General features: G+C 39.7%; 1 protein-coding gene across 1 annotated transcript; it reads right to left on the bottom strand.

Moving 5' to 3' along the window:
- Window positions 1-23,364: 23,364 nt before the first annotated feature.
- On the bottom strand, window positions 23,365-84,971 carry rtn4r (reticulon 4 receptor). The gene is made up of 2 exons (XM_084728386.1): window positions 84,400-84,971; window positions 23,365-25,446 (listed from the first exon to the last, which is right to left on the bottom strand). Exons 1-2 carry the CDS (start codon window positions 84,419-84,421, stop codon window positions 24,065-24,067), a joined length of 1,404 nt encoding a protein of 467 aa, XP_084584512.1. The 5' UTR covers window positions 84,422-84,971; the 3' UTR covers window positions 23,365-24,064.
- Window positions 84,972-144,179: the final 59,208 nt, after the last annotated feature.

Raw genomic sequence — 144,179 nt, 5'->3', positions numbered from 1 at the left:
TTTCCACCCCAACCCAGACCTGAGAACCTCCTCCTTCTTGCAGTCCAAAGCTCTTGTGTTAATGGTGCAAACACCAACACTCCCCTTGTGCTCCGAGCTCCAAGTTAGCTAACTGAAATGGTAACTAAGTAGCTAACAGCAGCTACATTTAGCTGCAGTTTACTTCACTGAAACTCTGCAAATCACTGAGAGTTGAAGCAGAGCTGGCAAATTACATCAGAAAGGGCAATGAGAAAACATTTTTTGATCCAGTTTCATCAAAATCAGTAAAGTGTTTGACACAGGGCTTTCAAAACTATTGCATTATAATTTTGTCATCAACTTCTCACAAAAGGTAATTGACTACTAGTTGTGGGAGATCCAATTTTTCACCCAATAACGATTAATTCATGACAAAAAGGTAGGCGGGACCACAGAGAGTCCTTTTTTAGGCTCCGTCTGAGCTGGAGATAATGTTTGACTGCACTAACAAAGAGACTGCTCTCTTAAAGGGACAGTGACAGTCTTTCCTTCTCTTTACCTTAAATTTAACATGGCTGACCACATTTGTACGATTAGTCTACCGTGACGTACAGTGTCGACTGGTGGTTCTGAAAGTCAACAAGCTGACTATTCTGCGAAACCCTTATGACATAGTGCCATGAAGTGTTACACACATTGTCGCAACCCAGCCTTCAAAGATGCATAGAGAACAGGGTGCAGATTGGGAATGACAAAGGCACCAGTTTATTACAAGTGAGCATATTAAAATGATTCTGAAGCTGTTATTTTAAGGTAGAATAGCTACATAATGTTAAGCTTAATATTTCTCCACCCAGAGGAAACAAAAGGCTAAAAGGGATTCATTTGTATTAACTGTATACATTATGTTTCTGTACTACATAGATACCTTAAAGCTGCATGCTGTCCAACACCTTAGCATGTTGTCATTAAATTAACAACATCAAAGTGTTGACTAACTGACAAAAGGTGGCTTAAAAGCAACATTTCACTGGTTATGAAGATTTCTTTTGTCATCTCCAGATAAATCGTGACCAAACACCATTGTACCAGCATAGGGTGATATTTCAGCCTACAGTATGAGAACAGCAACCCTCTTTCCCTGAGTGGAGGCTCATCCCTCTTTAATGTGTTCTATTCCAAGAAGGGCTCGTGGGGTGAATGCCTCTCGGACGACCTTCCCCCGCTGATGAATTCCTCCGCAAAAACACCCTGTGGTGTTGCGACAGCACTCGGAGCAGTCATATTGAAAAGTCATGTTCTGTCAGGTGCAAGTTAAGCTATCATCCATTTGGTTTTTATAAAAACGACCTCTCTGCATTGGGGTGTAATGGGAATTTGAAGCAATAATGTGATGTTTTCTCTCTCTGAAGTGGTGGATTGTTGATTCATCCTGTTCAGTATGAGTGGTATTTAAGGGGACACGATCATTTACACATCATATGCAGTGGGGCGCACAAGAAGAATAACTTTCACCCAAGCTTTACGTAAAGCATATGTGGCGCGGCAAACACCTAATAGACTTCTTACAGTGGATCAAGGATGCAGGCTTACTCAGATGCCTATGAAATGGAATTTTCCAGAGGCTAACACTCTGACAGACACACTGCTGGAAGCTTTTGCAGGTGTATGCTACTGTAAGTAATTCAGGAGGAAGAAAAAAAAATAAAAGTGAGCCAATCTGATGTGGCATGCATGGCGTTGATGTGGCGCGTGCATCCAAATGGTTTGTTTTTATCAGTGTACCGAGGTAGTAGATGGAGCTTGGCAGTGTGTAATGGAACTCCCACTGTACCCCTCATCTCAGGGGTTGGGATCTGTCTGATACTATTAATAATGACATTCTGCTCTCAAGCCAATTAATCTGCAGCTGTGACAGAAAATAGATGTACTTCACTGAAACATGGGAGGAGGAGAGGAGTTGCTTATGTTGCACAATGCACTCATAGATTCAATATAGAACTGGCAGTACAGATGAGGAGGAGACAAGTGGAGGCCGTATAGTCCCACAGAGCTATTGTTGGAAAGTTACAACCACGACGAGAGTAACTGTGTCTGAAGTTGTCTTATAGTCTTACAGAGATCTGTAACTAACTATGTATGATTATTATTTTCATTGATTCTTGTTTATTTCTTTTGAATCATTGATCTTTTGGTCCATTAAATGTTGGCAAATAGTAAAAATGTCACAGTTTCCCAAAGCCCAATGCGAGTCCAAAAGTCAAAGATAATAAATTTACAATCATATAAAATGAAGAAAAGCAGCTAATTTGAAACAGTGATTTTGTGCTTCATAACTGACTTTCATCTAACTATTCATGAGTTATCTTTGATCAGTTGTTTCAGCACTAATCCACTATATGTGTTGTAAATATTAATGCCCAGAACCTAAAGCTTTAATCCAAAATAACTTTGAAGTTGCCATTTCAAACACTCAAACAATTTGGGGTGATAAATTTTCTAATTAGCAGTGTTCATCAGCATTTATACAGTAACATTTATCACATTCTTACTGGTCCGTCCTTGTGCTTTTGTGAACACAGTTCCCTTTTGTCGTGCTGGATGTTATCATGATTTGTGAGATAACAGCCCCTTTCCCCTTAATATATTATATTGTTTTGCAGTTTTTGACTTATGCATGAGATGGTTATAGCTGATATCAGATCTGTGAAGGTCAGGTACTACTTGTATCATGTTGAAAGATCTCCCATCTCAGAATTGCTGCTAATTTAAATTCATCAATAAATGACCCATATTTCATAGTAGAGTTGATGTTTCTTACCAGAGTTAAAGTAAATTTTCACATTGAAGGTTTTACATGACGAGGTCTGACATTGAAAGTTACAGTAATACCGTTTTTACACGTTATACACACACATTCAAGCTCGTGCAAAGGAGGCACGGTAGTTTACGACTGAGGCAACAACCTTTCATTTCTTCAGCTGAAAAGAGAAAGTGTAAGCGAGCTTCGTGTTTACATTTCTTTCAATCAGTATAAAAGGTGTCCAAGTCTCACCCGAATAGCCCGTGCATTTTGGCAAACTACTTTAATTTCTTTCTTTTTTTAAAGTAAGAGATAGTTTTCCTTTTGATTATCTTTGCTGAAGTGAAAATTAAATGGAAAATTAAAAAAAAAAAAAAAAGCTTGCTAGCTTCTTTTACACCCTGTAGCAGCTGTGGCTGCAGCTGTTTCTATGGTTACCACATGTGGAGCTCTGGTCTTTCTCCTGACATGAAATGCAGTGAAAACCCTCTTCAGATAGCACCACTGATACAAAGTTTCCTTTTTGTTATTGCCATAATGTCTGCTTGGTAACAGAGATGCATGATATAAGTAATTGCTGAGAAGAGTAGAGGTCAAATGAAAAGGTTCATGAGGTCTTTCATGTGGTGGATCCTTGTTTATTTCACACTCTAGACGTGTATATGTGAACCACATCGCTAATAAATTCTTATTGTAGCACAAAGCACAACTTGAATGGGTATTTTGACCTTCTCTACTGACCTCTTTGGCAACCAGCAGGATTTACCATATCAATACAGCTAATCTCCTCCTACACAAGTCTCTGACATGGCAACCTCTAACCCACTGCATCCTCTGCAGTCACCCAGTAATTGACTTACACATCAAACTCACAATTTCACAAGAGAATAAGGCAGCAAGGAAGAGGAAAATGCAGCACTACTATTACATTAAAAGGATTTAGAATGGAGCTTTAAAATCCTTGTAAATGAAATGAGCAGTTAAAACTACTGTGTGTGTGTGTGAGTGTGTGGCAGTGCAGTGGAGAGAAGGGTGGGGAAGTACATCGAAATCCCACTGGGCACACACTCTTTATTCCTGTTTTTTGAAGGCCAGAACAGAAATATCGGCCTCTGGTAATCATTGAGTCATTGATATTGATCAACAACCCCATTAACAATGTCCCTTTCATATATTACGAACATTTGGTGCAATGGGGCAGTAAAAATCATACTTACCGCAGCTAAAAGGAGTTTCCACTTGTCTGAAAGGGGACTTTTAGTAGTGACAAAGCTTGCAAATTAAATAACCTCACTGAGATTAGGTTTGCAGGAAAATGGAGATCTAAAAATGCAGTCTCAGTCTCAGCGGAAAGTTGTTGAACTAAATCAGTGTTCCTCATGAACTGCATATTAAAGGGATAGTCCAGATTATTTGATGCAGGGTTGTAAGAGGTACCTATCAATAGTCATTGTATAAGCTTCAGTAGAAGGCAGTCAGCACACCCTCTCTTTGGAGAAGCAGAAAGGGAGACTACCATGGAAGCTAAGTGATGAACTGTTGTGGCCAGGGTCAACAACAAATTTTTCAGTTATTTTCATTGTTTTACCTTGCTGTCAAGCAGCCTTTTCTGACAGGAAAACATTGTTATACAAGTCAGATATCATTCTCTGTAAAGCAACCAGTGAAGTCACACAGTAACATAAGCAAATTAACAAATTGAGGCAGCGGTTGACTAGTAATTCATGTGTTCTGCAAGGTAAAATTAATGATTTTGCCCATGCAGTTTGGTCAGTTTGAAGTGAGCAATATGTGACTTATATACCATCAGTTTCCCATCAGGAAAGGATGTCTGCTGACAAGGTAAAGCCGTGAAAATACTCTAAATATAGCAAACACTTAGAACTGATTTTTTCAAACAATGCAAACTCCCTTTAACTTTCTTGTCCTCAGAAATCTGTGGTAAAATGTTATGAATTTGCCCTGTCAACACCCTTTGTACGGTATTATTAGAGCTGCTTTTTTCCTTCTGAACTTGAGGTCATGTTAAAGGATGGAGAGGATGATATTTTGAGTCTGCTCCTAAATATTTTCAGTATTTTGCTGTCAGCCATTGTCAGTAACGTTTATGATGAAAAGGGAACATGACAGCTGTTCTTTTTGTTTTGGCCCCTGACGAACTATTCTGTCATGCATATTGTTTGAGCAGGACTGAAGACATTTAACATCATGTCTGTCATATATCAAGGCTTAAGCATTTTGCAGGAACTGTCTCTCAGTGCCTGCTTCGCATGAACAGGAAAATCCACCATTCTCGCCATGTTTTCCTGCAAAATAGTTTCAATATGAGTCTGGCTTATATTCCCTTAGCTGTCTGTGTGTAATAGCTCGGGCTCAAATAGGGGTAATATATGCATGCCTCTGAAACAATCAGTCTTGTTTATCCAGAGCCCTTGAACCTCCAGGATCAGAAAGTTTCTGCAATGAATTCTGATTTGCTAAATCCCTGTCCAATTTATTGCCTCAACTCCGCACAAACATCAAAACAAACTCTCTCCCTTTTTGTGCCACCAGCTGTTAGATTTGGGCGAGAATAACAGAAAGAAAGGGTTGGATGATAGAGACATGGAGGATTCACAATTTGTTTATTAATGTCTCTTTCCCTCTCACCCCGTCTCTGCCTCCCTCCCCTTCATTTCCTCTTTCCTGGAAAATCTTTGCATCTGCACTGCAGTGCCAGCTAACTGTGAGGGAACAGTAAAAATTTGATGGAGACCTTGAAGGCTGCCTTAGCAGGTGGATTCATTTGAAAGTTTCCTTGGTTTGAGTCTCCTGCCACACTCAAGAGTTATATTTGGTGTTAGTGAAATTCTGTTTCCTGAATGTCTATGAAGTCGTTATAAGGAGATGAGCGGGAGCCGTGTGGGTTGAGAGCACGGATGCATAATTTGTATCTCAGGTGCTCATTGAAGTACACTCGCTTGGCTGGAGTCACAGCTTTGCCCAAAGTCTAAAATCTCAGTTTATGGTGCATCTGTCCTTTTTCAGCCTTGATGAAAGTAGATGGAAAATGGAATTAAAAGAGTCAGATTTAGTGCTTGGGAAGTGATTAATTGCTCAAAGCCACAGTAGCTGTTTGGACATCTGCTTCCTTGTTATTGTCTCTAATTAAAATCATAAACAATTAGTAATGCAAATCTGCATCCCTTTGGATTTTGGGGGAAATGCAAAAATATTTTGCTGGACATGTAGCCTGATTGTGATCTGCATATAATGAAGAACAAAATCAATTATTCTACACACTGGAGATGTTTGTCCTTATTTTTCCAGTTGTTTGTTATTACTGTACGCATTTTTTAATGGTTTGACCCGTAGAGAAATCGAGACTAAATTAAGCAATTTATTCACCCTGTCAGTCTGGTGTGTGTGTGCGCGCGCGCGCGCGCGTGTGTGTGTGTGTGTGTGTGTGTGTGTGTGTGTGTGTGTGATCATGGCAAAATATAGTCCTGAGGACCTAGTGTAGTGGAAAATACCACTGTGGACAGATTTTGTCAACAAGATCACATCAAAACCATGCAAGATGTAGTCACAAAAATTTACAGATGTATAGCTGAGATCAATGTGAAGGCCAAGTTTGAAGATGGATGTGGTTCTAGCCGTAAGGACTGAGTATTTGTGTTATAATCTAGTATTGACTTTATAGGTATTCATGGGTTGGAAGATAAAAATATTGATGAGCATCAAAATTAGCGATCATGATCAAATCTGATCAGATCATGATAACATCCAGTATGACAGAAAAGAATTATGTCCACACATACAAAGTCAGACCACAGAGATGTGATAGATCTTCATATACTGTATAAAGCGACTGATAAATTGTGCTTATTCGCACAGAACCTTTATCACCCACATTGTTTTAGTTTTTGAAATGGTGATTTAGCAACTTCAAAGTTGTACTGGATTAAAGCTTTAGGGTCTGTCCATGAATATTTACAGGATATATATTGTATTAGTGCTGGAACAATTGGTCAGTGTTAAATGATGAATAGTTCAAGTAATTTATCAAGCTGAAAATTGCTGGTTCCTGATAAAATCAAGATTTAAAGGTCTACACGTTCTGTGTGACTGCACTAGAAAAGTGAACACTTTCACCTGCTGGTGGCGCTAGAAGAAAGACCAAAGTCATAGGATTCATCCACTGAATGTCTATACAAAATGTATGGCAGTGATATTTCTGTCTGGACCAAAGCAGCAGACCTGCTGACAGACACTGCCAATCCTAAATGCCCCTAGCATGGCTAAAATGACCTTATGTACTTCTATGTCATATGAAGATTAAAAGAGGATTAAGATTAAAATGCTAATATTTAGCACACAAGCTGCGATTATAAACTCTTCTAATGTTCTCTTTAACTTTCAATATTAACCCAGCCCTGCAAGAACTTTCTAACAAGCTTCAATTCTCCATTTGGTGCCTGGTTTGATCTTTTGCCAGACCCTGCGTGTCGGATGTTTTGGATGGGATTCAACAGCCTTTTTGATCTGAAGATGGTAATGGCTGTATATAGAGTAGAAAATGCAGGAGGAGCATAATAATTCTTCATCTCATCACAAAATCCAGTGTTTTCTTTTAAAATCCAGGAGCAATTTAGCATATTTCTCATTTTCTTTCTTTTTTTTTTCCACTAAGCCGTTTAGACACAACATTTGACACCCTAGTAGACTAGATAACCCTGAAGAAAAAACGCAGCTAAGAGTAGAAACTCTGGCTGTGAAGTGATATACTGCATATCAGCCTATATAAACCTCTCAGATTACGCTTTTTAATCACATATCCACACCAGCAGGGCATTAGGTGGTGGATCTCATTGCAATGACGAAGCATTGCATTAGGGCTTCGCTTGTGTGGGATATTCCATCACTAAATTTCCCCGTGGTTGTCCAGAAGCCCTCTCTGCTGCCGAGTTTATCATAACAGCTTGAGAGGAGATGACCCGCCAGATGTTTGTAATCTCACACCGAGAAGCTTGTGACTGGGGTCGCAATCAGATAAGGGAACATAGGAAGGGATTATAAATGGTGACAGTGGGGAAAAAGGCTATAGATTCCACCATAATCGCTGGATAGATGGCGGATGTCCTCTTTCACCCCCATCACAGCCTAGTCAGTGTACACACCGACCCAATATCTGATCTATATGCCTGTTTATTTTCCTGTGTATCTGAAAAAAAAACATGCCTCATGATTATGTTGGTGCAGCTGTGGATAAAGTGAGCAAATTTAGAGCTCACACACACGAGGCACAAGCTCATTTCTTCTTGCTAGTTTGTAAGGCCCCATTGAGAGTGTATGGTTGTGTGGGCAGGTTAATGATATCAGCCTGAGAGTAGTTTTTAATCACGAACAGACTAATGAGATAGGTTGGGCTGGAGTCACTCCAGCAATAAACAGCATCGCGACTCCCTGTCTCCCCTCCTCCATTTCTCCCTTTCTCTGTTTTTCTTTCCGCTTTCTTCACTGTCTAAACCCAAGAATGAGGAGATTTAGAAGAACCTGAGCGACGAATGAGTACACAATGGCGAGGATTAAAAGGAATCAGTCATATTTACAGGAGCGAACAGCAGGACAGATTCACCCTGTGGCGAGGCACGGGCAGGTTATTGGCAGCGGTGGAGCAGAATTGCGAGCCAATCCTGATGAAAAGTAGAAAAAGAATTACAAACATGTCCTGACTGCTTATGACAGAAAGAGGTCTTTGTTTGTTTACATATCCTAGAAATACATAAATAAATATTAATGAGGCCATTTAACAGGATTTAAGAGTGGGGGAAAAAAATAAAGTAAAGCTCCGGTCAAACGGCTTTAAAGTAACATTGTCATTTATTCATAGAATTATTCATAGTACAACTGTAAATCAACAGAAGAAAATAGATCCATTTGTGTTTTTGGTGTTTTGCAACTCCAGAGTCCTGCGGTGCTGTAGGGGACGGTGGTTTCTTCTTCTTCTTCTTTTTTTTTGCACTCCTTAGTACTGAAACATGTTTCACTCCATTAGAGAGTGAAAATTGGAGGCATGGAAGTGTAAAGAATTGGACATCAGTCCCCCTAAGCCCCTGAGGTACATCAAGAAATGTGGGCTTGCCAAGCTCTCCCAGTTAAGAGCATGTTCTGCCCGTGAAGATGGCTTCGCAGCAGAGAGTACATTAATGCAACATGTTACTCCACACTGGCTCAGTCCCATGTTATATTTCGTCCTGTAACTTATGGGTTTGGACGGTGGCTGATCCTGATGAAAAGGCTCACACTTTCTAATCCAGTAGTCCTATTTAAAGAGATAATCTGTGACATTTTCATATGAATAAATTATCTTTTCAGTACTGTCAATCGCTAACCGAGATAACAATTTTTCATTTTATTCAACCTATAACCAGTGTTTGATATATTAAGGTTTTTAGGGTAGTCAGGAACAGACTATTTTACTTTAAACAGCAACAACAAAAATAAATAGAAGAACTGGGTTATAGGCATGAGCAACGATGTGGCTGATTTATTCATCTACAGTGGAACTCTTCCTTGACAGAAACACAGAAATCAACATGAAAGGAAGCTCTGTACTTTATGAGCACTGTTCCCCTCACCTGCGTTCAACCTCATGCATTTAAAGAAAGACTCCATGGCTATTTTCTTTCTAAATATAGGAGGTGTATTTTGTTTACTCACTGATATCAACAAGCACTTTTTGAGTGTAGTGACAGTCCAATCTAAAGTTTGGGTGAATTAACATATCCATCATGTGCAGAGAAGGCACCCAGAAGGTGACGGTAGTCTGTTACTGTCAATCACTTGCCCTCCATTTGAATGATTGACTTCTTGTCTGTCACTTCATAAATACTCCAAGTTGTGCATGTGAAATTGGACTCCTGAGACTATATTTGCTGAAGATTTTTGTTCAGACAGCATTTTTTGGCCTAAATTAATGTTTATAATAAGTCAAGACTGGTTAAAAGGTTTTCTAATGCCACATAAATCAATTTTATATCATTATGTAAACATTATAGTGCTTTTTATCCAAGAAAAACACAGCCTCCCAGTTTCCATGTATTTATACACAGGCCAGTCAGTGTCAATATGGTGTTGACACTGAACCATGATCCAAAGGCCAGTGTGCTGTCTAACACATAACACGTCCATAGATTCTGGATCTCGTCTGGTTAATAATAATAATAATTTATCTAATATGGGGTGAGTTAGATACAGTGACTGTAAAGGAGGAATTGCTTCTGTTGAATCTACTGCCTCCTCAGTATTAAAAACTGGATGATATAGGCTGCATATAAAGCTTTTGTTGATTAAGAAAGACATTGCTGAACTTCCATCAGGATTTGGTAAGTTTAATTAACAACAACTAGCTAGCTAGCTAGCTGGCTAGCTATTAATTTGCTAATATTAGCCAATTTAGGATGTGAATATATGTTGCTGTTACAGCTCCCCCAGCAACATCTTTTAACATGTTTTTTTAAAGAAATTTTTGTTTTCTGTACAACATAGATGAGCACAGACCTTGGCATATTTAAGTGAAACAAACAGGAAAGAAAAAAAGCTGACTGAGGTTCCAAGTTTGCTCTACTGTAATTGGAGCACACAGCAAAAAGGGGCGGGAGAGATTCCACATTAAGTTGTGTTTACAAATTGATCCGATGATGCCAGTCTATGAGTTTAAATCTTCATCAGCGTATTGTACTTCCAGCTGCTACAAATCTTTGGTACTTCTATCCATCTCTCATGGTTTGTTGAGGTTGGTTTTGCTGTTCATGCTAAAAAAAATAGAAAGAAGACAAAAAAAGAAGCCACCCTTATGCAAATTGCATTAAACATAACATAGGATTGATATGGTCAACAGGAGGCAGAGATCTCAGGGCTGTGTGGATGTAAACTTTGACTCCTGTGCAAGATACAATTACCTTTGCTGTGTTTGAGACATGTACCATCGCAGAATTATATGTTGAGCTTTGCCTTAATTCCAGATCAGACAAGGACAGGATCACCTTTTCCTGGAACCGAAGCTGCTTCCACAAACAATACAAGGGAAAATATATCACAGTGCTGCCTACATGGTTTGAGAGACTAATAATTTTTTTGCAGTGCAAAGCCCTCACAGCTATAACCATTTAACACCAAAGACATTGCGTAAGGAAATGAATAAAAAAAAAAAAAAGAAATTATAAATTCATAAATAAGTACATGAATTTGCAGATTATCACTTTACATTCATTCTGCTTGGTTTGTGTTTGTGTGTTACGTCACAGTGGATTAGCCGCTCAGAGTGCTGCTGGGTGTTTTTTTTTTAGTAGGCGTGGTGTGAGTCCTGCTCTCAGATTGTGGACATTTGGTTTGGAGCAGATTATGGGAATCCGCGTGTGCTGTTGGCCTTGCAAGGATAACCACACATCAGCACAAATTGCTGCACAAACTGGCAAGGAACTGGATAGTGTGAAGGGCCCTGGGTAATACAGTGTGTGAGAGTGTTTGTGTTTGTGAGAGAGGGAGACGGACCAACACAAAAAGAGCGGGAGAGCATGTGTATATGGGTAGCATTATTCTTTTTAATCATATTAAGTTGGATCATTAGATGGACCCATTTACACAGTGCTTTCATGAGGTGTACAGGACCAAATCCTATTGGATATCAGCCTAATCTACTGCAAAAGCTCCGCAGCATCCAGTTGCAGCTTTGGTGGGGACTCAGTGTCCCTCAGTGCAGGCCTGGGTATGAACATACGTGCAGCATTAATTTGTCTGAATTAGGATTGAGAACAAATTGCCACTCTACATTCCCAAATCCAGGCGTGATTGAGACATAATGAGCAGCTCAGCCCACATAAATGGTTCATGAGATTATCCCTGTCTGAATTATACAGCTCACCTCTTTCCAGGCCAGCAAGTCAAATAGTTTCATAACATATAGACTTATTGTGGACATAACAAGTTGAGATAAGGCCTTGGTGTGAGTCAGACAGGACTGTGAACGTCAGTCGAACAGTAACTCTTCCGCCCTTGTGATATTTAGGGAATGTTTTCATATCCAACGCATCACATTCTGCATCGTTTTCATTGTGGTGCAAACATTGTGTTGGCCTTGTAGATTCTGACCTTCCCTGGATGGTGGAAGCCTCATTCTCAGTCCACTCCTATCTGAAATGCTCAAAGATTATCCCGTAGCAGCTTTTCATGCTATGATAGCACTAATGGCAAAAACAGAATCGTGATCCTCATCGTTTAAAAGAGGATCAGGATGAAGGTCCTGCTGATGTGACCTTTTGAGTGGGCTCAAGGGGCTGAAGCCAATACAGTCACAATTCTGGCTGGCTCAAGAGACCACTGAAATTTGTTATGGGTGGTGGAATTACAAGATTTTTAGGCCATAATGGGAGTTTATAATGTGAGTGAACCATTCACACAGTGTATGAAATTCCTGGATCCCATGAATGCACACTGTCACTTTATTGCACATAGTTCAAACTCTGTGGTTTGACTGAGGTGTGTCAATTCAGCTGCTGTATAATCAGCATTTCAACAGGATTCTGGGGAGAACAACAGAACTGGAGATCTGGGCCACCACACGGGCACAATCACACACATAGGTGATGCATACATTGCTAACTGGCATAAAGCCAACACTTGCGTAGCCGGTACATTGGCTATATGAGATAAATGAACATAATCCATAATCAGTCCAGTCCAGCATTGTTTCCAGAATGTGTACTGTTATTCATTATTTGTGTAAATAAACAGTGGTATATATCTTTTCGGATGTACTGCTCACTGTGTATCACATCACGTCCTGAGAGCCTCAGGACATGTGTAACCATGGTAACCCATTCCAACTATGAACTATTTAAAAAAAAATATTATTATTATTGTTGTTGGTTCCTGACATACTAAACTAAATCACATGCTGTTTTAGTCTGACATACCATTAATAAATATAAGGCAACAGCCAGCAGCTAGCTAGCTTATGTAAAGGTAGAAACTCTTTGGGGTTATGTGCTGACCGACTACATAGTTTAGAACTATAAAACATACACATTAAAATTGTTAGTATGTCCAAAACGTTAGCAGGAAACCAATAGTATCCAATGTGCCTGATTTTCCTAATGATAATTAGTAATATTACATTATGCAAGCACTAGACACTACAGCAAAAATATCCCACAATGCAAGGCATAAGTGACGATAACAACATGAGAGACAAAGGCCAACAGTGGCCAACGCAGCTCTGGTGTAATATCAATAATTCTTCAGTTTATATTTTTAAATTAGTTCATCGTAAACATCGTAAACACGGCTTTTGGTTTCATGTCTCCAACCGGCAAGGAGGCTCTCAAGAGGTGAAGTTATATGTGGTGGACAGAGCATTTGAAAAGATGCATACTACTGTTTATTTACACAAAATAATACACTTTATGGGTATGTGGTCGACTATTTTTTTTTATTTCTGGCCGTGACCAGGCAACTGCTTGGAGCAAAGACATGGTTTGGCACACACGCCACATAAAACAGCAAGTTTGTTGTTTTTATATTTGATATTTTGTACAAATTAAACAAATGCAATCGTAACTGTTTTATAAGAGGTGCTGCTGGCTTTTAGCGTATTTAGAGAATGAGACATGAGAATGGTATCAGTCTTCTCATCTCTCCACCAGAAAGCAAATAAGCCAAAACATCAAAGTAACCGGTTCAAGAGCAAATAACTTAACCTTAGCTGTGTACTATTTGAATTAGAATTTCAAAGAGAAATTTTAGAAGTCTAGCACAGCATAATTAACATTTTTGATATATTTTACTCATATTACAGTGTGAATGAATGACTCAATTTGCCTAAAACACTCAACTTGCAGATGATAATTATACTTTTTCAACTTTTGCGACCTCTCGATTGATTTTTACGGTGTTTACAAGTGCTGCAAATATTTAACAGCCTCAAAACACATCAAACATTCGTTTGAGTGGCTGATCCTTACAGATATTATTCAAAGAGACTTTCCAAGCATGAATTATAGTATGTGTGCGCTGGTGGAGAAAGGTGAGCAAGAGGAGGAGAGGCAGAGAGTGACAAAAATAAATAGACAGAGATAGAGAGGGAATTGGGCTGAGATTTGATAGAAAGAGAGCATGATAGCGTCGGAGCGTTTAGTATGCAGAACAGAAGGCAAACACTTTTAGCCCCTCTGTCGAAGTCTGGGACTCCTCTGCAGTGAACGGTCTAAACTTTCTCATATAAGCCTTCGCCTCGAGCCATGAACTCAAATATTTCAGTCACATTCACTGAAGCTGAGGAAAAAATGCCTTATTACTTATGATCAAAGGTTGGTGTTTTCTGAAGGAGACATGGAGCGTCTGCTAGAATTTGCATTAGGAGTTGAAGGCGGGTCATTTCCAGTGAATAGAGAGACATCCAGAAACAGGCGGGGATTCGTTGTTTTCCGAGCTTTTAAGCCTATTTCCTTTGAAGAAAGTTTACATGGGTAAACAGAGCTACATGCAATCTAGATATGAGTATTAGGAATGAAGTGTTAAATCTGTTTCTTCTGGTTAGGTCACATGACCCTGCAAAGAAAAAGACCTGCTCAACCTTTAGTTCTTTTAATCTTTACAGTGAATTCCTACAATTTCAGAGTTACTTGGTACATCTTTGACTGCACTAAATGTTTTCCTGGTCTTTCTGACATTGTGAGAAAACATAAAACATTATAAATTCAGCTAATAAATGGAAAAATCATGAAAGACACTTGTTATTATATTGTAGAATGAATGGTGGACTTATTTTAAGTATAACTCTCAAAAATGGGCAGCATTACACTAATAAATAAAGATGTTAAAAATAAATTATGTTTTGCTGTTATCGATTAACCTTATCTTATTAGTATGACATTAAGTGTTCTGTTTTATTATTTATTTATTTAAGTTTGTTATTGTTACTTGTTATCACAAGTGTCTATTTCTTTATGTTAATGTCCTGATACTAATATAAAAGGTGGGTGTAATGTAATGTCTGTATGCAAAGATGCAATTTGGACAAAAAAGATGGAGGACAAAACAAAACTCAAGTACAGAACAATTATGAGGGTTAAATTCACTTGAAATAACAAGAGAGGTTATGGGTTGTGTGGTTTAGGTGTAAATCAGGTATTCCCTTGCTTGTTTATGTGAATGTGCATAAGATGGAAGAGAAAGAGGGAAAAAAGGCGAAATGCGAGTCGGGGGCAGGAAAACAGAAAAATAAAATATTAATAATATTAATAATGATGAAATAAGTGAGGCCACAGCAGTGGAGCAAGAATGAGGCACCACTGGAAAGCACTCAAGCTGGCCAGCTGCATTAGGTCAGCTCGGTCAACAATACTGTAATTATTGTTTACCCTCATCACCATTTGCCTTTTTCCCCATACTCTCTTTACATTACTGTATGCCTGTATATTTGCTTGATATTACTTGATAGTGGGCACTTACGAGGGGAAAATGTCCTTCCACCAAAGAACATCATTCTTTTACATTCAAGTACTAAAGCCATCTAGCAGCTGTAGAAATTATGACTATGGTCCTATAGTCCAAAATTAGAAGTCAGGTGACATTACTATAGAGCCACACATAGGTAGGAGGTCTGGGGTGATGAATGATTCAGCGAGTGTGACTTTGCCACAAGAGAGGGTTGTTCATTGCTCACTTCCTACTGAATCAATATAGGTTCCTTCTAACTATGATCACAATCACCCCAACTAAGCAGTTATTATTTTAAATTGGTGCTGCTACGGCTGCGCACGTTGATGCTGCGGCCAGTAGCCCCTTCAAATTTTGCTTTTCTCGTTTAATTGCCTATTTTTTCAGCTTCACTGCTAAAACTCCTCACATATAACAGAAATACACTCATAGGTTTTGAAAATGGAAGCATAGGGTTTAGATTAAAGAGCAGTGGACCTTGAGATGATCTTTTAATTTTCAACACTGAGTCAGATCAGCTGGATGCGCCACTGCAGACCACCCCACCCCAGGAGGAGTGGAGGAGAGTGGGTATAAGAGGCATGCTATGGCTAATGTCTGGTGAGGAAAAAGAAACAGAGAAGATGAGACTCAGGCTGGACAAGCAATGGAACATCAGAGTGCCCATATCCTTTAGAGACCTGCTCCATCACAATATCCTGGATCAAGCTGTTGCACTTGAGGGGTGGATCAGTTCTGAGCCAACAGAATTAATGCAGCATGTAAGATGCAGCAGGACGAGGGGAGGTAGGTGCTGTGTTTACACTGACGATGCCAATATTTCCCAGATGTTTACATTTTTATGTGAAGATGTCGACCATATTATCATCACCGTCTTGTTACCAGTGTTTTCTATCAATATGATGCTGGTCAGTCAATCCTTTTCCTGGAGAAAAATTCTCAATGAAACCAAAACAATGTTGCTTACCCTCGCTTTAAAAATACTAGGCAATGGAAAAAGTCGGGGAAGGTCTCATTTTTAAGTTACAATCCAATCTGTACACACATTGGCATTACAAAGCGATTAATAATGTAAATTGCTTCACATAGTTCCTTTAAATACTTATTTTAATCCAAACCACACCTTTTCCTAACCCTAACCAACACTTAACAGTAATTTGTGTAAGTACGTTTTTAGAAACTACTGATAAATTACGTTGAGTGGGGGTGTCGGGGTGTCAGATCAAGGACTGGTTGTAGGAGGGAGCTGGCCAAGCAGGCAGATCCATCAGACTACCCTGAATCTTCCCACAGAAGGGCAGAAGCTCCACCCATTTAAGTATGAGATGGTTTCAGATGGTGCATTGTTATGTCATAGGGGCATTTTGGCAGCTACACTTTCATTTCATGTCATTTTCCATGAGTTTGTTGTCACCCATCTCCACCCCCTCGCCCTTCACCCAGTCACATGTTTGCCCCCAGCCTGTCAGCAGCTCTTAGCTAGCTCGTGTTTGAGCAACCAAAGGGAAAGACACTACACTCTCTTTCGGCTTTCATGTTACAGTGATTATAATAAAAAAATAACATTTGAGTTGAGCGTTAATAATTTATTGAATTTATTTCATAATGTATTGGTTAATTTTTAAAATACACTTCTGTATTAATATGATTATTTCATAATGTTTTATTTATGCATTTAATATTTGCTAGTTTGGAGTTTCAGCAGCCAGGCTGTGCACTCTGGAAGTATTACTACTGTACATGCTTTCTGAGCAAATTGCAGTGAGAAGCTTACAGCTGCTGTGGCTGGTTCACATCTCCTTGACTTTTCAGTTTAAAATCAGTCAGTCAGTGTGACTCAACCTGCTTCAGAAGTGGCAGTTAGTAACACCTCTCTCTCCACTGCTGGAAAAGCTCAGGATTTTTATTATTTTCTTTTTCCAAACTGTTTTGAGTTTGATGGAGACCTTTAATGTGTCATGAAGTCCATCATTTCTAAAACATTATACTCTGCAACAGTTAAAATGATGGGGACAAAACAGATTTTCCTCAATTTTCTGGCATTAAAATGGTTAGTTGGATAAGACTGAATAGTGGTTTATCCAAAAAATATCCCAATCCAAACCCATAACTGTTAGATTTAACTACAATTTTCAAGATAAGCCTATCCCTGATTTTGTTAAAGTATAACATTTATCTGTCTATTTCAAAAATGGCTGCTGGTCTATGTTGAAAGTATGATTACATGGGTGTCAGCTGCAAAGTGCAGAATAACAGCTAAATGCAACATTTTGCTATGCTGATTATTTTCCTTTACCAGAGTTTCTTCCATAGCCTGTAGTTATTTTGATTCCCTGCCAAGATGCTAATGCATGTTGCATCCGGACCCTCGCTGCTGCAGATGGAGGGCCCATAATTAGCTTCATTTCCCTTCATCAGTGCAAAAGGAGGCTAAAGCTGTTACTGAGACCAAGAAATACACTGTGACTGAGGGGTGGGTTTCAGTTGTTGCACCATCTGATGGGAAAGTTCTTGACGTCCAGCAGGAGCCTGCAGGCTCAGGTCATCGTGTTTCCAGGCTCTGTTAAATGGAGCTGCGGCCCCAGCATGGCACTGCTGTCAGACCTCACAGCCTCGGCCGACAACTTTGGGGGCTTGTAAAGAGGCCAGGGCTGATGGGTTTTTAGTCTCCTTGGGCAGCCAGCTGGAGGAAAATTGGAATGATCCCATGGTGTGTGTGTTGGTGTGTGTTTCGTTGTGTGAGACAAACTTTGAAGGTCCAGAAATAAAGAAGTGTTTATATACTCTATATATACCTCCTTCTGGCTTGTTTGGGAATCCAAACTAACACAATTGGCAGCGTTTATTGGTGGGAAGCCATGAGGGATTGTGTCCATGTCACTGTTCTAGTGACTCCAAATGGCTGATCAGAGCACCTGTAGGGAGGATAGTGAGCAACTCCATGTGTACGGCATCTTGTTCAGACCCAAAATGGCACTATATTAAAAAAGGAGTTGTGAAAGCATGCTTACATTGGGCAGTGTGACAAATTATTTCAACTGGCCACTATCAGCCCAGTTTGCTATGCTATATTTGCTATCAAGAAATGAATCATTCTTACACTTATTTTCCCTATTAAAAAGAAATTTACCAAACCATGTTAAGCTTTAATTGCCTTTTGGACTCACTGTAAAAAGCACTTCATTCAAACTTGATAGACAGAAACAAATTAAAACTCACCAAACTGTATTGGTTAATCTTTCCACTGTTCTAGCAGCCACTAACTGGTTGAAATAAATCCATAATTCAACTAGTTACGTGTGAAAGTATTCTGACTCTACAGGCTGTTTTCCTCTCACTCGTCCTCTGTCTCAGGGGTGTGTACTATGCTGTTGAATTAAACTTTATCACTGAGCAGCGTCTGTCACTCTTTCAGACTATTAAATATTGTTATTATAATGACATGAGACAATTATACAACTTTGGAAAGTTATTTTTGCTCCAATTATTTTATCCGTTATCTTGTCAAATACCCAAGTCAATGATACAAAGTCATTTTCCAGGAATGTGTAAATGCACATTTCTGATTGACCTGCATGCAGCTGTGTTCATACTTTATGTCACATCCAAAGTTGCGGCTGTGCTGATGTGGAAAGTAGAATTTGAGCTTTACAGTGGAGTTAGCAGTGACGAGAGACACAGTAAAGGCCACCCAAAGAAGGGAGAAATGAGAAAAGAGCTTGCAGTTTTACCATGCCTCTTAGAACAATGACCAATAGCATTTCAAAATTTCCATAAATGCGTCTGTTACGCAAGATGTGACTCTGTCTGCCAGAGCCTAGTTCTGCACAAGAGTAAGGGTATATACAGCTCTGGAAAAACTTAAGGGATCATTGTGTTTCTGTGTTTGAGTAAAATTAATAATTTTTTGTTTGTTTGTTTTATAAACTAATGACAAAAATTTTCCCAGGCACAGAGTTCAAACGGACACTGAAATAGAATTGCTACCATATTTGTCGAGATAGTGATGTTCGAAAAATATGGATTCGTCTCTTAAGTTTTTCCATCGTTTGCATATTTGATTTAAACCTTTTAACAAAGCCATATTTCTATTTTCAAAGTACCACCAAAATATAAAAAAAATACATAAAGAGAATATCACACAGGCAAATCCTCAGAGAGCTGCATGAAAACCGGTAATCTGCTGAGAGAATAAAGAGAATAAGAGGGAGGCTGAAAGAGAAATAAGTATGTGTGAATGTAGAGGAAAGATACAGTATAGACTCCAATGTGTGAATGAGACGTGATGTACTCGTTAGGACGGATCCTTGTATCTTGCCAAATGTTCCGAATGTTATTCATGCTAGGAGGAACTCTAGCTTCCTCTCAGCGTGAGTCTCCCTTTCAAAGTCTCAAATCCACAGGCCTTGTGTTTGCCAGCATGGAAATGCTTCTGATGATCAAGCTAATTTAAAAGTGTGCTCTTGAAGTCAAGACACTTAATAATATTTTTATCAGAGAAGTGCCTTTTAAGTAATAATCCAGGACAAGGACTTCTGTCGGTGAGTATAGTGGTGATTCCTCCCGGTGCATGTTTGCAAAAGCATCAGCAGCAATTTCTCCTAAATGGAAAAAACAGCAGCAGTGATTTGTTTAAAATAAACAGAAACATATACATAGCATGAGATTTGACAGCCACCACAGCTGAATCAGACAGTAGAATAAACATGGAAACGGCATCAGGGATTGAATCATTTACTTTCTGTGGGGGCATTTTCAAAGCAGAATGTGGTTTAGCACTTGCTGTTTTCTTTGGAGACAGAAAACCAATATTTAGGAAATGGGGAGGTAGGTAACAACTGCTCCAAATATATTGGTCAATCAGGCAAACCTGCCCCCAAACATACTATTCTTCAAGCCTTATTGGAGCAATAGCAGAGTATAATTTTCTTTTGACACCCTTACATATTGTGGAAATCTGGAACTATAAAAGCTGTTGTGATAGAAAATGTTGAAAAATATTGAATCTGACTTAAGATCCTACCCTGTATTAAAACACACAGCATGACAGATACTTGTGGGACAGGTGTGTATAGACTTTTCTCATTCAAGTGTATAGATTTATGACAGAACAATGAGAGTTTTGTTAAATCAAGAGCCCCACCAAAGATTAAAGATCCTCTCTAGACATGTATTGAAACATATATACAAATGCTGCTTGGGACAATAATGTGTGTGATTGAAGTTCTTAAAATGGTATCTGCTCTTTCTATCTCATTAAAAAAAATACAGTCTTTGTATATGCAATTTTTGTCCACTGTCTTTCTAAAGTTTTCCTGCTGGACTGAAGATGCCTCCTGCTTCACTATATAAAGTCCATTCTTAGTGGATTCACACTGGAGGCTTCAAGTTTCCCCATCACACTTCGTCAATCTTCACATACATCATTCTGCACAGTGAAGCTCAAATATGGAACAAGAAGAATAAGAAAAAATGCTTTTGAGTGGTGAGGGACTTTAATCAGCTGTTCGTTGCCACAACTTTATACCAGATTTTATTACTTTTATGTAAATCTGTGACGTAAACTAAAAACCAAACTGCATAAAAAATAAATACTTAAAGGATAAAACTGACATGGCACCAACCATTTTTCCTACACTTGTATGTACCTACACTGTAAAAATAAAAAAGCTGAGAAAACTCCAAATTCAACTAACATCAATAGATTTTTGAATTTTGAGCCCAACTGAAACTCTCCCTTTAAAACAAACAAACAAACAAAAAAACAACTAATAAACTCAAAGACTATACCTCAGCAACAGCAAAATTTAAGAAACTCACAAATCTAGTGACGGCCGTTGCCTTAAAATGATGAGTTTTTTCAACTTTTTTTAAGCAGTGCATATGTTCTCACATCCTTAAATATATGGAAAATATGAAAGAATAGTTTTTGAAAAGAGGCAACAATTGGTATTTTACGCTTTGAAATAGCTACTTACTAGCCTTTTCTGGAGCTTTTGGTCACATCTTATATCAAACATCCCTCATCTTCCCATCACTTTCCCATAATGGGAAGATGGGTACATAAGCAGAGGATTGGTTAAAAAAAAATAAAACAAAAAACACTTGTGATGGCAGTAATGGTTGTAATCTTTCTGTCTATTGGCATACCCAAGAGGGAATATATATATATATTTTTAAATGCTATTGTAGTATACCTTGAAAATCCAATAAATAAAGTTGTGAAAAAAAAGCTGTTAGATGAATCTGTTTTGAACATACTGGTTAACACAGTGAAGTTTTTTTTTTCCATTTATCACAGCTTCACCAGTCTTGTCGAACTTTTTTACACAGTGTAGTGTAGCTGCTAAGTAAAAGTGTAGCAGGTCTTTATGCACATGATGGTCATTTCAACATACGAATGGGACTCAGATATCGAAAGCTGTTTTGATGACTGCCTGGGCAGATAAACAGGACAGGGCTGAGTAAGACACAATTACTGGCATCCTCTCAGCCTGCAGCTGCACGTGTATCAACAGAGGGTTGTGGGACTCTGTTGGAGGGGCCTTGTTGATTTTCCCTGTTGATTCCTACTCAAGATCAATATCTTCTCAGGTCCCCTTCAGTCCTCTTACTTTCTAGGGTTAATCGACAACAATGGAAAGCCCCAGGGATTTGTGGAGCCCCTGCCTTCTAATCCTTTCACTTTGTGCGAGATAAATTGAGGGCTGTTGACAAGATCTTGAGTTAATTTGGTGCAGAATATACATTATCCTGGCCTGTGGACACACCGGCACAGACCCGTCACAGGCGACACGCAGAACTGCATGACAGGGTGACATTTAGAAGCTTAAATTATTTTGTATTCAAATGTGTCAAACTGTATTTTCTATGTCAGGAAAGCAAAGCAGTACTTTATATGATGCCTTCAGGGTCTCTTCTGCTCTCAGAGTCAAGGCTGTGATGTGAAGAGTCACTTTTTGAATATTCCCACAGCATTTCCATACACTGTTTAATAATTCACTCGAAATTATAAGAAATGTGGCAGTGTTTGTAATATACATAACTAGGTCTAATTGTATGCTGAATTTTGTTAAGCTGCCTGAGGCATTTCATTCAACATCATCATACTGCATGCACAGCAGTCACTTAAGACTTGTAAATATGCTGCATAGATGGATGTTGACATTGGATGGTGACCTTGTTTTAAATTGCATTAATTATGGCATAATCATTGATTTGTTTGATCTTTCAGAAAGCCTTAGGAGATTGTACCAAGAACAGAAGTTACAACTAATACAGATCAAACAGAGGCACTGCTAATTTAATTTCAATATGAGTCATTCTCAGGCCAATGCTTCCTTGACCAATATAAGATCAAAGTTAAAATTGGGAGTTACATCAGTTGGAAACTGGAGGTGAAACGTTCAAAATGCATATCACTGAAAGGGAAATTCACATTTCTGCTCTTTATTTCATTGCAGCTGAGCTCATGCCGGTCTTCTCTGGAGCGTGTCATGCGCCGCGATGCCAACGTCCTGAAGAGGCTGAGGAGAAAACAAACAAAATCTGGACGCCTGAGGTTTGGGATGAGGCCAGATTTGACAAAGCAGTCAGTCATCACTCTCCCAACAATCCTGAAAACAATGAACACGCCACAGTGGGCCCACCATCTGTTTGGGAGGAGGAATGTTGTTTGGCTCTCAATATGGTTAGTGAGACATATTATGAGCTGCTGTTATTGCTAAATTCAAATGCATTTTGTAAATTCAAATGCAGTTTGGTACTCATTTAGAACAGTTTTGCTGACACAATCTTAGAAAAAGGTCCCCTCTAATATAGGTTTTCTTCAGCTCATTAAAATAGCACACCAGCAATGGAGCACAAAATATCCTCATGAGCTGCAAGTAAGTCCAGTAATTATCTTTATTATTTTTCTTGGGGTACTTGGGCAGCAGCTAATGATTAATCTATTGATTATTTTTTAGGATTATTAGCCAATAAAATGTGTGAAGATAGTAAATTAAGAAAATACTAATGTTTTATATCTAGAAAAGAGAGAACCAGCAAACCAACAAATTTAACAAGCGGATGTCCATTTGTCCTTTCATTCTGTAAAATACCACACAATATCAAAAAGGTCTACGAAATAAGAACTTTTATTCATAATATATTCATACTTGTACACAAGTAAAATAAAATGCATATCTATGGTTCCATTGCAATCTCCATAAACAAATTGACAGCATTCATTTGGTAAATGCTACCCATACCCTTTCTGTCATGAAAATAGAACTAAAACTGGGGGAGGTAAAACATTTGTTTTTATAAACATAAAAAAACATAACATTACCCAACAAATGCATCACTTTGAATAAATAATGGGGGGAGATCGTTTATCATCATTAAACGGACCCAACATTCTTCGTGTGCGCTCTGTCTCTGATTTCCTGTATTTGTTTTTTTTTTTTCATTTTGTTTTGTTTTTGTCTTTTTTTTTTATTCTTCCAGTGGTCTGTCTAAGCAGTAAAAGCTTTTGAGAGGGAAAAAAGGAGGAGTCTCCGAAGTGTAGCTTAGACACAGTACAGTTAAGTACATAGAGAACAAACAATTTTGGGCACCAATTCATTATATACATTAGATCTGTAGTGTTCTGTAAAGGCATCCATTTTGTTAAATGTACTCTAACGTCCTTGTCATTGTTTGTCCTCACCCACGCTGGGTTAAGGTGACTCCTTGCTTTTCAGTCACTGCCTGTTGTAGATGTCACTGCATCTTCTGTTATCATTGTCATGAGCATCAACAATCTTGAGTCCTGTGTTCAGAGTGAGATCAGGAGTCCTAAGACATGGCTAGAGATATCCAGATCATGGGAATGAAGAGAGAGCGCAGCACTTGCAAAGTAGAACCCCGGCCTTTGATGCACTGGGTGTCTGATTTAGGCTTTTTGGAACACTTCTTTTTCTTTTTGTTTGATGCTGTAGATGATTCCAGATTGTCTATTAAATCAGGGTTTAGATTTTCCAAAGACTTGTCCAGGGTGTTGGACAAGGTTCCCAGTGGTCCATCATTCTGCTTGTTCTGGGTCTCATTTTTCGTTCGTTCTGGCTCCTTATATTTAGTCTTAGACATGTTCTCCTTTTCCTTAAGGGGGTTGTTAGTGATTTGGCGGCTCTTTCCAGACAGAATGGATGACTTGTCGTTATCTCCAAGGCAACACCTGGGAATGGTGTCTCCGAGAGGGTTTTCAGTGGAGGGGAATTTCCCAGACTGTGCCTTGGAGGTGAAGAGATTGGTCTGGACTTGTGGCGTTTCCACACACCCCTCCAAATCTTCACTCTTCAGTCGTTTCAGGTCCTTACCTGCCAGGAACTCAGGAACATTGCACTCCAGCTCAGAGCTAGAACCTTTAAAACGTTTGAACCAGTCCCATAAGGTCCTCGCCCGGCAGTCACAGATCCATTGGTTCCCATTTAAACGCAAGTACTGGAGAGACACCAGCGGGTCCATGGTCTCCCCTGTCAAGACAGTAAGGTTGTTAAAGAACAAGAACAGGGATTTCAGCTTACCAAGATCACTAAAAGCCCTTGGTTGGACATAGATAACCCGGTTCTGGTGTAGCAGCAGCCGGTCCAGATTGATTAAGCCTCGAAACATGTTGTCTGTTACTATCTTGATTTTGTTGTTGTGCAGGTAGAGATAGGTGAGGTTGGCAAGGTCCAGAAAAGTGTCATCATGCAGGGTTAGAATGTTATTGTCCTGCAGGTAAAGGTACTGTAGGGAGAACATTCCTCGGAAAACCCCAACAGGGAGCTCTGACAGGCCACACCTGTGCAGGTGGAGGGTGTGCAGCTTAGTTAAGCCCCGGAAGGCTGTAGGGCTGATAGTGCGGAGGTTGCTGTTATCTCCGATGTCCAGTTCCTCTAGTTTTTCCAAGCCGTAGAAGGCTCCAGCCTCGATGTAGCTTATATTGTTGGAGTAGAGCCAGAGAACAGTGAGATTGTGGCATGAGCTGAAGCTGGTGGACCTCACCACCGTTAGCTTGTTGCTCTGGAGGAATATCCGCTGGCTCCGCACGGGGATCTCAGTAGGGATGGAAAACAGTCCTTGTTGTTGGCAGGCCACAGTGGGCCTGGGCTCACTATAGCACACACACTTGGCAGGGCAGCTGTCAGTTTGAGGCACAAGGTTCAGCCACATCACCAGAAACAGGAGTCGCCCCCCTACAGAGACAGCGAAAAAAAAAAAAAAAACATCAGTGGATTAGTAAATAATGTATGTAAATATTAAAAGTCACAGTTTTAATATAGTTGCAAAAATCTGTAGAAACAGATGAATTCAGGTCAGAATGTAATATGCATAAACCTTTGAAAGAACACTCTACATTTTAATCAGACAACATAATTGGAGAAACATTCTGATATAGAGCATGAGGACAGCTCTCATAAAGGGTAGATGAAATAGATTTTCAATGTTTTTTCTTTTCATATGCCTGAAAATACATTTTTGAATACATTAAGGATGCCACTGTATGAGCAATATTCAATATGCACAATTTAAGCCTATGACACTGCACACACCATCAAATTACATAACCAACAAAATCCAAAGCATATCCTCTCATAAAGTAACATTCAGCACATTACTACAGAAAAGGGAATCCCCCTCGTAACAGTGATTCAGCATGTATTTGAGCCGTGATGTTATTTGGATATGGGGACACATCTCCTCCCTGCTGCCTCTGCTGACGTGAAGACCTAAACAGCTGAAGGGAGTCGTGCACTCTAAGAAATAAAAGTGCTAGCTAGAACCATATAGGGCTCCTCAGCTTGTCTCCATAGAAGAACTCTTTTTGGTTCCTGGTGGAACCTTTTATAAAGTTTGGAACTCCTTCAGGTAGTTTTACCTTGCACCCAACATACAGGGTTATTCCTGGAACCATCTCTGAAAGGCGTCACCTGGAAACCTCTTCCACTAACATGGAACCAGAAATGTACTAGTTACTACTAACAGGCAGTGACTGCTAGTTCTACTAGCAACTAATTTTGAACCGGTATTAGTATATTTTCACCAAAAATATATTGGTTCTGAACCTGAAAAGTTGCTTCCCAGCTGGAACCTGAAACTGAAACCTGAAACTCTGCTGAGTGTTCTGGGTTTGCTGAGTTTTCTATCAAGAACCTCTCCACTTTCTAAGAATGATATCAATAAGATACCCAAGGGGTTTTATGAAGAACCTTTTCATATTCCATCTTTTTTGTCTAGGACCCACCCAGGGGATTCTGCCAAAATCTCTTTTATATCCCAAGGGTTTCATGTAGAACCTACCCAGAGGCACTGAAAATAATAAATTATAAAGATTTTAACTATAGCCCTTTTGTCTTCAGTGGGTTCTATAATGAATCATTTTGTCTGCTACAGATGAATCCCAAAGATTGTGTATTATGGTAATCCATCATTTTATCAATCTAGAAATAACAGTGTTAATTTGAGAAAACATATTTTCAACACCCATGGTTTCAACAATTCTAGAAGAACTTTTTATTTTTTTTTTAAAGGGCTGTTTGGATGAAATGGGTTCTCAGTGGAACTCCTTGTTTTAGAAATAACCCTTCACAAACCTTTCCTCAAATAACAGTTCTTCAGAAGCAAATGGTTTTGGGTAGAGCTTGACAGCAAGAACCCTTTGGAACCAAGTGTGTGTGAAGGCACACTCATTTAAAATCGGGTGTTTGGCTTTTATGTGGAATTAGCGCGCTCTAATAGGGCGGACATAACTAATGGTGTTTCAGCGTTCCTGAGGTTGACATTTAGCCTGACGCTGGGAGATAAGCTTTCATGCCAGGCTAAGAGATTGATGCCTGGGGCCAAGGTGGAAAGAGGGCTACAGAGGCCCGGCTAGAGTTTACACTGTGCAGCCATGACTGAAGCATTTTTTCTAAGTGCAGCATGAAGATGAGATACACAAGAGGTGAGGTAGCACTCAGAGCGAGGCTTGTAAAGACTCTTGTATGTGTTTGCCCTTAAGGCATCCATGTTTAAAATAAGGCGTATTCCGCATTTGCTTGCATTAATTATTTCTGCTTGTTCTCCGCCATGGTTCAGGTCAGCTTGCTACACAGCTGTGCGATAAGTGAAATGGGCTGGGTTACCACAGGAGAATGATCACTGCTGACATTACACTGTTGTCGGTACCTCTGGGGTAAAAAGGAAGTGTATCTATTGGGGCCCGCTCATTCCTTCATGTAGAGATGATGGTGTCAAAGTGTCACAGGCATGTCTTGTATCAGCCAATAATGGCAGGTACTCCTCCAAATCTCTGAATCGTCTTTGCACCTGTCCTGACTGACGACTTCCAATCTCTGCACCTATGCACATGTGAGGAATCCCAGGCTTGCAGGCATGACAGGTAGTGAGGCTCTGGAAAAATGCATGAGCCTTTACCGAGCCTTCCCTCCATTCCCACCCTCCCTCTTCTCATTCCCCTGCAATGTGTTGTGGTGCAGCTCATCTCTGGACCTTGTTAAACGGAGCTCTGGTGTGGCCTGACAGCAGCCCTCTGCTGCACTTTCCTTCCAATCTCCCTGCTCAGCCGTCAGACTGCCACCGGAAAGCTGTCAAGACTTTCCACTCTTTCTGCATCGCAGCACTTTTCCCTCAGCACTGCCTAACAATAGCAATATTTTATCGCACAGCACGCTTCGTGTATCTCCTCTGCCGTCTTCATTTTTTCCCCTGTGCTGTCTATTCATTAACAGGCTATTTCCACCCACGCGTTGCATGTCAAAGCCTGGTTTCCTCAGCTCTCGGCATAATATGTCTTGTCTTTGTTAGCATCTGTTGAATGACAGCATAAGCCCCACAATGTCATCAACTCCGTCCCAATTATTTTTTGCACACTTGTAGCATCTTCAAATCTGCACCATATTGATTACATTACCATACATTACAAACATAAATCACTAGCTATGGTCATCGTGACATCTTTGTACAATTTCACTCTTTCATAACCCCATTTCTGAATAACCTCTGCATGACTTCGCAGTTAGACCTCTCACCTCCCACTCTAGAGACTCGTATGCTGTTTTCACATTATTGATCGACCAACAATGCCGGTCTTTCCCCTTGTATTTTCATCTACACTCTGCTGTCTTCACATCAAATCTAAATCATAGCAAAGATTACACAAAACAGAGCTAATGTTCAGCTGTTTGTTCTCACAGCTGTTGTTGACACAAACCGACACAAACACTAATATCTTAAAATACAGCGTCAAGGTTTTGGATGAAAGAAAAAAAAATCCTTATCATCTTTTGCCAGCTTTGGTTTCGACACTTAATCTCCCCCTATCTGCTGTGTCAAAACAAGGCCCCAAGCACTGGCTTCCTGTTTCAGACCCTGTCAGTGGCCTCTCTTCTGAGAGCTATATTTCTGTATAGTAGAAATCATCACTCCGTTTAAGAACAGACAAGGCTCTTTGTTTCCTCCTGACTGACACAGTTGCCCCTGCAGCTTTGAGCAGAGTACATCACTTCACCTGCTCCCTCTCCTCTAATACAAGCTCTTCTATTTACAATACAAGCCTGACAATGTATGGCAGGTTCAAGAATTGAGGGCAACCAGTTTTCCTTTGTGATACAGCTTCCCTACTTGACTAATTAAATTGTCTGTCAAACTAATTCTCGAAAATCATGTTATGTTGCTGAGGACACTGTGGTTAGGACATTAAATTGGGCTGATATTGGTCTTTGAGTTGGCCTGATAAAGCCATCATCTGTTGCGAATGGCTGACAGTCATTGACCATAGAGCCTTCCGCAACAGCAAAAAAAGCTGTCTGTCTTCGAGGCAGTGCGTCTCAGAGTTGCTGTAAGGCAGGAGTTGTGGATTTATTTTTGACATTTGAGAGAGGAAATAAAAATCTGTTGGTGCTGGTCACTGCACTAGATTTCCATGTCATGTTTACTTTTTTCTTGTTAAACCTGCACAGTTAAGACTCATTTATTTTAAATGTTAGATACAAATATGGACAGAGCCTTCTAGCCATACTCTGCGTTAAGTTTCTAGAAGCTTATTGACATGGACTGAACAGAGCATAACCTCCAACAGTCATGTAACAGTGTTCAAGCAGCATATTAACATGAAGTTTAAAAAATTCAGAGGTATTGGAAATTACATTAGTGAAAATAATTCTCCATCCACATGTTACAATGATTTAATGGCCACACAAACCACTGCCATCTACAACACTGCCTCAGCTTTTGCCTCTTTCTCAAGAGGTACATTCTTACAACCTCCTCCAGTGTCGCCATGTTCCTTCTTATTTAGGGTAACTTTTGACTCTGAGCGATGCCCTCTAGTGGATGTATTGTTTAATATCCATGTCAACGTAAAGGACGCATGGAAGTATGTGGGCAGTAACAGCTATACTCTTTGAAATGGACGTATCTAATGAGCCATTTGGACGAACTCAAGACACTTAGTTGTTAAAACACGTTAATGTTATCTGAGTTATTGTTTTCTTAGCTTGGTTTCCCTAGTATAGGTAACCTGCTAAGTTTGGTTCAAACTTCAGAGACTTAACAAAACAAAGTTACAGACATGTGCTGCTGAGACAAAGTTCCCTTCTGGACACTCAAGGGGCAAAGAGCTAGACTTATTCTAGCTAAGTTGCTGTCCAAGCATCAGTGGGAAGCAGTGGTCACTACAGTGTTGAGCTGGTGAGGATTTGTCCTGCTCACTTCAGCAAATTGTTTTTTCTTTTTTCCTGATACAGTCAGAAATGAGCCTCCATCCCCAGACATGGTCCATCGTGATGTTTCACTGTGGACATCTTTATATGCCAGTTTGGTAGACAATGCCCATCCCTTCTACCAAAAATTGGATATTGTTCTCTGTGTGTTTCATTAGTATGGATTTCAAGAAAGTTTTGTCCCGTGGTCAAAGCCAGCAGAGTCATGAATGTAGCCAGTGATGAAAATAAATAATATCAGCAAACAGTAACTTCAAGTCCAAAAATACTGGTATCAGCTCTCAGCAAGAGGACACAACATTCAAAAGCAAAACAGAGAAAGACCCACAGGAGGGGTATGAGTGGGCACAGACAGCTTTGTTTACTTATTGTATGAGAGCAACACTTAGCCAGACTCCTCGCTCATTTGCATGTGTCCCTGGCATGTTTAGAGCTCCAGACAAACTCTCAGCTCTGCTTTGTCTTATTGTGGAAAACGCGACATGCAGTTAAACCCTTCCTCATGCTCCGAAACCCGCGATGAACACAGAGGGCATGTTGGGACAGCACATTCAGGGGGCCTTCCGATTCATCACGGTGGCTTTACTTTGAAGGGCTGGGGATTGGGCAGGGACGGCTAACATGACAGTCTTATCCCCTTGGCCCGGAGTGGAAGTGATGTCTCTGTCAGAGATGAATCACAGCAGTTCTCCAGAGGGACCTCCTGGCCTCTTTCTGAAATCATACATTATTGTGTTGCTCAGAGGCGGGCCTGCATTTAATATAGTCATGATCCCTCTCTCTAAGGTCATGTATCTTGTGTGAATCCATCCATGCATACATAAATTGTTTTTATATTGCGTTGAAAGGAATAACTTAAGATAAAATGTGTGAGATATGACAGTTGCATGAAGCCCAATTTTGGCAGGGCAAAGGGAGCAATAAATGACTTCGTAAGCTGAGAGTAATAAAGGGCAATAACTCTGTCCAACACAGACTCACAAACACTAAGTCCTTATGAGGAATGAACACAGAAATATGAAGATTATATTTCTCCACAAAGAAAAGACTATGTTTGGATGTTTTTATGTAAGATGTAGATCCACTTTTTATGTTGTTTTAAACATTATTGACTTCCAGTCACTGTAAAAGTAAACTATCTGTTTGAACTTTAAAAAGTTAGTGTCTGGGTTGCTTTAAATTTTTAAGTTGACTGAATTTGAAAAGACAAGTTGAGGCATTTTTGTAATGATTCAAAATTAATAAACTTTACTAGTCAAAGAAACTTGATATTAATTCAGTAGTAGTTGAGAAGACACTCTCATTAAGCTCAAGATTATTAAGCAAAATCAACAACTCTTCAGTCACACAAATTTATATTTTCTTTTAAATTGCAGTATACCAGCAAATTTATTAAGTTTTAAGAACTCAAAACATTTTTCACAATGTTTTCTTTATAGTGAAAACAACCATGACTTATCTTGAAATGTATTAGAGACACACAACGTTTCCATCATACGGGCTATGTTTTCTTCAAACTCTAAAAAAGAAGGCTGTATGGAGAGTTTTAACTGTCACATAATGCATGCTGGGAAGTCTGCTAAAATGTTTGTGTTTCTTTAGAAATTTAATTTAATGACTCGATTGAACTCTGTACTGTACCTTCATTCAACTCATCATTTCAAGCCAAAAGAGTTCAAGTTATATGAAGACATGTCTAAAATTTCCTAAGTGTTCTGAGAAATGTTTGTATTTAATTAACTTGAATAAATAAAACAAAATATTTATTTTAAGTTAATGTTGTGTTATCAGAAAGTCCACTTAATTCCTGCATGATTTTTTTTTTTTACACTGCTCACTTTTTACTTCGTTATTTTCAGGGGTCAGATTTCCAGTTTTCACTTTTCCCAGTTTGTCATTTAAGATATGTGACTGTGACTCTATCATCTGTTTTGTGTCAGTTATTATAATACTGTTTTTGTCTGTGTTGAATTTCAGTTTTCTGACTGTTCTGTCTACTTCTGCTCGCCCTTCTGGTACTCAGTGCTAAATCCTTTTAAATTGCACATAAAGCTGGTAGTTATCTATATAAAATTGTTCCTTAATTACATTCGCCCAGAACATCTGCAGTTTCATCAAATTCAAGGCTGACCCTTGATGATTATGACTGGTTTATGAGTTTAAGTGATGCTGTCCTTGATATGAGGAAACTAACTACATGTCCTCATGCTACTGTAAATGAATCCTTTTTTGTCTGTTAAACTTTTCTGAAGTACATTCTGAAACCAGTGCTTCCACTTTCACTCATGAAGACTTTTTGAAAAGGCGAGAATTACAGTGTAGCCTACAGTTAGCCTGTCATGGCAGACCAGGAGAATATTCCATTTAAGTTTGCTTTGAACCTCTTTTCCCCTCATAAGCCTGTGAAAAAAGTTTTATTATAGAGAAGAAATGGTCTTCACTTTCAAGAGCAGGGCTGAATTGCAGAGGGATTGGTTGGTAGGGCATATTCATGCGGAAAAGGTTGTGATCAGAAGGCCACATTGGCCCTTTTATGGTTACCATATTTACCTTGTCACAGGGAGTGTAGTGTTCAGAAGAGCTACTTTTCTTCTTTCACTCGGTTTTCAGGGCAATTATTCTTACTTATGGATCAAGTAGTATTTCCTCACTTGTACACTCCTGTACCTTTTTTTTTACATCTTTTACACCTTTGGCATCTTAACTACTATGATGTGATTCTGGCGGTAACAAAACCTGCAAGAGTCATATGACTTTAGACTGCAGCTTGACAAAAATCATAAAGGACTTGCGACGTGATTGGAATTGACTTGAAAATACTTGATACATTCCCCCAAGCCCAAAGATTAAATAATATGCAATTTAAAAAGTCTGCCATGAATCAGTTCATTTTCCTTTATTTACAGAAGAAACAAATGTTAACGCAATTAATTTCCAGAAATACAACACTTATGGCACGCTGCCATGTGGTAACACGCTGCCAATAAGGGGAAGGCAGCAGAGGGGAAGCAATTTTAATCAATGCAGTAGGGGTAAGAAGAGGCTGACGCCCACATGAACGTGAGAATTCGCTCTGTTGCTCAGAGTTCACCGTGCTGAACTTCTGCCGTTTGCTACCTGGCTTTGGCCATTATAGTAGAAGGGGGCAGGCATTGTGGGACAGAGAGAGGAGGAGCTGATAATGTTGGTTTAATGCAGCCTTTAATCCACTTTGTTTGGACCAGTGGCAAGTGGCAAGAAAGAACTATGAGAAGCCGAAGTTACATTACTGAGCTCCAGCTGGAAAAAATTATTCCAAAGTTAATTTTGGTCACATACATAACTGTGAGGTAGTCAACAAAAAACTAAATGCAATATGCAAAATCACACAACTCCTGGCTTGGCTGTCTTGACTTGAATGCAAAGACTTATGTGTATCTTATCTTAACATTTACTTGGTCCCAGTTCGAAGAGTGCACGACCATTTATCAATGACTTAAATAATAAGTGGATTCAGTGTTTATTACTGAAAAAGTTTGCCTGTATTTATGAATCTCAGTGTTGACATGGTTCATCTTCAACCCACTTCCTAAAAGGGTGCACACACACACAAATTTTAAACACACAGACAAGCATACAAAGACAGATTTGTGCTTGTCTTTACAACATTGATGAACCAGATGCCATGATCTTAAATAAAGATGCACACATCAGATTAAACAAGTTATTTAGGACATGATGGACCAGAGAGTCGAGCTGGAGTCCCTTGGTAACTGCGGAGTGTTGCAGGGGCATCAGTGGCGGCTTCAGCATGCAGACGAGGACACAATTAGAAGATGAACAGGGGGGACAGATGAGGTCCTGTTTGACACACATCTGACACAGCACTTGCCCAACCAGATGGCTCATGAATAACTGAGGGAACCGGAGGTCGGCAGGCAGAAGGAAAAACAGAGCCACAGTGTGTGTGCATGTGTGTGTGTGTGTAAAAAGAGGATCTACGTACATGTGTATGCATGTGTGTGAACATTTGTGCATACATGGAAGTCTCCTCTTGTCTCGGGGAAAGATGAAACCAATAGCAACAGACAGTAAATACTTCTGCTTTGGCATGACTGCAGTAGGCAGATAGGTTGTCATATGACGCTGCCGAGAAGTGACAGCAGTAACAATAGGCAGTCGGCCCGCAATGTCCTGACAGTGAGAGAATGAGCTCGCAATCAGAGGGCTGTCGGATCGAATCCCTGCTCGGCTGGCTGACAATTGGAAGATAAAGTGGAAGTGAAGAGTTCTCCGTTTCAACAACTGCCATCAAATTACCATCGACCCCTGAGTGATGCACTGACCTCCCAACTGCTCAAATCCTCGCTTGCTGGCATATCAGTCAAGACTGCAGTGTGCTCAACACACAAACTGCTGTTACTGTGTACAGTGGTGGAAAGTAAGTAGTATACTTTGGTACAATTTTGAAGTATATGTGATATGTGATTTTATGTCTTTTTGAAGTTCTGCTTCACAACATGTCATAGACAAATATGGTTCAAAAGTCCAGTGGAGACATAAAGAAAAAAGAAAAAGAAAAAAAGAAACAAGGTCTATGTAGGGGAAATAAACAAACAAGAGGTTGGTGAATCTATCCTGCTAACCTTTATTTCACTAAAATTCAACCATATGAATCCTTTTTTTTAATTAGTTCCATTCCTATGAAAAATTGTGACAAAGTGACAAAACTACTTACCACACCCCTTGACTACCCAGAGCTGGAGACTAAATCCAAGCAGAAAAAGTTGTGTAGCTCTTCCCTAACACCAACTACATCAGTGTGACATCACTGGATGCAGGAAGATTTTGCAGCACAGAAACTCAGCTGTCTCAGTCAATGTAGAACACACTGAGGAATATGTTGCTCCAGTTGATTACACGCACCATCGATACTGACTAGACATCCATATGAAGTACAGAATTTTCCCTTTAAAGTGATAGGATGCAGGATTCTGTCTTGTAATGGAGTACTTTACATTATGTTATTCAATTGTGATTACACAGATTTTGTATTGCACTCCTATCAGATTTGCAGTGGGGGACTGAGAAAGATATCTGAAAAGAGCAGTGAAAATTGATGCAGCAGAGGCTGAGATATTTTGACTTCTAGTCCTTAGGTCAAGCTCCACAAACGATTGATCCCACACCTACTACTGCAAATCGATAGCCATCCTTTATTTGCCCTTCCTGCCTGGTAAATGCCCATGTCTTTCAGACCCCATGGTTTTATTGAAGGATCTCCGTTACAAATGTGTAGTCTACAAGCTGAGGTTGAGTTTTTCGAGGGCTGTCACCTGGAAAATTTTCTCAGACTGGAAAAAGCTCCTCCAGAACAACAGGAAATCTTGTTCAACTATGTACACATGCTGTGTCCATTATGACTATTAAGCAGTCCACCGCTTGTACAATTGGTGAAGTGTCCCTTTCAGTAAAGGATGGATACCAAGGACTTTATATGGGCAGCCCTCCTGCAACTATCAATCAACTTAGTTGCTAAAATGACAAAGCTTATTCATTCTAAGTTCCATTTAAAGATGGCTGAGAAAGAGTTAGGTATGCTTAAATGCCACTACAGTGGATTAATTGTAGTGTGGTGGCATAGAGCCACTGGATTAAGGGGCAAAAATGGCACATTCCTCACAACTCTATTGTATAGTTGGCAGCAAACCAAGTCGCCCTCAGTGCTGTTACAGCTCACTATGAAATGTTCCACAGGAGGCGTTGGGAGTCAAGTCTACCCGTGAGGTTTTGCAGAATGGCTCAAATCCAGCTTTGTACCCGCCTCCACATGTCACAGACATGGGCAATTTTCACATGTGAAACCATGTAAAATGCATAATTCAAGTAATGTAAGCTGAAAATAATGCAGGCAACCGCCGAGCATGAATGTGTGGGGGTGTCCAGATGCACTCTTCAAGCCACAGAGGACCAAAAAATTCGGAATGCCCTACTTTGGGTTTTGTGCCGTGCAGGCTGCCAGTGGTGCAGCCAAGCATTTTTGCTTAACAGAGTGTATAAGGCTTTATCTTATCTACACATGGCTGGAGAGAAAATAAATGAGGGGAGCTGCTACAGTACATGCCCCATGTGTTTTGGTGTTGCTTAGCTCTCAGGCAGACTTTAACACAGGTGTTAACAACATTTTAGGAGGCATCCCTTTTTTGTTTAAAACAGAACGTGCCATCCTCCTCGGGTACTAAGAGGATTTGTGAGAAAAGAAATGAGGAAACAGTGTTATATCAGTTGAGGCTTCAACTTATATACAACATAAGAATCAAGTATTCCAGAGCTGTATGTTCCGACTGCAGGCACAAGTGGACCAAATCAGATTTAATTTTTTGTTCAGAACTGCTTTATTTCTGAGCAGTATGAACAAGATAAACCACATGAAATCTAATCTTTTCAATTCTGATTTTGGTCACTTTCATATGTGGTCCTAAATCAGACACATGTATTTTTTGTGACTGACCAATCATATTCTAATTAAGTTACTTTAGCATCACTCAGTTACCTGAACTGACTGGCTTGCCACAAGAGTCTTGTGGAGAGGCGCTGTAGGCAAAAGTAGCCCTTGACATCTGGAAATTCTGCATAAAATCTGTTTCTGTAAAGCCATTCAAATCACAATCCCACTACTTCTGGCTCCTACACCAACATCCACATACACTTCTGTACAGAAGTAGCAAAAAAATTTGTCTCTCTTTCTCCTCGCCCTTGTTATCTTCTGCTCACAAATTTGCTGCCTTCCACTGCACATCAACTTATAAATGAAAGCGTAAATGCTAGGGTGAAAATTCATGGAAATAAGCTTTCAATTTCAATAATCTAATTCCTGTCTATTCAGACAGAATCGGCAATTCTCCCAGAATTTTGTTCTGCTTACTAGCGACGTCCAATGTGTGAAGAAAAAAAACTAACTCACTTCAAAGACAACACAGTATAACTTACCAGATGTTCTATCACACTTGACATACCATACCACACATCATATCATGCCATGTAGAGTACTTTTTAAAGAAGATGATTGAGAAGATTTGAGAAGATTTAAAGGAAAGTTGTCAGGGAAGAGAACAAATGATGATACCCCTAAAAAACATTGACTTCAGTGGCCTCCATGTTTACTATGAAAGCTTTGGTATGACATCATATGACGTCTTATTCTTTTGTACATGCAGGTCAGTTCAGGAAGGTGACCAGTTCACAATAGAATCTGATATTGGCCATGTTTAAAAAATAATGTGAACAGCCAAATAAAAAAAAAAAATAAAGTTACATATTATCTGAATATTTAAAAAAAAAACTGTGATAGTTAATACTGATTGAAGATCATTTGGATGGAATGATTTTTTTTCACTATCAGTTCTTTCTTTGTGTGATGCAAACACAAAGTATTATGTCGCTTTAAAGGTAGAATATACATGATTTATCTGTTGCTGTTTGTAAATGCACCAGAAAGATAATTGATTCATCTGCCTCATTCCCAGGTTGGTTAAATACCAATACTTTGGGTTGGTAAAAAATCCCAAACACAACAAAATAATGAAAGTAATTATGTAAAATAAGAGAATACAGGCTGAGATGGGTCATAAGTGATGGTAGAGTGGGATTATTTTTATAGGAGTCTATACCACTGAAAAAAATAAGGACGATACGACTCCCACTGTGTGAAAATTATGTCAAAATATCCCGGATACAAGTGCTGCCATTTAAACTGGTAACGTCATTTGAGCCAGAGTCTGTGCAGTAGCGATCGAATCAGAGCCAACTTTCTTAGAAAAATGAACACTTGAACACACATCACTGACTTAAAGTCAGTGAATCGTGTAGGCACCTATATTTGTTTACATTTTGACAATTCTGGCTTAGTTCTAGCCTTTTTTGTTTGAACTGTAATCATTGTCAATTATAAATAGATAATGTAATAAGTGTGCGTTGATTTCAGCCGTATGTCTAGCATTTGTGTGTGTTCCCATTTTACAAAGTTATGACTTTGAGAGGAAGGGGTGTATCATATTTTGAATGAGGTTCTTACATTTCAGGTGCTGTAAAAAATCATGATTCAACCCTCCCAAAACTGCTCTCTCCCACAGTTGTGGGGCTTTTGTGTCAACAATATGAGAGTGGTGAGGATTGCGCACCCTCACAGTTAATGTACCGCACTGGCGTGAAAGCAAATGAGGCCTAATGAATCACTGTTGTATTATCTAAAAAGGATAACAGCCCGGGTAAATATTCGATGATAGCTTTAGATAATGCTAACACCTCCTCATGTGAAGTGTCAGCTGGAGAGGGAAAGAGCAGCGACAGCACCCACAGGCAGCCCTCGTACATTTGGGCATGTGAAGATGAGAAAACACATTGAGGTGGTCTGAGCCGAGTACACGCTGTAATGAGTGCTTACACAGTTTGACGCTGGTTTGATGTCATTGTGTGCTCTGCCTACTTTGCTGTAGGCAAAAGAATGGGTCTGTTCTGTTTTCCAGGCCTGGAAGTGGAGCGGGTGCAAACATTATACACTCCACATCTTTCTGACAGCTTCATTACTACAAAATTCCTGTGTTTTGCAGCGCTACCTCTTAGACTGGCACTTGTTGTGCTTGCCGGAGAGAAACTAGCTCTGGATGAAGTGTTGTGTTTGTGTGCGTTGCAATTGGGGAAAAAATACATCAAACAAGCACTTAATCTTTGACCGGTCTAGACTAAACCAAAGTCATTCTCGGAGTAATCCATTTAGTTGGTTTGGAGAATTGCTGCGTAGGAAAGTGTAGCTGTGGGGGGAACCAAAAAGGATTTCTAAATTACCAGCACCTTTGCTGCTTTGTTCTTGACACGGACTCTCCACTTAACCTTGCAAAGCCATTGCGCCCAGGATAGAAACAATTGCAAGCACACACATTAGTCATTCAAGGTTATGCATAGGTGAATGTACTGTACGGCACAAAGTGGTATTTTGAGTAGGCAGGTTTCTCATTCATGTGAAAATGCAATGAATGATACAGGTAGATTCACTGCCTGAGGCGAGAGCTGGTGGTGAAAATGAGCCTGAGAATGCTTCACAAGACAAACCATTATTGACACCCTTTTTACTGCCATAATGTGTCATCTAACCTTCCTCAGTCTTCTCCAGTTTCGCAATATTGCACTCTGCTGGATTGGCCAGCTGACTATGCAGACTGGCTGCAAATGTGTCATATGCAATCACCCCAGACTGACTGAGACTGGGTAAGCCCAGAAAGACACGTTTTAACCAGCAAAGAATAGCCTCAAAGAACCACAAACATCACTGAAGTCGTTTTAAGTGAGGTGCATACAACACATACTGTATGTCCATGTGTCGTAGCAAGCAAGAACATACGCACCTACACTGATCCATATGGTTGAAAAGATTTGAGCATGCAATTGCATCTGCTACAGTAGAACAATATTTACACTTGCAATTAAGCACGCATATGTCGTCGTCGTTTGAAAGGTGCTACGTAAATAAAGTTTGATTAATTGATAGATGTTAATCACACACCATTTCCTTAATCTCATTTCCTTAATCTTTAATTATTTCCAGCCACAACAGGCAGCTCTTTTAGGGAAAAAGCTCTAAAACCCATTGTCTGCTACCTGCCCAGCACCAAACAGGAGATGGACAAAGTTAGCAACTAGCTGGTGAACATGGCAGAGCATTTAGCAGCTAAAGGGACTGATTATTCAGCACGGCCTCATTCCTAACTTGTCATGTACTGAAGATTTGTCACTGCCCCTTGGTACCGCCCACTCATTACAGACATGCATGGTACCTGTTTTAAGATGCACTGGGCTGTTTATGCAGTCTGAAGACAGAAAAGGTCCACACATGGAGGAGGTGGGGTGGATGGATGGCTCAAACAAACTCAGGACTTTCACCCAGGAGACCAGAGTTTGTACCCCATGTGAAATCAAAACCTTATTAAAAGTTGCAAGATACATAACGTCATATGTGTTTGCATGACTTTAATCTTGTGGCTTTCATGTTGTGAGCTGCCTAAATGTATCCAAGCAGTTTTTGTGCCTAAACCAAACCAAACAGCGACCACTTCACAATGTTAATCACATGTTTAGAAGTCTTCCTAGTCGCACCAGATAAAAGGTATATTGTGCTTCACTATCAGACACCAAGTGGTCTTGACAAATTGTCAGTATGCGTCGAGTTGGAATGAGAACATGTTGGATTTTCCTTCAGGAGTTGGTGGAAAACAAGGAAGAGGAAAAGTGAGAGTGACTACTGGGCTGACATGATAACTGGCAGATGGGCTGCATTTATAGAGCACCTCTCTAGTCTTACAACCCTTCAAAGCACTACACTACATGCCAACATTCACACACACATTCATATGCTCATGGTAGGGGCTGCCAAGTTGCCAAGGAGTATCGAATGCTCTTTTTCCACATACCAGTGGCACAGTCTTCAAAAGCAATTTGGGGTTCAGTGTTGGGCAGGATGAGTTGGGGATCAAACTGTCCATCTTCCAATTAGTGGATGATCCGCTCTAACTCCGATCCACAAATAGCCAGAAACATGACTAAAAAATAATGCTAATGTTGTTGCATATTTGCTGAACATAAAAAAGGGAATTATTTGTTAACAAGTAACAAGAAAATTAAATGTGGTCTGCACTTGATTCAACAAAAACTTTTTTGGTACATCAGGGTGTTTTAGAGGATGAATAATGATTTCAGTATGACATAATTTTTCATAGTGATTTAATAAAAGATTTTTTTTTGTTTTTAATATTGACGTGGGTCGTAAATCCTCTTCTCTCTATATCTGTGATTGTTCTGTTACTGTGTGGTAGTTTTAAGAATTATATAACATTTTGTTATGGACTTTCACTTTTCTGAAGTTTCTATGTCTGAGCTGGCCATCTGTGTCTAGTTCTCATTGGATGGCTGATAAAGAAAATAAGAAATAAGTATTCATTAAAACACCCTGTGCCAAAACACACTGATTGAATACAGTGCAGAGTTATTTCTCACATTAAAAACGCAGACAGACAGAATGGCATAGCTCACCGTGAGCTGACATGTCATACAGCACAGCGCTCATCAAGCTGTTATTTGCGATGCTAGCCACAAAGCAGCTCAGCTACGCCATGACATATGGAAGAGTGCTCATTTGAAAGAGATGAAAGGGGGAAATCACGTGGGATATATGGCCCTGTGCTTTCTAGAAGGGACATTTTAATGACGTGTGAATGACAAAGAGCGACTGAATTGCTGTCTAAGAAAGGGAAGTCGATGAGATCTCAAGAGGAGGAAGATGAATGAGCAGATAATGGGGATGAGGTGGGCAGGTGGCCCCCTGTTTGCAGTCTGCAGTGATGCTGTTGTGCGGGTGGCAGTTACATGGTCTATTTCATCACATCACTGACTGTCTGCATGCTTAATCTCTCAACTCCTATTTACAGCATATTCAGTAACACCTCGCACGACACATGCTCTCATGCACTGTCTCATAAGGTGGCCATTAGTTATCCATTATCTTAAACAATGACTGTTTAATTCCTTTCTGGTCCTTGTGCATGACTCATCAGACACGCAGTGGAAGGAATACAGAGACAGAGTGTGCCCACAAGCATCTGCAAGAAACCGCCAGAGGACAAAAGACATCCTGAGACTAGCAGAAAATGAAAAGAATCAAATAAATAAATAAATGAATTAGGTAGATCATTGTGCAAGCGTTAACTAATTCTGGCCAGCTTTCTTGTAGATCCATCTATTTTGGATGTGTAGGCAGCCCTGGAGGCATGTTGACCTGAAAAAGACAAACCTCTCCCTTCCTTTCATCTTTTGAGTCAGTTCCTGCAAGCAAATGTATTAGGGCCAATAACACGAGGCCTACTTCTGCTGTTCTGCCCTGTAACAGGAGCACTGTTCTCAGCAATGTTTTGCTCCCATCACACTGGACTTTTTTTTTTTTTTTTTTTTTTTTTAACAGGCCTGTCTTTCCAAAATAGTGCTGTCAGAGGGATATGTTGGGATTTGTTGCGCAATGAAAACTATTGAAAATCTGGTAAATGTTTGTGGAGGCTGCAATACTCTCTCTGAGCGTATGTAGGTGGATTTTTGACATTAGTGAGGTATAGGATCTCATATCTTCCTCTGCCTCCGCATACATCTGATTCATTCTCTGTCCTGGACCTTCCACTTAAACCCGAAGCATGTGAAAACTGCAGCTTTGAAACTGAATTTGGCCGCCTCTGGTGACTCAAGCAGTATTGACTATATATATTAAAGCACAGCGGAGAATAGAGACCTTCAAGCACACTATAAAGTCTCTATTTTCCGCTATGCTTTAAACAGAAATGACAACTATTGCAGCATTTTGAGTGAAAATGAAATACTGCCTGAGTGGAGTTACAGAATTGAGTGAAAACAGGAGGTGAATAACAAGAACACTTTATTTGTAGAGCATATGGAAAAATAAACTGGACCAGATGAGAAATAAAGTAAAGTAAAAGATAAGCCATGAAGAGGGAGCCAAAATCAAAAAGGGTCAGGCCAGAGTAAAATCTCAACACTTTCATGTCAAGGTTAAGGAGCTGCTTGTCAAGAAAGGTGAGCAAGCTTTCCATAGATGACTTTCATCAACCATTGCTTTGAATCCTTTCCAGAAGATGACGGCCATCTGCTCCTCTTTTTTCATATTTTCTGCTGTAAATGTCACAGAATCCATATGCGAGTTGGCAGTCATATGTCTTCACTATTAGTGAAGAGACCTAATGACCAAGTTCAGTGAAAAGTTTGCTGAGTTACTGCCATAAATGCAACAAATTACTTATGCAACCATTATCTTTTGAGCTGGTACATTTTTATATCGAACAGACATTGTCTAGCATTGTCAACACAAGCACACACTAAAGTTCTAAACAGTAAACTGACACAAGGTCACACGCTAACCCTATGTTAAAGGTAGCGTTTAGATGACTTGTTGCTATAAGACTGGTCTTTTGAGTAATAACCTTGCCCAGAAAGATTCCCACTACCTACAAATAGCACACAGTCATCATTCAGCCGGCAATGCTTTCAAAAACACGAAGTTTTCTCAAAGTAACATTATAGACAGTGACATCCCAGAGAAACATCACCATGCTAACTCTTAAGTTAACGTTAGCTTTTAGCTGATTTGTTGCTACCGGACAGCTCTTTTGGGTAGCAAAATGCTCCAGAAAGATATCTATGACTCGTTTGTTGACATACTCAACATTTCACTTCACGTAACGTTTCTGTCAAGAACCCCCAGCTTCTCAAAGTAACATCAACGTTCGCTGTTGGCTGCAGCAACTAACTTTCAAAGGACCTTCAAGCACATTATAAAGTCTCTATTTGATATGCTTTAAAAAAAAATACAAGTATTGCAGCATTTTAACTGAAAATGAAATGCCACTGGAGTTACAGAAATGAGTGAAGAACAAGAAACACTCATCAGTATTTGTAGAGCAAATGGAAAAATAGACTGGACCAGATGAAAAATAAAGTAAAGTAAAACATAATCCATGAAGAGGAAGCAAAAGCCAAAAAAGGGAAATGCCAGAGTAATTCTCAGCGCTTTGATATTAAGGTTAGGGAGCTGCTTGTCAAGAAAGGTGAGCAAGCTTTCCAGAGTTGACTTTCATCAACCATTGCTTTGAATCCTCTCCAGAGGATGATGGCCATCTGCTCCTCTTTTTTCATATGTTCTGCTGTAAATGTCATATAATCTATAAGTGCCTTGGTTATCATATCACTTCACTACTAAATTGTCTTCAAATCTGTGTGCTGAAAGAGGGAAAACTTCATTTTTTTAGCTAATAACCAAACTAGTGACCACATTCTTTGAAAGGTTTCCTAAGTTACTGCTACAAATGCAAAAATGGTAGGTTACAATATCAAACAGATGTTAGCTACCGCCAGCCACAATCATATGTAAACACAAGCACGTGCTATGGTTGTAAACAGGGAAGAGTCTGAAAAAAAAATTGCCAGTGTGCTAATGCCATGCTAATGTTAGCCTTTAGCTGACTTGTTGCTACAAGACCAGTCTTTTAAGCATTAACTTTTCCCAGAAAGATAACATCCACCTACAGTTTTAGGTAGTGCACATCTACCCAAAGTTATTTTCATGCTCATGGTCACAACATTCAAGAGACCTTCAAGCACATTATAGAGTCTTTATTCTCCACTATACTTTAAAACTGTTTCCCAGACTTTTTTCCTGAGGACCCAGTTTTTTGAAATGAGAAATCATCACAACCCAAGTCACTACGGGCCTTATCAATAAGTTCATGTGAGAGTTAATTTGTGCATGAATGAACATTCCTACCTGCTGTTTTTGCATCACCCTATATTACCTTGATGCTTTATTGAAAACATATACTCATGTTAAAACTTTACAAATGTGAAATAAATTAATTTAGGCTGAGTTAACAGGCTATGTCATTGTTTTTTCATTTCCTTACATTAGGAAAACAACATGGAAAATTTTAACCTACTTTATAAATGAGACAAAATTAGTGTATTTCGGCAGAATTAACAGGCCCTCCTTGTTTCCTTTCATCAGTAACACAATATACAAATTTTAAATGCTTTATAAAAGGTGTGCTGCATTTGCAGAATTTCCTCCATCGTATTGAATTTATTTGGGGACCCAAATAAACTCTCCTGCGACCCACCTGTGGGTCCCAACCCAGTCTTTAGGAATGTCTGCTTTAAAGAGATAATACTGCTATTGCAGCATTTTGACTGAAAAATAAATGCTGTTAGGGTGCACTTACAGACGTAAGTGAAAACAGGAGGTAAGTAACAAGAACACTTGAAAGAAATAAACTGGACAGATGAAAAATTAAATTAAGTAAAAGATAATCCATGCTGGGGGGGCAGGTGGGTGCAGGACAAAACCCAAAAGGGCATATGCCAGAGTAATTCTCAGCACTTTCATGTCAAGGTTAAGATGCTGCTTGTCAAGAAAGGTGAGCAAGCTTTCCAAAGTTGACTTTCATCAACCATTTCTTTGAATCCTTTCCAGGAGAGGATGGCCATCTGCTCCTCTTTTTTCATATGTTCTGTTTTAAATGTCACAGAATCCATAAGCAAGTTGGCAGTCATATCTTTCAGCAAGGGATCGGGCACAACCTGACTGCAGGATCTCTGCAGTGCACCGCAGCAAAAGCACACTTAGTGACTTTGGGAGCTCTATGCATTTCCCATTTGGATTCCTCTTTTAGTTTCAATGGGTAAGGGAGTGAGATAATGGGCCCTTGCAGCAGATATTTTCTTTAGGGACACTCACTTTTACCTCACCTCGCCCCCCAAAAAAGGGATAGAAACAGCTGCGGCCTGGTTGGTTTAATAAGCCCACTTCAGAGAAAGTCTTATAGTGAGCGCTCCCTCCTTTGGAAGAATTGTGGAAGACTTGTGCATTATTTACCACCCGCCTCAGTACCGCCGCACCCTGCGCAGACAAAGCGGCCTACTGCAGGAAAATGGATTTTTCTGCAGAGGAGCTCAGATAAGAAGGATAGAGCAAGGAAAGGATAGAGAACAGAAAAGGCGAGGGTGAAGACAGAAAGACATTATGAACATCCCCACCCAGCCAAGTCCAAATTCAGTTAAATTTCTTCACTTCAGCCTGTCTGCTATCTCCTCCTCTTCCTCCCCGTTGGCCTGATAAGGGCAGTTCTTTACATCAGAGGCCTCTACGGATCAGTCACCTTTTTTACTGGAAAGGTCGAGCACTGGCCCAAAGCTCAGCTCAAGCTGGGAAGTCATCATTCCTGCTCTTTATCTCCCAGGTGAGGGATGATCTGAGGCTGAGTGCCATGCCAGCCTGCCCCCAATATGCCCTCTAACCCCTTTGACATCTCCCTCACACCTCCTTGGGCTGCATCCAGAGAGACAGGGGGAGAGCTAGTGACATGCGAGCGCTGGTTTCACAACACCTCATGGCAGAGCGGCCATCAGATAAGACCAGAGTAAAGATCCAGTAGTGGCAAGTCATCACGGTGGCATGGCAGTATCTGAGTGATGGGTTGGTCAAGCTCTCTCCTCGCTGAACAAGTGAGCCACGAGATGAGAAGAAGGGATAAACTTGTGTGGATATGGCAGCCACTCGAGACTTTACCCCACCTCCCAGAAAACATAAATCTCCTGCAATCTGCACACATCATCTCCCTGGATTCCAATACAGGTATGTGTTCATGGGAAGTTGCACACAATTGTATATGTGTGTACCACTGTTGTTGTCACAGTCCCAAAACGACTTTCGCACTGTAAGTGATGCGCTGGCGCAATTTGCGTGTCACTGTACTGTGGGACGACCCAACTGACAAGACTTCCTGCTTTGCTGCCTGGGTAATGAGTCATTCCAGCCCTGGAGAAAAACAATCTGGTATTTTTAAACTGCATCCTTCAGCTGTTCCTTTCTCCCTTGAGCTCCAGCTTGTAAGCTGTTGGTGGCTTGTAATGCGAATGCCATTTCAAGTGCTCGTGCTAATGGGCCTGATATGTCTGAATAATAGAAATGCATTACAGTGCTTTTAATGGTAGTTCTGGTCCATCTACGTCCTGCTGGTTAATTGACTTAATGCGCTTCACAATGCAAAAAAAATCCCATATACCTGAGTGAGTTCAAAAATGGACCCGTTGACGGTTGTTAATAATGTTTTCAGGATATAACACTTAGTTGTTTCGAATGCTGAAAAAGACAGGAACACAATTACTATGTGTGAGAAAACATTTTTCTCAGCTACCCATGTGTCTCAATTTCAGGAGTTAAACAGTACAGGACAAGTATGTGAAAGCTGAGTCAAAGAACAAATGTGGGCAAAAATTGAAGGGAGAACAAAAGAGATTCTGTCCCTTAGTTACACAACACATCAATCATTTAAAAAGTAAGTTCTACCCTCACAAGATTTCAACAAATCTAAATGTAGCAAGTAACTAATATCAGAAACCCTTAACCTAAAGGCATCCTATGCACGATTTTCATGGATGTACACTCATATAAACAACAACTGTATTTTCTTGTATTCTTTTTGTTCTCCTTTCTCTTTTGTTCTCCGTTTCTGGGCAGTGGAGTGTAGCCCCCAGCATTACAGCACATAGGTTTTAAGGTCAAGGCACTATAAAAACATAGCGACCGACAGGTACATTGCTGCCTCTCTGCCTTCCTCTTTGTCTGTGTGAGCTGCAGAGAGAGACATACACATATATATACACACCAGCAGAGCAAACTGAGGATCGCTTTGGCTTTCTGAGGGCGTGTCCATTTGTTTTTTTTTAGACCATAAACTACTGCTCAGAAAATAGTTATTTATTTCTCTCATTGCTTTGTTCTTGCCAACAGCACTCCCTCACTTTATTCACTCTTTCTATCTATCCTGTTCATTGAACCAGTGATGACGAGACAACTTTGAATGATGTGTTTAAAACAAACAACAAACAATGCTGCATACTAAAAGTCAAATTATTGTTGTTATTGTGTTCATGCATTGCCTGAAAACCTAAATCTATCAATCTCTGATTGCCACAATAATTCTGTAAAATATTAAAACAGCTTTTGTCTTTCCACAACCACCTATAAGATCAAAACACGCATTGTAACATTATTCAGTACTATAGGCATTACACTGTGTCAACCTTTACATCATAATGATAAGTTAAAGCAAAAGTCTATTTGCACTTAAAAATTTTTAAAATATATAATCAAGAAAAATACTGGATTAGCTGGAGTTTGTATTAATTTCTCATACTATGCAGCACTTTAATGCTGTATCTGGTTTTGGTGGAACAATGCATCATATTCAAAGGTGATCACATGTTTTGGACATAAAATCATAATCTGCTCAGTAATTGGTAACCCAAAAAAAAAAAAAGATTTTCTTGCTAAAACGTAGTGCAGAAGTATAAAATATCACAAACTGGAAATACCTCAAAATTGAGTAAAGGCACGTTGTTTCATTTCATTTTCATTGCAACACAGGAATTTTGAACATTTACACGTGTGAAACTTCCATGATAAACATTTGTTGTCTTAATTAAAACTTCTAACACATTGCTCACTCAGCATGGACACATTGAAGAGGCTGGTTTTAAGAGGCCATAAAGTCTGTTAGTCCACTTGTCTTAATTAACATCCTGTGACTGATTGTTTGTGTTAACATATATGGCAGATTGTTTACTCTTCTGTCAGCGTGATGCATTTGTATTAGCTGGTGGTTTCTACATGTGCCTCTTCACATTATGCATATGTTTGCTGGCTACATGTGGCACGCTGCCCTGACAAGAAACAAGAAAGAAACAGACAGCACAGAACAAAATCCCTCTTGATCCCCTCTCATATGAAAACCTCTAAAGTCTTCTCTCTCTCCGTCTGCATTCTGCTTAGAGAGGCGCTAACGTTGTGCTGCATCACCTGAGCAGCCATCACCTGACAGCAGGGATTTCAATCATTCTGCTGAGCTCGTAACCCCATCTCCACCTCCGCCTCCCACCTTACTCCCAACGCAGCCACCCGCCACTGTCATGCTAATTTACTAGTGCACACTGATGTGAGCACTCACGTTTTAGAGCTTCCTCATAGACCCCATCATGGGCTGGCAATTAAAGTTATGCATGATTTGCAACAGGAGCACAAAAGACAATAATTCTGCTTTCTCCTGGGGAAAATCCACTAAAAGGTCATAAGACAACAGTGCATGGTGGTTTTACAAACGTTTTCCAAAGAGAAAACTAGCTCAGAGGCAGATAATAACAGAATGCAGGGAGAGTTAACTACAGTACATGTAGCTTTGCAGGTACACCAGTGCATTTCTGCAGGGCATCTCGAAGAAGCTGCGCCACAACTGAAGTGGTTAACAATAGATTATGTTTGCTCTTCCACTTTTGTTGGCTATATCTATGGTAAACCGCCTCAGGTAAAGTAGAGTAAACAAGAAGAGGCTCTGTGTCTGCTCTGAGCAACAAATCATGCTCCCACAGATTATCATTAGTCTCACCAGCCAGCAGAAAGCAAGACAACAAGCTTGTGCCGCAATGAATTAAACACAAATGGTCATGAAAAAGAGCAACAAATCACAGCTTGCTTGTATTACCTTTTTGCACGAGTTCAGTAGGTCTGCCTCCTAATAGCCGACCAAACCATTAGTTAGTAAATTTTCCTTTAATAGTTAGTCACAGAAAAAAAAGCACTCCATTTATGAGCTTTGCCTTGCTGTTAGGCCCGGGAGATTGTTGTAACCTTTCTCTTTTAATACTGTGGTTAGGGGTGCACCGATCAACTGGTCAGAGACCAGAACCAGTCAGCGCCACATATCTAAATCTGTACTGGTCAAATTCCCATACATGTTCCGCATGATGGTCACGTCATGCATGCAGCGACACAGACAGTAATGTCACAGCCACAACAGTGCTGGTCGCAGCCACGCACAGTCAGACACATGCTTTCATGAAATCGGTGTTTGCGATAGATTCCAAGAACATTTTAATAGTCATTGTTATATTATAAACATCCAACATACTTTAATTTTACATTAAAGAAAAGTTACAAAACGAGGCCAGTACAGACGTGGTTTAACTTTCCAACAGCTCCAACCAGTTGGCAAATTAACCTGTATGTACATCATCCATCCTGTTGATTATTCTGCAAGTATTTGTTTTTGTGAAGTGGGAAGTTATTTATCCCTGTCTTTTGAACCACAAGATTATACAGTGTAGAGATAAATTAACAAAATATCTCCTTGGTGGTTGTTCTGACACATTCAGAATCAATTAGCTTTAGCTATCAGCATTTAACAGGCAGTCTGTTTAGTGCCCTAAAAATATTTAAATAATTAAATTAATATCATAAACATTGACTAATGGCTTAAACTGACAACTGTGAGGCCACTAGGAAAATCTTTAGTCGGGGCCGGCCCTAGAGTCCAAATTATCTAACAGAACACCCTGATAGGCTAATCTTCATGTGCTATCCACAAGGCTCTTCATGGGTTTTTGAAGACACAGCACTTTGCACTTTCAGAGCTTATGGAGCTTCCACACTTTCTTATGAACATGACATGCCATTTATGATTAATGGCATTACCGCCTGGGCCAAGATAAGAGCTCAATTAGCTGTGTGGGCAAGGACCTTGACTCTATCTCCAATGACTAATCCCATGGCTTTTGTTATGATTAGCAAGAGCAGAGTTTTAATCTTGGCTCTCTGTGCCTGGCATTGGCCCAAGCACAGCTGATTTGTTAGCAGTTAAAAATGCACCTCTGCTGTGAGTGGCACAATGCACTGCATGGTGGCTGCTGTATGGATGTTTATATCCCCCAATCTACCAATCTCTTAGCCTGATATCTGAGTCAAATGTCACCTTGTTACAATCCACTTCCATGTTCAGTCTGACGTTGCCTCTACTCCTACCGTTTTCCCTCGGGGAGGGGGGTGTTTGATTTTCCCTAACCAATCAGTACAGACCGTATGTTGTGTTTGTGGCCACAGAAACAAAGTGCGAAGTCCCTGTAATGTCAGCACAGCATCTTCATATAGCTAGTCTTCACAGAATAAAAGACTGTTCAAACTGTGAAAAGCTAATGTTAGCTGGATAGCAGCTACAAGTCAGGCTAAAGACAATTAAAATAGGCTAAAACTGGACGTCTCCCAAATATGTTTGGGAGCTGCGTTGTTGGAAGCTGCAGGTAGAGGAACACGTGTGATTTCTTTTGGTCACTGACCACATTGCAGTGCTCACTCGTCACTTAATCTTTAACTGCTGTCACATGCCACAATACCAGACCAGAGAATAAGTCAACCCAGTGGAATAAGTGGTTTCTAAGGTCAGTTGGCATTTATAGGGGACAACTCTCCGAAAGTAACATCTTGATCACCCCTATAGTGGCTGGCTGCAGTACAGATCATAAATCCTGCCTCCCCAAGTTCAATAGATAGGATATAGACCAAACTAAAACATCAACGTACAGATCCAATTTTTCCTCAAGATGGTTTCTTTCATTTAAGGTAGTTATTATGTTTGTTAAAGTGCTCATTTTTTCTGCTCAGTTCATTTTTAATTTGTTATTCGATGCTTAAAAAAATGGGGTTTCATGTCATGATCAAGAGCTGAGCTCTGCTCACGACTGAATCAGCCAGTGCAAGATGACATTGCTCCCATCCCGGATATTTTGTCTTCACAGAGGGAGGTTTAGCGGTCTGGACCCAGGCAACCAATCTACCGATCTCTGCCATTCATGTGCTTTGGCAACATCAGTGGCAACATTCGTTGGCAGGAAATTATATTAAGTCCTTTTAAGTGAAATTTATTCATCCATTCTTGTTAATATTTTAGCAAGGGGGGCCTCTTGAGAGTAACCATCCATAGCCCACTCATTCTGCTGGGGGGCTTGTCCTACCCACATGCTTGAATCGATGCTGATTCTGCTGAAGCCCGTAGTCTCTATGGAACTTGGGAACTGTCAAACGACTGTGGATCCCAGAGTACTATAACACAAATAGGTCCCTTAAGGAGGCTCTTAATAATTCACTATTGAAAGCAGCCAAGGACAATCCTTTCAATCATACAGCTTTAATTTGGTATGAAAACTTTTAGCAAGGTATTATGAGAATCCTTGATTAAACATTTAGCAAAAACAACAAACACAAGGATAAATATTTCGAAGAACAGGAGGGGATTCTACAATATGCAGAGAGGCATTGAAATGAGACGGTAAATCTGTGTGTAGAACATGATATATTAGTATTTATCTGTGCTGTTAGAAGTATAGGAGATGTACTGTGGTATTCGTTTCTGCAGTCGAACCCATCTTGCATGATGCTGCACTTTGTAGCACACTCACTCTGCAGGGGGAAACGTAGCGCACCATCTGTTCTCCGATCCCCAGCAACAAACAACAGACAGACCAACGTAGCAGACAGACCAGCAGACACAGGCGGGCACCACTCCCGCACCAGCAAAGAATTGTGGGAAACAGGGAGGCAGCGACACGGACGCAGGGCAGCTAAATGTGGGATGAAAGCAGTCATCAGCTGCTCGGATTTGATCAGGAGGCCCGAGCTGACACCGCACACCGAGGGATGACGCAAATTGAGGCAGACACTGCAAAAGGAGCCGCCGTGCAATGAGAGAGACTCTCAGTAGTGAGGGAGCGGGAGAAAGAGAGATGATGGGTTGGGGCAAGAAACGAATAATAAAAAAAAAAGAAAGTGTAGCCGCCGTACAATGAGAGAGTCTGAACACAGAGTATAAAGGCAGAAGAGATTAGAGAAAGAGAGAAAGGCTAGTGTATCTTAAGAGACAGCCTGCAACAACAGAGACTTGACAGTGTGTGTATGGATTGCACAGAGAGAGAGAAAGAAAGAAGGGAGGGGAAGAAGGAGAGAGGAAGATTTGGGGATGCAATCCATTTTTAATCGAGATGCCAGAAGTCCGTACGATTTGCCTCAATCAGAATGGTAAATAGCCCAATGAATGTTATTTTTGTATTAAGATTAATGTGGGTGGCTCACCACAAGCAAGCCCACACCCAAACAAATACGAACAAACGTGTGAGTTCACAGTCTGTCACACACCACTGTGAAGCAGAAAAAAAAAAACCCACAATCCAAAGTGTTAGAGGATGGGAGAGGATAGAGGAGATCTAATTGCCTAAATATGCTATGGACATGTGAGAAAGGCATAAGCTTGCCCCCTAGTGTTCATCTCGGTCTCTGACGGCATCAGAACAACACAGTGCAAAGAAATCTGAACCTTACAGTGACAAAGTATGGCATTTGTTACAAAGTCCCAAACTCTAATTTTCTTCAGACTGCACAAGAAAGCACAAAAGGCCTGCCAATAGGGTGGTATTAGTATATCGTTTCAATTTTTCTTTCACCAACTGTCATTTTCTTGATTCTAGTTCAGCTGCCTTTTCCAGTTTGGTTTTAAGAAAGTGATGCTCATTTCAAGACATTTTCTTCAGCTGCATTGGGAACATATGGAATTATCTGGCCTCACTGGGGGTTAAATTTGTGTTCCTGTGCTGTTTCTGTTATGGTTAAGGAACCTTTTAAAGCCATTAGTGTTAATATTATAGCATTATCTTCTTTGCTTTGATTTAATAATTAATATGTTCAGATATTTGTATCTGATAAAGCAGCATTCATGTAGTATGTGTAATCCCAAGACAAATTATGAATAATGAACATTTAAAATAACATTTATAAAGTTGTGAATGCAAAGAAATTATCAATAGATACAACTACAGGCAGGCAGAAAGCCAAAAAGACAGACAGACAGATGTGTAGATAGATACATGCATGTGGAAATGGGAATATGAATATTTTCTGTAAACTGGGTTTACAAGTATGTTGATGAATAATAAAGCAGTCTGGCATCAAAGGCAGTATGTCCTAGTGGAAAAAAAAACAAAATACAGGGAGAAGCAGACAGCTTCATAACTAATAGTGTATAAGCCTGTGGATCAACATCAAAGTCAGCACTACATTAATAGAAAGATTCATTATTTGGAAGATAAAAAAGAATGCGATCCATTAACTAGACCTTCTTCCGCTCGGCTCTGGAAATTCTCCATTTTGTATCGCCAGCAGCAGATTTGATTTAATAATGTGCAGTGATTCAACAGTGAAATGCCAGCACCAGGCAAAGCAAACGAAGAAAACACAAAACACTATTTACATTCAACATGCTTGGACTGGGGAAATGACATCAAGTTATTTAATGAAAATGAAATTGGATGTAGACACTGTAAGCTTAACTCGACTAACATAATGTTAAAGTTCATTAACAGCCCAACGCTGAATTAGAAGGTACAGAAGTTTAATTGAACAAAAACTAATGTCATGCAACATTTATGTAATACATATAAAGTATGACCATCTCTAGCACAGAGGAACGTCTGCAGTGCTCTTTGTCTATGTGCAGTTCATTTCCATTTGTGTTAGCCTTGTCCATCCGCCCAGGCAACATCTGTCTGCGTGTGTGAAAAGGCATATTCATGTTGCCCTTGTGTCCATGCTGTACACCAGAGAGATAATCTTTTTTTTTTTGTCTTCTGTATGTCTTTGTTTTCAGCTAACCATTGCAGTTTGACAGCTCAAATCCCAGCAGCCGATGGTGTAAGACGCAAATCACAGCCAAGTGACTGTAGCAGCTTATGCTGTCATCAGCTTAATATGGTTATCAATGGTGTTTTTAAAAATAGCACTGAGCAGCGTCAATAGCTCTAATCAAGGTAAACTCCTATCATCAACAACTTGTCAAGGAAGGATTTATCCTTTGGTTGGGCGATTATATTGGCAGACAAGAGGACAAAACCTCGATCAATAGTCCATTTGTAAACAAAACAGTAAGCAAAGCCCTGAAATAGCATGGATTTTTTATTTTTATTTTCCAAATGTAGTGTCTCTTGTGATTGTACTAAAGATAAAAGGAAATATTGCAGATGTTTTCGGTGGAAGACCCAAAATTGAACCATTTTGGCTCCATTGATGAAAAGGACCATCATAATAATAATACCAGTAAGACATATCAACTAAAAATGAGACTTTGTTGGCCATGGGCGAATGTAGAATCGCAAGGAATAGATATTAGATAGATATATAGATAGATTAGATAGATTAGATATTTTTTCACAGCAGCCATATTGACATGAAACAGTAGTGTAAACACAGGTGTTACCAATGATACTGATTGAGGTCCCATTCCATTTAGTGAGCCTTACCAGTGAGCCAGCTATCACAATACAAGCACCCTGACTCTAGATGACCTGAATGGAATGGAACCTTATTTAGTTTCATTGGTAACACCTGTTTTTACCCAAGGGTGAACCAATCATGACGGCGCCCATTTGTTTGCAGTCTACTGCTCTGGAGCCTCAAATTAGCTGATTTTGAAGGTCGCTATCTCGTTTTTATACACCCAGAGCATGCACAGTACCGACGAGAGCATGGAGCTGTTGTGTTTTGTAATTTGGGCAGTGCTTGGTTTTGACTCGTCCATTCAGGAAATAACAGCAGCCTTCCTGGCCACAAAGTTTCTCGTTTTACAACAAAACAGCTCACTAAATTATGTTTCTAAAAATGTTTTGGGCAATAATAGGCAATGTAGTAACAGAAGACTGATCCAAATTTGATAACCACTGCTTAGTTTGACAATTTGATCTTGATCTTGATCCAGGGGCTCCATTGGAAACCTGAAACACAATGGCAGCTCCCTGGTCTCAATCTTTCTCATATTACAGGCTAAACAATATACTAAAACATATCTCTAAAACATTATAGTGAAAAAACAGGCAATGCAGGAACAGAATTTTGATCCATATTGGATCAAAAAACTATCTATTTTAACAGTCTGATCAGAGTGTTGTGTTGCACTGGATGGACTCACAGACAATGAATGACTTGTCAAGGCTCATCCTAAAGCGTACCCTGCTTTATGGTCTATTTTACTCTAAACAGGACTATAATTTACTAAATGAACATCATGCTGCACTGAAGAGGGTTTGAAACTTGCAATTGAGACTACAAACACATTAGAAAACTGTTTACTGATGTCATAAATCAAGTGAGAAGTAGGGTCATTTTACCATCAGACTCCAGACAATCAGGTTTCTTTTTGCAACCAGTGAAGTCGCCACCCAGGGGACCGTTAGAAGTAATGCAGTTTAATTTTAAGTTTAACTTCAGCATCAGCTTCACTTTTCAAAACTGTAAGCCCCGTCCACTATTTAATAAATAGTCTATGTGTTTACCCTACTTTTACAAGTTAAAATGGCTGCTGTGAAAAATGCCTATGATTAACTTTATTACTGATTAATCTGTTCATTCATTTTGTTTTCAGTTTGTTTTTGTATTAGATGATAAACTGCTTAGTTTAAAATGTCTAAAAAATTAAATGTCCATCTTAAATTGCCTGAGCAAACATCATTAGATTATATGCTTTGAACAACAGTCCAAAATCCACAGATATCCTCAAAAATTCATTCACCAATGAACACACACACACACACACACACACAGTGCAAGGCATTGGCCTGACCATCTGGAGCAATTTTGGGTTCAGTGTCTTGCCCAAGGACACTTAACACATGTGAGCAGGTTGAGCTGGGGACTGAACCACCATCCTCAAACTTGCTTGAAGTCGTGAGTCACAGCCAAGAAAATGAGAAAAGGAAAATAAATCTTCTCAAATGAGAGCACGGAACCAGAGAACATTTGACATTTCTGCTTGATAAATGACTCAAGCGACTAATTTTCTGTTGATGAACTAATCAATTACTCCAATTATCGTTTCAGCACTAGTCCAGTGCACACCACCAGAGTCAACTGTTAATTCCTCATATTTGTATTCTATATTAAGACGTGCATTTGGGCTGGCGTGGTGTTATTACTGTGTTACTCTGTAGTGTTTTTATTCCCAGACTTTGCAGACTGGGAATCCTAACATTGGAAACCCTGACTGTCTACTACGCTGGCTCCCAGTCAAAACTCTCGCTTGTTGAGGGCCAATTCTTGGTTGGGGCAGGAAACGCCTACATGCAACAACAGTCTGTGAGAAAACAAGCTGCTTATTTTGGTTGTATGATCTCACAATTAAAATTCTACTATCAAAAGTCGTGATGGAGTAAATATCAGAATGAAAAACATCCTTTACCAAGCCTACTAGGAAAATTTCATGAAGACATGAAGGTAACGTGATAGACCAAGGTAACAGCATGAAATAGGCAGCCTTGGAAGGATAATATGATAGAAGGCCATGAATCCTCCTCAAAAATTGCTGATCCATTTCTATTCATGTCTATATTTCTATGTTAACTTTTTCTCTTGTGTTCTCATTAGGGTTGGGCACAAGACCAAACCTCTTAATATCAATACTGCTATGTATTTAGACCATTTTGTTCTTTATTTACAGCATTTTACACACCCCACAACATAAAAACCCTCCACACTCTTCCCTCCCAAACCCATCCCTTAAACCTGCAGCCTGACAGTCTGTCACCAGGGCATTTAAAGCTGTTGTTTGTGTCTTGGAGGAAGCACAGGTGATAACCTTCCTGTTCTCTTGTCATTGTTACTTAGAGCTTGCATAGTCTAATATTTCCCCGTTAGTAGTATACAATTAATGAATACTGGTTTCACACTAACATATCGGACATACTAATAAATCTCACATGCTGTTGTAGTGTACGTAATAACATGTTGGTTAGGAGGCAGCCAGTGGCTGAGTGTTGGCTAATGCTAATAAAAAAGCCAAGGCCAAAGAAGACAGTGAAAAAATCCCAGTTGTATTTTGTGTTTGGTTAGACATGTAACCTGTGCCAGCTTTACATTTCACATTACAAATATTGCAGTGAGTGCACAGTGAGTTTTGAAAAATTTAACCACTGCTGTTGCTCTGACTCACTATGACTTGAACAAAATGCAGGGGTAATGTTGCTCTCTCTCTTTTTCTCTTTCTCTCAATGCTCTCTAGTACTCGCTTATAGTGACCAATTGATTTAAGGCTACAACATGGAACTTTCATTTGTTAAATTTTGGACGCCCCTGTGGATAAAAGTGGTAGTGTTTTAACTTAGGATGGGAAAATGTTCATCTGATTTCAATGAGGATCTGACCAGACATTCAGAATAACTATATAGAAATAGCCAGGCTTCTCGTGGATGGTCTCATTTGTTCATGTAAGTCAAATGAGGATTGTTTCATAAACAGTTAAAAACTCCTTGTAGTAGTACTAACTTGAGTCAGTATTTGGTAGTACTAGCGCTATTCAGTCAGTACCCTTAAGACCACCAAGTTCAGCACCCAACCCTACATCTCATTATGATTTAACAGGGCATAGAAAAACAATGCTGACAAGCCCCTGATGCTTAGACCTATTATCTAAGCATTTCTGCTCCTCTTAGTGGAACAAATTGGTTGTCTTAACTGTGACTCCCTTACACAGTACAAGATACAAAAGGGGAAAGGGCCATAGAAGAAAAGCACATGTTTCTCACAAAAGGAGAGCATCTCATTTGATGGATTTTTCCAAAGTATTTCCTCTGGTTTTTCACTTGAGAGCTTGTTCCCTTGCCAGAGATGGTCGGTCGGCACAGAACTGAACACGGAGGTTATGATCTAATGTCTCCACACCAGATCAGTCTGACCAAAGGCCTACATGGACAAGATAAGCACCTGCCCTTTTTAACTGAAGTAGCCTATTACACACGGCCACACAATCTCCTCTGTGAAGGCTGCCCTCTGATCCAGCCGGGCAGAGCTTAGGAATGAAAATGCAAAGCCATCATCTTATTGCAAGAGACTCTTTGTGGATTACCGTTTTTTATAATTTTTTTTTCCCGAAAGTATCACAGCACAAAGCAGGGATAAGCAAACAAGAGCAGGGAATCTGCTTGTACTTTTAAATGTACTATCAGGCCTGTTTGTGTTTGAAATAGTTTCTTGTTTGGCATTTCCATATGTGTACACACGCAGAGGGATTAATTTCTCTGAGAAGCTTGCAAGGATTGTGAGGCAGGCTGACCAGCTTGACATTATTGGCAGCAGAATGGAGCCAATAGCGAGGGTGAAAAAAGACTCCAGATCAAAAGCAGACATCAATGGACTGTTGTCACCTTCGCTAATGCCATTATTCAACCTCCAGTATTTTCTGTTCTGTCAATAGGATCTGGCACTGAGCACTAACAGTCTGTTGGTTTCTGCCCTCTCCTCAAGACTAATATCCTACCAGGAGAACTTATCTGATGGGACCTTACACTTAAATCGACACTTTGAAGATCAGGGCCGAGGTCACCATTTGGAGTCTATTCCCTAAAAGAGCTTAGACTTTTCTTGTGAGAGGTGAGACTAGACACACTCCCCAAAACCGAGTCGATAAAGTATCTGCTCATCAGGAGAGCGTGACAGCCTGAGAGATGAGACCACATCAATCATGCGGACTCCAATAGCCACTCTGTGGCTCAGATGAAGCAGGGAGCGCGGACTGGCGGCTCCTTAAATAGGCACCAAAGGAGCCAAGTGGAGACCTTCTTCATCTCTCTTATTTGGAGAGAGGTCAAGAGGTCATTATACCCTCAAGAACATTTGGGTTTTTCACTGCCGTGTTGATTGAGAACCAAACACTTTCTGAATCCCAAAATGAGCTCTCCTTTTTCACTCATTTTTTTTTAAGCACTCACACTAAACTTGATCTAGGCCTCCAGGAAATAAATCAAATGCCATGCTCATTCCTGAATAAAAAGGAACATAACTTCTACTTCTCCTTATCCTTTTCATTGTCATGTCTCGTTTCTGCCATAACAAACTTTGCAGATATGCAAAATGGGATGCGTGATGAACCCAAACCTGCTCTGGCATCGGGCTCCCTAGGGCAACTTCAGAGCAGGCGAGTCGCAGCAGCAGCAGCAGCAGCTGGTGTGTTCTGGCACCTGTTGACTACGGATGTCACCTGAAATCTGAACACGTGTCTATGAGCCACTTAGAAGCGCACACTGCCTTTGTATTGCTGGTGAATCCTGGAACTTGTTTCCAGGCGTTGCGTCTGTGGTGTGAATGTATTTAAACAGAGGTCCCATGCCGACTTCTGACCCACTTTCCCTTTCAGAAGGGTATTTTGACATTTTCTGTCCAACATCGAACCCTGCAGTTAAACATTGCCATTTGTTATTTTACACAAGTCAAGACAAATCTTTTCAGACTGCACATTTACTTTAAAAATACAATTCCACAGCTGTATGCCACATTCCTTCCAGCTTCACAAAGGCCAAAGGATTTCCACATGGACAAAAAAAGTTACTGAATGTAGGAATAAAATCTGGTATTTACTCAGTGTGACTTTTTCTATTTGTCAGTCCAACAGTGTTACAGAAAGTGTGTTGAGGAAAAGTAAGCCCTCTGCCCTCTGCTAAATTTACACATCAAACTCAGTTTAAACACCATGAGGAGTGTGGCAAAGCTCAAAAACCCCTGATGATCTCATTATGTCATCAGAGTTATCTGGATTTGGGCTCAAAGGCCACAAATTTTAGAGAAAGCTGGCGTTCCAAACTGGAGGTGAGGAGTTTGAAAGATGTGTGAATTAAGGAGTCAGCCAGGGTCTAATTAAAACATGCTTCAGCTGCATCATGGGAATTGTAGGAGCCAATGTATGCTGGGTTCTTGAACCAAACTAAGAATGAAAAGTCAGATTATCTCTGTCTCTGCTGCTCCAAATCTGTTAAAGTGCAACACTCAAATCAAAAAGCACCTATTCAATGGTTCATTATAGAATTAGTCAATTAATAATGTAAAAGTGCAGAATGCCAGTCTGGAGAGAGATAGTTGATTGTTAAGTCCCATAGCCAGGTTGTCAATTTACCAGCACTTTGCAATGGTGGCTTGAAGACGGTTGATTGTTGAGTCTCATTCCAAGGTTTTCAAATACTGATGTTTTGGGAATCAGACTCAATCGACGTTTTACTGACCTGAGATTGTCTCCCATCATGGGCTAGATTTTTTAAAGCCTTAAAACAGAGCCAAGAGGAGGAGCAGGTTAAAGCTTTTTAAGGAACTTTTGCCAAAAACTGCCTGCCCCAGCTTTAAGTCATTTTTTATGAAAAAATGCCAAACATTTGATGGCCTATCGCTGCTCATTCATAAGGATTTTCTGCTTTTCCTTACATGTTTTCTGCAAAGATTAAAAATGTTGTCAATCAATTAATCAAGAAAATAATCCTAAAATTAATCTATTGCAGCCCTGTTATGTTACCACTTTGTTCTTGGGTCTTATTTTTGTTGTTTTAGCTGTTATTTCTATCACAAATTATACATATATTTAAGATACTCACTTAAACAAAAAACAAGTAACATTTTCAATAAAACAAACACAGCAACACTGCAAGTCCAGAGTTCGACAGGGCAAGAAACATGAGAAGTTTGATCAGGCAGGTTTTAAACAACTCATGAGTTAATTTGTATGAAAGGCGAAAAGGACATTTCATATGTTCCCATGTTCCTGTGTCCCAAAGGCTCTATATTCCACAGATTAACATGGCACATAATAGGAACATGACACAGGGTCCTATGTTTCCCAGATCTACATAGCATGTAATGGGTTAGGGGGTTAGCAGAACATAGGACCATGGGAACAGATGCTCTCCCAAACCAAAAAGAGTTCACACCAGAGACATCTATAATAATACTTTGATGAACTGGAAAAATGTGTGCATGCATACAATAATGAATGCTGCAAGACATTTTGAGTAATATTTTTTACTGTTCACCTTCATGTTTCAACTCCATGTAAGTTAGCTAACCTGCAGGTTTGTTTAAATCCTGTATAACTGTGTGACCATCTGACTTATTTCTAGATCTGAGGAATAAAGACAAGATTGCCAAGACTGCATGAAACCAAACCTCCTCCTTGCAGTGTATCTCAACATACGACCGAGGCTAACTGTATGTATGGCCATATGGGCCTTTGAACATCACCCCTTATATCTCTGCCCCTCCTCCATGCTGAGAGAATGCCAGCATGAGTCACTTTTATCTGTTTTTATCACCTCCTCTCACGCAGATAACCCATTTGAGCACCTCCTCAGGTATTCACTGTGGTACAGTACGCAGCTAATGACACAAATATACTACAGACACCCCACCATTTATCTTCTTACTGCCATCATTTCTAAGTCAATTAGCCCAGTCAATATGCTGTGTCAGTTATTACCTACAATATACCACAGGTAAATTACTTCAACGCAGTGCAGACGCCTCTATCGGGTCGACACCAAGGCAAAGGCAGTTGGAGGGGAATCAGGAAGACAGATTGACAGTAGAGAATGGAAACAACCTCAGCTCGGTGAGTCATTGGGGAGGTTATATGGAAAAAAAGAATATTGTGTAGGAGGCATCATTACATGAATACAGTGAATTCTAAAGTTGAAGACCCCTATGCAAAGTAGTGAAAGAGAGACAAGGATCCAGAGGGCGGCATTAGTATGCATGCTTCCCCACTCCTTCTCTGCCTTCCCCGGTTCCCGGCGTTCTCTACTGCAGTCTGATCTTCTGTGCCATCACCAGCCCTGCTACATCATCTTCCAAGATCCTTTATTCCCCGTTTTATCTTAAACATGCTACGTCGGTGACAGCAATGTGTCGCATGGGGAAAGAGCAGCAGAGATCTTCTTTTGAGAAACTTAGGAAGCAGTTGTGACACTCGATCTCTAACATTATGCTGCCAGCTGGCTCCACAGAGAAGCAAGAAGGATGTATACCCCTGCCGAAGGGACATGGTTAAAATTTACTACAAGTTTTGAGATATAAACACAGAAGGCGAAGAAACTTTCAAAGAAACGCAAGGCCAATGAAATATATATGGGGCTGGGGTGACAGAGAGAAAGAAGGTCTTGTCTCACAGCCTCACTGCTAGATGTATGTTTTGCTGTGCAGCGGCAGTCCACCCAGAATAAGCCGTTTCCATTTCCCCGCTGATCCGAACAGCCTATAGGAAGCCTGTGCCGACTTACACGGACTTTATTTAAAACCTCTATTTGGTATTCAGAGCGAGTTGCACTTGGCTTAACTCTTTTTAATTTCCACACCACATTTGGGAGGCGGCATTGCCTCATCAGAAGCTCATTTTTTAACAAACTGAGTGGGGGAACAGCTGCAAGTCTGGAGTTTTTTGTTGCCGACATGGAAAACAGTCATTAAAGCCGTTACTTGGAGTGTTTGCGGAGCCCATCTTGCGTACCAATGAAATAGCGCTGTCACCTGGGAATCCGACAAATTTACAAACCAGCTCACCCTGGTAAATATTGAAATTCAGTGTTATTAGAGTGTTATTAGGTTTGCCGCTTGATGCCATTGCCAAACATTTAAATAATAATTTTGCTAAACAAGTATGAAAAATAACAATGCAGCTTCGAGTGTCCCATTTAGCACGGCTCAATGCTGAATGTTAATGAAGCCGACAGTTCTGTGATTGAATTATTAAACCTGCAAAATATCTTCTCCTCTCTAATCAGTCAGGATTTACAAGTGTCCATTAGTTTTTAATATTCACTATTGGAACATCAGCACGCATGATTTGGTTTGTTACAATAAAATGCGGGCAGTACCAGGATGGATTAGTAGGGAGATGTGACCTGAGATGGTGCAGTTAATGAGAGAGATGTTTTCTCTCTTTCGGATCCAACCTGCATATCTTCTTTTTTATTTGCCATCCTTCTCTCCTTCCTTTGTGTCTCTGATATTTTAGGTTCATTTCAGTCGCATCGCATTTTAATTTGGGCTGGCATCCTTGAAATTAAAGGAAGATAAAAGGGAAACTGGCGCTATGTTAATATCTCTTTGAAGATGGAGTCAATCTGGCAACAGAATGCCGAGCCCTTATTTTCCCTTCCCTTTCCCCTCTTCCTGTATTCAGCACATGGATAAGAGATAACTGCAGACTCAGCTTAGCAACAGCTTACCTTAGGTGGAGGAACTCTTAAAGCCCTCTGCTTTCATCTTGCTCCTTGTGGCACAAACCAGGCTTTGTTTTGTCTTTTTAATCTACATCTGGACGCTGCATATTTATCTATGTAATATCTGCTTATTCCTACATCCTTCCCTGCAGAGGGATGCAGGCTGCACTCGTCTGGCTGGGTTTTCTAACATAAAGACGGCAGTGGAAGAAGTATTCAAATCTTATTACTTAAGTAAAAGTAGTAATAACTCAAGTTAAAATACTGCTATGAGTAAAAGTCTTGCATTTAAAATGTGGAAATATTCACAGCAAAATGTTCTTTAAATATGAAACGTAAGTACTTGTTATGCATAATGACGATATTATATTATAGTATATTTCACATTATATTATATTACAGATGCATTACTGTGTATGCAACATTTATGTTATGTTATATGGCTGCAATCATCCCCAGCCAGTGTCTAACCTCTGTGTGTATTTTTCTGTATGCTAAAAAGGCCGTGTGGTCCCTGACGAATGATTGGCTCCAGCACAGGAGGCTTTGCCTTCCCTCACCTTCTGTCGCCTGCCCATGCTTCCTGCCTCCTGATTGGGCATCACCCAGTCAGCTCCACCAACCCCCTGGATGCAGTCTGAGGACTGCAGCTATAAAATCTTGGCCAGCCCATCAGTCGGGCAGCTCATATTCAACTTGCCAGACGTTCCTCCTGTGGGTGTTTGGTTAATGTTAATTGCTGAATTAACTTGATAGAATTTGTATTACTGAGGCACTTGTAAATCTACCTGGGAGTGGGCCAGGCACTAGAATTAAAAACTGATTAAGTCTTAGTTCACGTAGGAATTAACTATGTCTAGATACACTAGCATGAGGGATGCTGTTCCCTTTGTTTTTCAGTTGTCACCAAGTAAATACTCATCTTTTTACTTCTAGTTTTTGATTTTCTTAGAAAGTAATTATTAGCTGCAGTTTTTGAGTGTCCTCTTTTGGTTATATTTACTTTTTTGTCTTGAGAAACACCCACCAGGTCTTTTTCTTTGTAGTTTTGCCTCACAAGTTCTGTTTTCCAATTTTCTTTTTGTAAATAAATACATTTATTTACCCTTTATAATTGGTTTATGTCCCTTTTCCATCACAAGCAAGCTGGTTATAGGAATTTAAAACTTATTTATAAAATAATGGTTAGTTTAATATATAAGTGCACTCAGCATAGTGCAGATCTTTGCTAGAGAAAAAATGGTGAAGCACATACTGCAATGCCTCAACAACTGCCAGGGATTTATTTATCTCGTATCGTGCCTGACTTTTGTGGCTCATAACATATTTGATATGTAATTTATCTGCAGATGCTCTGGTTTAAGATGAAACAATAATTTTCTATGAATGTCAGTTTTTGAGCCACAACAAAGGCCAAAATGTGGCCTGCAGCAGACTAGTAGGTAAGTCTTGTTTTTAGCCTAGCAGTTGTTGATAACTTGAGGCCTGTGCTGGCCAGTTAAGAGGAGTGAGAAGTTAGCAGTCAGTATTACATACTATATCTGTTTTTCTTTTTTGTTTGTTTTTTTTCAATGTGAATCACTGCAACCACTGATGGACCTCAAGCACACAGTCATAAATGTGAAGAAGAAAATGTTAGATTGATGGGATCAGTAATATGCAGCTGTGGACACAGACAGTGGCTCCAGACTCAGACACATGACCTGTTGCATGATAACGATGCATCATATTCTATAAACTGCCCGTATAGTTTGTATGTAGCCACAGCTGTCAGGTAAATGTAGTGGAGTGATAAGTACAAAATTGAAGCTGAAATGCAGAAATACTACAATATAGCAGAAGTACCTCAAAACTGTACTTAGGCACAATATTTTAGTAATGTCACTTTTCACCACTGGGTATAGATGAACCTCCTGTATGATGAAAACGTCTGTATATCAAGTGGGGAAATTGAAACACTTTGTGCTCACAGGCTGCAGGCTGTTGTCGACCGCTGTTTCTGGAATGATGGCTGCACTGTAACAATGACTGTGTGTGTGCAGTCGTAGCCATTATGCAAGTCCTTCATGCATTTAACCTGCATAATCCTCCATTAGAACTGCAGATAATGAAAATGTTGTAAAGTAGAAACAACTTGGTACAAAACTCAGCTAATCGCCAGACAATTTTATGTAAATTCTGATGATGTAACCCATAATTTTCCCCAAGAGTTACTCTTGAGAATTGCTCCACAGTGAGGCAAAGTTTCAGCAAATACTGCAGTAGAAACGAGTGTCTACAAAAGCAGGATCTGTAGTCATAATGCCTTTCAAAGCAGCTTTTTCATCTGCTCTTCAACCACTTAATTCTACTGTTCTCCTCATATATACCTGCTGCAGCGTTTGTATTTATATCTTAACACATTCTTTTGATCACTATATTGTACATAAAGCACAAATACAGTATGACTGCAGGTGTTTAGATGTTGAAACTCAGAGTTCTGCACATCTAATACTCTCAGACGTTTGATTCACATCTTTGTTTCATTACAGACATGATTTTTTTTTCTCTCCAGAGGATCATTGAGGAGAGCTTTTGAAAAGTGTGAAGTGTGAGAGGCAATCTGCCAGAGGTTTGACGACACCCATATCAAGACTCTGCACCCGGACCTCCATCTTGTCTCGTCTGAGAGCTGGCGAACACGTCACGCTGCGACTTTAATATCCAGTTAATTACTCTCATCTTGACCTGCCGGTAAAATGAGCCCGGCTGCCACTGCCGCCCATGTTTCTGTTATCTGTGCAAAAATGCATTAGCGTGTGCCCCCTTTAATGGCTTTAATTAGTCGTAAACGGAGCTGATTCTCCTGTTAAGTGGATAAGGAGTCGATACTGTAATACAGTCCCAATATGCACAGTCTATCTCATTGAGGAGGTGGTGCGCAGGAGGATAGTTTTGCACAGCAATGGCAGAGGGCGGGCTGGATAAACCCATTCAGTAATAAAGAAGGTATCACATACTGCAGACGCCTATCAGGCAGCACTCACTCTCTGCTCTGATATGAAAAGGACATAATTAGAGCGCTGCTGTATTGACAGAGGAATCCTTATGGAGGAGTTGTTTCAATGTCAGTTACATAATATTGAATAAGTTTCCACTGGAGGAGACAAAACATCAGCAGGGCCTATTGTCAGTGGAGGGTTAGAGACTTGATTATGACATCTTCCTGTCATAATAAAGTAAACATATCCTTGGGTTGAGCGGAAAGAGAAAAGGGGAACAGAAAATTTGGAAATAAAGTCACAGAGAGGCTGTTTTTCAGTCGCAAATATTTGACTTATATTCAATTGAATATTGTACAGACAATATATCTAATATTCAAACTGATAAACTTATTGTTTTTTGTAAATATGCACTCATCTGAATTTGATGCCTGCAACATTTTTCAAAAAAGTTGGGACAGAGGCAACAGAAGACTGGGGAAGGTGTGGAGTGCTCAAAAACACATTCAAAAGGCAAAACAGTTAAACAGGTTTAACTGGTAACAGGTGACAGTATCATGATGAGTATTAAAGAGGCATCCTTGAAAGTCTCCACAAGCATGGATGGGGTGAAAACTGCATGGGCAAATAGCCCAACAATTTCAGAGTAATATTTTGCAACAGAAAACTGGGGCAAACCAACATTGAAAGCCTGTGACCTTTGACCCATTATTTGGCATTAAAAACCCATGTTAGTGCCCATGGCATCATGGCCAACTGTCACATCTGTAAAGGCCCCATAAACACTAAAAGGTACATACAGGTTTTGGAGTAAGATATGCTGCCATCCAGACAACGTGCGTTTTCTTCTTTATTTCAGCAAGACAATGCCAAGACACATTAACATTAACACAGGTGATGTATCACAGTGTTAAACATGCCTGTCTCAGTTTTTTTCGAACGTGTTGCAGTCATCAAATTCAGAAAAAGTTTATATTTACAAAAAAACAATAAAGTTAATCACTTTGAACATTAAATATCTTAAATATCTATATTCATATGACTATAGATCAACAAGTTCTTGCAAATTATTGCATTTTGTTTTTATTTTACGTTTTACACAATATCCTTTTTTGGAACTGGGCTTGTAATGCTCCCAACACAAAAATATTATCCAGCTGCGGCTGACAGTGTTTGCCCAATAATCACTAATCCAATAAAAATAAAAATAAAAAAAACCCTGCAGATTCAGTAAATGAGGCTACTTTGAGGAAGAGAGACCCATAAAGTCCATGTCAGTAAACCATCTCTCCTTTCATCTGCAATAAAGTTTCCAGTCTCCAGTGCTTCCATTTGCTGAGTAATGCCTCGCCCAGCCAGTGGTGAGGTGCAGTGCTCTCGCACTTGAGGAAGCTAATGGCTGTTTATGGTTCCTAATGCATGATGGTATAGCTTCTGAAATAACAGGTCTCTATTACAATGTTGTGTGCAGATAGATTCCATTGACAGGAAACACTGTGATACTCCTAGAATTTCTAAATGTATGTCTTGACCTATTTAACCGAACAGTTTTAATGGAAAAGTATCTCTATGTGTAATTTGGTTGCCTGCAGAAAGCTTAAGTGGTAGAATAACTCACCACTCTTACTTGTATTTGGTGACGGGTGAAAACAATCATCTGTTATAGTATACACAGACTTCTATATGAAGCCAACAGGAATACTATACAAGCTTAAATTTGCCCCTGAAACCAACTCATATAGTCAACAGATATAGTCAGAATATCTGTGATGTAAAGCAAAATGTAGTCAAAGGTCTACCTATGTACATATGTTACCAGTGGATTTGGACAAAACTTGTTTTTTAAAGACAAAACAGAAATACGCAAACAAATGATTCAAACCTTTTTGTAGTTCTAAGTGTTTACCTTCAGAGGTGAAAATTACTCATGAATGAGACCTTTGGATCCCTGAGTTACAGGGACATCACTTCTCAAAGGACATGCTGTTTTTCAGATGCATTTGTTAGATTCTTTGAGCGCCAGAACAAAATTCCTTTCCGCTCCATTGTATAAGGGTGGAAACAGAAATCTTAACAGCAGATATTTCAATCGAAATGCAATATTGTATTCACTGGATAGTTCTTATTAAATCCACTACTTGTCTGTTTATCACCTTGTCTACCTCAGTCATCTTTCTGCACAGACGTTTATACTGTTTTATACTTCACAGACTGTTTTTATTCTGTTTTACACTGCACATATTTTTTTTACATTGTTTATTGCCAATGCCCGCTCTTGTTCTTGCTTCTTCTTTCTTGTCTTTCTTTCTCTGTGTATTAAACTTGAGTTTCTAGTACATATTTATAAATGTAACAGAATAAGAGAGCAAACTAAGAATTACATAGCACTGATAACTTGTTTATTTCTGCATGCAAAGATAAAGCCTCTAAATCTTTGAATCCTTGGATGCATGCAAATATTTTCTGTTCTTACTTTTACCTGATATTCTGTTTAATTAAAGGTTGGGGAAGCAATTCTGTAGAAAGATTGTGAACTTTTGATTATCTCATTGTTAGTTCATCAAATAGTTTGGGTTCGGTAAATGGCACCGAGCCACACAACATAACAATGAAACCCATCAACAATCTTTCCCCAGAATCACTAGCTCCACCTTTACAGAGTCTCTTCAAGGATAATTAAAGCAAACTTTAAAAACAAAAACAAAAAACGTAACTGTTTTTAACTTTGAATATTGTAGGCCCACATTGGACTTGTGTTTGTGATTGTGACTGTGATGCATCCTTGTTTTCTCTTGACAATTCCTAAATTTTCTCTAAATGTATGTATCCATTCTCTGTGGTGTTTCTACGTCTGACTTCCTGCCCGCTCAAACTGCTCTGTGCATTGATACGAGATCCATCAAAAATAGACTCAGCATATATTTGAAGTGCAGTGGAATCACGAGGATTGTGTAGAATGGCAGGACGTTGCACAGCCACGACGTGATGCACCCGTGCCGACAGATTCAAGCTGTAATAGATCACTATGGTGCATGACTCCACTGAGACATCAGAGGTCTTTTTTGACCTCTCTATTCCCTGTGATGTAATTAACTTGAAAATCTCCTCCTATAGACTATCTCCAGTACGTAATGTAATTCTGATGAAATTTGGTTTTATGTTGAACAATGAAAAAAAGATTGCACTAACAGTACTGCTGTTTTCCTAACCAAGCTGTTAAGAAACACTGCATGAGATCAATTATTAGCCATCTCAGAAATATATTTAATGGTAGATTGGGCTGTTGACAGCAAATCCACCCTGTGGTATTGACTTTCAGAAGAAAAGTCCAGCACTTTGATTTCTGTGTCTCTAGTCAACCCATAGTTGAATTCCTGGGTGTGATTTTGAACTCTAATTTCAGTGCCATGGTAGAGTAGGCAACAATAAACAAGGGATAAACCAGGAGAGGCTCAGGTGTCTTTAACTTGGAGGGGAAGGTGTACCTATTTCATGGCTGTTTCTCCGGAGTTAACTGTGGGAGTTGGGAATGTAACATTTACTACTCACCCCTCCTGAAAATATGGTCCGCCTCCTAAACCTTGTGTGAGTCAGCAAGCAGCAGGGGGCTCTAGCAGCCAGTGTGTGTGTGTGTGTGTGTGTGTGCGTGCACGCATGTCGGGCTCATCTCACTGAAGTGTGTATGAGCTGCAAGGAAAAGTGGAGGAAGAGTGTGCTCTCTCTCTCCTGTCTCATATTTCTCTGCGGTATAATGTGCCGCCTATTCATGCGATGCCTTTTAAAGGCATGGTGGGAATCGCTTCACAGTCGGGCACGAAACTCAATATGCTAATGCCTTCCAAGGGAGCGATGGAGGGGGAGAAAACATAACCTGTCAATTACCCACGGCAAAACCACTGAAAGATTTATTGAAAACCACCAGAAATTTCCACGAGACAAAAGCTTAAACATGCAATAGATCAAAACACACAAGCCACCAGTTGTTTGACTAATTACAAAATCATGTCAGTAAAATTAACCTCCGCTGACTAAATGGCATCACGTTGAATTATATTACGTTTACGGGTGCGTATGGCAGTTGCATCTTCATCAATTACTTTTTAAAAGTGCCAGGTGGAAATTTCAAGCCTTGATTTATGCTAACAGAGAAAAAGCTGGATCTGTCAAAACTCATTATCCAAACAAGTGGAGCGAAGTCTGCACTTCTGATGAGAGTTGAAAAATGGGTAAATACAGTTTGGAAAGAAACAAATCACCAATATATCACAGATATGCAGTTCATCCAGGCCCGATCCCAGAATAAAATGATTGGGAGTGCATCTGAAATGAAAATAGTAGCCTGTAATGGTATGGGCCCAAATATGCTGGAATCATGCACTGAGTTCCCGTCTCTGTCTCATCTCTGGATCGACTCTCATTTACCACCACAGAAGGAAAAAGCTGGAAAAAGTTGAAAACAGTCTTTAAGTGAATACAGCACATTATTCTTTTTCAGGAACAGTTTGCTTTATGAGTCAAACAGCACCAATGGCAAGTTGAGAAGTCTGAGAAGTGCCACGCCATTATGCATGATGGCCAACACTGTTTACCTTCATTAAAACACCTGAAAAGAGCACTAGGCAGGTACAGCATAACCATACAGACCTACCACTTTGCACTTGGCATTATTAAACTGAATCTGAAATGCATGCACCCTTGGAGAACTGGGCCTGAGTACATCTGGAAGACACTGCTGCAACAGCCAGCTTCTTTCCACTGGCGGCACAGTTTCACCCCTATGTGTATCTGCTGGCTGAGGACCCCGGAGAAGGCTCAGCGGGACCATCAGAATTGGTCTCAGATTATTTCGTTTCTCACACAGACATCATCAAGACCCCTCAGCATAATTTGTTTACAGCTCGGAGATGGAGTGTTGGCAGTGCTCATCTCCCTCACTGGAATAATTGCTGTGATGATAGGCTTTGCTGGGAACATGGACAGGCATGTGAAAACAAGAACCATTTCTGATTAGAGGTTTTGGAATGCGAGCCAAGCCGACGCACCCGCGACAACGACACATCCCCAGTTACAATCTTTCCGCTCATCAGATCAATTCTTCCTTTGTGCTCTCCGATCCCCAGTGTCAAAGGGATTCAATGGGAAGTTTTTCTCCCGCCCGCTCTAATGCATTGAGAGTCATGTCAAAACGCTGCACTGCAGGATCTAAACGCTGTTGTTTCGATAGTGCAGAGTTCCTTTGTACAATCACCCACAATACTTTCAGATGCATTACATTCTGAGTCTCTATCACTGGCTGATAACTATTAAGGAGAAAAATGTGTCAATGTTTGTTGATCCTAACACTCAGTGTAGATCTTTCTCTGGAAAAATTGCCTGGGGAATGGAAGGAGATGCATCTTGTGATTCTAGCTGCCGGATTGTTTAGAATAAAGACAAGAACCAGGTAGTTATCATGATCATGGATTGCTACCATATGGCTGAACAGACAAACACCATCAAACACTACTGAAGCTGATACCCTCCAACACAAAGTATAAGGATTAAGTTGTCAAACCATCATCCATGGTGCAGAAACACATTCTCTTAGAAATATGGGTTATTAGAAATAAAGGCTCCATTTGCTTTTGAAGAGGGCTCAATTAAGAACCCCGTTTGGAAGAAAGGTTTCTTCATGGCTGTTATCTAAATTTAGACAATGGGTAATTATAGCATATATTGTTAAAATGATGAATTACTACAGTATAGAATCAATGAGATTCATCTGTAAAATACAATATGGTGAAGAAGTAGAGTTATGCATGAAACCATTATAAACATATATTTCTAGATCCCCCTGGATGGGTTCTAGATATAACCTGTGGAATATAACGGATTTCTCTGTAGATCACCCTGGGTGGGTTCTTGTTAGCACCCCAAGAAGCTGGAGAAGTTTTGGATAGAACCCCCAGAGCGGGGATGAGGAGGAACCATTTCACCATAGAACTTAAGGTACCTTTTCCACCAAATTATCTCTGGTTTTTGAACTGGTTTCGCTCAAGATCACTGGAACCTTGGTGCTTTCGTGAACCAGCCCACATTTTCACCAGTTTCAAGTAGAACCATTGTAATCAAGGATGTCATCATCAGAGTTGTTGCACAATGCACAAAAACCTGCAGAATGTCACACGCTCACTTTGGTTGCCGAACTAAACCTGCTATTTTTGGTTCCAGCTGGGAAACAACTTTTCAGCGAATGAAACAGTTCATTTTTGGTGGAAATGATCCAGGTGCTTGAAACATAATTGGGCCTATTCCATGTTAGTGGAGAAGGCCTGTGAGTGAGTTTTAGATGAAAGCTGTGTAATATAAAAGGGTTCTCTGTATAACAACCTTGGTAGGTTCTCGTTTGCACCCTTAGAAGAACCACCAGAGAGGGTTTTGAGTGTAACCTTTCACAGATGGGTCTAGGTATAGCCCTTTAGTTTGTTTAGGTACTGTGTTGAACCCACTGAAAGGGTTCTAAAAGGTTCTACCACCACCATCATTACGACCAAGCTGGAGCGCACCATCATCTAATCAACTGATTTTAGTCTTCAAACAGCTGATTAGTCGAGTCAGGTGTCCTGTTGGTTGGTTGGAGCAAAAACTTGCATCGGCCCTTTATGGAATAGTTTGGACATACCTGTCTTATGGGGACTAGTTGAAGGACCTGCACAGTTCTGGTAACTCTTTTATTTCTAAGAGTGCAGCAACAAGGGATGCTTACCACAAACGTTGTAGTTGAAAAAGGAAAAAAAAGAGGATAAAATAAGGGGGGAAAAAATCAGCTTTCAACTCTCTCAACATGCTGTATACAACGGTTCATGACCTCGTGTTTTGATTCAGCCTTGAATGACACTCTGGTTCATGGGATTTAAATCCATGAATGACATATGGTCCTGTAGTCCACGCAAGCCTCATCAGTGGAGGAAAATCCATGTCCGCCTCTCTCCTGCCAGCTACCGGATACATCCTGAATCCCCGTCTATCATCATCCCTCTATCTTCCCAACCCCCCACCCCCACTGTTTCCCCTGAGCCTAGCAGATTACAGATATCATTATAATGGACGTCCTGGCAGGCTAGCTGCGGTCACATTTAATTTGCCGTGGCCTGATATCTACACAAGATAATCAGCATTTACACCTGAGAGTGAAGACAGAAAGATGAGCGACGGTGTGTATGTGGTTGAGGTAGTAATAGAATTAGAAAGAGAAGAATGACCAACACAATGTGAGAGGAGTAAGAGATTGCCAGAGTGAAGGAAATATCGTAAAGAATTGGAGGGAAATACGTACACAATCCACAGGGACAAAAGGGGGAGTACCAGTGAATTGCACTTGTCAGATTTGCATTTTAATAAGAATGACCTACTTTGGGCCCCTGAGATGACTGAGAGCGAGACCTGATTCAAGTGAACGGCCCTGAACACAGACGTTACATCTTAGCTTGCAGGGAGCTACCTTTCCCTCGCACTGTATTTTGCTTTGCCAGGGCAGCCCTGTCCAATTACATGCAGATAAACAATAGTGTTGTTCTTTCAAAGCGAAGGTTATGGGGCACTCTTATTGTAGCAGACAAGTGGGATCTTCATTGATTCCACTTTTGTGCTTGTGAGTATGTTTAGAAAGTCTTACCTTTCTCCTGCAGCAGTTTCAGGATTATGCATTTCCTGCTCGACAAATCCTTTTACTCCCACATGCCATTGAGGCCATTGATTTGTGTATGAAAGAAAGTTATGTCTGCCATGTAAAAATTGGCCACTAAAACAGGTATATATTACATATGTTTAGCACCTACAGAATGAGCTTTCACATCTATAACAGATCAATTTCCCCTGAGCCAAGGAGCGACGACCCATTTCCTTTGAAGGGCTCCACATACATATTTCAGCTGCAAACTAGCCACCAAGCTCACAGGGAGTTTCTCAGAGGCTTTGTTCTACCACAATTTTAAATGTAAGGATAGTTGAGTAAATTAATTTTCTTTTCAGCTCAGGCCTCCTGCTGAATAAGTCAAGCAATTCCACTTGTTCCTAATGCCAAATTTCCTTCTTTAATGTTATGGTCATTAAGACTTTCATGAAATAAAACTCAATTTTTATACTATTTATGGTTATCATTTTCTGTTTTAGGCACTGAATGTATTTATTAGCAATGGACAATTTTGAAAAAGTATCTAATTGAGAGTAGACACGATTTTGACTGATATTGCAACTGTGATATGAATTGGAATACTAAAATTGATGATAAGTTTACATTATTATTTTCATTTTAATTGAAAAACATATTGAAATGATTATGGTGTGATTTTTGTGGGGATCTGCACCAAACAAAACTGTTTTCCTAAGTCTGTCAATGATCCAGCTGAGAACTGGTTCCATCCCTCAGAATAATATACCTCTGAGATTATTAATTTCTTTTGTCGTTGCCAGCATGTTTTTCTGACAGTTGCGCACTGCAAAGTGACATCAAACTTGTGTGTCTATGTTGTTGCAAACTTGCAATAACAACAAGAGGTCTTAGTGGCGAGAAAGAAACAGTCCAAAGTGTGGCTTCATTTCACAAAGAAATATGACAACAGCGCCAGTTGTAATGTCTGTAAAATTAAGGGTGGAAACACCAGCGTTATTCTGAAATATCTTTCTAAGCAACATGGGCTTAAATTCCAGGAATGCCATGTATTGTATTTGACTCTCCATGCACGAGTTCCACTGCTTCCCAACCGAGCACTTACAGAGGAGAAATATCCTCTTATAATAACATTAGCGCCACACAGGCAGGCTTAGCAAATTGTTTCTTTGACTAAGGAACTCTAAATGAAAACAAAGGCTGTACAAATATTCTCGCATTTCATAAAGTTCAGTTGATGATACTGTTGCTACAGATAGCTCCTAACTGCAGCTAAATTAAACAGTGGTTAAACTGCAGAGTTTCTCTAAACCTGTGTGCCTTTTTTTCTACTCTGTTTGTACAGTGTGTTCAGACTCAGAGATAATAAAACAATAATTAAACTGACACTGAAAACGTTAAAACATTACTATTAATTTTCTGCATTTTTCTTCAGTGGATCCTTTTTAATTTTTGGAAGGAAGTAAAGGAAAAAGAAGAAGCAGCAATCATAGAGTGACCTGTTGGATACAGAGCTGCAGATGACCAACTTCACTGCTCCCTGCTGCTGTGTTGACGACAACTCTGTATGTGTGCAGCAGGTAATCAGATAGTGGTAGTAAATTACTATTGACAGGCTTATTTTATTAATGCCTGAGTGTGTTTTTTTCTATGTAAACACTGAAAACTTAAGGATTCTTAAAAGAAAATTTGAATAAAACAAGACTGTAAAAGTCAAATAGCTAGACTGTAATCAAAAGACACACTGGTGTTTGCCACCAACCCAAAGCTTCTGTATTTGACGACCTGGACTCAACAATAAACTATATTTTTCTCCATAATGTCTTATTATTATACTGCCTTTGAAGGTATACTGTGCAAGATTTTTCTGAAAACAATGCATAGACCCATACATAAAAAAAATTCTCTCAATCATCTATCTATCCATCCATCCTATCTATCTAATTATTGGTTTGTCTAGCCTGTCTCCACCCTCTCTGTCATTAAGTGGGCTCCTTACTCCGTCATCTCAAGGTGCTTCTTTCTTTCACCCCATGCTGCAACTGCCCTTTGAAAGCTTGCTAAAATATGCAGCCTCTGAATTCAGCATACACTGTTTGTCCTTCACTTAAAAACACCCGTATATGCAGCTATTTATGCGAGTCAGAGTCCTTCTGAAGAGGGCCTTTGGACCTTTGCCTCGAATGAAGATAAATAACAAGAAGAATAGAATCCAACAATGCAGAGAAAGGTGACCCCCTGCATTTCAACAACATATTGCCAGGGATTGAGTAAGACACAGCATCAATATACTAACTCCCATCTGTTGAGTTTGCAAACTAATCACAACAACAGGCAGACTCACTTAGGATGATCAAGAGGACTGGTAGGGACTCCATTTTTGCGTCACTGGCGCTAATAAAAAAATCAACACGGCTAAAAATACCAGTGAATATTTATCCATCCGTGGAGGAGAGAAATCTGAGGTTCTTCCTCAGGGTATCCTCCCTCTGAAATACTCGCTTGAACATTTCACAGCCCTGCTGTTAAAAGCGATGCAGCCAATATTGACTGAGTGCAGACTTCAGATCAGGTCATATGTCAGCAAAATGTGGCTAATTATATCAAAATGTCCTCCGTCTTTAGTGAAGCCAAGTATTGATGGACCTGCCTCTTTGCCACCATCAAGGTCTCTGCTGTAGATCTATGAGAACTGACTTACACATCATGTACACTGCATATACAACGTTTAGACAGTCAATAATATGTAGCAAATTGTACTTTGTATCAAATCAGGCAAAAACTATAAACAATATGTTCTTTATTAAACAGTATTAGACCCTCGTTAGACTTTCTTAAAGGGTAATTTGGGACACGGCACAAGAGAACTGTACTGTAAATATTCATCTACTTCTATAATTTTGGCCTTGACTTGGAAAATCTGATTCAAAAATTGATTTAAAATGGAGACGTAGAGAACCTGTAATAAAGCCTAATAAAGGGTCTAATACTGACTTATAGAGAGAGAGAGAGATTATTTCTAGTACAGCTTGCTTGTCTTACAGTGTACTGTAAAATAAAATGTGACTATTTATGTGACTGTCAATTATATCATTAAAAAATCTACTTATGAATCAATCTGTCAGGGTTTGACAGATATGACAGGAGACAGTGTGATTATTTTGTTTAATAGTCTTGACTTTTGAATATGACAACTTTTATGCCCCTTTCTCTTTACAAGTAGTTATCTTTTTTTTATTCACTGAATCAGCATTGATATTCAGATATTCAACCTCCATTCAAACTAAAAACATCTTTTTAAATGAAAAACCCACAGAGATTTCAGGGATTTTTAGACTGTTGAGTCTAGCTGTGAATAAAAAGGAGCTTGCGGGATATCATACCAATTCAGCTGTAAATAAAAGGCCAACACCGCGCACAGTATCTCTGTAGCTACGGGTGTTTGGTGTTGATCAGTTATGCTAACCCTCCTCCTAACACTGTGATCAATGACATTGTACTTGTGCTCCTGTCTTGGATCAGGCAGCCACTTTATCTATCTGAGTGGCACTGCAGCCTGCAAGAAGGAGTAGCGGAGCAGGGTTGACTTATAAGGCTGACAACGGCTCCATTCATGCGTCTAATTTAAGAGCGGCTTCTGCTCTGTCTAATTAACAATTTACTAGGCCATCAGTCAGCCGCCCCATTGTGGTATAATCAGCGTCACCGACGTTCAGCCAGCTCGGTGCACACTTTTGGATCTGCAATGGGATTAGAACAACCATACAACTTTCATGGATACACAGACGGAAAAGTGGGCACGCCGAGTTCCAAGGACGCAGCAAGAACAGTGGTGTGAAACCTCAGACTGAAAGATGACACTGTGCCGTGGAGTGAGATGGGCAACGTGTTCGACAAATTAGCCAGCTCTGTTTGTGCATGCTAGGCGCTCCGGTGCCATAATGTTCTTGCCGTGTTAAAGGGATCAACAGATGCACGTTTCATCCCCTCGAGGGGGGGATTGCTGCCTGACTGGTACGTATCTCGACTCCAGTGCGAATGCAGCTCTGATGCAACTGCATATTGTATGGAAATTTCCCTTGTCTTTTATTTAAGTGTTGGGCTTTGGCACATTGGAGGTTTTGATCTGCTCTGTCATGCATAGGCACCTTTAAAGGATTATGATACAGTGTCAGAGTGGATTTTTGTAAAAAGACACAAATAAATCCCCCCATAAAGACTCCACCCGCCTCACCACCCTAAAGTTGCGTAACCCTAATTCTTCTGGTCCTCCCTTTTCTCCCACAGCCTCCTCAAGACAAGAGCCAGCACTTATTGTTAGCTTTTATTTTTTAATTTTAAGCGAGGAGTGTGATGGGGGGGGGTTAGCATCTCTGCTCGTTGTCCCTCCAAATATTCTGACAGAAGAATAATAACCCACAGAGAGGATTAAGGACTGGTAATCTGGGGGAATAGTGTATTCCATTTCTACTGATTTCTGTGTATTTTCGCCCCTTAGCTTCCTCTGTATAAACAAATAGAATTTTACTCGTTTATCCACTTAGTTCCTCTGTCTTGCTGATTAGCAGTGAAGGGCTGGGAGGCTGGGATAACCTAGAGCGGATAGTTCCAAGGATATCCGAGGCCAGCATGCTTGTGTGTGTGTTTGTGTGTGGGTATCAGCGGGAATCTGTGTGTGTGTGCGTGCATGTACTGTATAAACAAATGCAGTGCTACTTGAAGGGCGCGGCCAATTAAAAGAAGCCCCTGAAGGAGCGTGCTCATCAGGATGCAGTGAACATAGCAGATCCGCTCTCAGATAGCCTGCTGCAGTCTGTCACTGTAACTAAGGCATTAGGCATTAATACCACCAAGGCTATGTAGCACAAAATATTGACATCTTCATCCTTTAGACATTGAACAATCGATGGGAAATATGAATACAATGTCTCACAGGATTATAAATGGAGGAAAAATCCAAAACATTTTTAAACACGAACCATATTTTTTGCACAAACTCTCCCTGTATCTTGCATGTGTTGTGACTGATAATTAGGGCCTGATCAGTACTGAGTTTCTGAGGCTGATGCTGATGCCAACAATATAGGGAAAAAAAAATTCTGATATTGATATATTAACTGATATTCTTTGTACAGATGTGTATGTGTCTGTTTATAGAGAGAGATATACACACACATATATACCTGTGACAAAGATATGTAATGGAGGCAGGACATTTTAGAGTTAAACAATAAATGTTATTGTCCAAAATAGGGACAAGTTGAAGTTTAACTGTCCTTATTCAACAAATGCTGCAATTACTGCCATTTCAGACTATTAATTATCATTTAATAGACTTTTTTATTGTTTAATTTAGTAAAAGACATTAATCAATTCATGATTAATCATTTAACAACTGTAGTTCAAAATGATATCATGCAATAAAATGGTAAACATTCAGAATAAAATATATTGAATATACATTAAATGCTTCCTATAATGCTAATGAATGAAAACAATCAACAATCAAAATGCATTACTTTCTGTAATGCATTTCAGTTTGTTTAATTGGAATGTTTAATTGGAAGATGACAAATTGTAACATGTCCAGAAATTGGTGATTAGACTGTAATAAAATATGATTTTAAATTAAATATGTACAGGTTCAAATAATTACATGTCAAAACTAAAGTTCTGATTTTAATTCAGTGACTCTCCTGAGATGTCATTATATCATGCAGTAGTGCATGACATGAAAAGGACAATTAGATTTTGGACATATTTAGAAGGATAAAAACTTTTTTGGCAGGTTTTTAATACCATTATCAAACAGTTATTATACTTAACTTTTGTATGTTGCATGTGTTGTGACAGATAATGCAATTGTCCTAATTCAGTTGGATATGAAATCATAATTAACATTTTAAACAGTTGAAACAATTATACAGTATAACATTAATGATAATCTTGCAGTGTTGAGTCATTGCAATATGTCCATGAACTGGCTGATTAGACTATAATGAATGAATGTGATCTACCGCATTACCACACAAACTGTCATGCATTACATAAAACTTCAAATAATTACATGTCAAAAGTAGATCTCCTTATTTTAATTCAGCAACAACTCCCTAGAGATGTCATTATATCATGCAGTAGTGCATTACATGAAGAGAACAATTAGATTTTAGACATATTTAGAAGGATAAAAACTCTTTTTAGGCAATACCAGTATCAAACACTTACTACACATCTGTTGCTGCAAAACTTTAATTATGAATCTGGGTGATTAGGTAAATAAATAATTGGATGGGGATGTTATTGACTTGTTAGATAAACAAGGAGATTCTGTTGTGATGGAACAAAAAAAAAAAAACCCTGCAGTGCCGTGCCGATAAGACAGAGACAAGTGGAACCAAGCCTGAATGTCTGCAATGGAGCCAATTACCCTTAAAAACTGCCTTCTGTATTTCTCCTCATTTTCTGCCTCTGGTGGAAACCCAGAGGACAACACTGATGTGCTTTGTGGAAGAACACAATTGAATTGCTGAGCCAACCGACCTCCTGTTAACCATCTTCAGATTCTGATTTTGGTTTGCTTGGGTTGAAGCCAAACCACATGTTGCACTCATCACAGTTGACTCCTGTTGACCCCAAAAACTTCACCACGGAAGGGGGGTAATAACCAATCTGTGACCTGTATCGACCTCTATTGGTGACCAGCAGGAATTGCAACAACATTAGCAGAACTTATTATCTCTCCTTCTTCAAGCTTGCTCAGGTCTCCGGTACGGGTAATGAGGCTTATTAGTCTTCATAGCTGAGAGGTCTTGCTCATATAGCACTATCTTCAATTGTTAAAGACTTTGGGAAAAAGTGAATAAATGAGACCAGGGAGACTGGGAGGGTCATGAAATTCAGGCTGAATAACCTAGAAATGAAAGCCAGAAATCTCAGCACCTGGCAGAGTAATCAATGAGTCAGTCGTATTGATCAACAACCTTCCAGGCTACAGATATATTATGGTCATTTTGCACTGTAGGGAGTTAAAAAATCCTTCATATTCCCCCCCGTCAATGCCTTAAGAAAGGAGTTGTGCTTTTATTGGTCTCATTGCTGACCTTAGCCACTTAAGAAAAGAAGAAAGAATAAGAACTCGCAAGAATGGAAATACATCCCTCATCGACAGAGTCTGACTTTGCCGCATCATCCATACGGATGACATATGTGATGAGAGACACTTTAACAAGAAACCACAGGGGGGATAAGTCATGATAAGTTTCATTACATCCACACTCCTCAATTTCACATGCTTTCTCTCTTCCTTTCCTGCTGCCTTTCTTTCTCTTCCTCAGACCTCCCCATATACTCAAAGAGCACTGCACCCACACACACATTATCCCTCACAGCCCTCCCCCTGTGCTCATATATACACCCATACAAACACAAAGATGGATCAATTCCACATTCTCTTTCAGGATGCGGAAGATGCCGTGTCTCATTGTCAGTTTATGGCACGATGTTTGATCCCACCTAATGCAGCTATGCAAATCAGCTATTGTTATTGCCATCTTTCTCTTTACAGCTTGATACGTTCTGAACAATTATCTCACCACGTCAGACGGTGCATCTTGTGGCCTATTTTTTTTAAAAAATAGGGCAGAGTTTTTTGGCAAGGCACTGCCAAAATATTAACAAAAGTTAACTAATTGAAAAAATGTCCTCATTGTTGTTGTAGTGGTTTAAAACTCCTGAAGAGAAAGCTTTCAGTTCCACCGTAATGGTTTTATCCATTCATTTGGGCTTTATTGGCTTTGCTTGGCAGTAGACAGGGAGCAACGGCACCCCCGAGCAACAGCTTTCCCACAGAGTCATTTGATCATATGCTGACTGGCTGAAAAAGAGTGCAAATTAAAGTCCCTCCTCACTCTGACACCTTAAACACAAGACACGACAGGCCATATTTTCTCCGCCAAATCAGCAGCCTGAAAGATGGATACTAGTTATAATTGCAGCAGCAAATAAAAAAAAGGCAGACATATAGGTGTGTGTCAGGAGCCTGGTGCTAAATCACACCAGCAGTTGGATGATGAAAACCTGCCTGAAGGGTGTGAGGGACCCAGAGCCATTCTGTGCCAATGAAGGGGTGTGCACTTGAATTTGCATCACCCTGTGACATATCAAAGAGAATGCACAAGTAGATGTGTCTCTTTGATTCTGCTAGTTGTGAAATGCAAAGTTAGTCTGTAGGCCCACAATAATCTGCAGCTTTCTTCCCATAATCCTGCAGTTTTAGCCAAGTAATGAACAACGTGAGGAAGAGCGAGTGTGTACAGCATGTTGCATAAGCACTGTGTGTGTGTGTGTGTACACACTCTTACAAATGAGGGTTCAAAAGGGTTCTTCCTGAAAGGCTGAGGTTCTACCCTTAACTATTTGCTTGAAGAAAGGGCTCATCAAGGGTCATCTATTAAGAACCCCTTTTTATCCAAAGAACCCTTTGGAAAGAAAGAGCTCTTTAGGAATTGTGGAAATCCTACAAGAACTTTTTCATCAAGGGTTTGTCATGGGGTCTTTGTAACACAACATAAAGGGTTCTCTGAAGAACCGATGAGTGGTGGTGAGTTCTAGAAAAAATCTTTGGAATATAAACGGGTCTTGGTAAAACCCTCTGAGTGGGTTCTACCTAAAACCTTTGGAACATAAAAGGGTTCTTGGTAGAACCCCCCCTGGGTGGGTTCAAAAGAAAGCCATTGGAACATCAAAGGGTTCTTGGTAGAAGCCCTGTGTGGATTCCACATAAAACTTTATGAATAAAAAAGTTCTACAAAGAACCCCCTGTGTGGGATCTAGATAAAACTTTTCAAATACAAAAGGGTTCTTTGTAGAACACCCATGGGTCAGTTTCTTGTTAGTAACCAGAAGGTGGAAAGGTTCTAGATTGAATCTGCAGAGAAGGTTCTAGGTGGAGCCATTACACCATAGAAAAGGTTCTCTGTAGAACCTCTCATGTAGGGGCTCGTTGGATTTCTTTCTCAAATGGTTCTATAGGTAACCCTTCATGTTTTGTTCTAGTAAGAACTCTGAAAGGGAACCTTTATAAGATAAGATGCACCTTTATTGGTTGAAAATGAATTGTTTTGACACAACAGCATAAAGTCACAGCACAAGCAGAAATGTAACAAAAAAGAGATGGTTCTAACAGGAACCACAAAGGGTTCTCCTCTGGGGATAAGCCGAAGAACCCTTTGTGGTTCCAGTTAGCACCTTTATTTCTCAGAGTGTAGGGGTGGGGCAGGGTGGAGATGAGGGTTTTCCAGCAGCTTTTGATGGAACAAATTGGATGTTACATACATGCACTTATCTCATCGTGGTGCTGCTTAACAAACATCACACGCCATGTCAGTGTTCTCCTCTCTGCACTGCATTAAACATATTTACACAACACAGACACGGCTACACTCAGGCGTGCAGGAACACACACGCACTGATATGCCAGGTGCTTCCTCCTCCCTCCCTCCCTCTCTCCCTCCACCTATCGGCGCACACACACACACACACACGCACGCACAGCCCACGGCGTGCTCCTGCCAAGAAATGAAATTCTCAGCCATTCCGGCGGGAATGTAAGAGCATTCCTGTCCTCATTAGAATAACTCCACGTCCAGTCGGTGATAAGGCCCAATTTCCTGTCTTTTTGGCGTCGCCCTGAGTGGGACGATGCCACAGAAACACCAATTACACGCCAAGGAGCTGGAGAGTGAGGCGGTATTATTGGGCCGCCAAGCGGACCATCTGCAGACTTCATCAAAAGCTCAGCCCACAGTGTCCAGACGGGCTGATCGGATGCCCGGGTTAAGTTGCGATATCATGCAGAGCATATTGACCGCCACAAACACTCCACGGCCTCTCACTCTCTCCTCGCTCTCACGCACACGGTTACGCACACGCACACAAAGAGATAAAGACAGAGAAAGGCACGCACCAAATCTGCTCTGAATTATGACTCAATTAAGAGCTACTGAGTCAAGGTCGTTTACAGCCGCAATATCCACTAGTGATATTGACGCTGCTTGTTAGTCCGCTCCACAAATACAACAATAATGTGTTACTGTGCAGATTAGGTGCGTTTTTGCGCATATTGTCAGTCATGTACCAGTTTAAGCAAACCCCGCAGGAGCCAGCAGAGTAAACTCCAATTAGGACATCTGATTTATCTTTGCTTGTCTGCTCTCCACAGTGCCCGATGTGGATTTTATCACTGCGCAGCAACCCAGCAGGGTCCTCCTGTCTGCTTTATGTGAAAACTTTACAAAGACGTCTTTTTGTCTATTAATTTGTACTCACCATCAATAATAACGGTCTTCATGATTTAGATGGGGGTGAAATCCAGAAGCTGTAGCTATAAATCCAAGTCGAATGAATCCCAGCGTGTGTGCGCAGACAGATAGGATATCCACGCGTTGTTTATTGCAATTTATGGGTAATTGCAAATCCAGTGCACGGCGGGAGACGGACAGCCTAAAGCACCCTTCCTGCACCCTTCAAACTTTAGCCGTAGGTCTTCCCGAGTGGGGAGCCACGTCTCCGGCTGCACCCGAGCTCAGTCATTTGGACGAGGGATTAGAAAATAGTCAGCAATAAACATCCAAACTGGGATCAGTAGACTCGACAACACCAGTCGACACCTCCCCAAAAATATAGGACGCGCAAAAACAGAGAAGAAGTGTTAACGCAGGAGAGAAGTGGAGAATCAACGACACAGGCAAAAAATCAGTATTGGATCCATGTTTTTGAAATCGCAGAAGCACATATCCAGTCCGATCACTTCTTGCCCCGCTGTATATTTCCACAAGTAGACGGAGAAAAGTGTTGGTGGAGGATGCGCACGGATGTCGGCCGCACTGGTGAGCATCAGTGTGCGTTTACCGCGGGGAGGGAGGGGAGGGCGGGGCGGCGAGGTGCGTTTGGCGGAAAGAGAGAGAAAGAGGGAGAGAGAGGAGTCAGAGATGAATGTTTTATTGGCATATAGCACGCTGCAAGAAATATTCACCTTAAATCTCAAAGAATTTTCATATGGCAAAACAGAATTTATGTGTTTCTTTCATTTACAGTATTTTCTGCCTGGTTTCACTCTAGTTATTTATGGAAAATCTCTAACACAAACAAAACTGTGCTGGAAAAATAAGTTAGTTTACATGAATGTTGGACTTTAAAGAATTTATGAGTGAATGTGAGGCTTAATATCTTATTCAGACAGACATTTCTTGCAGCGCAGGACTGCGCTCTAATGAATGTTTTATGTGCAGGGTGGTGATGGGTGGGTAGGTGGGAGGGTGGGAAGGTGACGTGAGGCGAATCTATTTGGATCGGACACGGCCAGGCACGCACATGCATACGAAAATACCCCCAAAAGGCAGGCGAGGAGCCAGGCCTGCTGGTGGGACCCGCGCTTCCTCCCGGGGAATGGACAATTTGGCTCTTCTCATGTCGTAGGCGGAGTTGTTAAAAAGCGGCAGAAAAAAAACAACAACAGAGATTTCAGTTCTGCTTGGTTAACCGGACAGACAGAAACATCTCAAATCCTACCCTGAGACCTGGGAGTTTTACAAAAAAATGTTATCCTGACGTGTTTTGTTTTTGTTTTTTCTTTTTTCCTCTAAGCTGGTAGAAATGCTGCATTTTCTTTCTTTTGTTCCCATTATAATTAATTTATCTTATTTTGAAAAAAACATTGTAGCTGTTTTTATTATTATTATTATTATTATTATTATTATTATTATTATTATTATTATGTTTCAACATAGGCAGACATTTTTTTCCTCTGTTTTTTTTTCCATATGGGAAGTCAAAGTGTCTGCCTGTATGTTCATACAGAGAATCCAACATTATACATTCCGTTTCCTTGCATTTGAAGTGATAATGGCTGCTTTTACAAAGTGATTAGACTATAGAGCAGCACAGACACACTCTGGCAGTGCTGATTGGACCGAAGATCAGTTCACAGTCGCTCCCATCTCTGTCTGCAGCGATGCTCGGTTTGCTGAGACCCAGGAGGATTGGATTCACTCAGCAGCGGCGCTATTATCTTTAGGTAGCACACGCCCCCTACCGGCAAACTGCAAAAATAGATGGACAGAGACAGAGAGGCCTCGTCTGTGGAAGATGATTCCCTGCTTGCCCTGAGAGACAGCAAGAAATCATACTGTATGTGTGTGTAGGCTCTGGCAGATAAATGACTGAATGCACAGTGGACAGCATGCTGTATGTATTTATTACATTTCCTACAAGGGAATCTGGATTATTTCCATTTCCTGGCATGTGTATTCATAATGAAACATGGGAAACCTTCCAAAATTCTCAGTCTTTCAGTTCATACACTGTAAAAATAATATATTGGTTTTAACTTTAAAAAAAACAGTCAGTGTGCAGGCTGCCTCAAACTTTTAAGTTGACTGAATTTAAAGGAGAAATATGTTACAAGTACACATCCAAAAATGAGAACTGCAGTCCTAATAGTGAGTTGGAGCCATGTTAAAATCCTATGTAATATACAGTCTGTAGTTGAAGGGAGTTGTTTCACATGCAGTGTAAGTTGATCAGCTGTGTATAACTGTCAGTTGTCTGTCAATGTAAAGGTAAACCATTTATCTCCCCTAAAAACCCCAATTCTCCAAAAATATACACTCTGGAGTGACTGCCTGCCAGACTCAATTAACATTTTGCTCAATTTAACTGTTATAAACATCTCCTTCTTCTAAAAGATCACTAATTTAGTAATCACTAATGTTGTAATCACCAAGACTCGAGGTCGATGATGAGATGAAACAGAGACAGGAACATTGTGCATAACTTGGCATGTTTCCTTAATCTCTGATGACATATCACGGTCATCTTACAGTTCATTACAGTCAATATATTACAGATGTCTCCTTTAGAAAGACAACTTAAGGTCATTTTGTAATGATTCAAAACAAATAAACATATTGCTCTATTTGATTTTAAGTAGAACTTAACTCTTCAATTGCAAACATTACAAAAAAGTGTGATTCCCTTGATTTCATCGTACTGTGTTTTGTTAGAATCATAAAAAAAAGAAGGCTCTAAAACTCTGAATCAATTTATGCAGGAAAGTCTGCTAAAGTGCTGATCATGTTTCTTTAGAAACTTAAAATGAGTTGATTGAACCGTGAAGAGTACATTCATTCGACTCATCATTTGAAGTCAAAAGACTTACAGTTAGAAGATCTCATGTTTTTATTCAGAAAATAGAAATTTTAAGTCTAAATAACCTGAATAAATAACACTTGTGTATTTCTGTTAAGTTAATGAGAAAACATTAATTAATTCCACTAAATTCCTGAATGATTTTTTACAGTATCAGCCTAGCTGTTGAATTGTGACACATTTAGAAATAGCTTGCGTGTATTATGGGATATACTGGCACAGGATGAAATGCTTGCGTTAATTACACTATAGCGTGTAGACTGAGACTGCAAGAAGCCAGCAGATTACTTGAGGGAACAGGTGAATGGAAACCACAGCCAGGTGGGTGGTGTAGATGAGTGAGATGAAGGTATGTGCGGCAGGCTAATCCCAAGCTTACAACAACCACCAATATTGAATCACACCATCAGAATATGTCAGTGAGCCACTCGCCTGGTATTTGCTCACAGCGGAGACCGGCAGGGCCAGATGGCCAGTAGAGACACAGTCCAAAGCCACCGCAGCGACCCGCTGAGAACGAGGTCACCCCGCGAGAAAAGGAAATGTTGTCACCTTTCACAGTTGTCTCTGTCTCTCCTGCTTTATCTGAATGCAGCCGTGTGGGCAAACACGTGTGTGTGCATAATCCTTTCATGCATTTGTATGCTGCGTTTGTCTGTGCCCTGGAATGTACTGTAACAGACAGAGTGGCATTTCTGGTGCTGGATCTTCTCAGGCTTTCCACAAGAGAAAAGTAATAATAATAACAATAATGTTGAACTTTTATCACCTCAATTACCAAGGATGGAGGGAGCAGAGAGGAAACAGACAGAAGAAACATTCACATTTTTGCTGTACACTATAATCACTGTAAAAACTCATACAGGAAATTAGTGGAATTAACTCATATTTTCTCATTAACTTATTGTATAGACTTCTTATTTATTCAGGTTAATTAAACTAAATATTTCTAGTACTTCAGAACACTTGAAATGATGAGTTCAATCAACTCATTAAATGATGTTTCTGATCAGCATATCAGCAGAATTCCCAGCATGCATTGTTTGAGAAATAAAACTCCCCTGAGGGTCTTCACTTTTTTCATAGTTTTGAGAAAATATATGATGAAAACTAAGTCATGGTTGTTTGTTTTCACAATAAAGTGAGTGGTGAAGGTTAGTATTGAATTCAGTTGTGCTGAATTCATTTGCCCTTTATTTAAAATTTAATAAATTCACTGGGAGCAGTTTCACAAAATTTTTGTGCCAATGCTGGAACAAAGTTGTTCCAACAGGAGCAGCTGCAGCTGTAACTTGTGTAAAATGAAGAACTGACTCTTCAAACTGAGAAAATGTAAAAAGAAATCGACTTTTTCAGCGTGACTGAAAAGTTGTCGGTTCAACTTAATATCTTGAGCTTATTGAACATGTTTTCTCATGTACATCTGAATTTATGATCCATTTGACTAGAAGAGTTTATATTATTGTATTTTTATGTAGTTTGTTTTGAATTACTGCAAAAAAAATGACTTTTCATTTTCAGCCAACTTAAAATTTTGAGTCCGCCTGGTCACACACACACACACATTTAAATGTGTTAAAACATCAGACATGTGATATATTATGTTAAGTTGTGTACTTGAATTATCCCAAACTTTTCCAACAATGTTCAAACAAAGAGAATTGTAATTTATTCGAGGTAACGGTACATTTCCTAGTAGGGCTAGCACATTGCTAGTTGATACAACTTCTATGAAAACATGGGATACATTAGATACGTCAGAGAACGAGGGGAAATGATGAATATGATTTCTGCCTGAGCCATGTCACAGATTTTCATCAGCAGTAGTTTTTGTTTAAAAGTGATGAAATCTATCGATCTAACTACATCTTTTGTTGTTTTAATGTGAGAGAGACCACTAGCAGCAGAGTTTAAATATTAAGTTAAAACAAATAGTTTATTTTTACAGTGTACAGTGTCATAGTCCATACAAAATGTATTCCAGAGCAACCCACTTCTGGAGACATGTTTACATTGATGCTGTGAAATAACTTTTTTTGTATGGGGTAAGTAACTCTTAGCATAAAAAAAGAAACATCATTAAAAAGACAAGGACATGAGTTGCATATAAAAAAGGATCTTAATTAAGTCGCTGCGTACAGTGTTGACATGATCACAAAAATTGGCCTCAACAAGACATTCCCAGAGTATAACCCTTCCTTTAAATATATCCCCAGCGTGAAAAACACTCATTTGGCTCACTGGCTAAGATGTCTTTCTCTCCTCCCGGGAAGTGAAAGGTATACTGTAACTGATTACTATACCTCCCCCGGCTCATTATACAACATGCCCACTCACTCCTCCACTCATTCCATTATAGTATATCACAATGATATGCACCAGCAAGTGAAAAGGACACAGGTAAATTGTCATGGGAGCTTTGAGGCTGGAGGCCGTGCACATTGAGCGACTGTAAATTAACTAAGGGTGGATCGTTGCCATGTGTATGGAAAAAAAAAGGAGATTGGGGATCTTTAATTCATGACAGATAGTAATGAAATGAGTCCAGCTGTTTAGTCTCAAAGGCAGTGGATCCCTGGGCTGAGGCTCTATACTATTCTTTTCATCACAAGTCTGATGGATCAAACGGAGAACAGGGGCATAAATGACTTCCTTTGGTAATGGAAAAGCTAGTTGTGTCCCACTGCCACAGAAGCTATACAGTTGGATCAGTGTTAATTGCAGTATATGAATGTAAGATAATACTGAAAGCTTTTACTCACTCTAGTCACTCACTCGAGTCAATCAAAAACAGCTGTGACATTAAGTAAAATGTAAATATTCAAACTCAGCACAATAATTATTTTTTGTAAATAAAAAGAAAAAAGTTTGGACAGGGGCATTACACCTGTTCTTTTACTCAATAACCATTTGGGAAATGGACACAAACTGTTTTAGTTTTGAAAGTGACATTCTTTCTCATTCTTGCTTGATATATAACTTCAGGTGCTCAACAGTCCGGGGTCCCTGTTGTCATATTTTGTGCTTCATAATGCGCCACGCAGTTTCAGCGGGAGTCTGGTCTGGACTGGCGGCAGGTCAGACTAGTACCTGAACTTTTTTACTGCGAGGCAACACCTGGAACACGTGCAGAATTTGGCTTGGCATCTTCTTGCTGAAATAAGAAGCAAATGTTGCTTCAAAACCTGCATGTAACTTTGAGCAGTAGTGGGGCAGACGATTGAATCTTTCGAGGATGCCCCTTTCATACCCAGTCATGATGCTGTCACCTATAACTACTATAATAAATCCATTTACCCTTCGAATGTTCCAAACATCCAATTGAATTTCAAAAGAAACACGATCATTAGACAACTTTGAATTAATTATTTAAGTTCTGTTTCGTTCGGTTCACCTCACATTTTTAAGGCTGCAGGGGAACTTATGTTTTGAAGTTGAACCTGCTTAAAATGATTTACGGTATGATGTTGGTGGGTCATGTTAAAGCGTGTGTCAAAGGTCATCCATCCATCACACACATTAAGCACAGCTGTGGCATATCCATTTTTCCTCTTGACTGAGCGTTCTTCATCTCCTCAGTTCTCCAAAGTAAGTAAATATTCAAGAAAGGAACAAGAGATGCAGGCGTTTGCCTTTATCCTCTGCTGCATTTGGCCATTGCTGGGTCATAACTGAGCTGGAATAGTACATTTGTCACTTAAGGCAATATCTCTCTTTTTTACAACAACCCCCCCAAAACCCACAGCATGGGGTGACTGGGATAAAAAATGCTTGGATTCAAATAAAAGGAACAAAAAAGGAAAAGAAAGAAAATCAAAATTCTCTGTAAAGAAATGGAGAGAAAATGCAAATCCTCCTCAGGAAGGGGATTCCCTGCTGGCTGAGTTTCACAGTCTGTGTTCATGAAATATGATAGGTAACACCAGTTCAGAGCAAAACTGTTATTTTTTACACTAATCGTTGGAATCCTCATTATTGGTCTCATAACTCTGCACATAATAAAATAAATTGGTGTATTACTCCTGTAGGCCATATTAAACAAACACAGACACACACACACACACACACACACACACACACACACACACACACACACACACACACACACACACACACACACACACACAGGTGGTATCTAAAATACATCAGAAGATACAAAAGCAACGAAACACATTTAAAGACAAAATTTGTACAGAGTGATGTACTGATGGGAAGACAAATAGAATGTACAAAAAAAAATTCAATTGTCTTTTTTCCTTTAAAATATTCTCTTTCTTCTCTTTTAGCCTTATTAAAACCCAACTGTAGAGAAATACTGAAATGGTAACCGTTTGCTGAGGTTTTTATATTTGTTGAAGGTAATTCACATAAATTCACAGACTACAGATGTTGCCATAAAGCATTGTTATTACACCAGATAATCTATATTTTTGTTTGTATTACTATGCATGAAGATATAAACAAATAAAAAAATAATAAAAAAAACTAGTAGTGTTGTGCTACTATTGATAACAGTCACAGACGTAGTTCACATGAAATCCATTGGATTTAATGTTTCACAGCAGGGGTCTCTAAGACCCTGAATGGATGTAACACGTAATATTCTGCAGCAGACTTTTGAAACATGTCATTGGTTTTAAGTCGTGTTATAAGGACTTATTATAAAATGACGAAAAGCTATTTAAAAATGTTGCTGTTGAAGAGGGCCTGAAACCTCCACGACCAAAAAAAATTAACATTAAGGTTTGGACCTTACCTGCTTAGAATATAAACATATCAAAGACATATTGTTAAAAAAACAGCTGAAAACAAATATGTATGAGTTTTGCAGTAGAGACAAGTATGTATCCGGATAAGTAAGAATATATAACAATGAGAAAATGATAATTATGTGCAGATTGGATCTCTAACTGCCCTATCAACTCAAACAGAAAACAGCTGTCTGCAATATGAGGTCATTGTACAGTGTGTGCTCTATATGTGTGCATATACTTACTTTTGCAACAATGGCTACCTATTCATGCAAATAAAGCACATTCAAACTTGAACTAGAATTGTACTGACAGGGCCCTATAGCAAGAAGTTTAGAAACAATGTGCTCTGGGGTATTTTATGTATACAGTCTACTTTTTACCTGCATATATTTTTTTGTATATTTTATGTCCTAACATTAAGGATTGCTGTCTCAAAGAACTCAGTACTACCAGGAATAAATTCTGTGGAGAAAGACTGAATCCTTTATTTTAGTTGCAGTGACAAGTAGTAAATAGTGAAAATACTGGCCCTAAAAAATATCCCACCTGTATATCTTTTAAACTGTAGACCTGTTATGGTTCAAATAATCCCCAAATTCCCAGAAAAAAAAAAACAAAAAAAAAAAACAGCAATATGACCTTAGTGTTCTCAAAGGTACACAGCCCTCTTTATGAATACGTATGCATAACTATACTGTAAACTGTAATACATTATACTTTTATTTTTTACAATTTATTGGAATCAACTGATCTTTTCTCATTAATGTAATGGAAATATGTACATTTTACTATCCTCAAGTTAATTCAACTTTATTTTCACCAGAACTTATAAATATGAGTTGTTTGGACTTGAAGCCTTTCGAGTCAGATTAATAGTTGTAGTTCATGCTGTGAATTCACTGAACTCATTTAATTAGGTTTTGAAAGAAACTTGATATGCATACTAAAGGACTTCCCAGCATGCAGCTATTTGAGAGTTACAGTAACTTGCTGTTTGTCTTTAATGTTAAGACAAATAATGGTAGTTTCTTTTCATAATAACAAGACAATTCCCACGATTAAGGTTAGTATTAAAGTCATTTCCTACCCCTGTTCATTTGTTGATTCAACTTAATATCTATGTTCATTTAATTTAACTCAAGTTGTTTTACTTTGAACCAATTTGTCAACCCATGTTCAGTTAACTCACATTTTTAAGGCAAAATGTGGAAGTAAAGTAAAATTCTGAAGTTGAACCAACTTAGAAAGATTTACTGTGTAAATTAAAGGACAAATCTGTAATATGTATATTTACTGTGCTACTGTGTGATAAAATGACCATGATATATCATCAGAACCATAAGCTGAAATACTTGCTACATTGATAACAGTGCCACAGCCACAGTGTCCTCCGCTTCCATTCCCGGCTGGAATGACCATGACCAACCCCATTTCACGTAAATTTGAGTTTGTATTAATGAGTTTCCTTGAGTCTGTGGAGGAGGGGTCGAGGGAGAACAACTCGCTTCAACCATAGTTAAACAGGATTTCAACCTATGGCTCCAACCAACCTTTGGACTGCAGTACTCATTTTTGGAGTTGCAATTGTTTCATAGGGCTCTGTTAAGGGTTAGCGATATCACCTGAGTATAGAAAAGAAGGGGCAGGTGTTGGACACCAGTGCTGAAATTAACTGTAATCAACTTTATTATGACTTCTACCTCCTAGTAATTATATGTCTTTGCATATATTTTTGCAGTGGATGGTGAAACACTTTAAGATCATTGTTAATTTTCCGATCGTCATGCTGATAAGCCATCTTGGAATTGAAACTGCCCTTGAGGAGCAGAATCCAATCACAGCAGCGCATTTCTTCACAAGTGCCATTACTCTGTGCACCATCCATTTCTTATTTTTATTTTTGTGCTTTTTCTTCCCCTTTCTTCTCCAAAACTCGCAGGACAAAGAGTTCACTCTGCTCTCCCAGCTCTTGCTCATTAGGCCTGGGAGTCAGATATTAATTCTGGCCGGGGTGAAAACCCTGTCGCCATTAAGATCGGGTGACAGCTCATTTTCCTTGGTGGCCTGCAGAAGACAATAGCAGTGATGGAATTGTTTTTTCCAGTCTGTAACCTCATTAACTCATTGGAATAAAGACAATGTGGAGTTGTTTGCATTAAGCTGTAATTATGCTGATTCACTCACTTTCTCCCTCTCTCGCTCACCCTCTCTCTTCTCTTTCCATTTGCTAGTTTAATTAGATTCTCCTCTACTCAAACACTGACAATGTGGACTTGCTTTTGACTCATGAATTAAGCACCCACCCACCCACCCCTCATTTCCTATATGGATGTGAGTGCCACGTGCCAGAGGAGGGAGAAAGGCGAGTGGAAAGGGAAGGTAGACGGTAACGAAGGGCCCCATGTAAACATGCCATATGTCTTCACTAGTTATACATTACCTGGCTTGACAAGGCTACATTCCTTGAGACTGTCAGTGGGTCGGAAAGGACAAGTATGTGGAAATTTATTCTCCTGCAACTTCACGTGCTCAGTGGCCTGACCTTGATTTTCTCGTCCTTTTCAACAAGCGACGGAGAGGTGAAAAAAAAGGGAAACAAAAGACAGATAGAGAGGCAGAGAGAAAGAAGGAGTGATGCTTGGATGAACACGGGCTTTGTGCATCTGTCTCATGTGGATTTGATTTGGTCTTGTCTACAGTGTGATAGGGGCACAGATAGCACATGTCAGTCATGACTTCCTCCTGTTGCCTTTTTTCAAAGCACAACACCGTACGCTCGCAATCTTTACATGAGATTAATGAGAATTTCCCTACAAACTTAAAAATGTCAGAGTTGATTCACGAATGTATGACCAAATGATTTTAGGGAAATATCTGAGATCGACAGTGGCAGGTTTGTTGGTTATGCTTTTCTTTATTGAGAGAATTTCCCGAATCATTTGTCATTCTAACTCACCGCATGGAAAAAACTATCATTTCTTTTTAGATATATGAAATCACGTATTATAAAGAAAAACAGCAGATAATATTCAAAATAATGTAAGAAGTTCAAAACCAGACAAAAAGAGAAAAAGTGGGAAAAATCAACACCAAACTATTTAAATAATGTAATGTTCATGACAATAATGTCAAGTGCATGACAGGTTATGACAGTGTGATGACAGTTCAATGCACAACCCTTCGAATAGTTTGTTACCGAGATATTTCCCTAAAATCATTTGGTCATATCTTCATTAATCAGTTCTGAAGTCCAAAAGTTTGTAGGAAAATTTTCATCAATCTCATGTGAAGACTGTGAGCGTACACTGCTGTGAAAACCCTTCAAATGAAGTGTTGCCAGATTTTTCTGCTCATTGACAAATACGGCCTTGCATTTGATGACAACTTATTATTACGTCAAGCAAGAAGGTTATGAATTTACCCTTAAGTTTGCTCTGCCAGCAAGAAATCTTAAAAATTCCATCACAAATTAAGCCTTTAGGCCCAGGAACATTTAATCAGATGTAAAACAAGCCAATAATTCCAAACTCTATAATATGTAAACCCAAACAGAAAATAGCCATCAAAATCTATTTAAATTTGAAAATCAAATCCCCAGTAGCACACTGGAAAATAATTCACTGCTGGCAGACATTTGCAGTCTCTGTGTGGCTTTTAGTTAGTATGTCATTACTTAATTAGGAATCTGCATTCCTGAAAAGAGTTTCAAAATGTTTTTTTTTTAAAAGCCTGTTGGGAAGTACACTCACTTTTACATTTTCATTAGATCAAAAAAAGGGTTAAGGTCTTGCAGCATCCAGAGGCTGTAGTATTCTTTACAACTCATGCAGAAGTGTTGGAAGGTTGGAACAACATAGACCTACTGATAATTTTGCTACCTTGCCTAAGGGCTAAAAATATGAAGTTTTCTTGAGAGTCTCTGACTACGAAAGGCCATGGGGTCATTAAAAACACCAAAGTTTGTTCCCTTTGATAACATGAATGTGCTTACAATCTTATAGCAGGGCTACACAAGATATTGTATATATAAAAGATGTATAACAAATCCAGACTATATATTAATGCTCAGCAAATTTTGATGACGTAAATTGTATGTTCACAATTGTAAAGGGACAAAAAAAAGTATACTTTAAGTATACTTAATGTATGAAGTATGCATACTAATTAGGGTCCATTTTGGAGTAGGACAAGCCACGATGCCTGTTAACAGACATTCTGACATTCTGACTCATTAGTACTCAGTGGTCATTACTACATTGTTGCATGAGTACTCAGTACTCACTGTCATGGTATGGACCACACTCACCTTCGAACTAATCTCAATGACACACCTGCAAAGTTTCATGACTGCATCTTGCATGGTCTATAAAGTTATTATAAAGTCTCATCTGTGTATGTGTGCATGTATGTGTGTCTGTGTCCTTGATTCAACCCAGATGTTTCCTTGATTGGTCATTTCTGGGAACTCATGAGATACTCTATTATTCTGATGTTCCCAAGAATGTGTTGTGTCCCAGCTTGTTGACCTCTTAAAGTCACAGAACATTCTTGGCATACACAGAAAGAATTACACTGTTGTGACAGAATTTGAAAGCAATATATAATATACTAGTACATAATCAGTTCTTCAAGTTGATGTGTTGGAGGCAAGAAAAATGGCTTGATAAATGGCTTGATTCTACGTGATTTTTGTAGTTATCAAAACCCCAAACATCATCTTATCCTATAACTAATCAAGTATTTTTTTGTGCCTAAATCTAACCAAGTAGGTTTAGTACATAAACCCATCCAACCGTGACCCTTTTGTAGGCAGTCATTGAGACATCTTGGTCTACACTGACTGACAGACATTGAAATAATAGCAGTAGTGCTAGTGGTAATCGTCTTTCATCCCCTTTTTGTTGCAGGACAATAATTAAGCATGTTGTAAAGGTCATGTCCACAGCTCCTAAATATTATATTTCACACATATCTCTGTCTGCAATTCTCTGAGCACTTTGTTACTTTAAAGTGTGGTGGCAAATGAGGGTCGATGGAGAGATGACACAGAAACAGGAACTTGGTGCATAAGGGGAGAAGTTTATCTGGCAAATAAAAAGGTAGAGCAATGACGTGCAAACCTCCTTTTATAAAGTCTTATCTGTGTATGTGTGCATGTATGCGTGTCTGTGTCCTTGATTCAACCCAGATGTTTCCTTGATTGGTCATTTCTGAGAACCCATGAGATACTTATTCCGAAGTTCCCAAGAATGTGTTGTGTCCCAGCTTGTTGACCTCCTAAGGTCACAGAACATTCTTGGCATGCACAGAAAGAATTACACTGAAAGCAATATAAAATATACTTATGTGACATATGTTGGCTCCACCATAAAAAGGCTTTCTTAAATTCAACATTATTTATTCATGCAGGACAAGGATTTATTGGTTCTTATTTAGGAGTGTGCGGTCATTGTGTTTTAAAAACAAGCTATTCAGCTACCCCTAAGATCAAACACTTCTCTTTTATGTGCTTTCTGTTCTTGTTCAAGAGCCATACACCAGAACAATTTGTCCCGACTTGCCCTGAACAAAGAAACAAGTCAGAGCAATGGACATTAAGGAAGCCATATAGCGCTCCCTTGGATTCCAGGTCGATGTGGGTCAGATTAAAAGTCTACAAGGTGAGCTGACAAGCAAAGCTGAGGCCCCGCGTTCTCGGTTCTTTATTTCTTAAGTCCTTCTCATTCCAGATTATTTAGGGGCCTAATATCATCTCCACGGTAGATAAAGCCGATTACACACGTCTCTAAATGGAATTAGGTAATTTGCCTCACTTCGCTCTGTGTAATCTCCACTGCCGACCTCACTCAATACACTCCCTCTCTTGACTTGATGTTTTTCCTTACCATCAAATCTAGAGCCTGAAAAACTGTTTGGGATATGTCCAGAGTATAGTAACTGAGACATGGGTCTCTTTTAAAGGAGCAATACATATAAAAATTGCACATCGAAAAATTGGTACTGCAGTAGGAATAGATGTCAGATCAAATTGGTTGAATTTCTGTTTAATAATATACTGTCTATGGTTGAATCGAGGTGCTCAACCCCGCTTCCTCTTCCCCAGACTTGAGGAAGCTCAGGCAGGCTGAACACTGCAGGAGCACAAGACAGGCGTAACATAGCATTTTGACAATAACATGCAACAATGAGTACTACACTGTAAGATGATCAGCTGTTTATGACTGTCAGTTGTTTTTAATGTAAAGTTAAGCCTATTATCCTGAAAACAAAAGCCCACTGCTCTGAAAATACACACTCTGGAGTTTGAGTTCAATGACTGCCTGTCTTACTGCCTGCCAACTCATAAACACTCACTTACTCATTCGGTGAACATTCAGAGTATTTCAATTTAGCATGTTTCCTTAATCTCTAGTGACATATTACAGTAAATATATTGCAGTTTCCTCTTTTAAATCAAGAAGTCACACTCACTACCTACAACAGCTGGTCCAAAGGAAACAACGGAAACACAACGGTTACCTCAGTTCCACCTATCAAATTATTAAGTCTAGGATTTGCCACCAAATTCCGGGCTATTTTGGGGCTGCTGTTGTTCACTAGCTGAGTGAAGGCAGATCTCATTGTAGTCCTGAATCAGATTGGATTATGAGCTTAGTCTATTTTTTTCCTGTTCTGTCATTGTATTAGTCTCGGGGAAAGCATCACAAGAAGTGCAATGATGCAGTGCTTTTTCCCCAGCACAATCAGATTTGTTGTATTCTTCAAAACAATTACCGTCTAAAGTCATTCCTTTTCAGTGAATGTAACACGATACACAACAAAGTTATTTCGGAGCGCTTTATCAATTGACGATCTTTCAATCCACTGGAGTCCGATATTAAAATCCAAATGCAATCCCTGGCCACAGTTACTGAGTTTATGATTTGTGAAATCATATAATGAGATCTTCTTACTCCCTGATATATTGATGGTATCATCCTACGACATCAATAATATGTGGCATGTACTGCACAGCGATAGACCCAGATTGATACAGTCTGATGGCATGTCTGTGCTCGAATTTAAATGTGGTCTGCAGTTTCCTGTGAGATATTGAAAGTCTATGAAAATGTTTAATCCATCTTGCATACAGTCTAAATCTTTTTTTCTCTAAGCTTACAAAAGGCGATAAGATGCGAGCATCAAGATTGCATGCCCATGGTCACTAAAAGAATGAACCCTGCACATGATTAACCAAAATAAAAAACATGCTATATTTCTCAGATTGTCAGTAATCTGCCTGTCTGGCTTGCATAACTATTCATTTTCTTTAAAAAATCTCCTCTGTCTGCCAGAAAACCCCAAAAAGCCTCTTAGTGTAACATAAATATACATTGTTTCTTAGAAATACTGTGTAAATCTTCCTTATCCATTTCACATAAATTACAACGGAGACAGTGCATTTGATTTAAGGAATTTGCCCACATGTACAAGGGGCTTCAACATAGCCCTGAGCAGGAATTGAAAAAGGAAGATAGGTAGCCCTCAGTCTGGCAGGATCCATCTGCTTACTTTGCCAGCTTTGCCTATGAAATTGATGGAAAATCACAAAAGGCTTTAGCCTGAGGATTTCCTAGATTTCCAAGGAACAGGATGAAGGTAAATCCAAGGTCTTTTTTCAAATTCAATTTTGGTTCAAAGTAGAAACTTAGTACTGTTGGCGAATCTACTTTGCATTTCACAACAGGTTGAGTTAATGTCTTTCCCAGTGGGCACAAGCATCTATTCAAAGACGCATACAGCTGCCGTGATTTACATTAAAACCAATACATGATCCACTCCAAGTGAAATAATGACTCCTATCCATACTAGCATGATCTCTCAAGGAGAACATGGTGCTCTGTCATCTGAACGCAAGGCACTTATGAGCCTGGTGCTTGAGTGCAGAAATTAATGAGCAGCGGATTGAAATCCATTACATACTCATAACAGGGACCAGGGGAGCATGTATGGACAGACTCATGGATTGTGTTCCTTCACTGTAGAAAACAGTGATATATGGTCAAAATATTCAAGACTCAACTGCAAGTATATTGCCACCTCTCCATGTCCAAAACATTTCTGAAAAAAAAAAAAACACAAGTGATTGATGGCTCACATGTCATTCTGTGACACCCTCCATGTGTCCTGCAGTCACAGATTTGACTTTTGGACCTGCCATCTGCAGATTCAGGCGCCACACCGAGACGGACCATTAGTTAGTATTTCTCTGGCTCTCCTGAGCATTTCTAGGAGCAACTTGACTCAACAGATCGAATAAATATTATCCATAAATGGTAAGACTTAAAGGGGTAGATATCGGAATCAGTATATTGCTTACAGTAGATAGTGGTCCACACACACCCCACATTTTGGAGAAGCAGAGGGGAATACCAGCAGGGAAGATAAACAATGTACTATGCTATGTTTCAAATATTTTGACAGTTTTACCATGCCATCACATGGTAGGCCAGCACCTCCCATGTTCTGTGAGGTAAAATTAATGATTTTGCCATTGGAGTGTGGCTGGTTTAGAGACTGATATTTTTAGCCACCTTGAAGAGGGTCATCTATTTAAGAGTATGCTATATTTAGAATATTTTCACCACTTTACTTTGCCATCATACAGCCCTTTCTGATGGCAGAGTGCCATTATATAAACCAAATTTTGATTGATTGAAGTAGCAGTAGACCAGAAACTCTCATGTTCTGCAAGGTAAAATGGTTTCATAAAGAAAGTCTGGTTGAGGGAGAGAGAGCAATATTTGGCTTATGTAACAGCTGTTTCCTATCAGAAAAGTCTGCCTGAGGGCAAGATAAAGTGGTGAAGATATTCTGAATAGAGTGTACGCTTAAATTGGTGGCCTTTATTGGGTTGCTAAAATACTTGTTGCTGCTGACCCTGATCCAGGGTAGTTCATTGCTTAGTTTCCTACTCAGGTACTCCTCCCTGCTTCTCCAAACTGGGGGCGTGTAGACCATCACCTGCTGTAGGTAACAAACTGATCAATTAGTACCTCATACAACCCCACTATCCTGTCTGAACTATCGCTTTAAGCTTTGACCTAAAAGAACATCAGTGTAGAATTCAAGTCAAATCAAATGAATATTTACAGATATCTTACTACTCTCTGCACTCAAAGCACATTGCTGGTTGAAAAAGATGGTACTGATTTCTTGCATTAATCAAAAAACATGATGATTGATTATGGGTGTGCTGGTTCCTCATGGAAGCCTTATGGTTAGTGAAGCTTGTGACGGGGGGGGGGTTATTTGTTTAAAGGGGGTGGGAGGAGCACTTTATGAGTAACACCCTCCCTTTAGTCTAGTCTTGCTCTGAACGCTCCCCTGTTGTGAATGTGCAGAACTGCATGAATGTGAGGAATTGCATTATTGCTTGTTTGATGTCTTCTCAGTTGAAATCACTCGCAAAATAAAGGTTCAAATACAATATGGCCTCCAATTATTCTGGGAGTGATCATAGATTTCATGGGATTGATCACAGGTGAAGCGGTATCAGACCTGGCATGACGAGCTCAAAGGCTGGACTTTATCCCTGCTGGAGGAGAAGTTCTGGGCAGCTGCCTCTGCACAATCCCATGGCTAACAGCTCTCGCTTTGTCTCTCTGCAGGCGTCTGGCCCCGGGCTACTGGCTATCTCCGCGAAAGGTCAGCAGGAACCCTCTGGGCTCATAAAGACAGGCCAATTAACACGCCCGTGCTTGGAAACCCGCATTATTTATTCAGGATCCCTCCTTAGGATGAGAATGGGAATGAGGGAGGAGGCAGGGAGGATGTAGGAAGAGATGAAGGAGATCAATGGAAATGTGCAGTTTAATTACCGTCAGCTCGGCAGGCCATCTTCACAGGACTAAATCCTTGGCAGGGGCTGGTGGAAACAGACCGGCAGCACCCGGAGCCAGTATCTGTGTTTCTGACACATTTCACTATTCACAGTGGTGTTGTGTTTAACAGCACTTAGATCAGGGTGAGAGCAGTCCTACTTGACAAGGCCGACACGCTTTATGATGAATAATGAAAGAAGTGTTTTCGTCAAAACCCTTAATTGGCTTAAAGGAGAAAAGCATTTGCGTGGAGTTTGAAAAACCTCCCTTCTTGTCAGGGTGTAATTGAACGTCCTCTGTAGATAACTTTCCAGTCATGATGCACTTACAGCATCACTAAACACAAATGTGTTAGCCCGGCTCAAGGATAAACACTTAGTTTCACACCAAGTGAAGGAAATGTGATTAAGTCCCTACATCTACACATCAAGCGATAAACATCATTAGATGGAAACCGCCCCGTCTAATTTGTTGTGATGTGCCTGTGATGTCATGATTGGATGTGCTCCTCTAAATGAGAGAGAGGCAATTCCAGCCGGTTCGGAAAAACACTTTGATTAATCATGCCATGTTGTTGACTGCAATTATGCTGTGATAATGAAACAGGTTATTTCAGGCGTGATTCACGCCAGCTTAACAAAGAAATGTACAGCTTAAGTGTGCCCATTCACAAATGACATAACACTGTGATGTTTTGGTGACACAAAAACAAAAACACACTTACATGGCATGGTGATTCTGAGTTCTCACAACATGTCACTGCAGCTTTTGGTACATCTTAGTTGTCACACTGCAGATCCCATAATTGCATACATGTTTTATGTAAAATAATGTGTGTGCTTTATATTCATGTAAGCAGTGTGTTTCTTTTTTCTGTAATACTACGTAAAATGGCAATTCGCAGCCCCTTTGAAGACACAGAAGACTCAAATTTCCATGAGGTTGTTAAGGCTGCAGTCTTAGCCTTTTGATATGTTCCCATGACATCAAAGAAGGAAGTATGTTAACACAAGCTGAGATTTTTAACAGGTATGTTGGCATCATCTTCACTGTTTGGGATGTCACAGAAAATTAAATTCTTTGTGACTCCTTTGAGTGCTTTTAATTCACGCAGCATAATGCAACAGCTTGTTTTGGTACAATTTGTGCTTTTTAACTGAGGCGTTTTATCCTGTAATTAATTAATTGTAATGAATGAATACAAATTTGTGAATTAGCGCTAATAGGAAACTTTTCTCAGGTTGACAAAAGGACACTGCAGATGGATTATATTACTTTGCTCATTTAAGCAAAATATTTAAATATGTTAGAATTCAGCATTAAAACACTATACCTGTTATACGATTTGTTGAGTTGTGTTCTTATATTATCCCACATGTTTTCAATGATGTTCAGCCCCAGAGAACTCTGTAATCTATTCAAGGTAATGTGCATTTCTTTCTGGCCACTAATTGCTAACTTTAGGAAAAAAAACATGGGAGATGTCGAATACTTCAGAGTGAGGAAGGAAGTTGTCCTGGAACGTGATTTCTGCCTGAGTCAGATACATTTACACTGGCACTGGGGGCTATTTAACAATGAAGAAGACAACTCCCATGAGCCCATGCTACTTCATGACATCATCAAACTATGTCATGTATAATTGTTTTAATGTGAGACAGATCCTTAGCAGCAGATCTCAATTTTTTACACCAAAATAAGTGCATATATGCAGTCTTTTAAAAATGTAGCTAAGCCCACTAAAAAAAGACCCTTGACCCTTTTCCCACTGCCAGGAGATGCATTTCTTTCAGTGGTTTTTTGTCCAATGTGCACTGGAAACTCATGCAGGAAAGTAGAGAGAAAGTTATTGTGTGTTGTGTGTTCAGCTATAAGTGCTTTTGTAGCCTGTCTACACCAGCACTAACTCAATCTCAGTGGTTAGAAGTTTAGTTTCTCAACTGTCTTGCTGTTTGCACTTTCAGGTATCTGCTTGATTTAATGTTAAGTCATTGCTGATGAAAACACAACATTTCCTGATTTTGCTGCTTTGTAATAAATGTTTTTATATAACAAAATAACAGGGGGCTTTTTTGTGAAAAAATTCATAGGAAATAAAAATGAAATGTTTATCCACTGTTTTACAGACATTCAAATAAAGATGAATGTGTCATCAGTAAATACAGACCTTCAAACAGGTGCAAACTCCACTGTGCTGGGCTGTTGCACTGAGTCAAACTGAGTCAAGCCATGCAGAATATGTGTATGGAAAGGGGGCAGAAGAGTTGCTGAAGTTACCAATGGAGGCAACAAGACTTGTCTCCAAGTGTCCACTTGGGTGTCATGTTTTCATCACTGCCAATTGGAGCTGATAAACACCTCTGAATATTGCAGAGTCATTTGACCCATTTTACCTTTTATCATTGAAGAAAAAAGCCAGATGTCCAGTGTCAGTGTTTGTCCAGTGTAAAGGGGGCTATATTGTGCATTTGAATGAAATTCAGGATGGAGTCTAAAAGCAGAAAATGCACAACACACAACACACATTATTTTTGCAGCAGTATATAGGGTCCAGCTGTCTGTTTTTTTTTTTTACCTTCACTTAGAGTTGCACCTCCAGAATGGCTTAATGGAACTAAATGGTGTCAGGTCAGATAGCTGCCAAATTTAACCTGCTCATCTGCTCACATGTGGACTCGCTCCATTAAGAACACCACTAAAGAAAACCCACTGGATTCCTCTCTGAACATTTGCTCTTGATGGACAAATGCATCCATGACCTCGGGGCACAAGCACGAAACTGAAAATGTAGGCAGGAGGGCATGTTCTCTCGCCTTTGACCGCTACCCCCTGTGTATCGACCGCCCATAACGCAGCCAGTGGTCAATACACTCAGACCCAATTAAAGGCTCCTTCCTGAACACAGGCAGTCTAATTTCATTGCCTTCTTTGAAGCATTTATACAACTGACACACATGTTGTATGCAAGTCCATATATGTGGATATATTAATTCATACACTCACTTATTAAATTTACATAACCAGGTAGGAAATCTGAGAACATTTTACACACTGTTGTATGACTACTTTTTGCACAGTACTTTATTTATTAAGAATCTACAGTATGTATAGTATTTCACAATTGATTTGTAGTCCAATGTGGAAAATATGTAATGGCTAATGAAATATTAGAATACAATGATAGATTTTATTATGAATCTGAATACAGTAGAAAAAACATACTCTTGACGGTGCTTTTTCTGGTGCATCATATGCTATTTAAAGCTCAGATATGTTTAAATGATACACAGCAAATATGTTTAAGCAACATTTTTAGGTTAAGAGAATATGGTTACAAAGCAATGTTCCAGTTTGTCATGGTTGCTACCTTTTATCCAGTCTCTTAGCCCTGGACTAAGAGTTAATTCTGTGCCTGTTCTCTCTCTCTCTCTCTCTCTCTCTCTCTCTCTCTCTCTCTCTCTCTCTCTCTGCACTCCTACTTGTACTGGATTAAATGTCCATTGGTACAGTAACTAATATGAACATACTGCAATGTTCTGTGACAACTTTTAGCCCTGTTTCACACTGGCACCTTTTATCCCTGGGTTTATTCAATTTTCGGGGGTAAACCTGACAAAGCTAACCTTGCTCCAGAGCAGGGCCAACAAACCCTCTGCAAAAGTCTGGGTAAGCCCACTTAGGACTTTTCCAGTTTGAAAGCTTTGTTTGCCTCCGGCTAAAAGTTCCCTTAGCCTGGGGCTCAGTGCAGTGTGAAAAGCCCCATAGTAGGTTTGGTGCCTAAAATGGTCACAGCTGGGTTAAGCTGTGACCATTTTACAACATTAATGACATGTTTAATGACATGTGACTAATGTCTCTTGACCTACGGTTATCATCCAGTAAGCCTGTCTCTGCTGGTACTCTCCACTAGACATATATATTGTTTTGGGAGTCACTGACAATTAACCAATTCTGTTGTGTCGGTATGAGGATATTTTGTGTAAAAACTATTTTCTAGATATTTTGTGGGGTTATCTTTTTAAACCTTTATTTATTCAGGGCCTTCTCAGTGACATCCAGGGTCTTTTTTGCAAGTGCATTTTGATCCACACGTTCACAGCTGGAAGCTTCCCAGTTTAATCTGCTGTGCAGCTCCACTGGACCAGTCAGGGGTTAAGGGCCTTGCTCAAGTGCTCCTTGGTGATGATAATAACAAAATAATTTGAGGCACTCACATGCCTGATGGCAAGCATTGCTTTTTCACTTTCACCACACAGATGTTTCTTGATGGTCTGGGAATTGAACTGGCAGCCTTGTTTAAACATAACCTTGATCAAATCAGTGCAGAGACCAACCTGAAACCTCTGACCTAATGAACTACTAATGCACTGATATGAAAGTAAAAAGAAGTATTGTCATAAAAAGATGCAATACAGAATTTTCGAAATGCAAATAATTTGTATTTGATGCATTGAAGTGACTGTATGGTAGAGGGGTTTGGATCCCATCGTTCAGTAGGGTTAGAGGTAGGACCTCAAGCTCCTCCAGTCCATATGCTGGAGTGGCCTTGAATCAGACACTGAACCCTAAATTGCTCCAAGTGATTGTGCATGGGGAAAATATCTACACTGGTTTGGATAAAAGCATCTGAGACCTGAGGCAGCTACTTTGGCTTGGCCAAAATTCTAATTTCCCTCTCTGTAATGTTTTTGATTTTTCAATTGATTTCTATATTATATAACCTTAGACACTGCGGCCTAAGTACCCTCTCAGATATTGTTCAGTGCCCATGCATGTCATATACTTCCAGTACACAACATAGCAATGTGCATTAGTGCACCTTATCCATTGAACTGAAGTGGCTACTGTGTAATTTAGACCAAGCCAGTGGGTGTTAGTCATTAGTCACTGCTGGGGTTGCTGTTGATTTTCTTTCTGTGTGGGTAGGGGATGTATATTATGAGATTACTGCACTGATCCTCACATCCTCACAGTTATAATTAATGCGGGACTGCAGGTTGGCTGAAAGCTTGCTGATTTTTAGTCCATGCAAACTCTCTAATGTACCCTTGAACAAGGTACTTTATTATGCTTGTTCTTTGTGTGATGAAGTTTTGTGACTTGATGTCTTAAAAGGAAAGTACTGTAGTGGACTTGTGTACACTATCGGTGCTGAAGTTATTATAGAAGCTAGGGTTTGCTCAGAGACCCCCATTCAGCCTGCCTCATTCCCAACTTATCAAATGTCACCGCCCCTCAGTGACTCATGCAGTGGTGCCTGTGACTTGTATTATGTGACTTTCATCTTGCAAGTCACTTCAGTGATGTCACATGATGTGTGAAATGCAACATACTTATTGTAACCCCAAACATGGTCTCATCCTAAACCAACCCAAGCAGTTTTGTTGACAAAACCCTACTCAATTTTACATCAGTGAAGGGAAATGAGAAATGCACTTGCATGCATTTCAGCATGTCAGTACTTAAACATCGCCATCGTGACACAGCTGACAAGTGTTTGGTCTCAAACTGGTATACTGGAGGAATAAGACCCATAACAGCTAGAACCTTGCTTTGAGGGTCAAAACAGAATGTCTCTATGTTGGCATGAATGAAAAGTCTACATTATCTCTTTGTGGGTTTTGTTTTCATAGAAAACACAGAACACACCCAAGTAATTCTTGAGATTTAGGAACATGGAGATTTATACAACAAAGCCAGACAGGGCGAAAAGATATAAGCCACATTTTCGGAGAGGGTGAGCCAGAATGTCTGTGTATGAAATTTTGCTAACATTAAACGTGGTAAATGTCAGCATAGTAGCTTTGTAATTGTAAGCATGTTAGCATGCAGATATTACCATTTAGCTCAGCACCAGTGAATCAAAGCACAGCCTCACAGAGCTGCTTGCATAGCTGTAGATTTTTTGGGGTTGGATTATACTATACTATAACAAACAGACATAATACACGGACATCTGCGGACATGACTGATGCCTATTAGTTCTGTTTATAATAGCCTACTTTCTGGAGTCCACTTGGAATATTCAAACATATTCTCCTAATGATGAAATTTACATCATAAACCCAGTGGACTCTTGTGCACTTGTGGATGCAGAAAGTATAATACTGGCTTTATTCTTGTTTCATCTCAGACTGTTTAATGTGAGCGATTTTTAGATGCTTCAGGAGATGAAAGTGACCAGTATTTAATGAGAAACTAAAATTATTGCTTATTGCACAGAAAAACTGTGCATGCACAACTATGGTAGGTACAGCAGATCAAAAATGAAACATTTAGTTGGTCCTAAACATTTTACAATTGGCCTTCATTATCTTTTTTAAATAAATTTGATTCACCTGTTGACCTCAGTGTTCATGTATTTCGCCCCGTCAAACTTTTTTTTTCTTTTGAAGTTGTCAAGCTCACTGTCCTCAGAAATTAACTTGTTGAGGACAATGTCATTATGACCAGTAAGAAGTATGTCCACAAGTATCAAATTAGGCCCCAGAGTGTATAAGATTGTTTCACTGTGCAAGAATTAGACCCTGTATTGAACAGTGACTTGAATCTTGAGATGAAGAAATGAAATGTCCAGGTGAGATCAGACTCCTTCATCACAGTGGCTTTGAGACAAGACTCCAGAGCCAGTCCACTCACAGACTGGTTTCTGCAGCTTCAGCCCTGACAGGTAAGTATGGTCTCAGAGCAAACAATACACATAAATTTCACAGGAGAGCTCCACATGAGGAAACTGAAAGAAACTCGCAACAGACACTTATCCTGTTTCTGTTGCGTTGTCCATCGAAATGACACATACCATACAATCATAAAATTGCTTCACGGTCCAGGAGACAGTTATGGGCTCGGATATCAGTTAAATGGCAATACTGTCATTACTTTTGTCATTTTTCTAACTTAAGTCATATAGGACTTGCAATCAGACTTGTATCTTTATTTATCACCATGCTCTTTTTTTAAAACAAAAACTTGTGTGTCTTTGTTTATTTTGAGGTGAGAAGTTTTCATAACCCCCTTGGGTTCTTTTTATCTCTTCTGCATAATCTCTACTTTTTTCTTTCTGTTTTATCTTTTTCCACATGTGCACATAAATAAAAGCTCAATTCTCAACATACCGCAGAGCTGGGTAAACAGCCAGAGTTGGAACTAAAGTTGACCAGGACTGTGACAAAACAATCATGATTTCTTGGGGAGCACCAGACAGTCATCTCAGTCAGCGTCTCGTCTTAAAAGGGAGTAACTTGAACTTGGAAAATAAATTCCCTCCCTCAAATAGGCTTTATTTCCTTATTTGCGCTTTAAAAATACCTGCAATTACAATTTTAACAATGCTGATAAGTTCAGTAAGATCTGGGCTGACAATTTAAACTCAGCTTCATCTGCATCATACTGAGTGACAAGCCGTCAGTGATGCTGGAGACATCTTTAAGTGAGTTTTCACAAAACCTTGTTCTCAGCACTAGAAAAATAGTGTATAACAAAAAAAATGCAAGCACCCGCTCAATCAGCTGCTATTTTAAATTGCTCTGTTCAAAGCTGTAAAGCAGTCAGAGCGCCCTCAGTGGCTCAGTGATTGACATATGATATGAGCTGGGGCGCAAACAAGAAAAAATGCTTTGGATTGTTATTTGATTTTTGTTGAGAGATACTGCACAAAGATTTCTTTGTTCTCAATCAAACGCTTTTGAGTGAAAGACCAGCACCAAAGGCAATTTTGCCTTCAAGCTAAAATTTATTCAGAAGTCTGTCTTTCTACATGGACCAAAACAGTGCATGAGTACACGTGATGAAATCAAAAATCAATATATAATAAATATAAAATGAAATAGCACTGATACAGTCAAAACACAAAGGATCTTATTACTGTAATGTGCACTCATGGTTAGCCCTGGATCATACCTCTCCCTACACATCCATTTCATACAGCTCTGACCAGCCCTGCAGGACAATATATTCTAACATAAGACCTCCTGTAAGCCTCTATCTGTTGACAGACTCTGGAAGGCAGGCTTCTCCACAAATAGCTCCAACCCAATTTCAAAACTAATCTAGCAGAACATGCAGCTGTCTTCATAGGAACCCTAAAAATTAAGTTATTCTTTTTAATATCATACACAGAACATATTTTTCTCCCCAGACATTGCATAAATTAAAAACTTTGCCATCACCTAACTGCACCTTATGCAGTCAAAATGCATTGGGTAAATTTTTTTCATATGGTGCAGGAGGTCTGGAAGAGGGTGTCAGAGATGCTACCAAACATATTAGCCAAAACGTTTCCTCTCTTACCAGAAGTCCTGTTACTTAGGTCAAACTTGGAGCTCTGTGTTAAGCAGGGATGTCTCTGGCTATCTGGCCTTACAGCTGCAAAGTGACTAATAGCTTATAGATGGAAGCTCCACATTTTGTAACTAGAAGAGTTCACTCCGTAGACCGTAGATCTCCCACCATGTCACAGATGGTGAAGGACCTACTGCAATGCACTACAACTGCCTCATGCAACCAGCTGACATTTGCAAAGTTGTGAATGAACCTGCATTTTATCTGGAGCTGAAGCTGCTAGGTTTCAGGTATTATGTTTTCAGGCCATCCCATTCTTGTGAAGACGATATTTCAAGAACACGTTGAGGAAAGTTTTCCAATCACTTGGAGTCAAGGATGAACTGATTAGATTTTGATGGTTAAAAGTCAATGTCACAGTGACCTCACGAAGCCATAACTCAAGATTTATGCACTATGACAAATTTACACAGAAATATCTATGATGACTGGCTATGAAGCCAAGGCACACTCCTTTGAAGATTGTTTTGGCCAGGGAAGACAGATGGTTTGAGAGAGGAGTTAAAGAGGCTATTTTTGTTAACTTGGAGTGGCCATCCCTCAACAGAGGAGGAGGTCTAAGACACAATCTTTTAACCTCACACAATGCAGTTTTAAGATCACTTCCCAGGCAGCTGGATACCAACCTACACTCATATGACTCTAACAGCTCACATGATGGCAGAGACCTTAGTGACTCTCATTCACACTTCCCCCCATGTGACCCTGACAGTTCACACAATGGAAGGGCAGGCTCACGAGTCACATGCCCCTCTAGGTGTTAACGACCCCACATAGGTTTAATACCTGAACTCCCAACCAGTCAGTCAGAACTGAAGAAGTGTCTTGGATGAGAGGCGAAACATCTTCAAGAGCTCTGTCAAGTCCAGTTGCCTGCGACAACCCTTGCTACGAATACCATGACCTGGATGAATGAGAACCTTCACAGACATCTATGATGACATTTTATATTCAAAAGGTCAAAGGTCAACTTCACTGTGACATTTTAATGTTCAACTTTCTGTCAGTCCTCTTTACTCCTCTGTAAAAAATAGTCTCTGAGTGAAGACAGCATGTGTCTAGAACTTCCTTAATAAATGCTAATAAATACACTTACCTGCACCTTGTATCAAATTCCTTCAAAGTTACAGGTCAGTGGTAAGTTCCATGTTACATTTCTTCAGAGTCTTCACTACATGTATTATGTGAGTCTGGACAGACATGAGTGTAAAATGTAATTTGACTGGTTGGTGGAGTATTGCATTCACAAGAATGGGATGACCTGAAAACATAATCCCTCTGGCCAAGGCCATCGCCTGCATGGAGCCATTAAAAAAGGTCTTTCAAGGTTTTCAAAAATTCTGAATCACAGAAGTCCTTCAACATACAGTCATGAATGTGCACAAGAAAATTAGGCTTATTAGTCCAGTAGTATTTGAGCTTAGCTGCAGCCGAGCTCTAGTGGTCCAGCAATCGCTCACACACTCACTCGCGCAAGCAATCCCGAAAGCCTAGAGGGGATAAATATACAAGGATGGTTTCTTGATTCCATAGATGGGGCTTGAACACTGGGCCAACTTGCGCCACCAGGAAAGAGAAAAAATCATCTCACACTTGAATCAAGCATAATAATAACGTCTGTGTCGTTTATGATTATATTCATTTACTTCATTTGTGATCCGTCAACTTGTAATTTCACCCCGTACAATTATGTTTAGATGCAAATAAAAAAAACGGTCACAAAACACTGAACACTAGTAACACTATTACTGCATATTCCACTTCTTGGCTTCATATGAGCCAAACAACATGCTTACAGTGATTATATATCTATCCACAGCTGTCTGTATTCTCCTCCATCCCCTCTTGCCGCTGTATTCTAATATCTCATTTGTCCACTGTGCCTGTCTCTTCCGCTCCAGTCTTGTCAGCGAAAGGTCACTCTGGCCCTCCAAGCAGAGTGCACACTTTCTCCAGGGAAATTAATGGTTTGAGCCTTCAATTGCTGCCTCTCTCTTTCTTCGTAATTTGCTGGCATTGACTTAGAAGATGCCTTCAAAAGGTAAATGTACACTCAGCCTCGTATGGAGGCTGGAAACAGATGGACGCACACTCTCGTGTTGATGAATTCAGAAATTGGAGGGTGCTTGGTCGGTTTCTGTCTTTTTTTTTAACGATAAACAATTGAACAGTGAAAGGAGCAGGTGGAGCTTTCTCATACTCTGTTTTTGTGTGTGTAAATTTTGTAATATTAAATTTGTGCGTGTGTGTGAGACTTTGTGTGCACCAGCATCAGGGGCAAAGTGATTCCTTTTGATTCGATTTAATTTCACTGCATCCCGTGGAGGTGTCAGTGGGAGGTTTGTGTAGCTGTAGCGACAGCCACCCACCCGCTTTCTAACGTTGCGTTATTGATGATGTTCTCATCCTCCCAGACAATCACCAGGGATACATGGACAGACGAGGGAAATATGTCTTCATTCTCCTGTCAGGAAGGTTTACGGGCAGTTGATGTTCAAACGCCCAGCACTGCCTCCAGAATGGATGATCAGAAGAGTGGTGCAGAGTTGTGGGAGTTTGTGATGAGGGCAGACCAACCTTCACAGAGGCATAAATTTGGTGCATTATGTTAATTAGCATGTGATAGATTGGAGCACAAAATGTCAAGGTGACACTTTTATACCCAAAAACATTGCTCACATAGCAATTACACTTTTATGTAACAATATCAATTATTGGCTGGGAATGAAAAAGTCGTACATCTTGGAGCACAGGGTACACAACTTGACATAAAAGAGCTCTTTCTCCTGGAGAACACTGTCTTCTTCTTTTTGCATTTTAATCTCTGGCTTTTCAGCGGCTTCTTGTCTGCCGCTCTGTGTAGTTATCTATTATATCAGGGCTAAATACAGCCTTGACTGTCCAGTTGTTACATTACACCTCAGCGGAAGTCTCCCCGGGCTCAATAAATCACACATGCAGATACTAATGGTGGTCTTCAGACCATTTATAAGCCATCCTGTGGCAAGGAGAAAAAGGGAAAGGGTGGTGTCTGTTCAGGGAAACTTGTTTTCAGACCCAAAAAAAAGAGATTTTAATACAACTGATACCAAAGTGTTCAATTAGGCATTGCTCAGGGAGAACTGGGTTTCCGCCAACAGCAAAGTTTTGAAAAAGGAATGATTCAGTCCCAAAAGGGTTCTTTTTTCCAGACAGTGTTGAAAGGGAGCAGTGTCATTGCAGTGTGTTAATATGCTGAAGAAATTTGATTTTCATTACAGATGGATTTTAAGCACATAGCGCCCCTCTAGCGTTTGTTTTGATGTGCCATCGAATTCTGGTGACACAATATAAATAGCGAGTCTGCATATGGACGAGGTTGACAGATGGATGGATGGCGGGATCCAACAAACACATGACTTTCAACAAGGGGTCAAAGGCCCGTGTCATCAGTGATTATTTCTTTTCAACTTAAATATATATTTTATGTTATATACATTGAACTATGTATGTGATGTACATTAACAGTAGAAGTACCAAAGGGTCATTTCCCCCCTTGCATTTTAAGATGCACGTAACTCTTAAAATAAAATCCCTACATCTCTCAGTTCATGACAATTTCTAAAATGGATTTATTAATCATCTAGTGAATTATGGGGGGTAGGATGAAAAGAAAATATATATATATACCTAAAACCACCAAGCAGCCATTTTTACATCCCACAGAAACAGCTGTAGGAGGCTGCGTTCTGCATTTGCACCATGTTAGGTTGCCTAGCTTCGCCCATTGTTTACTCAAGATGTCTTATTCATTACAATGCTGCACACAGGCTATGATTACATTAGGCTATATTTGAAATAAAACGTGACACAGGCTGTATCAAAAGAAACATAAATATTCAAGAGACAGCCAGAGCTTCAGGACATTAGTGCAGAGGGAGAATCTGATGAGCGAGACATATTGATGGTGACTGATCTGTCATTTTCACCTCATGAATCGTCTTCATCTGAGGTGGGGTAGAGCCTTCATCCCATCAAAGAAAAAAGTCTTGACAGGTAGGTTCCAACCTACAGCATAATCTAAGCCTTACTCTGAGTAGAGCAACCACCTGCCCCATGTATATTGCCAGGACACTTCTACAGCACGCTGCAAACATCTCTGGAGTGTGTAATGATTGTGAGGTGTGTGTGTGTGTGTGTGTGTGTGTGCTGGAGAGAGAGAATAAAGCATAGTTGTAAATGATAAATGTCATAAACTGAATTTTAAAAGGTTGTTTTCTCAAGTCATATGTATTATTCAAATTGATTGCAGATGCTGTTGCTCATTAAGGAGTAAAAATTACCCTGCAGCAGTTTTAGGGCTATTGAAATCATGGCATTTCTAATGTTAACTTACATAATTAACATACTGATTTTGACCCAAACCCTGTTTTTTTGTATGATACCTAATCAAATAGTTTTGTTGCCTAACTTTGATCAAGTAGTTCTTATGTCTTTATCTTGAAAGTCCACCAGGACATTGCATAATTGTTATTTTTAACTTGAGGTTGGAGCCCTACAGTTGCAAAACTGATGCTATAGGGGTACATACAGCATCACAGTTTAAAGTATATGGCCACTGATCAAGCATCAAGCTGGATTATTTGATGAGAACCTGTCGCTGTAGCATGAACCTGCAGGATTGTTACATGTACCGATGGAGTCCTGTGTTTCTATGTTAAGTAACACAAGTGTTTGGAGAAATTTTGAAATGTAAATACAATGTGAAAAAACATTCCCTTAACCAACACCTCCTCCCACACTTTCTTTATTTTTAGAACTGCAAGATAAAAATATATAAGTTCTAAAGTTGTAGAATTCAAACCCACAAGATTTCTCTCACCAAAACTGCCTCTTCGTCAGTTTCAGCTCTCATGCAGAAAAAAAAAATCATTCACATATTTTATTGTATTCACCTTAATTTTATGAACTTTTATGGACTTTGATAATGACACGAAGCACATGTACAGCATGATGTGTATGATTTTATAAAGGTCAAAGATCCAGTGGACGGGTTACCTCAATCCACGTATATAGCTTGTGGCTTGTTTGTAATACCAGTGAAATGCTAAAATGAACAAGCAAAGAAGAGCAAATCCTTTAAATCTTTGTTCAGGAAGCTACAGATCTCTGTTTTCATGTTAAGTAACACAGACAATAGTGTTTGAAGAAAGCTGAGTTGGGAATAGGCCTACAATATGGAAAAACACTCCCCTACATCAGCTGTAATGCAGAAAATGTTCACATAGGGAATAAATAAATAAATAAATAAGTCACTTTAATAACGGAAAGTATATTTTCCATACTTCACTGTATTTTTTATTCTTCATACTTTAGTGTGTATAGTTTTAAGATTATTATATTATGAACTTGGGTAGTACCTCAAAGGACATGTGCAGCATGGCGTGTATGATTGATGATAAAGGTCAAAAAATGTCTAGTGAATGTCTGTGTGAAGTCTATGTTTGCAGCTCTTTGTTTGTTATCAGCCAGTGAAAAGCTAAGATGATCTAGAGAAGAAAAGCAAATCTGTCTGAGAGCTATCATAAACATTTAAATCAGCATGAAAGAGATTTGTATAGTTTAAAAAATGAATTCATGAATTTCTACATGGCATTTCTGATTCAGCAAACTCCAAAAAACTTGCCTCGTAAGTTTCAGCAGTATCTAGTTCAAGTTGCAGTATTGATACACGCCGCCTCAGATTTGCTATGTGGCCAAACCACAGTTTTTTGAAGTGTTGTAATATTATCTTTTTTCCACACATAAACTCAATCTGAGTGCAATCTGAGAGGCACCGGGCTTCAATGGCCTGTTGATGGGGTCAATACTTGTGATGTGTGCTAGTGTGCTGGATGGAGGGAGTCTGTCTCTTCATGGCTGCAGGCGAGATATGATAGATTGAAGGCCAAACCGCAGGCCCTCTCAGGTCTCTCCTGGGTGCCTGGGGCATCCACAGTTCAAAGTCCACAGCACACAGACATTTCAAGAAGACACAGCGCTGGATGACTGAGAGGCTATCTAATGGGTGTGAAAGAATCCATAGGGACACGGGGCTGGGAAGGTGAGGAGGAATGGAAGGATTCAGATAAGGATAGAGTAGGGGATCAGGGAGAAAGTTCATGCGTCTGTTACAGAGAGCAGACTGTCAGAGGGCGCGAGAGCTGGAAAAAAAAGAAAAAGAGAGCAAGTGAATATGTACCATCTTTTCATCAAGGCTTACAAGTCGTGCTGCGAGACAAACATCATACAACATGTACAGTACACTTGAGAGAACACAGAGCCTGTGGGATTACAGTTTGCTGTACTGTGATTATATGGTGGAGAATTCTGCTAAAGTGTCCCACTTCTGGGGCAGGGATTAGGGATTTGTAAATGGGAAAATGTGAGTGAAGCCTGTTGGTCAGATGCGAAACAGTGGGCTCTGTGTAGAGGGCCGTGTACCTCAGCGATTTGCCCTGGTGTTGATCTGCTCCTAAGGGGATTTAACACATGAACCTTAAACCCTCCTGTTCTGTCACTTTGCACACACCAACACACACACACAGTCACACGCTTAATGCAGGGGTTGTGTGTCATGCACCACTAGGTTTTAACCCCTTTATGATAAAACAGTGCTTCTCCCTGATGGTAATCTCAGTTTCTCTAATCTGCCTCTTGCAGGTTTTGGAAGCTATGATATTATATACAGCCATTACCAATATGTTCCCACAATCCCATTCTCTTTCAGCTATTAGAAAGCTGTTTTGTAATCAGAGACAGGCAAAAATAGATTGAAAAAGTGCCTTAATATAAAATCTTGGTATGTAAAATGTATTTAGGCAAAGTACAAGTGATTTGTAAATTGTAAATACAAAAGAAATTCTGTACAAACTAATATTATCACATTTTAATTAGCCTCACTGTGGGTCTGACCTTAACCCTCCTACACTGAATAAATGAGCTCTGCTAATTTCCCACATCATAGATTTGAAGTGGCCAGTCAGGATATCTTGGTGGTGGGAGGCAACAAATTTGCTAGGTGGTTTCAGCTGGTCCTCAACAGAAAAACAGCTGTAAAGGTTGTCTGTGCAAGCTGCTTATTTACATATATTATCAACCCCTAGGTGCCACAAGAAGTATGATGAGAGCAATATTACGAGAAAGAAAGCCCATGCAGGGAGGGACAGGTCAAACACGGGACTTTCACTGAGGAGACAGGGCATCGTGTCCCGTGTGAAACTAGAAGTCAACGCTGACTTACGTTAAGTTTCATAAGCGATGTCACAATCTTTTCCTAAACCTAACCAAACTGTGTCCATTTCACAATGTTAGCCACATGTTTAATGTGACAAAATCTATGTCATATTACTTACATCATGTATTTAAGTTCCAGTATACACCTGTCGTGTCGTATTGGGAGGCACTGACAATCCAACTATTTTGTCATTTAGGTATGAGGACATTTTGTTAGGTTCTAGTCAGAATACTTGCCAGTTCTAGGGCACATGCATTTGCTAATTGCTCTTTTCTTTTTATGTATTTTAGTGTCATTCAGTATGCTTGCCTTCGCATGTATTAGCTCATCTTATTTTGATTACATTGATTTATCTTATGGGAAAATTTGCACCAAACACCAAAGCAGCTTTCTTACTTGTCACAAGGAACATACATGAAACATGGTAGTTCACAATGATCATGCTGCAGGTCCCAGCAGGATATGTCACATGATTCACTTGCATTTTGCCAAAAACTGTGATTACACTAATTTTTCCACTTTTCTCCTACCACTAAACCTGGGAATTAAATGTGTCTTATTTGAGAATTATTAGAGACTTACACAAAAACAAGCTCTTAATTTTTCCACCTAACAAAATACAAATAAAAGAATAAGTAATTAAATACATATTTTAAATGCATTTAATTGAAATCCTGCCCATCTCTGATTGTAATTCATGCTGTTTGAATGTGCTTCACTGTCACAATGACATTTCCCTTCTCTGTGTGTTGTGCAGTATGTAGCTCTTTCCCACACACGTCAACCTCTAACGGTCTCTCTGTATCACGTCAGTATTTGTATCATGCACTGACTGCAAGCCACTACGCTCATAATCTTAACTCACAGCAGCAAATCCTATTGTAGTCATGCTATTGCAAGGGACATGAGTGACTATGCGGTGACAAGTGACCTCTGTGTCCTGTGTTTTGGTAGTCACGGGGCATCAGTGATCAATAGCGGGCTAATCGTGAGCGCAGTGCCTGTCTTTGTTATTGACTGCGTAATGGAAAAAGTCTAGACAAAAAAAAAAGCTGCTCTTGACCTCATTTTGGTGCACTGCAGCACATTTTGATAGCTGTAGTTGAAATTGAAAGTTTATATTTAGATACAGAATGTTGTGCAAAATCCTTCTACTGGAGAGGGCACGTACCTCACCTCTCTGAAACATTTACAAGTCGATGCTTGTATCAGCATGTTCCATCCTGTATATTGTTCAGGACAAGGGAACAGCACACAGCATTTGTCACTGAGGTGTCACTGGTGTATAACAAGCCGTGCTAGCTGAAATCCCCCCCCGCTTCAAAGTCTATGTTGGTTTAAACCTGTTCCACACTTGTCACCTTCAAAACAACTCTAATCTCTTTGAATAGAATTTCTTGACATGTCTCACTAACATTACACACACTCAAAAAAAAACAGGCATTTTTTTTCTTTCTCTGAGTCTTTTGCTGAGGCGGGCAAAAGTGCAGACCGCTCAAGAGTGTGCAGACATTTGCTATTCTTTTTTTTTTTGTAATATAATTTAGTTGAAAAGAGAAGGTGCACCGGCGATCAATAGCAGGTCAGCCAATGATGGATGGCGGCGCGATTACTAATTTCACTGCGAGACAAATAACTCCATGCTCGGCCCTCACAGCTGAGAAATGGGGAGAGAAAATGGCAGACCAAGCTACATGGGGAGCCTCGGCTCCCCAATCCACTTCCCTATTCACATGACCATTCATCTCCATTGCTTCTGCACTCCCAGCTTTCACTCTCACTCTCCGAAGGATCATAATGACTGCTCAGGTAATCACATGTGGGAACCTGTGTGTCTGCCATTGCTGCACTGACTTTAGCACGACTTATGCAGCTCTAACTTTAGCAGCTACGGGAAATCAGGTCAGCTCGATAGCATTCGATCTTCACTCTGTTATGTGTTATTGATGCACAGTAATAGGAACGGTTAACAATGAGGTACCTGCATTGTGCCGTGACCCGGGACAGTTATTGACCTAAAATTGGAAACCAATAATCCATTTTAGGTTATTGCATTGCTTATAAATTTAAAATGTTATAATTTAACTGGTCAATACAAAAAGATCCCAAAAGAGGAAGGAGTGACATCACAAATAAAAACAACAGATAATTTTCATTCGCCTTCAAATCAGATCGATAGACGCCGCAGAGGGTGAGAGGCGGGGTGGGGGACGGGATAGGTCAGAGAGAAAGGAGACGATGGGACGTGTCCAACTTTCTGGGTCTCTCAACGCTCAGATGAACTCATTAGAAGTTAATTAATCACAGGCATCGATCCATTGTCACTCTTCCCCCGTGCAAGGCTCCACTGGATTCCAGGGCTCAGGTTCTGCTCAGCCAGTTGAAATGCTGAGTTCTCTTGTCTCCCTGCCTTCTTGACTGGGCTGTGGTATTCACCCTGGCGCCATGCTGCGTGTCAGTGTGTAGCATGAGATGGCAGATCCATGCTCGGGATGTGGGACGGCCAATAAGACTGAGGTCTGGTCAGGATGAGACCTTAATTGACTGTTAATGCAGTATGGATTTCCATAGTGTATCACATCATTTCGCACCAAACAATCTATATTCGCTAGACATCCATTGGGGAGCAGCCGCATTTTGTGGAAACAAAACGCACCCTCTGGCGACTATAATGGACGTCCTGTAGTCTCTAAAAATTTCAATAAACACAATTAATTTCAGTGTCTTTTTTTTTTTGATGAGAGCCTATTATTTCCTCTGACAAATAGCTGCTGGCATTTCAGCTTTAACCATGTCTACTTCATTATACTCTTGTTTCTACCTACTGTAAAATTGATGTATATTGACACTGACAATGGACACCTGTCCACATTGACTGTTTAAAGGGATAGCTCAGATTATTTGAAGTGAGGTTATATCAAGTACTTATGGATAGTCAGTGTATTGACTACAGATGGTGACTGGCACACCCCGACTTTGGAGAAGCAGAGAAGCAGAATTTAAGCAATGTAACGCTGTGGATAGGGTCAGCAGCTATAGGTATTTTAGCTACTTAAAGAGAGACCCATCTAAAAAAAACAATATCTATTCAGTATATTTATATTTTCACTACTTAACTTTTCTGTCAGACAGCCTTTTCCAATTGGAAAGTGTCCTTATATAAGACAAATATCTCCAAAGCAACCTGACTCCTTAAAGCTACAAGGAACTTTCCTATTTTGTTGATTTTGAAGGCCAAAATGGTAGTGTTTCCAAAGTAATAATAACATAATATAATGTCAGAAACAAAATGACCTGGATAAAAGTCTCCTCTTTCTTTTTTTTAACTGGCTAACATATTTCTCACTGTCACTTTTCCTGAAAATGTAAACTCAGGATTTTACAGAGTCCAACCTGGTGGCAGACAGTAAGAACAACTTTACAGAAATATCCAGTCTACTCACTGATGGTCTTGTTTGCTTATATCAGTCATACAAAGGAATCAGTAACAAACTGAAACTTTTTCATAACCAGTTAAAAACTCCTTGTTGAAGCAGTAGGGAAAAACAATTATACCTGACAGGAGACGCCAATCTACTGCTGCCTCGATCGATTAGTTTGTGTTGTTTTGTGAGTTCTGTGAAACTGAAATAACCTTGCAAAATACCTGCTTTTGTAGCCTGTGGTATTTTTAAGTGCCTCCCACATATGTTTGAAGTCACACAATAGCACAAACAAACTAATTGTTAGAGGCAGCGGTAGTCCACCAACTCCTGTCTTCTGTGAGTTAAAATAGCTGTTTTTCCTTAAGGAAAGTTGCCACTGGAAAAGTCTATGCTGTGAAAATATTCTAAATATAGCATACACTTAAACTGACTGATATTTTTGGTAGTGGAACTGCTGACCCTGTCCACAGCTGGTCACTGCTTAGGTTCTGTGCTGGTACTCCTCTCTGCTTTGCCAAACTGTGATATTCTGACCAACATCTACTGTTAATACACTGACTATCCATAAGTACCTCATACAACCACACTTCAAATACTCTGAACTATTCCTTTAAAATCAGCTCCAGTGGACTTTGATGATAGAGACGACTGTGTGGTTGAGGGCAGTCCCCTCACTTCAACATGTTTGGGATTTGGGACTGTGTATGTCTAAACTGAACATATTTCACAACATAATTCAGATAAATGGATCATTACATGAAATTCTCAAGTGAGGCATAACACTTGACCAAAGATTCAGATGCTACTTAAAAAAAGAAAGGCAGGATTTGCATGCATAATCTAGTGCTTACATCTGTACTAACTCATTGTAGGTAATGACTGGTTGTTATTTGTGCATTTTCTACCAGCTATTCCTCAGCTGATAAATGTGGGCAGTGCATGCTCTGCAGTTTTACCAATACAGGTATCTTCCCTCTAATTGGAAAGCAAAATAAAATTACAATAACTTTGCACAAGATACTTAAAATGCAGTTGGTTATTTCTTTTGTAAGTGCGGCTGTTTAAAGGTTTATGAGTTTATGTCTAAAAGTGTTAGGGACTCAATAAAAAATATCCCCGTACATAATTTACAAATGCATCACCAAACGTTTGCAGATGCTTTCTGGTTTAAATTATGAACCTGACCCATATTCCAGTGTCCCTGTATCTCTTACGTAAGAGGTAATGAAGTTATATTTTGTCTCAGTTTTGAATACAAAATCCAATTCTGTAGTTTCAGTGTTGCTGTTTATATAAGTATAAACTAGTATTAAAAAAACAATACTTGATACCTCTTTGAATGCCATGACAAAAAGATAAAGTCCTTGGCGCACAAAATAGGATACTGAACACTGTCTGGTTTTGCTGCTATCCAAATTTCAGGCAGGACAGTAAAAACTGAACTGAACCAAAGCCTCGCCTGAGCACTTATATAATTCTTTAATAGCCTCTGTGCGTTGGATAATATAATTAACAGAAGTATTGGTACTTTTGACAACTTTATGACTAGTGCAAACAGTTCACATTGCTTTCATCCTGCAGTATTTTTTAATTAATTGAGTTTTTATCATGATTGACTTGATCATATGATCTTCCTTGACTTTAAGAGATGAAGGTGATTTCCTAAAGGCTCTACTAAACAATTAACTGTAATGTGTGTTATGGATTGTTATGTTATGCTTGCTAAGGACATAGACTGTGTTTTTCCAATTCTAGAAGAAGAGGGATGTATTTCTGCATGCAGCCTATGAAGCGGAACAGGCCTTATCAGCCTGTATGATATATTAGGTCTACAAACGCTCCCAGGCTCTAATAGAGTTTTTCCTTGGGTCAGTCGACTTAAGTCTCACCACACCAAGACAAACTGTGATGACACAGGTTTCCTCTACAGCCTCACAGCAGGGGACAGACACTGCTGTTGTTCTACTTGGAAGCAGGGCCGACTGCAGCCAACCCATATCGGCGTGCTCAAAGATTGAGCTCCGTTTTTAAAAGTCTCTTTGTCTTCAGCTCTCGATGGCTTCTAACTGTTCACTGAAAATCAAATCAAAATCTTTGTTCAGATGAAACAGACAGAATTCCTTAACTGTGAAGAAGTTACAGGAAATACAATGTGTTAATCACAAGAGAACCTTCATTGTGCTATTTGCCAATATAAATAGGTCTTATGAACCAAATGGCCATATTCTGCACTATTTGGCATATCTAACATATTATCAAGCTTAACATGTTAAAGGAATAGTCTGAATTTGAATTATTTGAAGTAGGTTTGTATGAAGTGTTCATCCATAGTCAGTTTATTACCTACAGAAGATGGCAGTCGACACACTCGAGTTTGGAGAGGCAGAGAGAAGAACCAGCACGGAAGCTAAGGAATGTACTACTGGGGAAACACATCTTAACAACTTAAAAGAAGCCCCACCTTAAAAGAAAAAGTTTAAGTGTATGGTATATTAAGAATATTTTCACCTTGAGATCAAACAGCTTTTTCTGATGTCCCTCCACTAGCTCCATTCTCCCTCCTTATCTCCTATAGGAACTGCTTTCAGATGCAGCTGATCAGCTCATCAGTGGTAAGAGAAATAAAGAACACTCAGATCATTGAAATGATTTTGAATGTTAGGCATAAATAATGTTAATTTATGTTTGTTTGCGAACATATGTCATAAATATTAGGCGTGTAATGATTCACTCATGCATCCAATGCATTGGACTTTAATGTGTAAGACACGAGTGCATTGGTTCAGGCCTGTATTGGTTAAAAGCTGAACATGAATCGGAAAAAAAAATCGATGCAGCACTAGCGTATCGTTGCATCTCATTTGGATGTGCATTTGTTTCATTTTTGGCATCTATGAACTTTCCTCCATTTTCTCTCCCTGTCTGTGCCTGCACCGCTCTCGCTGGACACCTGCCGCCTCACTCACACAAAACAAGCGCTCCCCTCTCCCTCTCCTGTGTCTCCTCTTCATTTCCTCAAGACACACGGCGCTGAAAACAGACAGTGAAAGAACTGACATTGCGCCGCGTCACACCACCAAACTTTCATAATGTGCAGGCGTGGAATAAGTTTGGGTTTTATAAAAAAGATGAGAAACGCTGCTGCAAATCATTTTGCAAAATGTGTCAGACAGCAGAGTTCAGAGCCAGGAGTCTGACCCACAGAGACGTCATGTCACTGTGAGAGCAGGTAACATGGAGCATCACTGTTCCTCCACACTAATCAAAACCACAGGACTCTTCATATGAAAGAGAGCAGCAGATCATCTTACTGCAAAAATGCATTTTAAAGTCTCTCATTTAGGCTACAATATCTCATTTAGATGTATCCTATAGTTGAACATGTTGAACATCAAGATATGTATGGAATCGTCTCAGTCAGTGAGATACAAATGCCTGTAAAATCATGTAAAAACCAATGACAAAGACTTAAAATATAAGCCTATAATATTATCAAATTGAAAGCCAGATTAATAAAATGGGTATTTAGTTTCCTTTAAAAAATCCACATTCACTGAGATGAATATTTTATTTTTTTTACGCCACATTTGGTGAACCCATCTAAGAATTTGAACGAAATACGAGCTGTTTGGCGGCTTCCAAAACTGGGAAACAATTATATTACCTAACTAATTCCCTAACTGCTAATCACTTAATTGTGTCCTGGATTATGTTAACCGGTTTCTGAAAGTTTAATAAAATATTGCCGTTTTCTAGGGGTGCATTTTAAATCCATTTGAATGAATACCAGACAAATCTGGTCACGTCACAGGGCAGCACAAACACGCCAATACATGTGCTTACAATGGGCGGATTTTCTTTGTTCAAAACCAAGTTTGTGTGTGCATGTGTGTGTGTGTGTGTGTGTGGAGTGTGCTTCTGAAGGGGAAATTGCTTTTGTCGGCAGTCTGACCTCTCCTTGGTTCAATTCGCCACAAAGATTTGTCATCTCCGCACAGACTGCAAATAGTTTGGGGGTTTGTGCTAAACCTCATTGTACTGAACCCAATACCACATGACACACACACAGACACACACACACTGAGGCATGAATTTATTCAACAGTCCGATTAACCATCCAGTACGTAACGTCTTATCTGGGAGGCTGCAGTGGGCAAGTTTTTCCCATTGTCTCCAACTGTAAACAAACAGAATATGTCCGAGTGGTTGTTTTAGCCACTTCATTTGTTTTGCATTCTTGCAAAGAGTGATGCACCTTTTTATTTTCTTTTGCTGACATTCAGTTGCACCAGGATAAAACTCGGTCTCCATCTCAGGAGAGCTCAGAGTGGATGTGGCTGGAAATAGAACTGTCTGCATGCTCTGTGCCCTCTGTCGGTGCAAGAGCCCATAGTGCTGACTGCTGCCACTTTTTTCTTTCATGTAACTGGGGAAAAAAAAAACACCTCTGATATTTGGGGTTAGGGGAATGAATAATTAATCTATTATTTGGTCTGGTTTATTTGGTTATGCAATGCAAAAATGGGACTAAGGCATCCAACAGATGGTTTGAATCAGGAGCAGGATTTGAAAAGTTTAACATCTGTTCTAACATAGCTGTATGACAGGACAGCGATCTGTTATCCATTGGGCTTGTAGTAGTTTGGATGCTTAGTCATGTGTGCCACAGCAGCTATTAGATAATTCATAATTCACACTAGCAGTCACTGAGTGTCCTATTTAAGCTGACCTACCTTAAACTCAGCTGCACAGCGTTATACAGTAGTGGCCCTAAAGATTGGCAAGGCTGGATACAACATATGTTTGCTGTTCATAACTCAGACGGCTGTTTAACAGTTTAAGTAACCTTAAACAAGGCTTTGCTTGAAGGTCCAGTGTATAAGATTTACAGGGATCTACTGGCAGAATAGGACAGAAATAGAATATAATATCCATAAGTATGTTTTCACTAGTAAATAATCGCCTGAAAAAACAATCATTGTGTTTTTGTTACCTTAGAATGACCCATTTATATCTATAAAGTGGTGATGCAAAGACTGACTGCAGTTACAACCGTGGGCACTATTATTAATCTGTGGATGGGGCTGGCCAGGTCATATGGGATAGGATAGCATAGGATGCGTCTCCCCAGAGGGACACCCTACGTGCACATTTACACACAAAGCACAGCAGCGCAACTTCTTTGATTTAATTCTGTCATCTCCAGAGGCTTTTCTCTGTCCTTTCGGTTTTTACTTTAGCTGCTTAAATATTAACAATATTTGTTGCAGTGATTTCACAGCAGACATGGAAATGAAACTGAAAGCAGTCTCTCTAATTATTAAAGTAAATTGTATGAAAACACTTAGACAATAAAGAAATCACTTGGAAGGGTTGCACTCCTCAACATCATTCAAAAGGTAATATACGCTACAGGGACTGGAAGAGGGGCAGGTGGGAAATAGGGTCCATCTCCCCAGTAAGTGAGATGATGTGTGTGCATTTACACACAAGGCACAGCGGCACAGCTTCTTTGATTATCAAATTCTGTTTCCTCTTCAGAGTTCCCTCTGCTCTGTCAAGTTATAACTATAGTTCTTTTTTTTTTTTTGGCTTAAATATTAACAATATTCACTGCAGTGACATTACTCTGCACATGAAGTTGTTTAAAACAACTAAAAGGAACTTCTAACATACAATAAAGAAATCACTTGGGTGCCAATAAATACCACTGAGGTTTGTCCAACCAGTACTGGTTAAAACACACGTTTCTATGCACCAATACCACATAATTTATTAACCCCAAAATGGGACCCTGCTATTTCTCAGCAGAATCCTGCATGTCTTTTCACCTCAGGATGATGAAGTAATGTTTGGTAGCATTAATTCCTTATGGTTCGTGTTTTATAAAGGGTTTGACCTGAGCGAGGTCATACAACAAAGTTCAGGTGTTCGTATCAAGGAAGGAAAATATGGTATTGCAACATCTCTATATCCTATACGCTGATCCTTCAAATCACACCCAGTAGAAGCCAGTAGCATTTTACTGTGCCTTGCAATCTATTTTAAAGTGTTTTCATATCCACAGTTCTGGTGAGTAACTCCCAGAGTGAACATTGTGAGTGTGAGGGAGGAAAAGATCATGAGTGATACATCTATCTTCTCCAGATACAAAGGGGTGAAGAGAACACAGAACAAATGTTTCTTCAGGAGCCTCAGCCTGAACTTGTATTATTTCTTTCATTATGTAAAGATCATCTCCTTCGTGTACACTGCCTTATGTTAACTTACATTATCTGAAGTCTTGTAGTACTGACACTGACAGCGGACCATCACTCTTGTTGTTTTTTTCCCTTGACACTGCAAATTCCTTGGCGAAATAATTCTTACAACCCCAGCAAACTTTTTACACAAAATAGAAGAATTTGCACAAAACATTTTTTTAATCACGCATGATTTTATAGTTCTACCATATACTTCTATGATAGAAGTCTTGAAATTGTAAGGTGAACACAGGTGTTACCAGTTACACTAATTAAGACTCTGTTTGACCTCAATGGAACAGACCTTAATTAGTATCATTGGTAACACCTGTGTTTACTCTACTATGTGGACTTAAAATGTCTGCTGTGAAAAAGCAGTTTGAGGATTTGGGCTGGGTTATTTATTGGTAGATGTATTTTTTTAGAAATTCACACAAAGAAAGGTACAATTAGATGTGTCATCTTCCTAATATATGCAGAAAAGATTCAGTAGCCTTCAAGTTCTTAACTCATCTTAAATCTGCAAATTTATTTCTAAATTTAGCCCCACTATCTGTGAACTCAATCATATCTTCCATGGATGTGAGATTATAAGATAATTATGATTCGGTGTCATAATACAAGCGTTCCAAAGTAGCCCCTCTTGTTCTCAAAGACGGCGTCATGGTGCTGCACAGGGCTACTGTGTCTTGCTCTCCTCTAAGACTGAGCAGCTTTTTACTTGATGTTACACCCATGACTGTGTGGCTACACATCATTCAAACTTGGTGGTCGAGTTCGCTGATGACACAGCTGTGGTGGGCTTGATCACCAGTGGAGATGAAGTGGCCTACAGGCGGGTGGTTGACAAGTTGTCACGATGCAGCCAGAAGAACAACCTCTCCCTCAGCATGAATTCATGTGGGACGTACATGCTGAACAGGTTGTGAAGAAAGCACACCAACGCCTCTTCTGCCCAAGGCAATTAAACAAGTTTGGCATGGGAGTCAGCATCCTGTGTGCATTTTACAGGGGCAGCACGGAGAGCATTCTAACTGGCTGCATCACAGCATGGTATGGGAGCTGCGGTGCTCACAGCCGCAGAGCAATACAAAGGGCTGTGGGGACAACTCAAAAGATCAGTGGCTGTGAGCCCCTCTGTACACAGGACATTTACAGAGGTCGCTGTGTTAACAGGGCCTGCACAATCACCAAGGGCCCCAGCCACCCTAACAACAGACTTTTTCAGCTGCTGCCTTCGGGAAGGTGTGATCGCAGCCTCAGAGCTGCACCAGACCTAAGATGATTTGAACAGATATTAGAGGAACAGCAAAAAAGTTAAAAAAAAAAAAAAAAAAAAAAGTCTTGACATGCTGCTGTGCAATGTGCACTTTGACTTAAGGACATTTGACATTTGTCAAATGCCAAATGTCAAGGTCACTGTGACCTCATGTTGGTCTTGTTCTTGTGAAGGAAGGAAGGAACACTCAGGACGGAATTCCTTCAAACTTGTGTCCCTATGGACACAAGGATTAACTGACTAGATTTTGTTGGTCAAAGGTCAGGGTCACTGTGACCTCACTAAACACATTTTTTGACTTAACTCAATAATTCTTGCTAATTAATATCTCATATAATAAAATTATGAGGTGATTACATGGTGTAAAAACAGTCGCTAAGTGAAGACAGCATGTTTCTCACAGGAAATTATTCACTGGAAACACAAATGTATAGTGAGAATGTCATGGTTTTGGTTTTTGTTGGTGATTTCCTGTTTTATTTTGGTAGTCTTGGTTCTCCCTCATGTGTCTAGTCTTTACTTCCTGTCTTTGTCTGTTTTCCCGCTCTTTTTTGATCACTGATCATTTTCACCTGTCCTTCACTGCCCTCACCTGTGTCTTGTTATCCTCCCTTTCCCCAGTGTATTTAACCCTGTGTCTTTTTCTCCTTGGTTGTTGGTTCATACTCACTCGTTGGTTTGGCTTTGTCCTAGTGTGCTCCTGGTTTTCTGTTTGCTTGTGTTTTTTCGTTTCCCCCCTTGTATGGATTTTTGTTTTTTTTCCCCCTGCCTACATTGAGTACTCTCCTGTGTTATTCATGTAAGCTTTTGTTGATCTTTTTGTTTATTAAATATCTTTTGAACTTCTCCCCTCTGTCTGCGTGGTCTGCATTTGGGTCCAACCTTGACTATTCCTGCACCTGTAACAGAGAACTTTAATTTTTACAAAAATACACTTAATATCTTTTATTAAATTCCTTCAACATTACAGGTCAATACATTAAATTCCTCTGAAGCCTTCACTCATACATTTTATGAATGTGGACAGACATGGATGTAAACAGCAACTTGACTGGTTGGTGGAGACATAAGACAGTAATTCTTTTTGACTGCTCAAATTTATACAACAAGTGACTTTGACAGTGAAAAATGTGTGTCAACAACGGTTTCAGTTTGAAATCTTGTTTGCTAGGGACAATGCATGTGGAGTTCATGTTAATGTTGACAGAACTTTGCAAATCTCCACTGGCTGCATGTGGTAGTTGTGGTGGCACTGCAGTAGATGCTTCACCATTTGTTGCCTCTTCTATTTGTTTTCTCTTTTATTGATTTTTAAATCCACCAATTGTCAGTCAAAAACACCCAAGTCTGCCTAATAGATGGGACTGTCAGTCATTTTGACAGACAGATTTCTTCATGTGCTCTGTTGATGAATCTAAATATCGGTCTTCCCAAGGTAATATTATGTTCACAGTCAGAAAGAAATTATATATTTTCATTATAAATATTATTCTTAGATATTAATGATCCTTTTTTTTAATCAGATGATAATATTTATACAACCAATATTTTTTTGAGAATAAAAAAAGTTTACATTTTGCTATGATAGTTGTTTATTACAGTAGTTTTTTCTTGTGGTCCCCAGTTGGTAGTCCATGAATGTTAAAATACAGCAGCAACAAACAGGAAATCCAGGGAAAAAAAGAAATCCAGCTTGAGTCTTTCTTTAGGAAGTAATTTCAACATAGCTGATTGCCGAATTGGTCAGCCACTGCTTCACTACTTGTCGGATAGTGACCCATAATCCGCACCACATCCCTGGAAATTACATCCCATGCAGTTTGCTGTACGTGTCATATCATGTGTTAGAAACTGTCGCTAGAATACATTTTTTTAACTCTTTCCCAACCATTGGCGAGATATCTCGTCATTTGTTATTTTCACTGCGAGGCAATAGGGGACACTGTGAAGCACCATCTGACAAAAAATGTCACTTGAAGAAGAATAGTACTACTGGAACCGAGAAGCAGAAGAAGATGATGATATCTAGCATGAAAATGTTGGTGCTCAGCTGCAGATCCATGGGTCAAAGAGCATCATGGTCCAGCCACAGAGCCCAGGCACAGAGCGGCGCTGCCCGTGCTGCAGTCCCCAGACCTCCACAACAGCCGGGACACAGTAAGGCTGCACACACTGCAGCTGGGGCAGACAGTACTCCAGCCCCCAGGCCTCTCGGGCTGTGTTTGGGCCGGGGTGCAGGGGACACACACACCTAATGTTAACCACTGGTGACAGTGATGTCACACATGTAATATGAAGTGAAAAAAAAACAAAAAATAAAAATGTGAAGTCGATATGCTGCTTTAAAACCACTGTTTTCACAACTGAACATTCAAGTGCTTACAAAAAAGAGTGAATGAAGCTAGAACAAAACATTGTTTTGTGTGTCTGAACCTAGAAGATCTCTTCTTTTGATGTATTCTATGCGGCTTGCAACTTCATTATAAAACACTGGTGGGGGAAGAGTTAAGAAGGTTTTACCATCAATGTGCTATTAGAGTCCATTTGTTTTGTTACTACTAGGCATAGGAACTACTGTAAGGGTAAACTGTTTCTTTCAGGTGAGCAGTCATTGGGTTAGAGTAGAAAAAAAAAAACGCTTCTTTGTGGTCATTGGGGAGATGAAGCTGGGTAACTGGAAATCTCCAATCTAACCCCTTAACCTCCAACCACTTTACTTTCCCTCTGCTCTATTTCATTGTCAAGCTACTGGCAGTTTGTAGTCCATTCTCCACCAGTCCTTTTGTGGTCTGGAAATGCTCTTTTCTCAAATTACATGCATGGGCCGTGTTATTTCCTTTACCCACATCTCACTAATTTCACTAAATTTTGCAAGACCGGGGTCCATTAACCCTTTATACTGTTTTACATGGGTCATTAGTTTTGTGCTCTAACCTTCAAAGATATGTTGTTCGGCGTCTTCAAGCCCATTACCTCGTTGTCTACTCGCACTTGACTGATTAATCCTCCTCTGCCTCCTGCTCATGAAAGCTGGGTTGCTTATTCCCAGGTATCCAGGGGTGACTGGCCTTGAGGCAGTGCCATTTCCCTGGGTCTAAATAGCCAATTAGCTGAGACCTTGGGAACCACAGTAAGGAAACCATTAGTAATTAGCCATTGACATTTTGGCTGCTGTAGCAATGGAATAGTAGCTTGATATTCAGACTGAATGGTCATTTCATTGAATTGCAGGGGGAAATTTGAGATGTGGGCGGCCATTCAGAGCTCTGGATCCAGGCTAATAGAATAGTCAAGGTGTGGCCAGTGTGATGGATCAGTGCTTTTTCATCAATAGTTTTAAGTCTTTATCTTTCAGCGACACCATCTTTAAAGGATTTCCCTTAACAAGATCATTCAAGCAGTTCAGTCAATTCATACTTTGGAGATTAAAATAGTACATTCCCTGATGGCATGCAAGTTTGACAACCTAATCTCTCTTTTTTTTTTAAATCATCTTTTTGATCCACAGTGATGCATGATAGAGCATTTTGAACACTGAATATAGTTCAATATTCGCCACTCCTCTTGAGATAGATTAGTGTACAGTGAATCACTACGCACTAAAGCTGATGATTATGGTGCATATCTTAAGTATTCTATTTCTTGTCAGGCTTACAACACCAGTACTCATATTAAAATGGAGTATTACAGTATTAAAATGAAGCATATTTCAATATCCATGGGATGCCTATTTCAAACAGAATTGTCTGTGCTGACAGCTTTTAGATATTTTGTATTTATAAGGGTGCAGCTACTCTTTATTTTCATCTGTTAATCTGCCATCATTTTCTTAATTAATCAATTGGTCTAAGGATGTTATAAAACAGTGAAATATGTGAGTCAAAATTCCCTAAAGTCCAAAGTGATGTCATTAAATACTTTGGCACTCTAAAATAATATCAAAATGCGGAAGTGCCTTAAACCTGCATTCTTTCTAATGACCAGCAGGGGGCGACTCCACTGGTTACTAAAAGTCAGATTGTATGTAATGAGCCTACTTCTTACTTGATTTATGACCTCAGTAAACAGTTTCCTAACCTGCGTTCCTGGGTTTATGGTCACAAACTCTAGTTTCAAATCTTCCTTTATACAGAACGATGAGTAAAATAGATGATAATGCAGGATATGCTTTAGGACGAGGTTAGCATGTGATTGACAAGTCATTCTCAGTGAGTGTATCACATGCACCACACAGGGCTTATAAAACTCTGATCCAACTGTCAAAGAAGACAGCGCTGATCAAATATAAATCAAGATTCTGTTACCCTGTCGCCATTTCTCACCTAAAATGTTCTGGAAACATGTTTGAGTGCACTATTTAGCTGTAATATCAGAAACTTTGTGGTTAGGCAGACCGCCGTTATTTCCTGCTGAGCAGATGAGCCAACTATCAACTATCGGTGACATCACAGTTGGTTCACACTTTTTGTATCCTAAAGATACCAGTTTATCAGCCAAGGCAAAGAAAAGCAGAAAATGCTCTCAGGAACTAGGACATGTTCTGCATTTTTGCTTGAAACATTAGTTAAATGATTAACAAATAACTTTGCAGCTTATTTTCAAGTTGATTGACTTATGGATAATATTGTTTTTGCTCTAAAGCTATCATATAAATAAAATGTTTCTCAAACAGATATATTCTAGGTGTTTTTTTCCTGGTCAAATTGTCCACCTTGTAATCCAAGCTAAAAGTCCAATATATATTAAAGCTTAGTATTCTTACACTTACTCAGAAATTCTCTACTGATCAGTAATGTGTTCCAGTATCTTGTTATACAATGGAACAAATCTGATTAAAGCTTCATATTTTACATGTTGACATAATGGGATCTTGTCATAACCATGACTGGTTGTCAGCATCCCCCACTCTCTCACTATGGTTACATCTACACAATCTCTATTAGCTCTGACGGTGTGTCAGCTGACGCCCAGGCAATGCCAGATATACAATATCAGTATATCAGTGTTTAGTTCTCATCAGCAGGTATCATGTAAGAGACAATTGCATTGTCTTTTCTGTGTCAGAACCCACGGAGGGTGAAAAAGCAACACTGTCAAGAAACACTATAAATTGGTATTTGTGTAAAGCTGAGACAACTGAGAGCCTCTTTTGTCATTAGCAATTAAATGAACAAAGTTTTATTCAAGTCAAGCAGGCTAATCTTGTTATTCTGATGCTTTGTCTATGCCAGCTGTACAGCCCCTAGGGGGCCATGCAGGGGGGCGTGTGGAAGACCAGGGGAGAAATAAAGAATGCAAGAAAAAATCTGGGAACCACTGGGTTTGGGTTAGGGATTGATCACGATTTTGGATGATGTTAATGAAAAATCTTAATGTTTTGCAGATGAACTCTTGATGACAGCCACAGCTTCTTCTCCTGTCTCCCATTTTCACTTTTCTTGTGTGTGAAGGGGGGCAGGGAGGGGTGACGGCTGATAACAAAAAATTCAAATTAGAAATGAGTCAAGTTATTGGTTGCAGTTGAAGCAGAAACAGTTTTACATTCAGTCACAGTAATGATGAATAAATCAGACAATGCACAGGCATTTTATTGATCCCCGAAATGGTCTTCTTTGTCTGAGACAGAGACAAGACTGAGTAAAGATGCAACTGAGGCAAGATGAGACGGAGACCTTCAAAAAGTCATGGTTTTGAGACCGTGACTGATATCGAGCACTATAACACCAGTGACTATGACTGGATAGTGTATTGCAGGACTGCCTAATTTGGCAGAAAACAAATGGGATACATCTTTGTGACTTACCAGGTACATTAATTAACAACATCTCCTCATTATTATGTTAGAAAGCATAGCTTAAGCAGAACTGCCTGACTGGATATTAGCCACGCTACTGCCTTGCATATTTTGACAGTTTTGTGCCAAACGCATATTCATGTATTTTTGCACATAAGTGGGGGGAAAATGATAGCAGTTAACACCCATGTAGATAGGGCCATGGTTGAAATAGAAGAGTGCGTGTTTCATCAGATGGTATCAAATGGATGAGTGAAAAACGCATCAGTTATGTAGACAGGGTCAGACAGGGTGTCAGTTATGTAGGTCTGTGAGCTGCGAGTGTTTTATCGGAGTACTTGTGTTTTTGTAGTATGCTGCATATTCTGCAGGAGGGATGGTGGCTATAAAATTAAGATGAGGAACCCTGTCCCATTAGCTTTAATGTAATAATAATGTCTGTGGCTGCAGCTAAGAGCTAACCTGTGTTTGCTCTCGCAGGGCAAACAGAAAGCAGAGAAAAGACGGAGAATTAGATTTCAGCCTTTGCCTCTGAGGACAGGTGTGAATTCGACGTCCAGTCAGCGAGTCAGGAGCTGTGACAGGCTGGGCGGTGGTGTAAATCTACCTTTCAGCAGAACGTCAACAGCCTGCCTCTGACCTACATTCTCAGAGACGGACAATAACAGCAGAGAGAATATTGAGTGGAATTAAGAGCAAGCAGGGCAATTTTATCAGGACGCCCCGGCTGTGGGTATGCTCACAGTTCTTCCAAATCTCCTGGGAAAATCACTCATATTACTGGAGGCAGAGGATGATTTTTGTCAGGCATTTCCTGTCTCAATAATACATCTATTGTTATTTTTGCTATTCTATGAGCAGAGAGGGTTTGGAGGCACAGTAAAAATATTTCAAGGCTTTCAAAATCTATTTTTCATGAGCTGCATGGCCTTCAGAGAAAATTGCTATGGAGGTACTGTTCGTTTTAGTGGGACACAAATGCTAAAATTTTTTGGAAGCCTCAGGGTAAAACCTAAATTGCACATGAAGAAAAAAAATACCAACGATAGCTGATAAAGTCACTACAGTGCTGTCATTACATGGTCAAAATCTTAAAGTGGAACAGTAGTTATTCTTGGAAAAAGGGATCTTAGAGCATCCAAGAACCTACAGTTGGCATTTGCAGAGCCCAGGAAATATGAGATTCCGTTCTGATAATGCAGTCACTACAAAAATCGTTGTGAACAGCCACCAACAGGACCAAGACAATATTTTAATAACAGTCTGGCCGACAATGATCAATAGCCACAGCAAACAAAATCAAATTGTGCTCATGAAGTCACAGTGGGGTTCTCCCTGCGTGGTTCTCCCTGTCCGGAACAGAGAACAGCATTGACCTGATGGGTTGTCAAGGGAATTTCATTGTGGTTGTGCTGAACAGTGAGGGCAGAGGGAAATACTACCGATGTAGTATTTAGCCACATAGCCTCAATCTGACTGTCAAAAGTGTTTTACTGTGATGGTTGAAAGTCAGTATTTTTACAGCAAAGTGGGCACACATGGTGGTACATGTTGATGCTGCGGCCAGCAGCTCCTTCAAACTTCAGTATGTTTATTCTGTTATTTTTTCAGCTTTATTGCTGAACCTTTGCACACAGCATCTTTCAGCCATGATGGGCGCACCATCACAGACCACTCCAGGATGAGTGGAGGTCAGTGGGGACAAGAGTCAGGCTAACCCAGCTTGGACTTGAGGCTGATCTTGGCTAATGTCCAGTCAGGAAAATTAAACTGACGAAATGGGACTCAGACTGCCCAAGTGACAGGAAATCAGTCAGTGTTTTAAACTCTGCCGAACCAGCTTCTGCAAAGAAAGTCTGAGTTTCCTTCATAGTACAGCCCTCAGTCCTGAGCTGAAAGGACAAGGGGAGGAGGTCTCTGTCTTTACATGGATGATGCCTTGTGCTTAAATACAGTCAAAGTTGATGGACAAATGTCAAACTTTTAGTGTGAAGATGTTGACCAAATTATCATCACCCATTATCACTACACTGTCAAAAAAAAAAAAAAAGTTGAGAAAACTTAAACTGTCAAGTCAACTTGTGGCAACAGATTTTTGAGATTTGCGCGCAACTCAAATTCTTAAGTTTGAAATAAATTAAAAAAGGTTCTGCTAACCTATATACCTAGTTCAGATGTTGATGTAGAAGTTGAATCTTTGAGTTTCAAAAAATGTATTTCAATTGAAAATATTTAAACTTCAATGAATCTACTCAATAATTTTGGAAATGAAATTGTTTTGGGTTTCTAAAACATTACGTTTCAAGAAGAAAATTTAATTATCTCAACAAAACATTAGTAGTTCTCAACTTTTTGTTTGAGTTGGGCTCAAAACCCTAATCCATTGTAGTTAGTTACCTTTGTATACATGCATATATATGGTTTTGTTTTATTTTGTTATATATTTTATCCCATTTCACTCTGGATATAATTAATTACCTGTATATATGTTGTATGTGTGTCAAGAAGGGACTACAACTCTCATTTCTTTGTGCTATCCTATAATGATAATGTATTACCTTGAGACAATCCTGCTACTGAGAAAAAAATACAGTACCTTAGAGTGTCATTTTCTGTCTCTTTTCTGCTCTTATTAACTTCACCAGCTCCAATTTGCAACATGAATATTAATTATTGGTGTTTCTTAAGTATACTTCCAGTATTAGATAATGTCAAATGTTGTGCTGCTCTCTGCGGAGCCTGTGAAAGAGGAGACACAGCGAAGAGAATAAAGAAGCGAGGAGGGGGGAAGGGTATAGTGTAGGAGGTGCATTCAAAATGCCAACAGCTACGGTCTCCCCTGTAAAACACCCAGATGGCATTTACCTGACAGCAGGGCAGTGGACGAGTATAGCGCCTTCGCCTCCTTTCGAATCTCCATCCCTTGCATTTCCCTCCTCCTTCTTGTCCTCTTTGTCTTTCCATTTCTGCCCCACCTTCATCCTATCCTACCTCCCCCTCCATCATATCCTACCTCCACCCCTCTGGCATTACTCCTGATCAGCCGCGCCGCAGGCAAGGGTGCTGTCTTGTGCAAGAGACGTGTGCCTGATAAATGAAGATCCAGATTTCTGCTACAGAGGGGCCCCTGGAGCTCACGGGGGGCTAAATCACCACCATTGATTGTGCAACTTCAACGCACTGACAAAAGGCCATGATCACTCATCTTGTTAAAAGCAGATTATCGGCCTGTTTGTATCTTGTTACACCCATAAAGATTTTTCTTCCTTCCTTTTCTCTCCCATTTTAACACATTAGCTGTTTTTCTTTGGCCTAATTTGCTGAACGGATAATCCTCCACGTTGGGTTTTTGTCTCCAACGGAACTATGGATTTTAATGCTGTTTAGTATTGTCCTCTGCTGAAACGGATGACGTCTGGAGATGTGCTGATTCATTAAGTGGCTGCTTTTGATTTTCTGGATGGTAAATAAGACCGGCATGGTGACTGCGTTCAGCTCTTGGCCTTGACTGCTTTTTGTCGCAGCAGAGAGATTATCTCTTCTGACCCCGGTGGTTGTCACTCAAGAGGTCTTTGTTGGATCCTTGAGATTAATTAATCAGACAGTCCTCAACCCATTGTTCATGACTGCAAATTTGCAGACCTCATGTAGACTATCTTTTGAACACCTAATGGCATTATGTTTTTTTATCTGCAATGATTACCATATTTATTAATAAAGTAATTACACTGCAAAGACAGAAATTAGACATAATGGTGCGCAGTACATGGTGCAGGATTGAGTCATCTGAGTAAGGATTTATAAGTAAATTAAACGTGATTATGTGCTGTTCTGTCCTTGTCCTGAAGGATTGTGTCATCTGCATAATGATTCACTAGATGTTCAAAAACGGGATGAAAACATTCACACATGAAAGTGTGTGCATATTGTGGAGCAGGGGTCTAATGACACATCACTGCCAAATCCTAAACTCCCTGGTACAGAACCCATTTACCTCCTTGAGCTCTTTGTCTAAGCCGAGTCCTCAATACAGACAAATGACAAATGAATCACAAAGAAAATGGAACAGCTGCATGCTAAAGCTGCAATAAATAAATCCATTTTACTCAAGTGTAAGTGGCTGCTCCACATAATTACAGCCAAAGGAGGTTAATCTTTGCTTTCACCTAAAGTCTCCCTGTCCCTCAACCCTCATATAATCATTAAAAAAAGTTGACTAAAACCATCAAGGCATATCTTTTACTAAAAGCTGTTCATTGCACATCATCAAAAAAGAGTGGGATGTTGGATGGATGTTAAAGCACTGATGTGAAGCTGTCATTCTGGTTTACTTGTAAGACAGTGAATAAAGCCAAGCTTATAGTAAACATGAAAGGAACAAAGGCAAATATGTAACTATTTGTGCAGGAAATCACTTCTTAATTTTGACAGTAGGTTTTGGTGTGGCGTTAGTCATTCTTTTGAGTAAAATGACAGTTTTAGTCATATTTTAGTCATCTGAATTCTTTTAGTCTTAGCTGGTAACATATAATTTTAGGTGACTAAATCTACAGTAGATTTTGTCAACTTAGTTTAAATCTACACTAGATTTTCTTCACTGCAATTGGGTTAAGACTGAATGCATTATTTAGATGTTTCTTGCTCATATAATCCTGGAGGAAACAGGAGTTATTGTTATTCATTATAGTTATCAACAGTAAAACTACATTTCTGCTCCTTTCTCCCATTATATGTCTGACATTAACTATACTATATTTCTTTGAATGTACATATTTGTTTCAATTTGAGAACAGTGTAACTTTACACATTAGTAAGTCAATGAGTCTTTTATTTACCAATCTAAGATTAGTGACTCTGGGTCGTTCAGTTCCCTGATCAGTACAAAACAGTTTAGTGGAACCACACCAGCTCGGGTTAGCTGATAAAATAACATTGTTTACCTTTGTATGAATTTGGCCTGTCCACAAATTTCCCTTCAAATTAATGTTTTTACTGGTGATTATTGTTCCAGATAGTTTAAGAAGGGTCTTGTTTTCCTCCACATTTAATGTGAAATTTCTGCATATGTCTGTTCTTCTTTCTCCCAGTTGTGACATTTCTATACAGTCTATAAGATGCGCAGCAAGTGAATGTTAGTTAACTTGTTGACTTCCTGCATGCGCCAGTGCTAACCATTTGCATGCATCTAACCGCCCTACCACACTTTAAGACTGGATCTCTTCCCAACTCACCCATTTCTAACATTTTCATCTCATTTTTATTCCATTGACGAAAGTGTCAGAAGACTTCATCATAGTATTAGTCATCATAAATTACTTTTTATTTAGTTGTTGTCTTGTTTTCATTATTGAAAAAAATGTTGTTGAAGAAAACCACGACGAAAATTATTAGTCGACGAAATTAACACTGTGGTAAATATAATGCTTAAGGCTATAATTCATACACTGAAATGGCCTTTTAGTTCTGAAGACTGTTTATATAATACAGCTCAAGATGTGAGCACAGAGATGCAAAGGCTGAATGGACATTAAATCAATAAACCATTTAGAAAAGCATGGAAAAAGAAAAAAGACAGAGTTAAATTTACAATGAAGGTTCCATACTGATATGAGATGATTAGAATTTACTCGGCATGGCAGCGTCATGATGACATAAATGATAATACTGATAAATGTTAGATAACTGTCAGTTTGATGATAAGATGTGTGACTTAGAACATATCTGTCATGGTTGTAATTTTTTTCTGTGGGGCAGATTTGCTGATTCCCATATACAGAATACGTCAAAGACAGAGGAACATTTAACTGTTTTTAAAGGTGTGTGAATATGTGCATGGAATGATTCCAAGTGAACACGTAGGTTTCGAGGGTTTCAGTAGAGACGGGAAATCAAAGAGTGTCTGGAAAGTTAACCACAGCAATTGAGTTGTGTTGCACCCACTGGTCAACCTGCTGCAGGCTTATATCAGATGTTTGAATCACCACACACATTTCAAATTATGTTCAACAAATAAGTTGCAACGGTTGTTTATCTTTTGGGCTCTTTGGAACAACTTGAATTGGACTCTGTGAGCTGGAAGTACGATATAAAACAGAAGTGACCAGACAAACCAAAAGAAACAATGAGAACATGCAGCGCTTGTATAAAAGATCACTTTTATGTCTGATGGTTACTTTTTATGTGCAGTGTACATGCTTACTGATTGAAAGTGTTTAAAATGTACTTTACAATGTGACATGTCAGGGTTCAGTGATGCAGAATTGTGTCGTGATATATAGTTGCCTCGCCCAACATGGCACAAATGTTAGCGTGTGTGTTGTGTTTTAGGGAGTAGGGGGTCTAATGACAGATCACTGCCAAATCCTAAACTCCCTGGCACAGAGCCCATTTACCTCCTTGAGCTCTTTGTCTAAGGCGAGCACTCAACAGACAAATGACAAATGAATCAGAGAGAAATTGGAGCATGTTGGAGCCACTGGTACACAAATCCATTGTCGTGGAGTGGAAGTGACTGCTCCATCTAATTACAACCAATGGAGGTTAATCCCTGCTTTTGAAAAAAAAAAAAAATTGTCGGCAGCGCTCTCCCTCAGTGTACCTACCACATCTATCATGTCTGAAAATATGTGCCAACAGAGAGGATATCAGCCCACCTTTTAAACCACAAACCCTCATTCTGCTGCTTAATCCTAACAACATCCAGTTAGAGGCCTCAGCCTCGATGTCAGAACAACATATCATTTTCTACTGATTGCAATGAGAGCAAAACCATTTTATATAAACTCCTCTCATTCTGAGGGGCTGTCAGATGTTTGTGGAAAAATTCCCAATTTGTCATCATGACCCAGATTGTGATTGAACTGCGGCTGTTTACCTTTCAATGACTCTCCCTTACTTTTTGCCTTCAGAAGTCCTTAAATATATGTTAACTTAGCAAAACACTGCAACTTCTGAATCTATTCATATTATATTAATATTTTAATGATATCCTGCTTTGTATTAAAGCTGGGTAGGCAGTTTATTTTTGGCATCCTTCGGAAAAAGTTCCATAATAACTTTTAAGCATAAAGTGATTCAAGTGGTGTGAGAGATAACTAGAGTTATGCTCCTCCTCTTGGCTGTTTTCAGCATAAACTTTAAGTAGTGGACTTAGTCGAGTCAGTCACTGTGAGCTTCACAATGGCTCTTCACACACGTATGGGTAACGTCATGAACAGTAGCTGTATGAAGCATTTTAACGGCAGGGTCTATGAAGACTGACTGCAGGGATTGATTTTGGAGCCAGCCTCAAGTGGCCACTCGAGGAACTGCATGTTTTGGTAAGATAGTTGTTTCCTGGGTCTCATTCCCAAAACGTCCACATTTCAGCAGGGAATGACCTGGGAATGAGACTCAACAATCAACCATCTTCGAGCCCCCAATCCAAAGTGTCAGTCATTTCACGACCTGGGAATAAGACTCAACAATCAATTATCTTTCTCCAGAATCGCTACTGCACCTTAAACAGTGTTTTGGGATAATTATGATGGCATTTAGATGTCTGAATAAATGCCATCTCCAACTTTACAAATTGCTCAGGATGCCAGAAGAGCCCCAGCTCTAATCATCTCACGGGGGAGCTTTAAATTAGTGTGCCCATGAACAATAAGGAAAGTCAAACTACAAAGATTGCATGATTGATGATGTGTTTTCCCTGCACCGTCTTGGGAAATGAAGACCGTCTTTGGAGGAAATACGTGAATTAGTGGTACTGACTCGTAGCATATGGAGTCAACCATGCCAAGAATTACGTGAGCAAAAGCGACACCTCTTAGATTACATGCAGATGTTGCACTCTTGTTGCATGCGATCCTGTGACAAGGTTGGTTTTCCACTCTTTCACAGTACTTAACAACTGATTGCATAAATGAAACGGGTTCCCGAGTTTCAGTTAGAGATACATTGCGTGTAAAATTGTGATACACATATTGCAAATGGTTATAGAATATGAAGCGCAGCTCTTTGGTGCAGCTTTTCATAAATTCAAGCAGCAATAAAGAATCTACTGGGAGAACTAAACTCTCTCTAACATAATGGGGCAGAATCAGAGATGGCTGTCAACATACATGAACATCAGACCTTAGCATGCCAACAATACCAAACCTTCAATCTCATAGAGTACTGGGGTGGTTGAAGCAGTTGTAGCAACAAGAGTCAGAAGCAGTTCTCTGCTCTGCTCCACTTCAGATATGTGTCTTGTGTATCTGAAGCCACATCAAAATTTTCAAAAAGAAATACCCTGTGCAGGCAGCCCAGTTCTCATTCCCAACTCGTCACATACCATGTGGTAAAAAAAAAAACTTTATAGATGCATCAGATAAAGCCGCTACTTTGTACTTCAGTATCAGATGCAGAGGGGCGGTGATAAATTGTCAGCATAGATGAGCTGGAATGAGAATAGGTTGGTGCAGATTCCTGATCAAAAACAGGTGAAAGAAAAGATAAAGAAACCGTTTAACTATGTAGCTCACTTACCCATCGTAGAAGCACAAGAATCCAGGAAGAATAACCAAGTAAACTATCAGGTAAGCAAAACACTATCCATAGTTATTGACAGTTCACAACAACTTAAATTAGTTTACACTAAAGAAGGGATAAGGCCAAAACAACAACATATTGTTGAAATTTCCAACTGGGAACTTGGAAATTCCAACTTTCCAGTTCAAATGGAACCATAATGCACAAGTACAGCAAAAGGCATTTCTCTGTTTCACAGTGTAACGGAGACTCAAGTCTGCAGTGTAGTTTAGGTCATATACTTCATGCTGCATGAGCAAATACATTTTTTAGGCTATAATGTTATCACATGGACATTTCTGTCCATATCCATTTTGCATTCTCTCTCTCTCTCTCTCTCTCTCTCTCTCTCGCTCTCTCTCTCTCTCTCTCTCTCTCTCTCTCTCTCTGTTGCGAGTCTGCATCAGACTTTTTGTTTTTTACTAGTTGATGACATGAAAGCTGTTACTTCTCTCAAGAGTGAATGACATGCTCATTAGTAACAAACTGATTAGTTCAGTTCATTATTCACCAAAAACATGAGGATGTTCAATGAATGAAGCTCTTTTAGCACGTCCATGAGCGACGCTGTCAAACATGATGATTAAACATCAATATGCCAGTGAAGCCAAGCACGAATGAGACAGTTGATGTACAACATCAGTGCTGTGCCTGAAATACCAGAAACACACCCATCCCTGCCTAAGAATTCTTGTCAGATTAATTTGCATTAGTTCATACATTTTGTACAAATAAAATGCCAGGTGGATTCTGTTCATCTCCAACTTTTCCAAGTGTGATAATCCTGTACAGCAGAAAAGATTAAAAGAAATTTGGGTTGGATGGCTGGCCGTACGAAGCGCAGGCCTCAGGCTTTCTTTCTTAATCTCATGTAGTACGAGTAAAGCACTTGGTTAAGGTGAGGAACATTTCCACAAATCCAGATGACAGTTTAGATCGCTCAGGTTGATGCTGATGGGAGTCATGGTAGGTATGTCATTTTTGCAAAAGATTAACCTAGAGTCCAGAGGTAGCAAACTAATAGCTGTAAATTATTCTGACAGCGTAGAGGAGTGGATGTCAAGTCTATTTACAAATTCTTTCACACCACACACGCACACACACACACAGATGCACAAGAAATACACAAACACACAACCTGATTCAAATAAAGCAGGAACTACTTTATACACACAGTTTCTCTGTACGCTTAAACAGTTGGAGACAGACACTGTCTTAACGTGAGTGTGTCAGACAGAAATGACAACAGTGTAGAAACAGTGGATGAGAGTTGACTTTGGCTTATTGCAGTCATAGTTATTACTGCTGAGGGAAAGATATGCTGATAACTCCAGTGGGGCAGCAGTGTGCAGAGCAGAGTGGAGCTTGTCTGATTTATCCACAAGACCATAT

Source organism: Lutjanus erythropterus, chromosome 10, assembly GCF_056507025.1.
Source record: "Lutjanus erythropterus isolate fLutEry1 chromosome 10, fLutEry1.hap2, whole genome shotgun sequence".
NCBI classification, from domain to species: Eukaryota; Metazoa; Chordata; class Actinopteri; order Lutjaniformes; family Lutjanidae; genus Lutjanus; species Lutjanus erythropterus.
Note: the sequence above shows the minus strand (reverse complement) of the source record. Positions and strands in the feature narration are given on the sequence as shown.

Excerpts from the sequence above, each read along its gene's own strand:
- rtn4r (XM_084728386.1), bottom strand. The coding sequence starts at position 84,421 with ATGAAGACCGTTATTATTGATG. Across the intron at positions 25,447-84,399 it reads GAAGACCGTTATTATTGATG|GGGGGCGACTCCTGTTTCTG; the intron begins GTGAGTACAAAT and ends CTGTCTCTGTAG.